Genomic DNA, 143,430 nt, shown 5'->3' with positions numbered 1-143,430 from the left:
GCAGGCAATTACTACTGAGGGATCTTGGCTCATGATCCTGTGGTTTAGAAATCTTATAAGAAAATCTGAAAACTCTTGGTACTCCAACAGGGCTGAATAGATGTGAAGAACCGGCACAGTCACAGCAGTGGAAACAAGCGAGGGAAAGTTCACTCATCCAAGAAATTTTATGATACTGATGTGGTCCATCACTGTTTAATAATAACAACTACATGCCAGACAGCAACAATCATCTCTAGTTTGCATGCAAGTGCAACATTTTCCCAGAAACATATTATGTATTATTACGTTTCCCATGTTTTACATTGAAAATGTTGCAGCAAAAAGAAAGATACTGGAAGCTTGAAAGAATTGTTCAGAAAAACATAACGGAAAGAAAATCCAACCTCCACAAAATCACAGCGGTTTAATGTAAATTATTCCAAATATAACATTAAAAATCACAACTAAGAGTTCTTATAAAGCAAACCTATTATTTATGAAGGTTTAAGTGTAGATTTAATCTGTATAAGTTTCATGCCAACCTTGAATGCCTGCATACACTGTAAAAACACAAACAAACAAAATATATGTCTGTAAAAGCTCTTAGCAAAGCTAAAATAGGACCGAGATGGCGATGAAGTGAATGAGCTTTATCAACTGTATTTGCAAGATATTTGCAAACCAGGATGGGGTAAAACAGCATCACCATAACCTAAATAAAGAGGCTGCTTGTTCACCCATGGAGCTTCACTTAGTAATGAAGGAGGCTGAAGGGATGGGAAGAGGGCTAAAGAAAAGTAAAAACCATAAAAGGGGAACATGGTAGCAACTAAAAGGAGTATGAAGTGAGATTTAAAAAAAAGAGAGAGAGATGGAAGTGAACAGCAGGGAGCAAGAAAAGCCAAGTGAAAGCTAAAGTACTTACAGGCTGAAGTTTATGCTTGAAGCTCATGATGACACACACCACAGCAAAAAATAGGAAAAATCTAAGAGTAAGAGAAAGAAAACCAGGGAGCAAACAATCTCTCCCCATCGATGTAACTCTTCCTCCCTTGTGTTCCCTTCTTCTTTCTGCCCATGGCCCTGCCCTCACCCTGGGATCTTCTCACAAACACATAAAAATGATCCACTGCCTTAATGAATGACTATATATTACTCCTCCACTGGGGTTTTACGACCAAAACCTGCACTTAAACTTAGAATAATTCCTTTTAACCTTTTAACATTGACTTTTCATACATGCAGCCAGTTTTTTGATCAGCTGGAGAAATAATTATGCAAAAATGTACGTGTGTCTTTACATGATTTGTGTTTGCATTATATCAACATGTTTAAAGAAGACATAAAAGAAGCAAATGGATGTTCAAACCTAAAAACTATGAGGAAAAACCCACTGACTCCTACACAGTTTGTCTTTACTAAACATAACAACTATAGGTAGCAGAATTAAACTGGAACAAAATAAATAAATGATCTTGTTCTATTTGGTGACTATAGACGTGTGTACGGACCATAGACTGTATATAAGGTACGGACACATTTATATATAAAACAATTTCAAAACCAAAACGCCGTTCAACTCAAATACAGATTTCTTTATTTATTTCTGCTGTAAGCTCATTCACAGCCAGGGGGCACCACATAAACACACTTTCAATTACCTCATTACTTGTTACAGTGAGCAGTGGTTTTTCTACTCTCTATCTTTGTCAAGCTACAGTTGAGTCAATCCCACTGTGTGCTTTACACAGGCTAATCAATATGAGCAAAGATCAATGACAACCTTCATTTCTCTCTTTTGTAAGGTGACCAATCGAAATCCAATTAAAAAGAAGAGATAAAGAAACTTTTTTTCAATACCAGAACAAAACTATCCAAATAAAGAAAACCAGGCTCATAAAATCTGATTAAAGTTAACAAGTTCATAACACTGATCTCTAGAAAACTCAGTTTTATTAACTGACCACAGTTATTTGTCACATGGCAGAAGCAATAATTCCTTCGACTTGAGCCTAACATGCAGAATTATCTGAGAAATGATATCTCTACAAGAAAATGAATCCATACGAACAAGAGAAAACTCAAACTGGCACCAAAATGAAGAAAGCTTTAGGGGGAGTGCAATGTGATTTAGTAGGACAGATGTAGACGCTGCCCTCCATTTCCATTAGCTGCAGAGGCCAAGGTCATTGGCAGAATCAAGCCAACGAAAGCCGCTCGATAGGCTCACAGCGGCTGTCCTTTTCCCTCGCTTTCATAACTACATCTCACCAGGACCCCTGTACACTCCCACAGACAGCTTCACATACAGCCTGTGATCCCCACATACATCCACACATTCGCCACATGCAGCCACACATTCTCAGCAGCAACCCATCCTCTCTGTACTGGCAGATAATATGCAGCAGACACAATGCCTTTTACGTGTTATTGGATAAGTATACAAATCTAATCAAAAATCCTTCTTTGGGGAGTTTATACCAAATAACTAAGGCAACTGGTATATTAGTAAACAGTAAATAAATGTTTCTAACCAATATTCTGGAAGTTGGAGAGAAAAAAAAGACCTATAAGCATTGTGACTGATTTATCATCACTGTTTGGGAACATTTTCACAAAATATACAATTTTTTATTGCATTTTCTCTTGGATGTTTGATTTTTGCCTTGAACTGCATTGTCAAAATTGATCCGCTCAACAGAGGATCTTTGCTGATGTTGTTCTTAGGATCTTTTGGAGTCGCTTTACCAGTTGTTACTATTTTTGTTATCAGCAGTGAGTTCAAAATCCTGCATTTCTGAGAGTATAGGGGAGCATGAGTGCCACAGAACTGGCAATTTGCACACCAGGAAAGGCTACGTCAATGCAGAAGGGCATTCACAGGTGTCAGAGCAAAATATGCTTTCATACAGACAATATCGCAAAAGATCTTGCATATTTCAGCAAGCTACTGCTAAATAGTGGACAGAATTATAAAATGAAAAATGCAGGCAAGATCGAGCTCTGTTAGACAGCTAGAACCATGCACTGTATCAGGCCAAAACGTACATACCATTGCTAAAAGAAGAGGAGATGCAACAGTCATCATATCATGTGAAAAAGAACAAATATTTTACTTATTATGGCATTGTTGAAAAAAATAGTCTCTATGAGGTCTTAGATTTCGATAAAGACCTGAATTCAACGCTTTGGGGAGACCCTAACTATCCATTACGTATGCCAACTAAACATTGGTATCATGAATAAGATGGTGTGTGGTCTGTCAACAAAAGGCTAGTTGCAGATAGCTATAAAGGCTGTGTTTTATCTTCCAATAGAAACATAAGAAGAAATAAATCAAATCTTACTGATAGTTACACAAACACTTGCTGTTATACAAAAACAAAGGAAGGTTCGCTTTGTATCCAGACGTGCTCATGACATCAGCAAAATTATGATAACAAGGTGACTGTTCTGCCAGGCCTTTAAGGAAGACTTCTGTTTGTACAGTCAGTTTTTCCAGTGCCATGTTGCCTCCACATTGTGCACTGAGTCACAGCCAGCTTTTAGTATCACAGTTGCTCCCAGTGTGAAGAAGTGAGATCTCACTACCATCACAGCATCAGCATTCAGTAAAAAATAAGAAGTCAATATAGTAAATGAAGGACAAAAACAGCATGGAAATTTGGGTTAATCTATGATAAGCAGATACACCGTGGGAGGCTGTGCAAGGAAATTGCAGATTTGAAACAGGAAAGCATTGAAAGTCATCACAAATGAGTGAAATGAAAGATAATCTGCTTTGGAAAGATGGATCCAGACCAGGAAGCAAACTTAACCGAGGTTAACACAGCTAATTAAGTAGTTTAATTTAGTAGTGTTTACATAGTGTGATTAGAGGTTTTCATGTCAGACAAGTCTCTCTCTCTCTCTCTCTCTCTCTCTCACACACACACACACACACACACACACACACACACACACACACACACACACACACACACACACACACACACACACACACACTGTCACTGTAAAACACAGATATTTTTTCAAGTTGAAGCTGATTTAACTAGATATGTGAATGAGTGAATGACTTCTTTAGATCTTAAACACAGAAATACAATGTTTTGGATATTTAAATGAATTGAATTAATATCTCCAAGATAATTAAAAGAAACAATTTTATGTAAAATGCAACCTTTAACACAATAGAGGTGACCTCATTGTGATGTTACAGTATCCACATCTCCAGCCAAAGCGATGAATGTGAAAAAGACTACATTTATATTAACATTAAATGACAAAACAGCTGGGTTGATATGACATACTCATGAACTCATAGTACTTAACCAATGGCAATTTATAAGACAAACCACTCTGTGCATGCTATTCTGGTCTCTGTGAGACATTTTAAAACCATCAAAGTTACAGCAAGTTTCAAAATCAATTAGCTATTTAGTTGCAAAATCTGATAGAATTTGTGTTTTATTATTCTAACAAAGATGCAAAATGACATATTTCAAACACAAATGCTGTGAAATTCCAGGAATATCATGAAAGCTTCAGCTGATCTGGAAGATATAAATCTGCCACAGTTGGACTGGACTTATCATGTTGAAATTCTAGTTTAAGACTTTTAATTTTCCTTTGTAGACCCTCCTCTGCTGTTGGATGGAGTGCTGAACTGTGCATGGAGACCCCATGAAGGGATGACAGGTGGCTGACAAGTTTGGTTCTGCTGCGGGTGCCACATAAGTCACACCTCAGGTGAGATTATTTTTTCACACTTTCACTCTGAAGCTGTGGGTGTCTTTAAGCATCTTCAATGAGCATGCCATTTATAGACACCTATGTCTAAACTCTCCGTGCAAAGACAATGAATGTTTGTGTAAAGAGCTCAAGCGCCATAATGCCTTATAATTTAAGCTTATCAAGCCACATGGAGCGAGGGAAGATATGAGCATCTGAAAAGCAGTTAGCAGTTCAGACAACAGTTCAAGGAGTGCTAACAATGCAGAGACTCTGTATAAAAACAGATTTAGGATATCAAGGATGGCCATATTTAGTGAAGTGCAAACACAGATTAATTTTATCAGCTCTCTTTAGGATAGTAAAAGATATCTTACCTGTGTGACATGAGTAACCTTCTCTGTGACGTTCTGGGTTCGGTCTTTAACCTTGCTGGGTGCGATGATTTCAATCTCTGTGGGTGAAGGAGGTCTCATCCGGTCAGAGCCAAATGTGAGGGTGACCTGAGGGATGCGGCCGATGGTTCTATGTCTCATAAGGTCTGAGTCAGAGGTGGAGTTCAGACCGCATGGCTTCAGATCTAGAATAAGAAGGGCAATGGTAGCAGTCACAGAAAAAAGTGTGAATTTAAACATAAATGAGATTAAAAACAACAAACTGATAAAAAAAAATTATCACATTTGATAATCGCATAAAGCTGTTCTTACTTTAAGATATTTTGATAAATATTTTTATAATACATATATGCACTGAGGATGAATATCAAATCAAATGAGGTCAGATCACTGTGTGTCTTGAAGGCAAATATGGGCATACAGACATGATGAAAGTAAAGAAAAACAAGTATTAGAGTCCAGACTGTGACTCAATCTTGAATCCTGTATAACAAAAACAGAGCATTCAAAATAATATTTCCCCTGAGAGAAGAGGGAGACAGATGTGCAGTGATGTGCAGTGTTAGTGCAAGTGCACCATAAACCCTTCACACATACACATACATGAACATATTTGGTTTATACGTCTCATTGGAGAATCTCCATTGACTGTGCAGTAACTATCCTCCAACCATAACATCTACTCATCCTAAACGAATGCATAACTCAAACCCTTAACCAAAACCTAACGATATACCTGATCCTAAAACAAAGTCTTCACCCTCAGAAATCACTTTGTATGAGTGGGATTAAAACAATGGAGCCGATGCTTACAGGAAGACCTCATAGGTTGATGTTCAGGCAGGTTTGGTCCTCAGTATTATTGTAAAAACAACTAGTACTCAAACACAAACTGTCAGAACAAGCATCAGACAGCAACATTTGGTCTGAGGGATGATCTTGATTTCAGATCTCCATCTGTCCATATGGCTTTTATGTTTATTTCCTTTGCCTAAAGTGTAATAACAAGATAATAATAATAATAATAATAATAATAATAATAAACTCCAAGGTCTCCCAATACAGAAAATGATGTAGATTTTATCTTTAAAATCTTTTTACTGGGTTGATCTTGCAGTGCCAGTAGTTTTTAAAGAACAAATAACCAGTTTGTTTGCATGAAACTCCCCACAGCTTGAAATGAAAATGTTGTTTTTGACATTAATTTGGCTTTTTAAGGAGGAAATGTGGCAACTATACAAAATATTATTTTTAGCAGTTTAATGTTTTAATCATAATTTAATTTTTCAGACACTCACTGCTGTTACTTCGGGGGTCTCCAGGTCGACTGTTCCATTCTGCCTTCATGCCATCAATGTCATCCAGTGATGAAGCACGTCTAAGGCTGCGGACACTGTCCCTGGAGCAGCTTCGAGGTAATGTCCCCCTGGTAAAGGCTATGCTGGGGTCAAGCCGATCTGTCAGTAGGGACCGTCGTTTAGCAGAGGACTGGGCTGCCGTCGGGGGAGGATCCATATCCTGCTCTATCAGAGCCTCTGTCTCAGATTGCATGCAACTCTCCTTCGAAGGGATTCGAAACTCTTTCAAAGGCACTTCCTCACTGTTTGGCTGTAACAGAGAATAATCATCATGTAGGAGGTCACGTGTCTGCAGTTATATGTTTCATACACTGAATACTGATCATTTGCACACAGGACACACACCATTAGTTGTTTTGTATTTTGCCTTGTAAATATTTTGTAAATGGATACTTCATGGAGATGAGGCTAAAACAGAGAGGAATGTCACAATCGTGCCAGCATGTAAATTTGTCTGAACCATAAAAGTTCTAGTGTCATGTATGGATACTGTCAGGAAGTTGCTTCACATAAGGTGTAATCCATCAGAGCAACAGAAATCTAAACAGAAATGAAGGGAGATTTAGAGAAAAGAAAGATATACATTGGTTTTTTTTTCCTTCTTTCTTTCAGGCAGTGCCTTCTGAATCACAGCTTTTTCAGGCAATACAGTCTTAATTGTTGTAATTATTTATAAATTAAAAAAAAGCAACAACAAAAGTTTTCAAATAAGGTGGATCCTAAATATTTTTGGTACTTTTCACTCATAATTTAACAGCAATAAAACAAGTATCAGGGTAAAGATGAGATTCATTTTACAGCAGCAGAAAGCAAGATTCAAGCATGAAAGTGAAGTGCGAATGATGATTTCCTGTGTGGCGCCATGTCACAACATCTCACCTGAAGGTAATCTACCACCACCCCCTCAAACTGATCTTTGGAGAGTGACGGCCGTCGCATGGAGCGCAGCACTGGCAGTCTCATCTTCAGCCTGCGATTCTGACCTAAAGCAAGGCAAGTTTTTTGTATAGTCAAATCTAAAATGATACATAAAACATTAAAACATTTCAGAGGGGTGCAGAGGAAACATTGAAAAAAACATTAAACACAAACAAAAAATTTAAAAAAAGAAATCAAATAAAGACAGTAAAAGCTAAAATATGATGAAATTCAAGAAACAGTTGTTTTAATGAAACAGAAAAGTTTTAACCCTGATTTAAAAGCAGCTGAGAGTTTCATTAGACCTGCAGTTTTCTGGGAGTTTATTCTGTACAAGAGAATCATAAAAACTGAAAATTGTCTCTCCAAGTTTAGTTCTGACTTTCTGAATAGAAAACTGAATTTGACCTGGATGACCTGAGGGATCTGGTTGGTTCATAATGAACCAGAAGCTAGCTTCACAACTGTCTCGATGTGATGCTGAACTCAGGTCCATGATTGTGCCCAGATTTCTGGTTTGGTTGCAACATCATCATGACATCAATCAAAGTATTGATTTTCAATATTTCTGCCATGACTAAGAACTGTTATTTCAGCTTATTTTCACCTGAAATAAGTTCTGGCACACCAAAAATGAAATTTAACTTGTGTCTGGAGTATAAACTCCTGGTGGTATGGTTACATATGTAAATTTGTATTTCACTGAAATCATTATTGAAACAAGTTAAGTGGTTTTTCATAGTTTGAGTAAATGGGAGCATGTATCGGTTAAACAGCAGTGGCCCCATGATAGAGCCTTGGAGAACTCCACAGGCTATGTTAGTTCATTCAACAGGAGACTTTGCATTCAGCTCAGTAGTTGTAAAACGTTAGAAACAGATCTACTTGAATTTAATTCAAAGATATCTGCTACTAAATATTCAACTGTTACCATTTTTTGGTTGGTAAGTAAGCTTCCTCTTATAAACATATATAAAATGTTTGCTGAATCAGTTTATCTTTATTTTTCTCTGTTCTGGTCATGATAACATACAATTGCATGCTCATGCTGTCTTCTTCTAATAATGTGTAGAATATGGTTTGAAGTCGAGGCAAGTTGTTGAGAAAACAGCAAAACACAATTCATACTGTTAAAAAAAAACAACAAAATACTGAGCTTGTATAAATATGGGAGTGTGAGGGAACTTTACAGTAAAGCCATCCTTGGGTGACTCTATGCCTGAGGCCTGACTTCTTCAGATTTGGATCAATGAGCTCTTGGAAGTCAAGGATGAACATGATGACAACTCCTTCTTCGTTTTTAACAGGCACAATATCCACACGGCATGGTCGGCAGGTCCCTGTGGACAGAAGAACAGTGACATAAAAACCAGGGGGTACCTGGATTTGAACCAGGGACCTCTTGATCTGCAGTCAAATGCTCTACCCCTGAGCTACACCCCCACTGCTGAATGTACATATTGATGATATAACAGGGTTGGGAACTGAGATGACAAAGAACTAAATAAATGTTTCTATCAGATCAAACTTCTTTTCAGTCAGCATTGTCTAAATATAGAAGTGGGAGAAAAGGTAGATGAATGCACACCGGACCATGCATGCACACACAGGTTGCCTGCATGAGGCCCTTTTCAACAGCTCAGACAGATTTAGTCTGGAGGTTAGACTTGTTCTGAAACGCATTGCTTTTGCTTATTCGCACATTTCTGTGCTTGTTCAGCCTGGAAGCACAGTTGGAAGCAGCGGACAAAACAAATAGATGCTTAGTGGATTTGATCTGGCGCTCTGATCGCATTTCCATGACAACACCACAGTAGACTGCACATGTCACGCCCAAATGCTTCAAGTGTGTGTATGTGAGTGAGTGACAATGCTGAATGCATATGAGTTTATATTCTGTGACATTTCTGAACATGACCTCTTTGTTTTGACTCCATCATGACTTTCAGGGCCGTTGTTCAGTGACAGATAAAAGCATCTCATTGTTCTACTTCACTGCTTGCGGGTGAAAAAGATCAGGTATTGTAAAACAGACCTCTGCTGAAATAATTAAACAATTCATAGCAAAGATTATGAGCTTCAAATAAACATTCATTAAATATAAAGCCTGAATTTTAATCATGCTGACTTGTTTGCTTTCATTTAGTTTCCTCAACTTAGATCATTTTTCTGAAACGATAAGACTGGTAAAATATTACAGATGTAATGAGAATCACGCTCGAATCTATGATGGGCAAAAAGATTAATATAATGTCAATATGGTTTAACAGAAGAGATGAAGGAAGTGTGCATCAGCAATAGCAGATTTTAAAAAGTGATGAAGAATATCATGTTGAGTCTTCCTCCCTCGTCTCAGGTTGGTGATTAAGAACCAAGAACATGCTACATTATTTCAAAGCCTGATTATAAAACCGGATATGGACACGGATTGATTTTCAGACTCATGGAGAGCCTTGACGTGATCTGAAAAACATGGTGGGAGTTTATGTGAACCAAGACTGAAATATTTGCCTCCATTTGAGTCTTTTTCAAGTTTACAAGTTTTGTTCCAAAGTAAGAAAATCATAATAATCTGGTAGATTCTAATTCTTTATACTATGGATAGTTTTTAACTAAATGGTTGCTATGCTTCCAGCAATTACTGTAAGTACAAAAAAGCTTTGAAGTGACAAAACCAAACAAAGAAATTTCAAAATGACTGACTGTTTAAAATCATTTCTTTGAATAAGATCCACACATAATAGAGGACCACATGGAGGAATGTGGTCACTGTTTCCATGACAAACTCTCCAGAAGGCCAGGTTTTTCAGTTTGCCAGAAGGCTTTTTCCCAGCCTCACTGACGCTTTGATTATTTCCTTCCCTCCCTCTTATGTTTCATTATCTTCCCCCTTTTCTTCCATAGAGCCTCACCTTCCTTAGAGTAGTAAAGGATCTCCACCTTGCGCTCCTCAGAGCCAAGCAGGGCTTGAGCCAGCTGGGCCAGTGCACTCTTCATGGTGCCGGGACCAACTAAGAACTGGCAGGTGCAGGGCTGTTGCATGATCTCTGCCCTGGTGAAACCAAACATCTGGCAAAAGCCTTCATTGCAGTAGATGATACCACAATTCTTCATCTGGGCATTGGCAATTATAAACTTCCGATCTGAAAGGTAGCAGAAGATAGTGTCAAGTGACATCTTAAATAGGGGACCAGTGCAGTGAGAAGGACCTGAAAGGAGGTAATGACAGAAACTATTAAGCCTAATAATGCATTAATAACCAACTATTTTTGTTTCAAGGTAAACATATAATAAGATTGAATTTCTAGTGTTTATAATGTAACAACAGTACCTATATACTGGTATATAGTGCTGTATTTGCCCTGTGTATATACTAAGCTTTAGTGCAAACAGTACTTTATCCAGTGAGAGCTCCCATTTTAATTATTCCTCCTCCTCATCACTTGACAGTAAGCTGAAGTGAAGCTAATGAAGACAATATTTCCATGGTGGTAATGTTATTAGCTGCACAGTTTATCCCAAAGAGATTGAGGAGCAGGTGGGCACTTCAATAAAAAAAAAAAAACCTCCACTGTGTCACACTCTCTCTCAGGTAACATGTCTGAACTTACAGCCTGTTGAAGTCAGCAAGCCTTAACCTGGTTGTATATTCACTTAACCACAAAATATTTGTCTGTTTGTTTATGTTTGTGTCAGTTTATCTGTATCAGTACAATCCCTTTTCTTTTTGTATCTTATCTATTTTTTATTTTATTTTTTTTTTTAGTTATGTCATATTCTTAACCGCTTCGTCCAATTAAGGGTTGCGGAAAAGCTGGAGCCTATTCCAGCCATCATTGGGCTAGAGGCAGTATACATCCTGGAAAGGTCGGCAGTCCATCACAGATGAAGACAAAGACATTGTGTTTAAATTAAGCAGTTAGTTAATTATCTGCAATCTTTATGTTGTTTATTGTAGTTCCTCGTTGTATATGACATGTCATATTTTGTTTCTATAAAATCTGTTTCACATGGATTTTAAAAAAATGCCCACATGAATTTGTAGGAAAACATATGTATTACATAAACTCATTATAAACTTTTAAAAAAATAATTTCACAAGTTAAATGGAAAATAAAAAGCTTTCTAATGTGAAAGCATGAGCACACCTAACTTTTTGATGAGCATAAAATTTTTTTTTTTTTGTTTTTTTTGTTTTTTGTGACATAAAGAAAATGTTTCTACAAGCTGGCTTCATTGTACAATGTTGTGTAAGGTAATATGACCATAAACAGACTTACATATCTTACATATGATGTTTCTGACATGAAGCACTTTTTAGGGAGTAATGATCATGGTAAAAAAAACAAAAAAAAAACAACTGTTATTGAAATTTATTTTGGTTTTACAGAGTTGATGAACTGAAACTATGTCAACTAAAAAATATATTTAAATGGTCATGCTTGGATGCAATATTGTATTCTTAGCAGCAAATGATACTTGTGGGGTCAAACATTACCATCAAGAATGTCAGAGATAGTCTGTTTGCACTAAAAAAACAAACAAAAAAAAAACACTGTTATTTCACTTTGACATGCTTCCTTTTTCTTATTATTGATGGTTGCAATGTACATGGTACCAGCATCAGCTGTGAGGCCAAAAATGCTTTACAAAAGTGAACTGGGGGAGTTTCATTGGAAGGCTGCTAATGGAGGAGCTCAGTGAGCAGAAAAGTACATATATACCCTCTGTATCGTCAAACTGTCCCTTTTATCATGCTATGGAGGAAGTGGGTTGCACAGCTGTTTGCTGAAAGCAGAGGGACTCTTGTCTTGGTCCTTGTCTTTAAAGTAAATGGTTGAGCTACTCTCGTGGAAAGCACATCCTGTCCCAAGTCATTATCAGGGGCTCAGAGCGAAAACACTGATCGTCACACTGTTGCTAAGCAGCCCCACTGTAGCACGTGCACTCACCTGTTCGTGCACGTGGCTGCGCATGCACATCATGCACACATGTAGGGACGCTGTAAAGGCATTATATAAGAGATCCTTACTCAAAAGGAGGGTCGAAGATTCAAACATTGTCATCAAACTCAGACCTGATCTGACAAATGCTGTCAGCTCTCCATGTTTTGACAGTATCTAATCAGGACAGCAGGGTTATTTTCAGTCTTACACATCCAGAAAGCAGTGTGAGTGACTGAGAACAAAAACTAAGTGGGAGAGAAGTTCTATATATCATTAAATATATGAGGAAATTGGTTTTTACAGTGTTTTAATTGCGAAATTTAACAGTAAAGACTCAAAAGATGTAAATTAGAACATATTATTTATAGGTTTTAGGTAAAGGATAGAAGAAGAAATCAAGGTCAGAAGTAACCATCATATGCAACCTCCTGTTTTATCAAAAGTCTGGTTGCAGGATAATAACATTTATGAATGTGTATGGTCTCCTTTTGCAGCCTGTGGATCATGTTAACTAATGGAACAAAGGCAAAAGGTGAGCACCCACAAACAAGCACACGCGGAGATGCAATAACCAGAAAGTATAACAGGAGCAAAAAGGAGTTTCAGCATCACGGGAACAGATATTTTCATGTATGACATACTAACAGCCTGGCTGCTTCCTGTCACATAACACATAAAAAAGATAACTACAATAAAAGAGGCATAATATCAAACTAACAAGGTTTTAACCACATTAACAGGCTTGTGTTGTTTGTTGTTGTGTTGTTGTTTTTTTACCCTTTTGTTTTTAGTCCTGCTGTTTATGTTTGCACTGATTGTTTCGTTTGTTTGTTTTAATAAAAGAGGGAAAACTAGTTCTTTCTCTGGAGATTTTTTTAATTACTAATAAAAGCATCTATATGATGGACCAACAGAAAAAAACATGTCTAAACAAGCATATTTGGGTTTCTGCACCTTGTTTAAAAGTATAAAAATATTAAATAAAATAAATCATTATTAAAGCTATATATAATATATGCTCTTTACAGGATTTAGTTAAATCTTTAAAACCATTCGGCCACACATTAAATACAAGCCGTGTGTTTAAAGTTAGTTCATTTCATTGGTACTTACTTTGCTCGTCGAATTTCCTGATGATTGTGTCCAAGTAGGTGTTCTGGAGCGCAACATGACCGCGTCTCACAGGCATTTTGGCGCTGAGAGACGATACTTCCCCGACACATGAACCTCACCGGTTTCAAGTAAACACTAAATTAGACAAAAACATACGATTTTGAAGTGTCACCAGACAGGAGAGTAACCTAAATGGACTTGGAAGACGACGGCAAGACAAAAACAAACAAACAAAAATAAAACCTTTTCGAGCTACGGCTGATGGTGAGGTGTAGGGATGAAGCCTGAAGAAGGATGGAGAGGAAAACTGGTTGCCGGGGTGATGGCAGATGCAGGATGTTGCACGGGGATAAGAAGGTGGAAAAAAAAGTATTCTAGGATAATTTAAAGAAATAATAATAATAATAATACGTCCCTTTCTCAATTGCGCAAATATCTGCGACCCTTCAGTTAGACAGCTGTTGTGCAGGAAAGTTGAGAGGAAAGGCTGTAACGCGCAGGATCTGCCAGTTTGTTTTATAATCGCAAAATTCTCCCTCAAGTTTGGACACGATTAGCGATAAGGACGGCAGAGAAGAAGCTCCTATTTGCCAGAATCCCAGCTCCCCTCCCCTTCCACCGCCTCCCGGATCAACAGGAGCCACTGCCAGCTGACCTCAGCAGGCTGAAGAGAGACAAGAACGGAAACATTGGTTTATCTTTCAAAATAAGCTATGTGGCCCTTTTGTATAGAAAGAAAAATACATTTAAAATAGTTTAATGACGTGTTTAATGTAATGTTTCCATTTGGGATTATTATTTTTCTTTATATACCCCACTAATCTGTTATATGAGATAATGCATTTTATATCTGAAAGTTTTCTCTCAGAAAGTTTTCTTCATTTTATTAAGAATGTCTATATTTGACTCATTGAATACATTAAGACCAATTCATTATTTATATGAAACACTTGCATCAAGAAAAGGCTGTTAAAAGAAGAAAAAACATGAAGTGGTACACATGCTATGTATATTTTCAGTCATATTTGTTCTATTTAGTAATTAATTTCTGAGTTTTGTTTCTCAACAAGGAAGCATTTTATTCTGATGTTTGTTATGATTAGTATATTGTAGAAAACTTGACATTGGTCTGACAGAGAGCAGAGCCTCTGTCGACTCTGCTTCACTTCTGTGCTAAAACAGCAGGATCCTTCTTGGGTGCAGTCACACTTCTGCACCGTTATACTGATGTAAGGTTAAAGTTTGAGACTGTGCATACGTGTCATACCCTCATCTTCATTCACTCTCAGACTTTTGAAAGTGTGAGCTTTTTCATGGATGATATGAATCTTGCAGATGCACTGTGGGACAGTACTCATCACAGCACAGTGATGAGCTGGAATAGTAAAATGAAGAAAACAGTCAGAAACAAAACAAACCAATCAGAAATGCAGAAACAGCATGTTAAGTCTTGTGAATAGGTAAATTCCTACAATGGTTTTACATGCGGCTTCAAACATTGTGGCTTAAAATTTCCCCTGGATGTTAATATTCCATAAATAGACATGCAAACAGCTGGAGACTACAGTCGCTTCATGTGACTTCAGTTACAAACGTAACTAATTCAGGCTTGACTGAATAAAAGAGTACAGAGATTCAGTGTGGACATCTAACATTTTTACCTGGACTCCAGTCGTATAAATAAAGACCCATATCCTCTGCCTTAACTCAAAGAGGAGACACTTACCTGGCAAGGCCAGTGTATTTAGATACAGAACAGACATTCAGGCGTACTTAAAGGTCACCTGGGGAAGTGGTTTCATGACACAAACACACTGCAGATTGCTAGGTTTGTTTGGGAAAAACTGCCACAGAGGAGTTTAATTGACCAACCAGACTGACTAACTTTTACAGCTGAGTGGCATTTTATAGGTTGTACTTCTTCACTTACTTTCACATCTTTGGAAACACTGAAGCAGAAATCATTTTAATGCTTTGAATCTGTAATCTTTCATTACAGTATGTCTGAGGTATGCTCGATCATTCTGAATCTAGGTGAGCAGAAACCATGACATCAAATAAAATTTTTAAATGTGACAAAAACACATAAATAAACCACTCTCAGGTTGATAATCTATACATCCAAGAAGCAATCTTTCCACTTTGTATGAAGAAAAATAGCTGTAATGGGCATGTGTTCAGCGATATGGAAGCTCAGACCCTTAGTGATGTTTGGAGATCAGAGGGAATGTGGCTTCACTGTCCCCTAGATGGACTGACGTAGATGGTCTGTGTTTTGTCTTGATGGTCTTGATGAAATGAGAGCTAAAATTAACCAAAGAACACACGTGCCTTTTCATGACCCTTTGGCGTGAGAGCCAAGTGAGACAAGAGTGTGAGGGCACAAAAAGACAAAGAGCAAGGCCTGTGATAATGCAAATGTTTATCATTTTCAGCATCACAATCACATCATATGATCTAAAAAATTAAACTTTTCATGAACATTTGTTATCTGTTTGATTATTTATCAGTTAACAGGTTATCTAAAAGAATTTGGTGAAGAAAAAGAGCTATTTGTGTTAATTTTTCATATTTCTGCTGGCAAACCCCATGTTCATCTGTAAAAGTGGCAAATAACATTGTTATAAGTTAGTTTGCAGGTTATGTTCATGATTTAATTATTCAGTTTAGCAAAAAAAAGAAAAAAATGGAAAACAACCAATTTTATCAGCCACAAGTGGTCTGAAAAAGATCTGAGAATTTAAAGAAAGCAGTCAGAGAACAGAAACAGAAAACAAAATTATGTAGTGTCATTGTTTCATATTATTTGCCTAATTCAATGTGTAAAATATAAATCAATAATGAAAACAAATTCTGATTGCTCTATGTCTGATAATATTACTTGTAGAACTGAAATTGCTTGGTGAAGGAAAATTAAACTTTAATCAGCATCACAGGAACGATCAGTCTTCTTAGTCATTGGCCAGTTCTGGTGGGTATTTATTTACATACTGTATACATAAATGACAGCTGTTGTCATTTCACACCCACTACAGAAAGATAACCAGCTAAAAACACGCATCATTTTAACCTTTTGACCCTTCCCGTTCCCGGGTGGAAAAGAACTGGTTGGGAAAAAGCCAGACGTCAACCGCCTGAGAGTTTTATCTGCCTGGAATTCCTTCAGCTCAGGGTCGCCTTCAGCGCAGACCTGAGACCCTCCATCCCTCTGATAAGGGCTGCTCAAAACAGATACATATTGTACTCTATACTCACTTTGTAACTGAGTCACGCTTCAATGCACACATCAGAAACGATCGAAATAGAAATGAGAATAAATTATATGTTAATGTCCTGTGGAATTACAAATGTCACAGGAAAGGAATTTGAATTTCTATGAAGTTCTCTTTAAAGGTCAGTAGAAAACAAAGGTTTTATGAATCTAAGAACAGATGTTTAGAAATATTAAGCAAATGTGACATGAGCTAATAACACTATATGTCCATAATGGGTCTTAAAAGTATTTATGCTTTACACATATGTTTAGTTTGGCTGGAAATAATCATGCATAGATGCATTTCATGAGCATCTTTGGACAATAAAGAGGAGATCTTAATGTCAAAATTCTCTAGTCCTCTGTCTGTCCTGCTGCAGATCAAAAACATGAAATATTAGACAGATAAAATGAATTTTTAAAAGAGAGAAAAGACGATGATGCCTTTGACATAACACACAACTTTGAGCTGTTAGAAGACCGCTGCTGTCTGTTTATTACTCTTCCTTTTTCTCTCTAGATAAAAACCTGAGACACACTTCACATTTTTCACACTGTCTGGTAGCACATAATGTTGTTTGACCTCGAACAGTCACTAACACGGTCCTTGAATACAGCTGGAAACACCTGCAAATGTTTTCACATACCCTAATCAGAAGCTCAATTGTTTGTTTCTATTGTAAAAAACAAGATAAACACTGAACCAGCTCTTATAATGATAATAAAATAACACATTCTTGTATGTCTGACAAAAATACTCATGTTCCCATGAAAAGTTAAAACATTTTTACTTGAAATCCTTGAATGCTAAGGCAATAATAACTTTTATGTAAGCTGTTAACAGCACATCTCATCCAGAGTTCACATTCTGTGCAATGCAATAAAGTTTATGCAAAATTGATATTAAGCTGAGTCATACAGAGTATTATAAAGGCTCTTAGTTAATCCAGTTTTCAGGTATGAAGTTCACTGGATAGGAATAATACGCTGAGCTGAAAAGAATGAACAGCAGTCAGACTGGATTCATTTGTACCTGTGACAAATGATCATACTGTGCTAGTATGATCAAAGGAAATACGTCATGCAAACAAATGAATAAATGAAAAATTTATGAAGCAGTTTCCTAGCCATACTCTACTGTTGCTTTTAACAATCAGATAAGCCAAACATATGTCTGAAGTATGATGATATGACAGATGTGGTGATGGTTGTCAATCAGGGAAATATTCATCTTCTTCTCAAGCTGCTAAATTTGGGCCACAAATCAAATCTCGAATGGACATACAGTAACAGATATAATGAATCATGACGTTACAAGACGTGAGCACATCTGCTCAGCACTGGAGTCTGCCTGATGGGCTGAAACAATCAGTTTTGAGTATTTGAGTCTTCTGCTGTCAACCCTCAAATGTCCTGAAGTCATCTGGAACTGTCCTCATATATAACCCTCATTTCACAGAAATTAGATCCCACATATTGCAAGAATGTGTCTGTTTTGAATCGCAGACAAGGAAATATAACTGTGAAATCATGACCTGTCATGACAAATAAACATTGAAGCCTGTAAGGAAGACTTTTCTTTGCAAAACACGAGCCAAGATTTCCAGCAAACATAATATTTTATTTATGTTAACATAACATTATAGCATGTTACAGTGTGCCGCACTGGTCAAAACTAATGTTATAGTCACATCTGACATTGAAAAAAAAAACAAAAGAAAGCAAATAAGAAAGTGAGGTTATAATGAGGAAGAGGAGATGGGGTTGAGACAGAGGGGTGGAAGCTGGCAGGGGTAGAAGGTGGAAGGCATGACTCATGAGGTGTCCTTGGCAATGAGCACAGACACTGCTAGCTTGTCACTCTCATTAGTGGCACTGCCTGTCAGCATGTTTCAGTCAGAACTTCTAACAAAAGTCAGAGACCGGGTGAGAATTTCCCTGTGAGACATTGCCAGCCTCCTTCCACTTTGTCCTCCTCTTGAATAAAAACAAAATAATAGAAGAGGAGGTCTGCATTGCTGCCCTCTGATTCAAGCCAACGCTACAGAAACTGGCTGACACTTCTGAAGCAGAGAGGTTGGTAGTGGCTGGAGGGCAAAGGTTGTGTCAGCTTCCACACCTTCAACCTGGCCCGTCTGTGCTTATCATCTCTGCAAGAGAAATGAGTCCATCCTGATACTCGGTGCTGCCAAAACGTTTGATGTCTTCATCAGGAAGAGTTCAAAACTTCTCTAGATGATTCAGAAAGAAACACCAAGGACTCCAAACCCTTGAAATGATTTCTAAAGCATTTTTGAATGATTACTTTGTGCATTTATACAGATCACACCCCTATATGTAAGTGTTGATGAGGCAGTTTGTGCTTTTTATTTGGATAATCCTCATGGAAATATGGCAGAGGCCACTATCGTCACTCCTCCAGAGCAGTAAGCAATCAGACATTAGTGTGAAAGCATGGAAATGAATCACAACTGTTAAATGTAAAGTTAACAATGCTGAATTGTTTATACATTAAAGTACTTTAGTGTCAAAACTATCTGTAAAGCTCTTTGCTTATGAGATGTTAAAACACATGTACATTCATGCAGGGCCTTAAATACAAGAGGCAGATGAAGTTTCTAGAAAAAAAAAATAGCACCAGACAAAGGGTAAAAACAAACCTGGCTGAGATTGACTTGCCTTTCTGCAAAAAGCTGCTATGACATACACGTACCTCTCATTTCTTTCCTAAATCCAGTTTCAACATCTGCAAACCCAAAGTCTCTCGTGTTCATCCTTTATCACGTTTCACATACACATATCCACACATCAACCTCCACAATCTACAGACTAGATGAACACGGTCGCTACATTTCAAGACCTCTTCTATGGCAGCTAATTGGAATCAAAACTAAAAATCTGGTCTTTCAGCTCAACTTAAAATAAAATATGTATAAGTAATTTCAGCCATTTCTTACTGAAATAGACTACAGTTCATTTTAGATCACTGAACAATGGTATTCAAGATGGATTTTTCATGATCTAAGGCTGTTAAATGGATTAGAAAGCTAATATTGAAACAGGGAGAGAAATTCTGATGATGAAATGCAGGATGAATAATGGCAGTCTTGGGTTTGGAATTTAAAATGGTAATGATATGGGTAATGCACATTGAAAATGACTAGATTAAAGACTAATCAGGAGAGCTGTTTTTTTAGTCTTCAAGGAAGGTCTTTGTGCTCGGTGGTTGATTCCTTAATGATCTGAAAAGAAATTGAAATAAGAATTAAGAACAGGGAAAACAGCAGCCTTCTGGTGGGGGGATATGCTGCACTGTGTAAATATGTGCAAACATATGCAAAGGGGTCCAACATTGCCATCCAGAGGGACTATATGTGAGGTGCAACACTGTTAAACATTTAGTCTTTGCTGTGTTTAAACAGCACATACCTCCCCATCCCTGGTCTCTACAGTTCGAACCAGGATGCTCCTTTTCACATGAGCCTCTGGGGTTTTAGTGTCCAAATTAGTGTCTATGCAATAGAAACAAGACATGAAATATTTTCAGTGCAGCCCCAAAATCATCCGATACATAATACTTAGTTTATTTTATGCACAATCCAAAGAGTGTGACTGGGCTTCTTATCTTGGCTCTTCAAGTTGTTGTTCCTTTCATCCAAGAGACGTCTTTACTGATAAATAGTTGTTAAGAGTTGTTTAAACTTGGCATTAAAGTTGTCTCTCATGATCTCTGGATTTTTATCTATCTATCTATCTATCTATCTATCTATCTATCTATCTATCTATCTATCTATCTATCTATCTATCTATCTATCTATCTATCTATCTATCTATCTATCTATCTATCTATCTATCTATCTATCTATCTATCTATCTAGTTTCATGTAATTTTTTTCTAACTGTAGAGTTGTTTCCTCTTGTATATTCTGTGTAAACTGCAACTCTGAATATGCTCCAGACTTTACTTTATGTGTTAGCTGTCACTTAGTAATTAAACTTTTATTCTACCTTCATTCATCTCTGTGAGTCCTACATTTGAGTTGTTCCACCTGATCTCCCGTGTCCGATCCATAACAGTGTCAATGACTCATCTGACCACAGTGTATTTATTGTCACCAGAGTTGTTTATCTCCCTGAACAAATATGTTTTCATCTCAAGATCCAATGTGTGAATTGTAGATGCTGGGTAGGTGACATCTGAAACTATCTCCTCTGTTCAGAGATGGTCAGAAGAAATCCAGCTGCCATTTTTTCAAGGTGGTAGATTAGCATGAGCTGGGTGACTTAAGGTTAGGGTTAGGGTCAGGTATGTATTTTCACTGATAATATACAGCAGATTTGATTATATTTTATTTTAACCAACCTTTTTAAAAATGAAGTGTATTTAAGATTGAATGTCAATATAGCCATAGTGCGCAGAATCCAAATATGATTGTAGTCTGCTGTTTCTGTGTTTGAGTGTTTCTCTCATGTGCCACAATCAGACATAAAGTTCCTCTTTTGTGCTGTAAAACTGTATAAAACTATCACCTTCAACATTTATGTAACCAAGAGCAAAACCTGACAAAGTAAAGGAAAATGGGACTGTATTTGATGCTGACCTCTAAACTGCAGATTGGCAAAGCTCTGAACTGGAATAGTGATCCTGAAAAGAGAAGAAAAGCAAGATAAATGCAGACACCAGAAATGTTGTTAATGTTAAATACAGTTTGCCGTCATCTCATCTGGCTCACCTGCTCTCCTCTCCTTCCAGTAATTTCCTATAAGTGGCTATCTCAATATCCAGAGCCAGTTTGACGTTAAGCAGATCCTGGTACTCTTGCAGATGCCTTGCCATCTCCTCTTTCAGTGCTTGGATATCCTCCTCCAGACGACTCACTGTATCCTGGTAATTGGCTGTTTCCATGGCACAGCGGTCCTCCATCTCTCGGAACTGGCGTTCCAGTGACTCGTTCTTAATAAGTAAAGACAAAACCACAAGGTTCATGTCAAGCAATTTGGAAAAAACAGATGTTTGTTGAGTGAACACTAAAAAAATGTTGGCTTTTTTCTAAGCTGGGGTAATTTGCCTTGTGATTACGCCTAAATATGCAGCTTAAAAATGAAAGGGAAACAACACGGACAAATCCTTGGTATTTAGTTAATATGCTGGCTCGTTTTCACACTTTTTGTCTGTGGTTTAGAAGACTTACAGTGCCTCTGAGAGCCTCCAGGTCACAGGTCAACACTTGGATCTGACGGCGATATTCATTGGCCTCCTGCTTGGCCTGGCGCAGAGCTTCAGCATTACGATTGGCTGCATCTGTCAGGTCTGCAAACTATACAAAGCAAACGGTGCACTAGTTTGCATGTTTAATAATTTTTTTAAAAATCTGTTTTTCGTCTGGAGGTTTTAAAATATATACACATTACAGTTAGAATAATAAAACAAAAAACTTTTATGGGATAGAACTGAAAAAAAGTTATAGATTATGATATTTAATGGTAAAACATGCTGTTACTGAACTCAGTAACTTTAGGAAAGTTTTATTTGAGTCCTCTTACCTTGGACCTGTACCATTCCTCTGTTTCCTGCATGTTGGAAGAAGCCATGTTTTCATACTGAACCCTGATATCTCTCAGAGCAGCAGTTAAGTCTGGTTTTGACATATCGAGATCAACATGGACCTGCTGGGCCATGATCTGCTCCTGTAGCTCACGGATCTCCTGAAACAAAAAAAGTTAGGCAAAAAAAATTTAGCCAAAGTCACATGAATGATTTTTACTTTTAGTTGTTGTTTTTTACTTTGCAGTTCTCAGTCTTACCTCCTCGTGAATTTTCTTTAGGAAGTTTATCTCATCCTGCAAGGCTTCAAGCTTCCTCTCCAGTTGGAGACGATTGAGAGATGCTTCATCCACATCCTGTCCAAAGCAAGAGACACCAAGGATGTTATTGGACAGCCAGAAATACTGAACAACTAAATGATTTAGTGCACGGTTCAAGGAAATAGATTACCTGTCTGAAGGAATTCAAGTTGTTCTCTGCTTCTTGCCGGAGACCAATTTCATCTTGCAATCTAAATGATATAACAGCAGAAAAAAGCAATAAAAAACTACATTAAATTCTGTAACTGAAAAGACGTATCAAACATTCTGTTTTTGTATAGTTTAAAACAAAATGTAAGGAAAAGTATATTCATGGCTGATAAAATTTTTAACTGAAAGTGGCACTTTTCCAGTTGAACGTTTGTGAGCGAGCTGAGCATTTCACGTCACAGCTCCTTCATAGTTTAGCATCAGCAGGAAACAAGCACAAAGTTTTACTACGGCAGATTTTTCTTTGTCAAAAGGAGTCAAACTCAAGACATATTTTCAACGTTTTGATGAGACTTTTTCTGAGTACTTCAGTGCTAATCCTCATGCTTCTGGGTTAGAGCGGGGCTCAGCTGAAAGGGCAGCTTATGCATCATTACACATTTACTCCCATCTAACAGCCAGAAGCCTTTCCCACGGGATAGACTACACTCACACATGCATATATACACCCCTGCACACACAGAAACCACCCCACAATCCATCTCCTACTCACACATATGACACCATAAACACTCAGACTTAGTATAATATCTGCAGAGTGTCACGCAGTGTGCTGAATAAAACATTGCACAGTGAGCAGCATTTACCACAAAAGTGACCTCTGACCTTTTGTGCCACAGCATCACAATTCAGTCTGCCATCTTTCAAAGGACCAACAGCTGCGAGGTAGAGAGGACTCTGAAGGAGACCTTTCCACCCTCAGCTTTACAATTGGCCTTTCTCAAGACAAAAGTGAATTGTAGATTCAAGCCACGTGTGCACTTTGGATAAAAAAGGGCCGGCTATGTGACATCAGTGAATTAATGTGTTAGAATAAAATGGAACAAGAGAACATCTGCCTGGCTGTCTGTTCCCCTTTTGTGGAGCGCCACCATTGTGTCGCTTCATTCCTCCACAGTCTCTCAATGGTGACTAGGGGTTCAGTCAGGATCAAGTTTGTAAAGAGGGATCCAGGGGTAAAGCTCAGGCAGACCACAGCGGCCTGCATTCCAACGAGGCACTAACGAAACCAAATCTCCATATAAATGCACTTGTAATTGAAAAAAAAAAAAAAAAAAGAAAATGGGGGGAAAAAACTCCAAACTTTATTTGTACTTCATCAACGCTTGGGTTTCTAGCCTTGGACTGAATAGAAAAGCTTTGAAATGATCAACTTTAAACCAAAGCCAAGTTGGAAAAACAAAGCTGTTGGCACACCTGTCAACAATCTTTGATCAAGCGGTTCATTTTACAGGCTGCATCCCAAGTGTTAATTGGCTTTACTCCAAAACAAAGATATAAAAGTGTAATATGGACAAAAGAATCAGAAAATTCTTGCTTACTGGTTGTGAAATAAAACTGAAATTTAGTGTATAATACAAACATAAACTAATGAGAGAAAATAGCACTGTAATTTCACTTTTATATGAAAAAAATGTTTCAATAAAAGGCAATGAGTTTTGTAATTGTTATAAGTAGATCAAACATAAATTTAAAATGTTGTTTATTTCTATAAAGACTAGATCTTAATCATCTCAGCTCATACAAATAACTTGTCATTATGTTAACAATGCTAACTTTTAATAAAGTAGTTATAAGTCATTTTCATTTTTATCATTATTATTGGGAATGTATGGAAAACCCATAAAAGGCTAAAAGCAGACAAAAGATACAAAGAGGAAACCCACCGAGTGAGCATTTACTGAACTAACAAGCCTCTACCCACAAGTCCCACCCTATGTCTTACCTCTGCTTCAGAGTGGCCAGATCTGCAGCCAGGTTGTCCCTCTCGATTTCCAGCCGAGCCTTGCCAGTAGTGAGACCATCCACCTGCCGCCGTAGGTCTCTGAGCTCCTCCTGGTAAATTTCTCCTAGGTGGCTGGGCTCCTTCCCCTTCAACTGGTTCAACTCTGCCACCAGCACCTTGTTCTGCTGCTCCAACAGGCGCACTTTTTCTATGTAACTGGCAAAGCGGTCATTCAGGCCCATCATCTCCATCTTCTCATTAGTGCGGGTTTCCTTGTATTGAGCCTTCATCAAGGAGTCTGCTGAGAAATCCAACCGGTCCCCAGGGCTCCCCAGCAGCAAGGCAGTGTTGGCAGAGCCCAGGGATATCCGAGATATTGGACTGGAATGGGTGATGGTTCGCGGGGTGCCATGCCAGGACAGGCGACTGGAGGACAGGCTACCAATTCTGCCTCCTGTGCTGCTTGAGCCCTGAGGCCCAAAGCGTCTCCTGTACGAGGACTGGACTCTCTGGCTCTCCATGGTGGGGAATAAACTCACTCTGGGCACAAACTGGGCTTTTATAGAGGCAGCAAACCCCCCAAGTCCAAAGCAGAGAGGCTACAGGGTGGGGCAGGGAGAAGGGAGGGTGGCAGGCAGTGAATGGGACAAAAAGGGAGAGTGAAGGGGTGGTTTACATGACACTCAAAAAGTTGTGTGCCAGGGATTGTCTGTGCTCGTCCACTCAACTACAAATGTCTCCTGGCCCTCTCCTCCTCTCCCCCGTTCCCCCCTCCTGCTCAGCCCCTGACTCACTCTCTGTTTCACTCTTACGTTCACCCCTTTTTGTCCTACTCTTTTTCTTTCTATTCCAGCTGAATGAAAAGGAATTTGTGTGACAGGGCCTGGCCACAAATTCAACCTGGCCACACATGAGTGTTCACAAAACCAGAAACAGAGTTTGATCAAACAATGCTATTTCTCTTATCACAAAAACACAACTATAGATCCAAGTATGAGGAAAATACATTAATCCAGAGTCACAGTGTCATGTTTAGTGAGCTGCAAAGTGGGGCACGCATCTGAGATGCCCACCAAGGGCTCCACAGCAGAAAAACAACATGCAGAACAGAATCTCCGGGTTGTTTTCTCTGCGCTTTGGCTCACAATTTAGTTATGTAATAGTGACAAAACTGCCAGCAATTTTTCACTTAGCACATTAAATAAATTTAAAAACTTTCTTTATCATAATCACAACATTTACTGTAATAAGAATGATTTGCCATTTTGGATAAAAAAAAAAGGGATTAAAAAAAAGAATGAAATGCATTTTCAAAAAAATCAGAATTTGAAACTTTTTAAAGTCACTTTTGGAGGAATTTTAGGTCTTTTATGTGGACATTAAAGATTATTAGCTTTGCACAGCACTGTTCACATTTTAAATTTGTATTTGCATGTTAATTGCGCAAATTTTTGTTAGCACACTTTGTCATAGTAGTGTCATAGTAATATTTTGCCTTCAAGTTCATGAATATCTGTTTTGTTATTTTTTATTATTAATATTTATCATATTAAAAGTGATAGCAAAAACTATTTTTTTATCTATATTTGACCTAATGGGAAAATGATTTTTAATCAACCATCATGCTGCAGGAGGCACCATTTCTTTAAATAGAGGGAAAAAGGTAACAAGAGCTCCCAGTAAAAACTGTAAAACTCTGTGTTCGGGTTATTTGACATCCTGCTGGTTCCGGGACTGATTAATGGTTGAGTTGAGGGGGAGTAGGGTGCTGGGAGGAGGAGGTCGAGGAGTGCAAACTTAATCTGAACTTCAAGATGACTAACGGAGGCTACATTACAAAACTCCTTTCATCCATTACCTTGACAACCACGTGGCTGGCTACATCAGAGCATTTAAACACATTTTTCCTTACTTGTTTTCCTAGCAGATGTCATCACAATGAGAATTAAACCAAATGTTCAATTCCTTTTTAGTTTTTTAAAAACTAAAAAGTTTTAACACAGTTTTTGACAACATGCAAAAATGTGATAAAAACTCAAGTACATAATTATGTTTTATCAGTAGTTAAATCTGAGTCAGAAGAAAGGCACCACTGTCACTTCTTTTTCTATAATTTTTTTCCCAAAGATAAAAAATATAAATTCATAATTTTATATTCAATTTTCTTATTTTAAACCAGCCTCTGTATAGTCAAGTTCAATATCCAATTTTGGAAAAAAAATCTTTATTTTATAAATTTTTAACATTAAGAAATATCTTTTGTATTTTATTGTGTAAAAATCACATTTAAAAGCACAGAAGCATGGTTAGCTGCTGTTTTGTTACAGACTACAACAACAGTGGAACATAAAGGATTTCTTTGGGTCATAAAGTCACAGAGAGTGGAAACCAGTGGCACTAGGAGACAGTGAATAAAGCCTTTAAAGTCTTTGCCTTTACTATCTGAGCTCTGAGTGTTGTTGCTGTACAAGAAGAAAAACATCAACACAGTGTCTTGAATCCCAATTGGTCTCTGTTAATAGAGGTTAAACGAGATGGCCCACTAAATCTGGCAGAGATTTGTTGATTTAAGCGGCTCCATCTCTAAGGATTAATAGCATGGTTGCATCATTATGGTGACACTAATTGTCTTACCCCTCTGGATTTTTTAGACAATCACTGCCGTTGCCTTAGATGTGGTCACTGAGGTAATACGTCCAGATGATTAAACATCCACACAGAGAGAGTGTGAAAATAGGGATGTAGCTCTCTGCCTCCCTCCCTGCTCAAGGAGTCACAGAGGGGCCAAGTCAAACAGCTGATAGATGTCTTTGACAGGAGGAGACTGTCTCATCTGCAGGACAGACAATAAAAAAAGATGTGGGACTGAATCTTAATGCAACTAATCTGATTTCAGGCCAAGGCAACGTGACTGCCAGATATGTTTGATGACCACATTTAATGTGACCCTCTCAAGTACCATACTTCAACTTCACAGATGTCTGGATGTAAATGACCACATACCAAACCAAGTCCTTACCAGTGAGCAGAAAACATGACTGTCTCAGCTCCACCTTCCTCAATACATCAAGGTGGTGTAAATTAAAGATGAGGAATGCCTTGAATGAGAATAGTAACCAGCTATAGATACAAATGCTTAAATTAAACTTTATAAATACCAATAATCAATGTTTTAATTCACATTAGACAACATACATTTTGGTCTAGAGCTGTGGAATGATAAGAAAATATCACAAAGAATTGCAAAAGTTCAACTGGTCAACCACATAAAAGCAGAAAAAGAAACTAAATAAAAAGAAATGACTCTTTCTGTTAGATGCGTGTAAGTTGATCTTTGACATAAAAAAACAAATTAACAAAAAAGAAAAAAAAACAAGCAAACAAACGGACAGAAAACAACTTTTTGTTACCTCACAACTCCCAGCATAGTTAGTCGCTACTAATCTTGAGCAGAAATTTAATCAACTAGAATTATATTTTGAACCATTCCTGTTTAACTTAAGTCTAAAACTTGACTCACTTTTATGGGGAAACAGATCCCGCTCTTTAGTATTTGATCTAATTAATTTTTTTATTTCTGGGCCTTATTCTGTTTAAACAAAATCTACTCTAACTAGAACACAGCATGTAATATGTAGTTCTTTTTATTGTATCCCTGGATAACTGGACTGAACAAAATTTGCTCAAATGATCAACTGCAGTTAACGTTCAGTTCAAATATATACATTAGATGAGACATAGACATTTATTAAACGTTGTATAAAGACTATGTGTGAGTTTCCAGCTGCTGATAAAACCGCTGCACCTTTAAGGAGGGATAATCATTTCGGTTTATGGAGCCAGCGATCTTATTTATTTACAATATAACCTTACTTAACTATAAACAGTACAGAGGGTTTGAAAACAAATGAAAAATGAGTCGGTGTTTGAAGCCTTGTAATAAACACAAGTAAGCAAAGGAATATCTCTTTCACCGCTGGTACTGCAAGTTTGGACCTCTCACACTTAAGAGATATTAAGCACAGCTGAATTCCTGAGTGCCAGTCAAACTGGAGGCCCGATTGGGGGGGGGCTTAGCTGGGACAGACTGGTCAGCTTTATGACTCAGCACCACTAGGTCCAAACAGTGCATAGCTACAAAGAGGTCTGAGCAGGTTCAGGCCTGAAGCTATAGTCTGCCAGTCAGCAGGAATGCTGGGGGCCCAGATATACTACACAGACAGATCTGAATGCCCAGCACTCAAAGCACATCACAAACACAGAAGCAGACCTAAACTGCAAGCTGTGTTTTGTTTTTTTATCTAATAGAATATAACCAAGTATTACTAAATGACCACTGCTCTATGAACTAAGTGCTAATATTAGCAAGTTAACATGTATCAAAATGATACTGAAAATGAACTGATGTACCCCAAGACTAGATTATCCTATGTTTCTTGCTAGCATTTGTTTATTAGCTGTAGGTGGGAAAGTCATATGGTATTAGAGGTATATTCACACATGCTGCTGCTTTTTTAGCTGGTGCATCTTTTCTTCTTTTCGTTTCTGCTCATTGTCTCTTCTAATTTGCTCATTATTAAAATAGTCTAAACTGAGGTATGAGTCTATAAAATCTCAGTGCAATCCTTTTATTCAGTGATAAAACACTTCACTGACAGTCCATTTCAATCATATGTCAAATCAATGTCAGTAGGATTAATCATCCGTCAACCTTGTATGTGCCGAATATGATCCTGTTGATGGTTATGTGCCTGTGTTGGTTCAGGACTGATAATGTGACTGACCACATGTTTAACATTTTAGACAAGGTAATCACAGTTTGAGGACCAAGGAAAAAAATAACTCTACTGTAACAGCGATCAACTCAATCTGTTGGTTTCCTTATATAGGCTATTATGAATTGGCTTTCATTATGTCTTTTTTTCTTGTCTGTAAAGCGTTGAGATGGCATTGCTGTGATGTGACGCTGTATAAATAAAGTTGAATTGAACTGAACTAAATTGATCATTTTTTGTCATCCTTGTGAGAAAAGGGGGATAAAATTAAAATGTAATGAAGACAAAGCATGGAAAGAATTTAGCATCACACCATTTAAAAAAAATAATAAAGGCTCTTTGTTTGATGGTCTGTTTCCCCCTCTCACAGGCAGACACAGCTGTAGGAATATATTCTTCCTGTGACTGTCTTCTTTTTCCTCATTTGAAGAGTGAAAGAATAAAAAAAAAAAGAGGACAAGATAAAATGAGGGAGTGAGAAAAAGGAGGACTGAGTCCATCAATCAAACGGTTTCTTACTGCCAACAGTGAGCTCAGTGTCCTGTTTCCCTTCATTTACAGGACTCACTGAGGCTGGACAAGAGACCGTTGTCTTCCCATGTTTCTGACAACAGTGAAAACACAATTTAAATTTCAAAACAATTTATTTGATCTGGAAAGAGGACATGAAATATAAACAAAAATATAACATAATATTCTTTTCTTACTGTAAAATAAATTTGATACGTTAGACTTTGCACTGCAAGTCTTGTCATGATAAGTATTATACATTTACATGTACAGATTTCTAACAACTAACGTTATCATTTGCTTATCCCAGGGTCTCTTCCTTTATAATAACTGCGTCAATTTCAACACTAAATACTGTCTGGCTACATTAGTATGTGGCAGCTCCATAGGAACATTTTTGTATTAGCTTTACGACAACAGCAAGCCTTTTGCCCAGAGAACCATTTAATACTGGATATGTTGTCTGAACCCTGGGATAAACAAAGTCGTTGTTTGGGTAGAAGAGCGAACTCTGACATACAACACTGGCTTGGATCCTGCTTGTCTTTGGCTCACAAACATCCCATAGTAATGTTTTTAATAACACTGAGATTAAACAAATGCAAAAATAATCCCCTGCGGTTTATTGGATTTGCTTTGCTAGTTTAGCTTTTCATTCACAAGTCTTCCTGGGAGATGGCAAAGCAGAAAAAAGTGACCATGCTAGGTTTTTATAACCTGTCAGACAACACTGCATAGATAAGGATGTATAGAAAATAAAAAAAAATCTGCACTGGAGAAAGAACCAGGCAGCCAGAGTTCGTTTTTCACCCATTTCTCATTTAAAAATCTTGTTTCAATTGTTTCTGCAAAACCAGCTGCTTTCATTTTCCTTTTAAAAACCCTATGTGCTCATAGTATCATTTGATTTGACACAGTCTAAATATAAAAAATATATTTATACATACACATCTCCTTATAATATCTACTTGTAATGGCATGGGGATATAAATAAAATTTTAAAAAAGAAATAAAATCATATAAAAAACTAATTTAAAGAAAACCCCATAACATTCATTTTTACATAAAAGTGCATCTGATTTAAGATGATCGTTACGGCGTGACCTTTTAGTCAGGGAAGTTCAGGTCAGACACACATGAACAGGTAAAGTCATCACGGCTTAGCTCAATTAAACACCGTGAGATTGTACAAACTATAACCACCAACATCATCTGCTTTACTTTCATATATCACTGAAAACAAGTCCATGGGATCATTTGTTATTTTTCCCTGTTTTGACAATTTCTTAGCTGATAACTTTTATAAAAACTGAGGAGAAATAAGAGGAAGAAGGCTGGTCTGAGCAGAGGTCACAGTGCAGCAAAAGACAAAACAAGGCAAAACGGCAAAAATATTGAAGGAAAAAAATTCAACAATTTTACCACTGATTCTTTCAAATAGCTTAAAAAAGGACTTGGAGGTTTGAAACCACTTTTTTTTGTTCATTAACAAAGCTTTATGTCTGCTGAAGCTTAAAATGGTGCACAGCTAAATGTTCAAATGTCCGACATTATAAAGATTGCAGGTATTTTGTGTGACTACACAAGGAGTGACTGAACACACAGGAGTGGTCACAACTGGTGCATAAACTATGGTTTGATACTGATGCTTCTGGAGTTGCTCTATATGTGAAGTATTTGAAGCTCATCAAATACTTAACATGAGTTTCCCCCTTGTGGACACTCTTATAAGAGCACACAATGTTGATGACTTTAATACAGAGGTGTCCAGCTCCGGTCCTCAAGGGCCACAAGCCTGCAGGTTTTTCATACATCATGACTCTAATCAATCAGTCGTTGTGCAGAACTTCATTGGCTGCTGGATCCATTCAATGTAAGTCAGGTGCGTTGAAACAGAGACACAGTGAAAACCTGCAGAACAGTGACTAACTTTGGACTCCCCTGCTTTAGAAGCAGTGAGCTGAAAGAGAGTCCATGATTTGGATTTATTTAGAAGAGATTAAACCCCTTTCATGGTGGAAGCTGGCATTTGAATCACTCTTGCATCTAATGTCTGTTGTGGAAGATGCTTGTGCAGGTTTTCTGCATGACACCATGGTTAAAGTTCAGAAACCAGGCAGGTCTCAGCACAGAATCTGGGAAAAGGGATGCCTGAGCAGCTCCTCAGCACTGGGCCTGTGCTTAGCCTCCACAAAGATGCACCGGATGAAGTCTCTTGCCTGGTCAGAGGTGTGCGAAGGAAGCAGTGGATTTGTCGGCTGGGTGGCTATCTTGAATATGGCTGCCATTGCCTCATATTCAGCCCATGGAGGTTTTTCTGTGAGCATCTCAACCACTGTACAACCCAGGCTCCTGCAAAACATGCACAACAGTTTTTACTTCAGTGTATCTTGCAGTGGTGTCACATAAGTTGAAACAAATACTACATATTTAGCCGAAATACCTAAACAACGATGCCACAGAGGAATGTTCTCAGTTTTAACTCTCTCATTACTGTCTGTGAAGGACTTCCTCCACCTGTATGGAAGGTACAAGCCCTCTTGGGAGCATAATTCGATGCAGCTTGGGCTGAGAATCCAAAGCATACCATATATGTAGAAACTTGTTTAACTGGCATGTAGCCAGTCATACCATTCATCTGATCATAAAGCATAAAGAGAGCTACTCTGTGAGGGGTAAAATAGTACTAACTGTGGACTCTTTGCTCCTTTTAAAAACAAAAACAACTTAATTTGAGAGTTCAGTGTATCAACCGCATTGGTATTTTTCCTGCTCTACAGTCGTGTCTCAACCTGCCAGCCACCAGTCTTAGAATTTTATGTTTTGCTGGCTGAATTTTGTTTTGCAATAAAGTCTCTGCATGTTCTAAAACTACATCCTCATTTCAAACTGAGCTGCTACTACTAAGAGACTTCCTGTCAATCAAACTGTCAAGTTATTTCCTCTACTTCTGATACAGAAAGCCATAATATCTCATGGCTTGAATGTGCTTGTTTGTCAGCAAGAGGCTACAAGCTTTAGCTTCATTCCAGCAATGAGCAACATTTCCTTTCTTCCTTGAACGATATTGTTGCTGTAGCAGCAGCAGCAGCAGCATGTATTTATATGTATATGGCATAAATAATTTTAAGGAAGAGTGTAGCTTTAACTTTAAAACTATAAAACAAAGACAGTATACACACAAAAATAATCACACAAACGATACTACAGAGACATTATCTATATAAGCACAAATAAAACAGAAAAAACAAATTATTTAGATAGAATTCACTTCACATGCATTCATTATTATAAATTAATCTGAAATTTACAAAAATCAAAGCTAATATTGTGTCATTTGTTAAAGATTTCTCCCCACTATTGCAATAAAAAACACAAAAGAATTTAAGTGTCCTCAATGAAAAGCTGGTGACACGTCTCTCACCTTTATGCTTAAGTATGTAGAAAATCTGCCTTATTTTCAGATAATTACTGATCAAGGCTTAATATTCAGTGTGTTCATTTTTTGTTTATTTTTTGTATTTAAATTTCAGGTTCAGTATATTAGGCTTTAGCACCACTTCATTTATTTCTAATATTAACTCACTGGCTGCCAAAGATGCCAAAATACATAAAAGAATGAAGGCTTTGGTGTTTTCACGGTTTCTGTTAATGAAAAGTGGTTTTGGCTGTCAAAACATCCCCAGCGTGCACCCAACGTGTTGTTAACATGCTTTGAGTGTGCACCCTAAAGACGCCTGACGCACGCACCAATCCAAATCGGTCCTCTTTATCTTTAGTATCAGAACTGATTCTGTGGGTCCTGAAAGATAAGCCAAAACGCCGCCAGTATGGAGCGCTCTGCTAAAGCAATGGCTGGCAGCCAATGAGTTAATAAGATTTTTAAGATAAAAAACATCTGAAATTTTCGTTGTTACTAGAGCACTTAAAGAAGAGTTTTAAAAAGTTAGCCTTGTTTTATGTAACAAAAACAGTATTTGCTTAAATATACATTTTTTAACAACTTAGAAATAATAAACCTAATTCATTTAGTGTAGAATAAAATCTTGTTGTGTACAATTGTGGATTGATGTGCAACAGCATTAAGCCCGTCCACCAGCTCCACAGCTTCTACTCTCACACTACCTGTGCAGCTATGTTTTATTACAATATGCAGTCAGTCTGCAACATCTGTTTAAGAAAGCAGGAAACAGATCTGCTCTCACCAGACATCAGCCTTCCTGCCATAGCCCTCTCCGCTGATAACCTCCGGACTCATCCAGTAGGGGGTGCCGGTCACAGAGCGGATGCCTGTGCCAGACATGCAGATGGTCTGAAGCCTCTTGCTGGCACCAAAATCTCCAAGCTTCACGTTTCCTGCTGAATCCCGCAGAATGTTTGCACCTGAGAGCCACGGTTAACACAGAAAATATGAAATCTCATTAACCATTTTTCATACGTGAGAAACCCAAACATCCCAGCTCCTAACTGACAACTAAACATTAATGCATGAAAAATGACAGCTCTCAGTCCTCTGCAGTTTAACAATGTTACCTTTGATGTCTCTGTGTACAATCATGTTGCTGTGCAGGTAGGACATGCCTTCCAATATCTGTCTTGTGTACTTTCGGGTCACATTTTCTGTCAGAGCCCCGTAGGCCTTCAGCTGGTCTTTCACTGAACCCTGACAGGAATAAAAAGGAACAAAATGAAGAATTCAAACCGACATCTTGATATCATTTATCATCATTCATATCTGATTCCATCTGTGTTTTTAGTTTTGAGCAGCTCTGTATGGGTCAAAGTGTAGCAACTTCATAAACTCCATATAAACAGTTAATCGTCAGTGAAATCTAAACCAACATGGGAAGAAAAACGTGCAGCTGTGCAACAGAAAAGTACAACAATAAGAAACGCTAGAAGAGCAGAAACAGCATCAATATTATGTTTTATGAATAGATTTATTTTTTTGAGAAAAGTAACTAACTGCTGTATTTAAGCAGCCACCAAGTGTTATTTCTGTTGCCTCCATTTTCATTTTTGTTGCTTTAAAAACATTATCCAGTGTCTATATTACACCACTTTTATGTGCCAAGAACAAAACAATGTCTTACCTGCAGTGGTGAAAAAAAGTCAAAGTATAAATAAACAGAGAAAAATGTATTTGAGCAAAAGTAAAAGTAAACTTTACCTTTTACTTTTGCTCAAAGCAAATTTACTGATCACATAAATCCCTAAAGGACTCATGTAATGACCACTGGACTATGCATTCTCCTACAAATAATACAGTTACATACTGAAACCATTGAAGAAGCTCATTCATTTATTATCCTAACCACTTATTCAGACTAAGGGTTGCGGAGAAGCTGGAGCCTATCCCAGCAGTCTTTGGGCGCAAGGCGGGGTACACCCTGGACAGCTCGCCAGTACACCGCTGCATAAAAGAAACTTCACATAATTGAATAATTTTTTTCATCCTGTCATGGCGTACGCTGAGAAAAAGTAGTCCTTCTAGCAAAGCGAACTTTAAAGGTGCAGGTGTTGCAGGCACTGCAGCATGTTAAATACAACGTGTCATGCATCATGTCGTGTTAAGATCAGTGAACTGACTACTTGAGGAAAGATATGAAGGGTGTGAATAGGACGCACAAAACTCCTTGCTCATAGAAGCTAAGAAACGGACCCTTTTTTTAAAAGGCATTTTCTGCAGCGTTCTGAGGAACCATAAAATAAGTTAAAACTCATAACACCTGCGGTGTGACTGCAACATGTATCGCAACACATTGTAGAAATGTAGTACCACAGAAAGTGGATATATCTGCTGTAAGATGAAAGTGAAAGTTCAAGTATCCACAACTAAATATGCTTATAAGTAAACAAAAAAGTACTTTTATCTTATTAAATTCCATGACAGATTTTCTGACTAGTTTCAGGAATAATAATCAAAATATTGACAAAATACAAAAAAAAGTGCATTAGGTGTGTTAGTTGAGTTGTCAGATTTTAATAAGTCTTTTTACAGTATCAACACAGACAATGTGACAACGCAGACAGACTCCAGTTAGATGGAAAAAAAAAAACTCTCAAAACCAGTGACTGCTCTGAACCCTGGGTGAACCTGCCACAGGAAAACTGCTGGTACTCACTCCCGGCATGTACTCCATGAAAATAGTGAGGGTCTTCTCGTTGTGGTCCCTCAAACACCCGTAGTACTGAACGATGCGCTCATGATGCAAATTCTTCAGCAGCTGGATTTCGCACTCCAAAGCACTGACTTCCTGCAGCAAAACATAAAGAAAAACATTACAAACACTGCAAGGAAATGAAAGCTTTAACCAGTGAATTATGAATCTTTCAGCCTTCATTCATTCATTCATTTTCATTTGCACACAAAGTGCATTTTTTGGCTTTGACTAATCCCCTCAGAATTTATCATATTACTTACGACTGATCACAAACACAAGAAACCCTAAACACAGGAAAGACAAACAGAAGTTTCTGACCTCATGTGGAGTCTGCCAAAAAGGCAAAAACTAAAGCAGAGGCTAAATGAAAGCCGATAGCACAGTTTCCCAAAACAAGTTCCTGTGTTTACCTCAGAGAATGAGGCCACAACAGAGACAGAGAGGAGATAGGGAAGTTAGAGAGACATAAAGTAATCCCAAAGTCCCAACACAGAGGCCCGTTCAGTGTAAAAACTGATTCACATCTGCTACAAGCTGGGAGTTGGAGTGGGGTGTGAAATGTCGATCGGAGGTCAAGGCAGGGTTGACCTGTCAACCTCCATCATCACAAAAATACTCAGCACCTCTTGGATACAGGAAGTGACGGTGCATGTTTTCCCTACAGCAAACAGGAAAAGATATAAAAATAGGGAAGAGGGTGGAAAGATAACCTCTACGATGTGTTCCACTTGTTTGGTTATTTCATTTTTTCCCGGCAGATTGACTTTTATTTTTGCGTCAAGGACTAAAATAAAGTTTGTTCCTTTCTGGATTATTAGTAAAGTTGTTTTAAAGATGGTTGACTCATTAATCCCATACTGGGCCGATCAAACAAACTATCTACATTCCAGGACGATGGCCCAGATAGATTAACGTATGAGCTCATTCTTGGCGCATTAACAGCTGGACATTAGAGTAGATTTGTTACTCATTGATGAACTTTATATTTAACAAGAATAAATAAATAACAGGAATGTTTACATTGATGATGTTTATAGTCAAAGCAACGGGATGTCATTTACAGACAGGAACAGTTACATTTTGTTATGTGTAACCAGGGGTAACATGAGTGTTGCATGCATATCTAATGACCTTTTATGTCTACTGCATCTGAAGTTGTAAAAATAAGTGGCATCAGGGAGAAGAAAAGGCAAATCCAGTGTGAAATGGTTGAAGGTCAGCTGTAACATCTCACCTTGCTGGTCTCAGGACTGTCGGGATCAAATTGGACTTGTTTGGCAGCCAGTTCTCTCCCAGTATCCACATCATAACACAGGTAAACCCGACCAAATGCACCCTGGCCAAGAAGCTTCCCTCGACGCCACGTCAGGGGAGCACTGGGAGCTGAGAAAAAAAAAAAGAAAAAAGACACACACTCAGCTGGTCATCTGTCTTTTACATGAAAATGCAATAAGTTTGAAGAAACATCTGATACAGACAGCTGTTCACACGTTTGCCCTTTAGGATACAAGTTTTGAACAACTTCTCCTTCCAGTTGTTATGTAAGCTAAACTGAACATGTACAAGTCTTGCGTGCTGCATGCAAGGTTAAAATTACATCTCTCCATTGAGATTGAACCACACTGTAACTTTTTTTTCTACATAATGTGAGGGTTTTTCTTAAAAAAAAAAAAAAAGATAAATGAAGAGTTTTTATTACCTCTGACTATAACTTTACAGCCTGGACCTTGTTTCTAAATCAGAGAGGCAACTTTGATCTTCAGGATGTCTTCAGTCAAAATACTTGTCTTAATTTCTGAAACCATATCCTGACAAGGAAATAATTGGCAATTATGCTGCATTAATGCTATAGTTTACCCTTTAAGGCCTGACCACAGTTGTGTTTTCAGTTTCATGACTGTCTTTCCGTTAGATCCAAACCAAAGCGACACAAATTCAAACTGCATCCTGGAAAGAAGTCCTACAGAATATATTCTCTACTTTAATCCATAGCTACTTTTTGGATGAACTAATCCTTTTATACTGTGACTGTATGTAGCTGCTATCAGTGGCAGTTTAAGTTATTTGATTATTTGAGTTGCAAATTACAATATACGTTTGTTAAGAAGAAATTTCTTTCATGTTATTTCAATTGTAATTGTATTGAGCCGCTTAAGAGCCATTTCATATTTAAGGGGGAACCAAAGTTTTAATGCTGTTGAAGTCCAAATATATTTTGGTGGTGCTCTTTGAGCAGCGACGAGAGGCTGCATGAGATCCTGTTAAAGAGAAGAAGAAATGTTTGAATAACGGCAATCATCGCTTGGGATTCATGCACTCGAAGATTTAGTTTAACCCCCCTTTCTGTTTACTGCGGCCAATAAGATGCGTCATCTTGTGTTGTTTTCATTTCTCTTAGCTGAATTCCTACCTGTTGCATTTATGAAACATAATTGCTATAAGTTTGTCTGTCATGTAATGTTTTTTGTGTCTTTGTACAGTTCTCACGGCATGGTTTACGGCACATCTGTACTAAATAAATGCCAGTAACTGAAGAACACCTTGTGTCTGTGTTTAATCCGAGGGGTGTTACACTAAACATGAGAAAACTGCAAGGCAGGTGTCATTTATTAGTGTTCATACTCAAATGCTGAAGATTGTTTGTGGGAGTTTAACAGTTCAACTGGACCAGTAGGCTACTCACATTTGTGGGCAACAGAACGATCCTGGGGACGCAGTCGGCCTTGTGCATCAACCAGCTGCCAGCTGCCCAGACTTTCTTCACTGCCGTTGAGAGACCGCCGTGAGGGCACCAGAGTGAACAGGTTTCCATGGGGACGACGAATGCGTGGAAATGTTCGACGACCTGAAGAAAAGAGCGGCTAAGATTTTTACAACAAATGGATGGGAGTAAGGGAGTAAATAAGGGGATATTGATAAATGCAACTTAAATATCATTAGTCTTACCTTCACTGTGATCCTTACAATGCAGGGAAACATGGTACCTGCGAGGATAGGTGCCTCCCTTTCCTGCTACCCTGTCATATACATGATTCTCCCTGTCTGAAAGCACACAAAGGTTCAAAGGTCAGTCGGTGTGGTCAATAATTTATAGTTTTGCTTGGCTTGCAGTTGACGAACACTAAATTTTACTGTAAGCCTATCAAACATAATTTACAGTAACATGATTAGTGCAAAAACAAACTTTTTTTTTCCTTAGTAATTATTTAAGATGAGCAATTAGGTCTCACCTGAGCATTCCTGGCGGTTATCTGGGTAACTCTTAGCTCTGTGCATACGAGACTTCCTCATTGAGGGGCTGAAAGACAGGAGAATATAAAAAGAGCAAAAGATGTTTCTCGTTGTAAAACTGTTCTCTTGCGTTTTATGTGGATACACATTCAAATTGAGCAAATTCTATGAATGGGAATGTAATGAAAGATAACAAAATTGACAAGCAGTAACAATTTCCTGGCAACAAAAAATCATTAATGTTATTTTCTTTACACTAGGGTTTATGTGTCACCTGTCAGAGCTGCTGTCCAGAGATTGGCAGCTTCCAGAAACTGAATTTTCTGCACTGCTTAAGGGATCCAGCACCTGTGGAGAGCAAAATAAAAAACATGATCAAAGTACATGCAAATGTGTTTCTTGTTCACATGTTCCATAGAAAAATAAAAACATTAAAAAAAAACAACTTTTGTTTGTTTTGTCTGGCAAATTTACACTAGAAGTGTTTGGATGACTGAATCCCTGTGTAGACTTATTTCCCTAAATGCATTCAGTTGCTTAATGTAACCTTAAATCGCTCTGTATCAGCCAAGATTCTAAAACACAACACAAAAAACTTCATTAAAGCAGAACTTGGTGACCTTGCAAACAAGGTGGGGTAAAAATTAAACAAATTAAACTTGCAGGTTCCCCCATCTTTAAAGTGGAACTATTATGTGCATTCCAGGCTAATTTATTTTTATTTCTGAGACCAGAAGGGCTGGGATTGATCGAGTTATTGTCACAAATCGCTTTATTTACTTCAGACCGACCCTCTCCGTAGGCTGTCAGATCAGCCTGTGGGCAAAACGAGTGGATTGAGACTCTTCCGCATTAAGCCCCGCCACCGTGCTACATCGGGAGCGCGCACCACAACTGCTTTCGCCGTCATTGTAACATCTCAAACAGAAGGATTAGGCTCATATGAACAATGTCAACACATAGCATACAGCCCTACATGTTGGAACCTGAATCAGACCCTGAAAACGAAGTGGAAAACAGCAACCCACAGCAAGGAATGCAGCAGGATGTCTCTCTTTGGTAAACTCACCAGCCATCGTTGGAAATAACTTTATCCAACGTTTTCCACCCGCCTGATGTATTTGTACATGCCCTTGTTAACCAGTAGAAGGTAACCAATCACCGAACCTTATCCCCCAGGACGTCACAAGGATTTCCAAGTAGAAAAAACTCTCTAAAACGAAGCGTTTTTCATCGCCATGGAAACCGAACGGAGCGCGTGCTGGAACTCAAACTCAAACATGCATTTAGGTGATAAAAAACAGTGTCGTTCACATGTCTGATGAGGATTCAACACTGTAACACTGTAGAAAGCTCAGAAAACTCGAAATACCATAATAGCACCCCTCTAAGCTGTGCTTAAGCCTGTCTTCTCCAGGCTTGTAACCATGTCAGAGATGAAAATGGATTAGTATTGAAGTAAGGACTCACGCATTGATCACTGGTCTCAGGAATGAACTCCCCCTCACTGTTTATGCTGGTGTATGAACCTTGGCGGGCAATCCTCTGCTGGCGCTCAGGCACATAACCAGGAGGCGGCGAACTTCTCCCAGTGTTCTGAGAACCTGGACACATAAGATAAAAATTAGGAAAAAGATATTTAGTCCTCTGGACTTGCATGTATTATTGGCGTATGAGAATGTATTTTAAATTCTTCAGTGAAATATATATGCAAAAAAAACAAAAACTAAATGACATACTTTAGATTTTTTCTAATCTGTTTCTTATGCTGACAAATTACCAAGTTTTCCAGAAGTATGGACAGTATAAAAGCACAACCAGCAAAACCCAAGAGCACACTCCTTGCAATCTGTGATGCAGTTGTGTCCCTTCTGAGCCACATTAAAAAATAATAGTAAAAAGAAAAAACACAAGTTAAAGTGTTGATTGCTGATATTCTGGTTTAAAAGACTGAAACAAGCTTTAAGCATCATGTCCTGCAACTGGTATAAACCGAAGCTCAAAGGCCCTCCTGTCTTTAAGGTAAAACAAACAAACAAACAAAAAAATCAAAACCAGCACACTAATAGCATGCCATAATCTGATTGGGTGCAGTCCAGCAAGCTTTGTCAAGTAATGATGAACAGGAAGAGGAAGAGGACTTGTTGCATAAAAAAGGGAAGCAAAACAGAGCAGCGGAAGGTGTACGCTATGGATAGGGAAATCAAAATAGTTCTGAAAATGAATACATAAATACATAGAAGCACTATAACAGCTTCTTAGGAATAAACTATGCCTCTGAGATATAAAACATGTCTAGATCTACTTTAATCAGTGTGAAAAATGTTGCACACAGTTAAATTTAAATTTTTAATGACAATTAAATGAAAGTACCAGTTGATAGGTGGCGCCCCCTTGGCTCGGAGGACTGGTACACTGTACTGACGTCTCCAGTGGACTGGGAGGACTTGATCCTCACCTGCTTACATGGTGCATGATGGGAAGGGGATGAAGCCTGTGGTTAGGGGTAAGAGAGGAACAGAGAAGGCGAGGTTTGAACAGGATTTCACTCATGACTAAACAATTGCTTCACAAAGGCAAACCCGTTAGCGTAACATGTGAATCAAGAGCTGGTATTTTCACAATGTGACTCCTCAGTGAGGAAATCGCAGTGGCGTAATGGGATGGTGCAAATGCACGCACAGTGTGCATCTGTGTGTGTCTCACATTGTTCTGCTCCTGAGTGAGAAGCAATATCCTGATGCTTTTCATGTTGGAGCTTCGGTCCAACAAGTCAATTGCCTTGTCCAGGTCATCCTGAGCCCGCAGAGGGATGGACATCTGCCGAGAGACAGAACAAACATGCACACACGCAAAATCAACAACAACCACCAACAAGTGCATGCCAAGATTAATAAGCTCACAAAGCAAAATGATCAATTTTAAATGCCTAAATATTTAATCAACTGGGGAAACACAGAAGAACATTTGTCAGCAGGAATGTGCAATGGTTATGGGAAATGTGTGGACACATATGCAGTGCAGACATGACGACACATGCTTATACAGCATGCAGTGGAACATATAGGATGTTTTCCGTCTGCAGGAACCTTTTCATAGCTCATATAACCACAGTTAGGTTGGGATTTCTATGTTTGGGTGGCAAAAGGGGGTTTCTCGGTTGTACTGGATGAATCGCTTGTGAGCACAGACAAAAAAAATATAACTGAAATAATTAGACAAACAGTAAATAAAACAAGGTATTCTTCTGATCTACATGTACACACACACACACACATGCATATACATATATATATATATATATATATATATATATATATATACACATATATATACATATATACACACATATATATACATATATACACACATATATATACATATATACACACATATACACACATATACATATATATACACACATATACATATATACATATACATATACATATATACATATATATATATATATATATATATATATATATATATATATATATGTGTGTGTGTGTTTAAGTGGCCATTTGCAAAGCTGTAGATAAATTTACTTAATTAATATTACAAAAGACACATAAGGTGAACACCTTTTAACATTATCACTTTCTATAGTGTTTCAGTCTTGCAAAATTTCATCACTTCCCTTTTAAGCTTGAAACCTTCTTGAAAAACAACATTTTACAGAAGAAACAAATGGCCATGGCACATGTCTGACATGTGATTTGAAGAAGCCTGTAATTTTCCTTCTCCTTGCTTCACTCATTTCTACATGTAGCACTGACCTTTAACACTTTTAAAGAAATATGCTCTATTTGATAGAGTTTATAAAGTATAAAAACATGTAATGAACAAATATCAAATAATGTGTTGTTATAATGAAGAGCAAAACATAAGAACACAAAGACTACAAGCTAATTCTTTATTAGTGAATTGAAGCTATGAAAAGCAAGAACTGCATCATGTCACCTTAGAAATGCTGTTTTTGTTGTTGTTGTTTTTTAATCATGGCATTTCAATCAACCCTTTTCAAATCTGCAAAAAAAACTGATCGGCAGCAAAGCACAAATAAAAAGCCCCACTTTACCTCATTGTTCATATAATGCAGGTCCAGTTGCTGGCCAAAGACACTCTTGACTTTCTGCTGAATTTCCTCGAACTGCACAGGCCTTCCAAACATCAAGATCCTGCACATAAAAAGTAAGAAATCCCACAGACAGACAGATTACAAGAGATTTGTACCACCTGGTACGGAAACTGTGTTGGAGTTTCATGCACATGTGCAAACAAAATACACGAGCTGCTGTTTTAGTGTGTGCAGATTCTTCTAAGTACACCTTAAATATTTGTGGTTTGTGCTGGCAGCCGCATGCTAACCACAGTCTTTTCCCTTTCCACTCTCCAGCTTACATACCAGTCACATTTAAGTGCTGGAGTGTGTGCTCTTTCTCATGAACTGGAACATGTGACAAACTCAGCATGCCTAAGTGAGCATGTTTATGTCTCCAGTATATGTTTCTGCCCTCTATCTCATCCGTACACAAATGTGTGCAAATGTATGTGTATGCACAATGTCTATACAATCTCACAGACATATCCACATGCACTCAACATAGATTTAGATAAAGGCCAACTACACTCACCTCCTTTCTCCTGAGAACTCAAACTTTATCCTGACATCGTCCTGAGAGAAACAGAGAAATGAGCTCAAAGAGTGCTTTAAAACTGACTTAGACATGTGAAGTTTTCCCCATTTGATCTCACACAAAGCTTGACAAGGCCTCTTTCACTACTTCATCCTTTATGAGAACCCATTGGGTTAGTTAAGGATAGTTGAGGCTATACTACGAGAGAGAGGATGATCTGCTTCAGGTGGAAAATCTGGAATACGTCTACTTTTCAAGAAATACACTTTTATTTGCCCTTTTGGAGTGTGTTACATGAGAACAGTGGCTCCTGACTAATAAGTAAACATCAAGCAAGAGCCAGTCCTGCTTGGCTTATCTCAGACTGGAAACTGGGATATCATCTAGCTTGGCCCGAGCCAAAGGTAGCAAACTATGTTTTTGAGCACCTCTCAAACTCACCTATTAAATTGTTTCCCACTTGTTAAATTTGCACAAAAACAGATGGGAAAAGTGCAAACTGGAAAAATCCCTGTGGCATTACATCCAGTTGGGAATATGATCAGTTTCAAATCAAGGAGAGGCAAAGCTGTCGGTGTCGACTGTGACTTGGCCATGTTAATCAACCAAGTAGGTCCCATCGGTCAGGAGAAATACTTTTTACAGTATTGCTGAACCCACATGACGGTTTATATGTTCCTCTAGAAAGTAGGATTGACAGAATCATTTTCTAGGCATTTACTCAGTCATTAAATAATTTTAATTTAGCATCTTGTTGTGGATAATTTAATTTAAATGGTGTTAATTTTCATCATATACTGTATCTGGAAATGCCTTCCTGACTTTATCCTCCCCTCTCCCTACATAGCTGCACCTGGTCAACCTCATGAACACACACCTGCCCACAATCACCACATATCCTTTAAAGCCAGTTCAGTCCTCCACAGCAGTCACCAGTCTGTCGTCAAACTCTGTTCCAGCTTTTTTTTATTTACACTTTGTTTGGCTGATAAAAAAAAAACAAAAACCTTGAGGATTATTCAAACCTTCTGCAGCGAGTCTTTCATCAAAAACATGACAAGAAAAGCCTTTTGGACAGAAGACTTTATCCTTAGTTTATTCGGGTTTGAATTAACCTGAATTATTTAGGACTAAAGGCAAAAGTACTGATGCTTTTTAACATTTTTGTTCAGTATCTTTGATACTCTGATGGGACACTATATGACAGGCAGATGTTCATGAAGTCATTATCAGGCTGACTTATTCTCTTTTCAGATCTACACTTATGATTCATGATACACTAAAATCAAGAATATAATTTAGCATTTATGTTACATTTTAATTACTTGTGTAATTACAGTCTGACGAAAATCTTCGAATGAAATTGTCATGCACTGAGACAGTACCTGTCTGTTTGCTGGTGCTGGTGCCTTTGGTTTGCCGTTATCAAAAGACAATAAAGGCTGGCGCCGCGTCATCTGGAGGGCAACTAAGTCCTTCATTATAGAGTGGAGAGCCTGCCTCTCATCTGGACACAATGGTGAGTTGATGAAATATATAAGATTAGATTGGATTAGTGTGTGTGGCACGGCACGGCACGGCACGGCACGGGACAGACAGACAGACAGACAGACAGACAGACAGACAGACAGACAGACAGACAGACAGACAGACAGACAGACAGACAGACAGACAGACAGACAGACAGACAGACAGACAGACAGACAGACAGATAGATAGATAGATAGATAGATAGATAGATAGATAGATAGATAGATAGATAGATAGATAGATAGATAGATAGATAGATAGATAGATAGATAGATAATTGACGAATTGCCTGTCATCTTTATCTGTACTTGTATTAAGACTATCCTGTGACAGGGTATGTTGGGCAGGAAAGAAGTGCAGTGTTTCTGATATGCCTGTTCCCAAGTTTGATGTCAGGGCAAGCTCTGCTTGGCTGTGCTAACTCACAGAGAGAAAACATTCCCCTTGTGTAGCTTGGACAGACATCATACAGCCCCAAGGCAGCTGAGGGAACCAGACCCCATCTCAAGAATGCCAAAAACCAATCCTTCACCTGACAAAGTCTGGAGCAGCAGATTGCACAGGCTTTGTCCTCAGGGATGCTTTCTGGTGTGTGCGTGTGTGTCAGTTTTAATCTTGTGTTCTGGCTAAACTATGCAGTAAATGTCTGTTTAACATCAGACTTACTCATTGTGGTGGTGTTTGCGTACAAGGTCCACAAACCAGTCGACAGAGTCTTGTTTCTGCTGAACCGAACCACCGACAGCCTGTGATGGTAAACGCAGAAAGTAATTAGCTTAATGTTTTTGGAGACAAGGCAGAAGGATGTGAATCATTGAGCAATACAGGATATGACAGTATGACAAAGGTTATCAGTCAGTCTTACAAAAGTTGTCAGTGTTCTACTACCTCAGCCCTGAAATCAGCACTTTATTGATCAAGATGACAGCTGAAAAAGCGATTGGTAAGAAAAAGGAATCATGATAACTGGAGGCTGGCGTAACAAAATAGCTGTGCTGCAGTCTTCATACATACATGTTCAATTTACATAATAGTATTTAATGTCAAGAGAGCCTCATTTCCATTTACAGCACAAACCCCTTCTCATGCTAGGGTTCTTGCTGGCATAAAACCTAAACTAGCAGAGTACAGACTGTTGGATTTTTTTCTTACTAAAACTCTGAGTGAATGAAAATGTGTGCCGTGCATGCAAAGTTGTGTGTTTGCCCATGAGAAAGAATGACAATTGGAAACGGCTGAAATTCAAGCTGCACTGGCAGCAATGGCTTTGGCTCTGTTAATATGGGAGGAATGTTCTTTATGAGTTTTCTGCCATTTTAAATATCTACTAAGTTTAAACAGCTCTGGTTGCAAAAGTTGAAAAATTCTATCTTAGGTGTGCCATAGGCAACATAACTAAGCCTAAAAATTAAGACTGAGGCATTTCCTTCAGTGGAAAGGGTTTCTGTAAAATTTGTAGCAAAAAAAACATGTAAAATAAGCTAATTCAAGAGGCAGAATAATAAAGAGATGCTGTATTCCAGCAACATTGAGGACCTGAAAACCTATGGGTTCCTGCAAATCGTCTAGCTAATAAGCAGCTGCTTCTTAAAGTAAGATAAAAACTAGAGTAGCTGCTTGTATATTGAGTGTAAAACATTTAAGATACATGTGAAATGTCTCAACTTGTGTTTTTGTTGATGATGAATTTGGTTCTTTTCACCACGCTCTTAACTTGGCTTCTAAACTTCAGCAACTTGAGACCACACACTGAGATATGATGCTTCACCCTGACATGCACTAGAATTTTCCTCCAAATATAATCTAAAAGAAAACATCGATATTAATTTTTATTGTAAAAAAATAAGTTGAATATTTTAACTTTAAATGTAACTGTGACCCAAAAAAAAAAAAAAAAGAAAAAAAAGAAAAACTGAAGGTCAAAGAAGGCCAAAAAACTAGAGCGTTCTCTGGCCTTCTTGTCTAAGAATGGAGGCTGCAAAAGAGGTTTTCTGTCTAACTTCGCAGTCAGAGTGCTGTCTCAGAGAAAAGTAAAGATGCAGCAAACTTCTGTAAACAAAGTATGCAGCATTGGCACCTGAGGCAGCTCATTGACTTTGTGGATTTCTGGGTAATAATCACCCACAGGAATGCTGGGCATGTCCGTCTGTGGTCGACAGAGCGTGGCTGCATTGCTGTAAAGCTTCAGCCTCTCTCATACTGCCCTGCTAACAGAGAAGGCACCAAAGCCTTTCAACTCCAGCAACTTAATTCTTCTGCTAATTTATTTCCAAGGAAATATCATGAGCCTCGTGGAGTTTTAAATTCACAGTTTCATCGCTATAGGGTCACTTGAGGCAGCATAGATCCACGATCTTCTGAATATGATGAACTATTCTCCAAACACATCAGTAAAGGTGCAACTTAGTGGGCAACTTGTCATCACCTGTAAACACTAACAACTACTGTTGCTATCCCCCTTCTTTCCCCATATATTAACTGGGGGTTGTTCAATCGAGAACAAGGCTGCTCTTAACCAATAAAGTCAGCTGTGCCTGCTTTATTTTCCTTGTATCACATTTCCAGGACTAGCAGGATTTACAAGGATTTTCCTCTACCCTCGCTACTCTGTCTGCTTTGAGAGCTGTTTAGTCTGAGGCTGTTTTTCCCAGCCACACTCCTCTCTGTCCCAGGCCTGGGATGCATCTGGACTTGGGGCTTCATAGCAAAATCCCCCAGCCTGATGTCTCTCTTGTTTCAGGTGCACATGTGCTTCTGGTTTAGAGAAAACCACCACATTTGAATATTGCTATCTCAACAAAGAACCAGTGCTTGTTTTGGCAACACTAAGGTTCAAAAAGCCTTCTGTAGTGTTTTCACAACTGAAGATACGCTGAAATGTATGCATTCACAATACAAACGAGTCAAAATGCGCCTCTGACTTTTGAAACTCCTGCTCAATCAAACTGTTCACATACTAAAAACAGTGTGTAGAAATATAAAGAAAGGCTGACATTTTCAGGAGAGAAGTCTGACTCACTAAGCTCCGTGGCTGTGTCAAAAAATGCAAAAGTTTTGAGCTCTAAAAGACAACCTTGTTTAAGGTTGCATTGAGTATATCCTGTCAAAATATAACTCATTCTACCCAGTCTGAGTTTCCCATTGAAGGGAAGGCACCTCCACACGATGAATCAGTGGCTTGGGCTTAGAATTATTAGGAGTCTATTTGAGTGGAGTCAGGAAGACTCTAGGAGGAGTTGAGGGTATCAATCTGATTGGCCGCATCACCTGTGACATTTTCACATACCTAATTTGTCTCACCTCAATACCTTATCTAAATATAGCAAAAAAAAAATCACAAATAGTCTGACAATACACTCTAATAACATGAATGATAATTAATAGGAGGTAATAAGATCAATTATGTCCAGATACTAACTCTGTTGTTCTGTTTCCAAGTACTGATGTTTCAAATCAGTCAAATATCTCATTCATAAATTCATCCATTCATTATCCTAACACTTAGTCCAATGAAGGGTCGTGGGGAAGCTGGAGCCTATCCCAGCTGGCTTTGGGCGAAAGGCAGGGTACACCCTGGACAACTTGCCAGTCCATTGTAGGGCCACTCAGAGACAAACAGCCCCTCATGCTCACATAGGCAATTTAGATTAACCAATTAACCTAACATGCATGTCTTTGGACGGTGGGAGGAGAACATGCCAAGGATTGACCTTCATGCTATGAGGCCTAACCACCTAAACATTATTCAATAAAAAAAGTTTTCAGTACATGTGAATTTAGTTTACAGCAATAATGCAAATAAACTCAAGACAATATTTTATTTAAACTTTACTCAAATAAACTATTTGAATATGCCAATTAAAACAGTTACTTAATTCATCAAAGAATATAATTATTATGGTATTATTAAGGTTTTTGTGATGTTAATTGTACCTGTATTTGACTACCTATTTTGAAATGTAGTTTCCTGAGAATGAATATGAACTTGCAAGCTCCAAATGTCAGGAACCTCATATTAATCATCCTTCAAATAAAAGTATTTTGTTTATTATTCTACACTGTTTATAAGTTATTTGAAGTGTAAATCAAGTGGTATTGCTGTAAAAAGGTAGGCATGCAGACTTGTTTGAAAGTCTAACTGGGTTGTATTTTATATTGTTTTCCAAATGGAAAGTTATGACATTTTCAAGGTAGAGCTGATCAGTGACTGATGAAACTTGGTTGTTCTTGTGTATTATTAGATATAACTCTTAATATATTTTAAACTTAATGTCCCATTTCTTTTCTTTTACTTGATTTTACAATATTACATGAACTTAACACAACTTGCACCTTTCAATACTGCACGTGCACTGCTCAAACACCTCACCTGTCCTCTCAGGTGCGCACAAGGCCGAACGTCCTCACGCAGCCTGGTCACCGGCGATCCGCTGCTGTAATGACGCAATATGTCCAGCTGTTGCTCGCGTCCATTGGTTGTCCTGATTTAGACCGACACACCTGAGCAAAGGTACGAGCAACAGGGCGCCATGGCGGGGCTGACCCCCCCCCACACACACCCTCCTGGGGTTTGTCTTCTTTGACGGGAAAGTTAAAAGCGTGAACACAATAACAGCTTTTCCAGGTGAGAGCCACGCAGAAAATGTTCCAGTGGAAAGGCTACATCTAACTGGTCCAGCTGGGGCCCAGAGTCAAACTTCTACGCCACTGCAGTCTCTGGTCGTTGGAAAACACACATTTCCAAAACATGTTGAGAAGTCTCGCTGGAAGTGTGTGTTTTCAGACAGAGAGGCGAGGTGAATAGGAGCAGACACTACCCGACCAGGTGCAGCAGAAGTCGAGTGGCCTGTATGAAATCCATTAGTGCGCACGGTTCGCCAACGGGAAAAGACCGTCCGATTTCCGTGATTTTAAGGCTTCTCTTCCTGCTAACTTTGCAGATTTCTCTAGTCTGTGTTGCCAGGTATGGATCCAAATACGCTTGGGTGGAGATTTGTCTTCTGTTATGACTGCACTTCTTATAAATGCATCTTTCAGCAACACTAATAAGGATATAAACGTGATCATGTAAAGAGAGTCTTTAGGCCTGGCCCAAAGCAAATGCACAGATGGATTTTATTCACAAAGCAACGTTGTAGACGATTTGGGCTGAAACAAAACACAATGAGAACAGTGGCAGAGAAAACTGTACCGGTATACATTAATATATGTGAACTCTATCTGCTATTTGGCCAGTGTTTACGTCACCCGAGCTGAATAAAGTCCGTCGATGTTTAGATTTCGCAGAAACAGTAAACTACAAAGTTGCGTATCCTGGAGCATTCATGTGAAAGCCAAACTAAAGTTGAAAATCAGAGTAAAAAACAGTCTTTAGTCGGTGATACAGCTCCTGGAAGCAACACCAGTCAACAACTTTTCACAACCAAAACAAAGCAAGAAATAATCTTCAGCGGAATGCGTCAAACTTCCTGACAGAACAAATATCGTCACCGGAATCCGCTTCTTACGCTCCCAACAAGTCATGAAAACCCTTCTCCAAGGTGGAAGCCATTGTTTTCCAAATGCCTGGCTTTCCGTCGTCCAGACGTACTCTGTAACTGGGACTTCTCCCCGGGGGGATTTCTGATTGCTAACTATCTAAATTAACGCCGTGCAGCCGCGGGGACGCGCTGTTACTCGGTGGAGGTCTTTCTACCGGAGCGCGCATCATGCTGTTAGAGGGGCGGTCCGGTTGTGACGTCACTGGTGTAAACTATTGGAGTAGCTTTTGGATTGGCGGGAAAAAAAACTGGCTAAATTCCTTTCAATTTGGTATTTCTAGTAAAATAAGAGAAGTACTTTTCGAAATTCTACACAATATAAATCAATCTCATGCAAACATCTCCGAAATAATGAATACTAACCCTCTCTGTTCATTTTGCAGTACTGAGCCAGAAACTGTTTTCCCCTGAATCTGTCTACACCTGTTTTGGTGTTGCCCTCACCCTAACTTTTATTTTGGAAAGATGTCAAAAAAAGTTATCCTGAATAAAAGTGGTGACTCTGCATTAATCACCCCCAAAAACATGATCTGCAGACATAATAGCAATGATAAACTCTTAAACCACATCGTTAACATATTAATTTTGATGGGCAAATTTCACATACATAAGTCCAAATACAGGAAATCCCTTCCAAACATCCATATCGTCCTCGTTGAACTAAATGTTTATTTATGCACCTTAAGTTCTTTCACAAACAGGAAAAGCATTTGTACACTTTCAGCTTTTAATGACAAGCTATCTTTAAACATTGTGTAACTAAATCCAATTTCATTTCATTTTATTTTCTCTTTACCTGATAATGAAGCTGAACTGCCAGTTGATATTTATATATAGTTTCGTCTCTTGCTCATACCTTTATTTTTTTTTATTCTCATATGTCTATAAACACTGTTCATTGTCCTGACTCGCTGTCATCACTGTTTGTATGTTTGTCAAATCTGTTATTTGCAATTTAAAAAAAAAAACTATTGGAGGATTTAAATTTGAACCCAAATACTAAATGAAAACAAATAATGTGTAAATTTCTGGATTATTCTTAAACAGTTTTTGTACTTTTAATTGATTTTTTTATGATATTTTATAGACATATCCATATATGTTGTTGTTCATGAGGGTGATGCTGCTAACAGCCATGACCTCCGGTACCTTTCTGTCTGATAAGATGCCTGAAAAAGCCTCTTAGTATAAACACTGAACTTCCCTCATCTCGTTGTAGAGCATGTGAATATTGTACATTATGTTTACCAGCTTGTACAATATAATTTTCTGGACAGTCTGCTCCAGAGTTCTCCCCAGTACAGAACCAAACTTCTTGATCAGGTTGTTCCTGGTTCTGCTGATCTAACCCTAGAAGATTGCACGACAGGCTGATGATGAGCAATATGAGCAATTATGACATTCACAATTGCTCATTATGAGTAATATGAGCACTATTTTGGCACATCTTATAAAGCCTTGGTATTCCAGTCTCGTATATTGTCTAGTTAAACTTAAAGATGTTTAATTTTTGGTATAATGATTACAGTGGGGTTCTTTTAACTTCATCCACTTTTAAACTGTTAGGCTGGCTTATCAGGCCAATAACTTCTCCTTAGGAAGGGTTAAAAAGTTTCTGCTGTGTGGTTTGCTTCGTAGTGGAGAAATGAGCAGTGTTATGATTGGATGCCAATGATTGGAAGTGTTTTTTTGTTTTTTTTAGCAGTTTCTACGCATCACTTTAGTATGTTACATGTAAGGCTAACTGTTTCCTAGCATGTGCGAAGATATTCTGGACAGGATGCATCTAATGGCTCATCTAAATGAAATGAATGAAGCTCAGCTTCTTAGTAAGATGATCATAATTAATATATGGCAAAATTTTCTATCTCTTTCATTTAGTTCAACCATGTTCAGGTGCTTAACAGCTACAAAGAAATAAAGGATTAAATCAACGTTGACATTAATCACACAGTAAAATCAATTTATGAAATCAACACCAGCATTTTATTGGGGTTTTTTTTTCAAAAAGCACGTAAAAAACAAAGATAAAAACAAGACTATGCACAAAATGATTGTGTATATCGGTGTAGAAAGGGGGCGCTTACATTTTAAAATGTCCCATAGCACAACTAACCAACAGACAGAAGGGAGAATACAGGTGAAAGACTGCAAACACAGTCCAAGCATCCTTTTGCTGTAAGGCCACCTCAATCCACATCAAGTCTGTATTACAGAACACACTTTTAAAGTTGTATACATTTATAATGTCTCGGTGACAACAGCAATGAAAAGTAAGTTCATATAATGTTCAGCACAGGAATGACTCATAAATTTAACAATAAAACATAACATTGCAATCATTCACCTGAGCCTGTTGGCACCAGTGTAAAGTGTACCTTGTATGCTCTATTACACTTGGAAAATGCAATTCACAGATTTTGCTGTTGTACCTTGGCGAACTGCTTAAGGAGAATGACAAAGACAGCATTTTCAGATACAATTCTTTGATTTTAAAGCATTCTCCAGGATCCAGAGGACCATTTTAAAATTACAGAAGAAAAAAGGCTGCATAACAAAGAATTAGAATGACTTTGCATGTGGATAAAATGTTTACTCAGGGAAAAACAAACCAGCTGCTGGTTGGGTGAATTAATCCTGTCCAAAGACTGGGGCTGTAGAGTGAGGGAGTCTGTTCTTGAAAAGGCATAAACAGAAGACGTTTTAATAGAAATTCGTTCACTCATGTTTAAAACACAATAAAATCAGCTATTTCTTTTTATAAGGCTTCTCTTTTTAAAAAAAAAAAAAAAAGTATCTGCTGAATTTTAGCTTTCTTTTCTGCACAGCATGCTCAAATTCACAGTAAACCTTCCATCACAAGAAATTTACTCTGTCATTCAAGTGTCAACGGTAACACGCACTTTCCAAAGTAAGCTAGATGGCTTTAGACTGTTTCGAATGGAATATAAACACGGAAACCTTGTTTAACTGAATTTTCAAAGGTGTTACAATTAAAAGAGTTGAAAGGCAGCTGGTGTGCAGCAGCTGCACTCCAGACTGAGGCAACAAAAATGCAGAATAAAGGCTGAGTGCATGGACAAATTTTCTTCCCTCTCGCAGTAGACGCTACTGACCTACTTTCCCCAGCAGGGGGTGCTCTTTCCTGGGTTTTGCATGCAGCATGCAGGCACACATCTCAGAACCCATACAGTGACAAACTCTCCATCCACTTATTGTAAAATTAATATTACGAAGAATAGGTCCAGTCGGTAAGTTGCACATATCTAATAAGACAAGAGATATGATAAGGAAGGCATTAATTCAAAGGGGAAACCTGGAAAAGGGAACAACTGGACAGAGTGACTGGACAGATACGTTCATGTTCCCATAGACTACATAGTTATATGAACACACTGCTTTGGAAAAATCATCACAAGACATCGACTGACATGCGTTAAACGACAAAGGAGCAAAACTCTGGGACTTCCTATTGAGCTCGTTCACCAACGTTATTATTTATGACATATTTGTATTAATAATCAAACATTCATAGTAACTCTTCACGTTTGATGGAACAGATTGAGGGACTGAATTTTCTTGTGATTTTCGATTATTTTGTCTGGTGATCATGTGCAAGAGTACATTAAGGTGGGAAATGTTCACAAATCACAAACTACAGATCTATGTACAAATAGTGTACAAAAAAAAAAAAAAAAACAATCTGACAAATCCATTTAAAATTCCACTGATAAAAGCAAAGAGGATATCACTTCCCTTGGAAAAATCATTTGCTACATATCAATGCCTCAAAAACCATTCAGAACCAAAAGTTTAACAGTCATAAGGCTGTTAAGACCCAGTCATACCAAAACGCAACGAAAGAATAAAGTGATAATTAAAATGAGAAAGATGGGATGAAGTGATCAAACTAGGCATGATGGCAATAATAAAGGAAACCAGTGAAATCAAAGCATGAGGTGAGCGGTTGCTGATGTGCATGGTTATTTTACAGTACTGTGTACCCTGTTTGTTCCTTGAACAGATGAACCAAGACAAACTAGTCTGACGGTATTGTCATACCATTGAGGATGATCATTTTTTGTCTCGTTACAATGAGTGAAACTATGAAATCTAAAGATTTTTTTAGTCCTTGGGATAAAACTGACCTGAGCATGTGCTCTACTGCAAAACATTGATGCTTTTTATACTCCGCTGAAATGTTTGCCTGAGTATACAGTAAAGATATTCCAAATGAAAAAGGGCGAAAAAGTTAGTGTATTTTGTTTCACTCCTCATGCCAGAGAAGGCTTTTGGTCACACTCAACTATCAATTCCAAAACGGAAATTGGAAAACAATATCAAAGAAGTAAAGATTCTCAATTGACTTTATCTATAAAATAGTTAGTGGTATTGATTATAACTGGCCAGACATTTCCAAGCTTTTTGTTTCTGTTCTGTCGGCATTTTTAAAAGCATGAGACAGCGTGAGGGATTTAACATTGCCCCCAGCATATGAGGCATCATAATAAACTGGAGGTGTTAGGACAAGGAAAAAGAAGAGGCAGATCTAGGCCAGGACAGGCAGATATGACTATGGGGTCTTTGTTATAGTATCCGTCTCCTTGGAAGCCCAGAGCTCTTTGTGCTGCTTGCGTCCAAAGCCCTCGTCGTAGTTGCCTTTGCTTTTGAAAAGCTGCTGGAAGTGAGGTTTGCAGTAAAACTCCCCTTGAAGAGCTGCAAAGGTGCCAAGGCTGCGAGACGGGAAAGAATCATACAGTTAGGTGACGCTAAAGGATGAAAATAAGTCAAATAATCCCAAAATAAGAGCCAAGTATTCACAGTTACCTGAGTTTGGCGTTGCAGTGCTTGCAACAGAAACATGTTGAATGGAAGACCAGGTTGTTGGCCACCAATCTCTCCATTGGGTAGACTGTCTTCTCACATGATGCACACACTTCCTTTTGTGTCTTAAAGCTAAAAGACTGACCATAAAAAACATCCAGTTTACTATCAGACACATAAACTGGCAGCTAGAATCAAGCAAGATGAAAGATAATTCTGAGAAGAGAAACAGAAAGCAGTAAAGGCCTGTTTTGCTTCTTGTGAGATTAAAGGCTGATGTGAAGTGGTGCATGACTAACACATGGATGAACAGACACCTTCATGGTGGGACGATACAAAAAAAGACTCCATGTCCCGTATATTTACCTTAGATCGCTGCACAGGTTTTTCTTCGGTGGCGTTTCTAGTGTCCTGGGAGGAAAACAAGAAAAAAACAATTCAACATTTTAAAAAGGAAGAAATGTATGTGATCTGTAGTAAATCAGTTCCATAGGTTAATTAAGCTTTCCTCAAGATTACAGGCAACAAAACAACCTCACAATGGATATCTTTTTACCTTTACCCGTGTGTTTTTATTGTCAATCTGATATCTTTCTCTCTCCCCATTTCAATTTGCTCCATCTGTCTCTTTGCACCCCAGGGAGAGGATCAGGTGCCTTCTGTCTGGTCATGTGAGCCGAGCCATGGGCTGCTCTGCAAAGAGCTGCCGCCAGCATAGCACAACTCAGAAGCAGCTCTCAAGTTAAAGCATTTGTCTTTTCACACCTCTTACAAATGGTAGATTTAATTTTAAAGTGAAGTAATAAACAACAGTGATACAAATCTTAATTCTCAAGCTCTTCGATTTTGCACGTTTGTCAGTTTCTTCTTTGGCTGGCATTTACCACAGAGGTCTGCAGTAAATCTTGCACACAGTAAGTGTTCGTACCGCCAACATGTCATTGTAGTTTGACAGGAGCAGCTGAAAGACTGCCAAGGCAGCGAGAAGGCTAAGAGAAGAAGTAAAACTTTGCTGGAGGGGAGAAACAAAGTAGTCCTGACTGTTTCTGCCTTGTGGAGTACGGTGGCATCAAGACTCAGGCTAAACCAAACACGGTTGCATCTTTATGGAGGACTAACTGGTTATTCAAGTGGTTAATAAACACAGAAACATTCAGACACATGCAGAGTAGCTGCCACAGAAAACCCTCAGTGCAGAGAAGAAGGGAAGCCTCTGTTGAAGAGGCAGAGTAAAGTCCACTGCAGACTTTGCTAAATGCTTCTTATGTAAGGCTGGAGCTGGAAAACAAGGTGAAACTGGATGGGTAGGAGTGGGATTTGGGCCTACGAGTGGAGTTGCAAACAAAAAGGAAGATCTTCAGTATGAAAAGACAACTTCTGATCCAACTTTGGGCATTACTTTCAGACTCTAAGGTCAAATACGTAAAGCAAAACAAAATTAAGTTGATGGAAATTCTTTAGGAGATGTCAGTACACATGATGGCCAAAAGTTTTCATCCATGTTACGTCTGATATAACGAATGCTCATTGTTATGTGACACAACACAAAGCCCAAGAAGCCAAAGTTATCAGCCAAGGTGCCAACAGGTATGACAGTAGCATTTTTCAGCTGACAGGTCTGTATTACTTCTTTTAAACATGCTATTATATCACCCTTCCTGATCTGTGTGTCTCTCCTGGGTTTCCTCTTGGTTCTCACAACTCTTCCATTAATAATATAAACAGCATGACTACAGCCTCTAATTTGCAACCTATTTTAGACATGCTTTCATTAATGTGGCACTTTACACCCGACCAGGGGGAATAGCATAGGCGTTGTCTGCACTTATGCCGACCCGGATGCTAATGATTAGTTCATTAGCAGTGAGGCCATGCAGCTTCCTGTAGATGCAATCGCATCCCAACAGTTGGCCGTCTCCTCATCCTCAATTGCTCTTGATAAGAGTTGATATGTAGCTGCTAACTGCAACACAGCTCATATTTTCTTGTCTTAAAGCACGTTGTTTCCTGTTACTGTGGGTAGCTGCTCAAGCAGGACGACTTTGATCTTCCTCCTCAAATGTTTTTACACTACTGAAACTGAAGTTTGAATTTGTGAAGTTCTGCATTTACAGAATATGTACTTCGATAAAAGGCTGCAAGAAAATGGAAATTTTGTCAGCCAGGGCTTCAGTTGTCATAAAACCAAGATGAGTTTGAAGGGATGGCAAATGTTTTTTGGCTCAACAGAGCAGAAAGATTATTTTGAGAAGACAGATGTTCCACTTACACATGCATCCTGCAAGACTTCAGATAAAGTTGTGCCATGTTGTTTCTTTTTGCCTTATATGTACACAAACCTAAGCTGCTACCAAGCAGCTTGAGTGTGGCAGGAAGCTGTTATGACACATCTGGTTTCCTCTGTCTTACACTGCCCTAACAGTGACAGTATTAACTCAAGCATTGGCCTATTTTCTTTCCAGTAATTTGCTGTTAACGAGCAGCAATCAACATTTTGCGGCAAAAAAGATCAAAGTTCACAAAATAATGATCTGTTTATGGCAGAATAAAAAAAATCAATGAGTGCTTCAGACCAATAAATAGAACAACACATGAATGACAGAAATGAAAAGTCAATATGAGCAAACGTCAAGTTTCTTTGGTCAGCTTTGCTTTGCCTAACACTGTTTTTAATGTGGAGCAATCGGACATACCAGTGAGGAGCTCCAGCCAGCTGGAGTGTAGTTATCTTAACAAACAAAGGGCACTTTTACTGAAGTGTTTAAATGGTCTTGCAACAGAGCTCCTACTGGAAACTTAACTCACAACATCAATTCCTTCCACTGAGCCCTCACACCACTCTTAATCTTCCTCGCACATGTCAGCGAGTGTGTTTATATTCACGTTGCAAACACTCAAGTATTTGTGGGCTGATTGCAACCGGTTTCTCTGTTCGCTTTGAAAATATTCAGAGACAGTTTGTCAACGCACTTATTACATCCGCTGTCTTTCTGAGAGTCTTTCAAAATACCTCATGTTGGCTCACAGCCACGATGGCAATTCCCAGTTTAAGTTTTTTATGCAGAGTATCTTCAATCAATACAACAAACAGGCCATGATTTAATTCCAGGGCTTGAGGATGGACCAGTTATGCACTATTTTGGATCTAAAACCAGCACCATAACTACCACGCAGACCTCTTGTCTGAAGCTTAATGTTTACAAGAGCTTTCTTCTGATATAAATAAAAACCATTTAACCAAATCCTAGAACTCTTGCAAGTTTTTACTTGGATTAAAGTTAAATGGGCTCTTTAAGTTTAAATGGGCAGATCTATCTGTACATTTCTTCTCTTGCAGTGCTAATAAGTCAAACCTTACAGCTTCACATGTGATTATCACACTGTTGAAAGATTCTCGACTACATGCCCTTTCAAGGGAATGCTGACCCTATGTTCACAAATTCTGTCAGTTCTCCAAAATAAGGCCTCCCCTTTATTTCAATGCTTATTTTTAGAAACATGACCATTTTTAATCATCTGGAACAGCAGGAGACAAAAAAAAAAAAAAAAATACAACATCTTATCATTCAAAATCAAACTGTTAATAATATTATCAGCTGTAAAGATCTTTGATTTTAAACAAGCCACAATGCGTAAAAAATCCAGTCCAGTACTCCTAACATTTAGCAGATTATATCTTAGTATATATCTCTTTTTGGTCTTGCATGCCATGACAAGGATCCAACTCTGAAAGCAGCTGCTGCAGGGAAGATAAACTTTTTGTTTGCAGTAATCTTTGTTCAGTTAGTAACTCTAAGTAAACAGAGACTAAATAACTTATGTAGACAAACAGGCAAGAGGAAAACTCTCAAAATTAGTTTGAAGCTTTTAATAAACTTCTCTAAAGGTTGAACATGGAGTTTAGACACTTGACAGGCTGTAAAGGTACTGAAAGTTGGATGAAATGGGGTCATTTGTGGAAGCATAGGCAAATATTCACCCCACCAGTCTGCAGAGTAATCACATCCAGTAGTCTGCTAAGTGTCTGGTCAACCACTACTTCTCTTCCGTTTCTGAACTTCCTGTACATAAGAAAAATGTGACAGAGCATTTTTCTGTGTTTGGAGGCAAAGGACATCCATTGCATGTCTCTACAGCCTGTCCTTTGTATGCTGACAAACAATTGTTTTTTCACTTCCTGTTAAGCATTCAGACTTTGTGAAACCTTGTCAGTTGTGGTGAAACAAGTCTGGAAAACAATGTAAAACTAAAAATCAGGCAATTTATTAGCTTGATTTTTCATTTATTCTTAACTGTCAGAAAATAATGATCATTGCAGAGTACACTCAGTCTGATCAAAAGTTGAAAATCCAGTTTAACTTTGACAGCTGTCAAAAGAACAGCCTGTTCTGACAGATTAATTTCTGCTGACTTTTTCAGTTCTTTGTTTTTCCATTTATTTGCAGTTCTGTTCAACTGAAGCAGTTTCTAACAAAACCAAGTAAATTTTTGGTCATTTGCATGCATCTCTTCTGAGAAGGAGGGTGCATTCACATCGTCAAAGTGCTGCAGACTTTTCATGTGAAATTGGTAGACAGAAACTTCTGCTTACTGAGCTTTAATGTTGCACTGCTTCTGCGTTTCATCTGTAAGTTTAGTTCCGTTTTATGTCAAGCTGCTTGAAATCCCAGTTAAACCATTAAGATCTGATCATTGTAGCAGGCATAAAAACCAAGTTTCAATCTATTTGAACCTGTCCTGAAAGAAAAATAGATTACATTCCTTTCTTTTTGGCTACAGACCGACAGCAGCTGCTCTCGATTTGTTTTCTTCTTAAAATTTAAAATATAAAAACCAGTGAGGGCCTGTGTAAGAATGTTCTGGAAATATGTAGCTTGTGTAGACTTGACACGAGGGGGAATGCTGGCCGATGCAACTTCATTGAAGATGCTGAGGAAAGAACAGCAAGCGTTACACCTGATCAGATGTTATCGCTGTACTGGAGAAGAGTGAACATTTCACAATCAAATTCTCCCTCCCAAACTGGAATTCAGGAAAACAAGCTCTGTCTAATCTTAAGTGGAAAAAAAAGACTTAACATGCAAATGTCTGCTGTGCAATAACAACAGAATTTCCATGACAAAATTTGCTTCTGTCAGGGACAGAGACAACCAGGACCAAGTAACGAGGAAATTTAACACGCTTTCACTCAATAAGGCTCATTTAGCTATTTGTTTTTATCTTTAAATAAGATCATTTAAGTTGAATTTGAGCAGCCGGCATATTATAGACAGCACTCTCGGGATGTGTAAATCTGATTTTAGACATTTGCTGGCTGCTGATGGCACTGTGGAAAACTGGAGTATTTTTATAGCTGTTTTATTTGTGGTCTTTGTAGGTCAGTACTCACAGCCACAGGAACAACAACATTAGAGTGATATGGGTGACTGATCAAATTTAAATCTGTTTAGATTAAATAATAAAAAAAATAATAATACTAAAAAACGCAATAATTGTGAGTCACACAGAGTTCAAATGGCATCTTGACTGCAAAGGCTGAGATACTGGGCTCTATCAAAGCAAACAAAGAAGCTTTAAAACATAATATTTAAGCATTTTATATCTTCTGCAGCAGAAAACAGAATTATATTTTTTTCCTCTCACTGACATATCTTTGTTGTTGTATTAGTTAAGCAGTAAAGTCTTGATTTACTCTGTTGGATTTGTGTTATGAGGGGACCTTGTCAGAAAAAGGAAATGTGTAAGAGTGTCTAAGTCATAACACAGTTTTATAAGTTTTTAGTCTAAAGTGATATTTTTATTCTGTGGAGAAAAAAAAGAAAAAAAAATCCCCTTTTAAACTGAGTTGCATGCATGTCTAATTTCAGCAGTTTTGTGATTGTTGGAAAATGATGACCTCTTCTTGACACATCTAACTTTACTTGTACAAAATAAATCACTTAATCACAAATCTTTAAAGCACTAATTCTCAATATTTAACGAGAGCTATACTCTTTCAAAAAAAAAAAAAAAAAAAAAAAAAAAGACTTTTATATTAAGACTATCTTCCTAACCAGACAGACGAATGCTCAGTGCAACACTTGGGACTCATTAAATAATGTCTAACACTTCTGACATAGAGTAAACACCCCCTCCTTTAAACATATGGAGCTTCTAACACGCACAGCAAATCAGGTTTTTGAGCCATTAATAGTAATTGCCTGACAAAATAACATATGGTCTAATAAAATTACCACAGCGTCACACAATTTGTGTTTAAAGCCTCTTCCCCTACTATTTCTGGGGCAAACACATGGTACTAAAACTAAAACCAACCCCCTAAATTCACCCGAAATACTGACATATTTATCAGCCAGTAGAGAAGGGTGTCAATCAGTCCTATCAGTTCTTACAGTAAGACCGTCAGTCAGACAATAAGGCAGTCTACTGACAGGAAATGAAAACAACCGTGCACTTAGTTAAGCCTTGTAGCCATATGTTGAGACAATAATTACAAGCTGCTGAGGCTGTGGTGCCTTGAATGGATACAAAGTGGTTTTACTAGACCACATAGCTGTAGAAAACTATGTGACAACACAAACATAGGAAATAAATCTGTTTTTCTCCCTCAAGTACTGAAACTCTAGTAGCTCATTCAACTATTTGGTAGATGAGATTTTACGCTTCAGTGGACACGTTAAGGACCATTAGTTTCAGATTCCAATAAACATGGTTGCATCTCTGACCTTTGGTCAGGTTTATATAAGATTATATGCTTTACCACGTCTTCTCTTGGAATTAAAACTGGTTAATCACTTTTTAAGAAATAAGAAAAAACATTGAGTGGCATGGAAACCTCCTATCCAGATTTTTGATCCTGTACTGGTATTAAAATGAGTAGTTGAATGCTGTTAATGAAAAACCCTGATGCTGTTAAGGCCATGTATGCAGGGAAAATGAACAATAATTTCTTTTTTAAATACTGAATGATCACGAAAAACCTAAGATGAACTAAGATAACAAGAAAGATGCCATGCATGCTCACTCAATTCAATGTGTACAATTGTTTCTGTTTCAATGTGCCAGATTTGCCCCTGTGTCTCCAAGTTAACAAGCCAGTTATTACACCTTGTCTCCAAAAATGTTAGTTAAATCATCTGCTAGGTACTGGTAATATGGCTTAAACAAAACAAAAACACTGATGCATGCCACATCATGTCCAAGAACAAATCCATTTTCAAATCGATCAACAAAAAGGAGGAAATTAAACGAAACTAAACTATTGTTCATAAAGGAATGGGTTTCTTAATGTGGGATGCAGTGTAGTAATGAATTCATATGAAATAAAATTGATATAAATTAGCTATCAGGCTAGCTAACCAACATACATCACAAGAATCGGCGTACTGTTCGCATTTTTGCAGAACAAGGCGGCAGGCATTTAAATCCTCACAATTCAGAGCATATTATTAGCTTATGTAGAAAAAATAACCAGGAGCATACATAACAAACCACGCTCGTAGGGAGCTATATTTTCCCGAGTGGACGAACATCATCACCCCAGCTCATCTCACAAAAAAGAGACAGAAGCAGAGGGAGAGCGGCGGAGGGAGGAGAGGCTGCAGACACACGGACGAGAAAAAGCACTCACCATCTGCGCTTCTCGTCTGCGGCACACTGGCTGAAAACTAAAGAGTCTGTTCAGTCAGAGACTGAGGGCAGATTATTTGCTCTTGCTCTCTTGTCTGTGAGGCTTTGTTGCGGAAGCTGTACCGGTTGCCGGTGAGTTTCTCAGCAGCGTTTCGCTCCTCGTCTCGCTTTTCAGCAGAACAGTTTCTTCTTCAGCAGGATGTCGCACGCTATTGGTTCCCATCTGCTCCTGGCGCATTCAGGACGTATCGGACATATGAAAGCTCATCGGTTAAAAATGAGATCTGCACAAGATTCACAACAATTTAGATACATTTAAAAGTGGTATTTATTATAAATGTGCACTTTCTGGTTTAAGTGTTGTGACACTGTTTTTAATTCTTAGGTTTAAGTCATTGCATATTAGTTATAAGTAAAGACATCTCAATTCACGCTGTTGTTCCTTAATACGTCATGGATGTTTATAGTGTCGCCCTCTGTGCTATTGTCTCATCACAGCTATATCAATTTAATTATGTTAACATAAATAATGATACAAGAAAGCTCTCAGAAAGAATGTATATGAACCATTTCTCCCATTTGACTCCCATATTTGCGTATGCACAATTTATGCATAGGTGCTGACTTAGTGACTTGTCAAGATGATATTTTTGAAAAAAAGATTATATATTTTAGTGAAAAATCTTCCATATTAAGAGGAAAGAGATTAAATGCGTGATTAAGAATGAAACTATGTTGTAATAACTGCAAAGTTGGTATAACATTGAAATATACTTTGTGATTCTTAAATAAAGTTGTGCTTCTCTCTCACATTAGGACTAAACTAAACCTCATGAAATATGTTCTTGTGTCATGGGATACATTAACAATAGTGATAGCTTTGAGGGTTGAATATACATAGATATACAGGCTGGGTGGTTGCATGCTGAGAATTTTAATGTTGCGCAAATCTAGCAAAAATTAAGTTTACTGTTGGGACAGTTCATGTCTGCATTGTAGGTACACACACACACACACACACACACACACACACACACACACACATATATATATATCTATATATATATATATACCTATATATATACCTACAACCTGTTACTGTAGTGTTCCCTTTATTTCATTATTTTATTTATCTGAATGAATGAAATATTCTTATTAAATACTTTGTTCTTTCCATAGTTGAATGTGCTGACAACAAAGTAACACAAAAATGATGAAAATCAAATATATCAACCCATGGAGGTCTAGATTTGGAGTTATACTCAAAATTAAAGTGGTAAAACACACTACAGGCTGATCCAACTTTTATGTAATGCTTTTGTAAACAAGTCAAAATGAGGCTCAGTAGTGTGTGTGGCCTCTGCGTGTCTGTGTGACCTCCCTACAACACCTGGACATGCTCCTGATGAGGCGGCAGATTTTCTCCTGAGGGATCTCCTCCCAGACCTGGATTAAAGCATCCACCACCAAACGTCGGGCCCTCATGCCACCCTTATGGAGTCTGTTTCTGACTGTTTGAGCAGACGCATGCACATTTGTGACCTGCTGGAGCTCATTTTGCAGAGGTCTGGCAGTGCTCCTCCTGTTCCTCCTTGTACAAAGGAGGAGGTAGCGGTCCTGCTGCTGGGTTGTTGCCCTCCCACTGCCTCCTCCATGTCTCCTAAAGTACTGGCCTGTTTCCTAGTGTCTCCATGGTCTGGACACTACGCTGACAGAAACAGCAAACCTTACCGCAGCTGGCATTGATGTTCCATCCTGGATGAGCTGCACTACCTAAGCCACTTGTGTGGGTCTCATGCTACCACTAGAGTAGCATGCTACCACTAGAGTGAAAGCACCGCCAGCATTCAGAAGTGACCAAAACATCAGCCAGAAAGCATCGGAACTGAGAAGTGGTCTGTGGTCACCACTGCTTTATTGTGTGTCTTGCCAATTGCCTATAATTTCCACCTGTTGTCTATTTCATTTGCACAACAGCATGTGAAATTGATTGTCAATCAGTGTTGCTTCCAAAGAGGACAGTTTGATTTCACAGAAGTGTGGTTGACTTGGAGTTACATTGTGTTGTTTTGGTGTTCCTTTTATTTTTTTGAGCAGTGTATATATGTAAATACATATTTTATATTTAAGTGAAAATACTATTTTATTACTTTTTAGAGAATTAAAAGAAACCCTTTAAATTAAAAAGTAAAAATGTACTTACAAAAACAGCTGTCTAATATAAAAACTTCCAATATTCACCATTCCCGTCTGAAAGTAATGATGAAATTAAATCATTTGACTAAGTCAAACTACTGCAAACATAGAGATATATGATCCTGATTAAAAAATATTTATCATTTCTAAACTATAATTTTTTTGGTCAAACTTGAACTTAAGCTTCCTGTAGTTTATGATGTATTAAAGGTACCCATGGACTCAAGTAGATACTGTAAATATTGTTGCTCTTAACCTCTCTTTCCATTGTCATTTCCCCAGTAACCATTCTCAAAAGGAATATTTGAATGGAGTTTATGTGTTTAGTCGATAGTAACACCCTTCTCCACTTTTTCATGACGATTCCCTGCAGTGAATCATTTCCCACTCAACACACTGTAAGCGCTGTGTAATGAATTAGTGAGAATTTAAATAAATCTTGTCATCAACTTATTTTCCAAAAAAGTACAGAAAATATACAAGTGAAGATATTAAATTACTTTTTTAATCAAAACCTTGTTTCCATGTGCTAAGGAACACCAGAAAACTTAAACAAAAATGTCTTGAAAAACACTTCAGCGCGAAGAGGGACTACATGCCATGAAAAGGCACTTAACTAAAACTCCAATACAAGACACAAGAGAGCTACACATAAGTGGCTTTACACGTATGTAGAACTGAATCATGACGGACTGCCCTTCAAAAAGTATTATAGCTGTAGATCTACAAAATGCAAACATACAAACACACTTGGCAACATCCACAGGGGAGAAAATAAAGCATTAGCTTTGCAAGGAAAGGGGCATGTTAGGAGCTCAAAGACAAAAACACCACCACAGCTTAGACGTTTTCTTCTGCTGCTTCTTTTTTTTTTTTTTTTTACTCACAGAAGGGTTTATTACAGCGCTATTGCTTGAATGAACCTACAATAACATCGGTCTTTATGGTATATGTACAGTGGCTGTCTTTGAGCTGTCTGTGCTGAACAAACTTAGTAAAATTCTGACAACATCATGAGATCCCGACTGACTTGAGGATCGTCAATACAATCCATGTCCATTCAAAATAAAGAAAATCCCCCCAGTAGGTCTGTGCTTGTGTCAGCCTCTGATATGCACTGCTATCTGCCTGTAGAGACGAGCTTGTTATGGAACGGTAAGTGGGATGCATGTATTACTGTACAGGATGTTACTACTTTTTGTTTAGTTGTTCCATCTGCTCTTTCTGCGTTTTGGTGGGTTGGGGACAGCAAAGTTATCATCTCCTCTGTCCCTCCCATCTCCACTCCCCCTGTCTTCCCCATCCCGATCACTCCTCCTGTCTTCTCTGTCCCTCCCATCTCCACTCCCCCTGTCTCCCCCATCCCTATTACTCCTCCTGTCTTCTCTGTCCCTCCCATCTCCACTCCCCCTGTCACCCCCATCCCTATCACTCCTCCTGTCTTCTCTGTCCCTCCTGCTTCCATCACCGTTACGACTGTCACTGCTACGGCTACTATGGCGATCCCGGTCCCCGTGGCGGTCACGATCCCTGTCTCCGTGGCGATCTCGGTCTCCATAGCGGTCCTCACCACTGTGCCGGTCACTCCTATCACTGTGACGATGGTGATTGTCTTCATGGCGTCCCCTGTCCTCCCCGTGTCTGTCCCGTGAGCTCTCTCGCTGTGAAGGAGGAGCAGGTGGGGGGGTGCTGTGCTGTGAACTGCTCTGACTGGCTGGCACCGAGCTTAGGGAGCCCGCACTGGTGAAACCGGGCATTGAAAAGCTTGCCATGTGAGACCGTTCTGAGCCATTGGCAGCCTCTGTTGGAACAGAGTTCAGGCTGCCAGCACTAGTCCAGCCAGATGAACTGCTAGACTTGGTGCTGAGCTTTGGAGGGCCACTGGTAGCAGCCACAAAGTGGCTTTTATACTGAGCCTAGAAGAAAAACAGAAGCAGTCATACTATTAATTAGCTGCTTGAAAATATTTTTTAAAAAAAAAAAAGGCAAAAAAATGCTGAAAAATAAGGATTTTTGTAACTTTAAAGCTGGGGTAGGTAATCTTGCTCAGGGACATTTTTTGTTTCTATTTACTAATTTAAAAGTGTGAGAGAAGTAATAATAATAATAATAATAATAATAATAATAATAATAATAATAATAATATCTGCAGGCTGTTAATGAATAATTTTCTCAAAATTCATTTAGGATACATTATGAATTGCTTACTCCATAAGTACATAACTTTATGCAAATACAGAAAGTTGAGGGTCATAAACCAAAACAAAAGCTGACATAATTTCTTCCCTAAAATGCAATACTAACAAATACAGACAGCAAAGGTGGGCTCAAAGTAAACACAATAGTGGAGCCTAAACAACAATTTCAGGATAAATTGAAAAGACAGTTTACCTGGAAGGCTTGTTTCAGTGCAGACATGCGATCCCCCATCGCCCCAGTCGCTGGCTTTGTATAGCCTTCATAGCTACTAGAGGAGGACAACAAGCTGCTGCTGATGCTACGTTCCTGCAAAGACAATGACGAGATCTCCATGAGGCAGAATTTCTACCCAGCAAATTACAGAGGTGTAGTCTGAATATTTTCTTTTAAATATGAGCATTTTCTCTAATATATTACAGTACATAATTATCAAAGCTGTGAAAAGCATGTTTATCTGGAACTCACTGAGCTTTCAGCTCCCAGGCCGGGCCTTTCTTTGTATCCGAGACCACCTCCACCAATGTTCAGCTTTTTCCCTTTACCACCTTTGAATCTTGATTTCCTAAACCAGGGATTCTTGGGAAGGACAACAACAACAAAAAAAAAATCACATGCACTTAAAAAAAAGACAGAAAAATAATATCGAGTTTGGATTATTTAATTAATCTAGCTCACCTGCATGGCTAAATCCATAAGTTCTTTGGAAACAGCTTGATTAGCTCCCTCCAAATTTCGCACCAGGTCTCCAGCAAATGTGGTGTCTTTGTTGGTGAGAAGAGTGAAGGCTAAACCTTTCTCTCCAGCACGACCAGTTCGACCAATCCTGTGAGTGTGCGTGTCGATGTCCCGAGCCACATCGTAGTTTACTACTGTACGGATAGATGGGATGTCGAGACCGCGGGCTGGGGAGGACAGAAGCGGTTACACATTTGTGTTGCTTCACTTTAAACATACATTAAAGTAAATTATTCAGACATGACTTCACATTCATTTGAACACTCAACAAAAAGCTAGAAGCAGTGAAAGAAAGAAAGGTTCAAATGCCCCCCCTCTCCAACACCACCTCCTCTTGTACCCACCAGCTACATCAGTGGCCACGAGAACTGGCAAGTTCTTCTTTTTGAAGTCACTGATGACTTTGTTCCTCTCACTCTGGTCCATGTCTCCATGCAGGAGGCCCAGGCTGTAGCCCTCTTGCATCAAATTATTTGCCAGCTCTTCACAGTTAGCCTTCTTGGTGACAAAAATGAGGACTGAACCGGTGGAGGTGAACTCAACCAGCCGCCGGGTCAGCCAGCCCCATTTATCTGTCCCACTGGGTAGAAGCTCCACGATCTGAGTCACGTCTTCATTGGCCTTTTTTAGAGGAGAAGGAAATTTATTCACTGCATTTTAGTAGTGTTAAAGACATGCAGTTTAAACGTTTCTTTTTTTAAAATAGCAGATTTTTGTTTCTCCTCTTTAAAAATCTCTTCACTTTTCAATCAGACGTTCAAGTACGTAGAAAATACTTGAAAAATGCATTTGTAAAAGAATACTGCAAGGGGAATTTAAACATTTTAAAAGCATATTGCATATTCAAGCTAAACACATGTATGAAGTTCTATATTACCTCTCCAATGTCTCCCTGAACCACACGAATAGGATCAACCAGAATGTCTCTTGCCAACCTCTCAATCTTCTTTCGGAAAGTGGCGCTGAACAAAAGAGCTATAAAAGAATAATTATAAGTTACAAAAAACATGTTCAGATGCCTTAATAATCATATATATAAAAAAAAAAGAAATAATATTCTGAAGAAAATGACTCACTCTGCCTGTCAGGGCGAACGTGACTTGCAATTGATCTGACCTGATATTCTAAAAAAGAGAGAAAAGTAATTTGAGCATTATGTAAACTACAACTTACAAGTCATTGCTGCAGCATTGACAATGGTAACCCACCAAATCCCATGTCAAACATGCGATCGGCCTCATCAAACACAAGGTATGTCACTCTCTGCAGCGATGTGGCCTTCTTTTTCACATGGTCAATGAGACGACCCTGCAGAAACAGACGACAGACATAAATCTCTCTTTTTTGCAATTATTGCATTTTTTAAAATAAAATAAAATCTATTGAATTTTTGCAAAAGACATTAAGTTTCTTACTGGAGTGCACACCACAATCTCCGCTCCCTCTTGCAGAGCTTTGGCCTGCTCCCACATGCTACCTCCTCCATAAACAGCCACAGAACGCAGTGAGTAGGCTTTACCAAAACGCTTACATTCTGCATGGATCTAGAAAATATTTTTAATCATATGCGTTAGCAAATCTTTTTTCACTGTGACAGATAATTCAACACATCTGGTCGAATCAGTCATAAACTGTCTTTTATGCCTCACCTGCTGACAAAGCTCTCTGGTGGGACACACAATAACTGCAATGGGTCCTTCCCCAGCTTCCAGTTCCTTTTGATCCATGATATGAACCAGCATTGGCCAAATAAAAGCTGCAGTTTTGCCACTGCCAGTTTTTGCAATGCCAATCATGTCACGTCCAGACAAAGCAATCGGTACACCCTAAATTTAAAATCAGAACCAGAATTCCTTTTGTTATAATTCACACTTGTCAACTCTCTAGCAATCTGCATGTTAGCTTGCAATATACCTGGCACTGAATTGGTGTGGGCTGAGTATACTCAGACTTTCGAATTTGATGCATCAGCTGCTCATCAAAACCAAAGTGTGCAAAACTGGTACAAGGTTTTGGAGGGGCAGCACCAGACACCTAAGAAAGGGGAAACACAATGTAAAAGATTAAGAAAATTATGTTAATGACCACATATACTTAATTAAAGTTCAATGCTTCAAAGATATTTTTTTTAAAGCAATGTGGCTGAAAATAAAGGCAATCAAGGTAAAACAAAATAATTATCACTGTGGTAACATAATTTATAAATGTGCATGACATTAAAAACAGACTTACTCGTAAATTCAGTTTCTGCCTCAGCTCCAGCACTTGAGTTCCAGTGAGGCTGCTAAGCTCCTCATGCTCATTGTAAAAGTTTTTCTCAAAGGGCGAGTAATCAATCTGTGAGGCAAATAACAATAAAGACTTTAAATGGTAAGAAAAATGCTTACATAACACAATAAACATTAAATATTATTACCTATTAAAATGATCTGGTATTCAGTTATATTGACTGTACCTCTGAATGGTCAATAGGAGGAAGCGGCATGATGATTTTCTTGGTGGCAGACGGAATAGGGTTGCCATCACTGTCATAGTCAATGTTCTCCTCCTCTTCCTCTTGGGTTAGTCCGGCTGTAGGGTTTTCGGCCATGTAGCGGAAATAGGCTTCCTGCAGAGGACATCATTTCATGTGAAAAACAGAGTCAATCTGCTGTGTTCTAAAGTCTCAGATGCCCTACAGCAAAAAAAACAAAACAATAATGAATGCTCAAATTAGGCATTCTGTTTAAAGTCTGAAAAACAAAACAAATTTACATCCTGCTAACACACTTCCCCTGCAAAAAATATACAAAATGACAATGCTAAATGCAGCCTGCATAGTCAGTTAAAGGGGAAAACAGGAAACCTTAGGAGACTAGAGAGGGTAAAGAGAAGTCCTCTCTGATCGTCAGGGTGGTTAAGAACTTTGGAGGGCTTACTCACTTGTTCATCCTCCTCTTCAATGTCATCACGAATACCCCTGAAAAGACAAGCGGAGAAAAAAAAAACTTCCCTGCGACTTGTTCACACACAAAGACAGCCCACATCCCACAAAGACTAAAGGTCTGTCTCCTTACCTGACAATAATCACACACTCAGCAAAGTCAACGTTGCATGCATAACTTTACTTTAGTCGATCAAAATTAAAAGACAGAGTGCAAATTTAAATGCCAATGACCACAATGTCAATGGCCGTACAGAATTCTCAGCAAATATTAATTCAGTTGTGGGCAATTTTCTTTTTTTGTGGTTCAGCAACACTTACACATTACACATTTACAGCAAGTAAATGTTGAGACTTACTTGGCTGATTTTTTCTCTTTTTCCTTCTCTTCTAGTTTCTTCATGTCTTTAGCTGCTTGATTCTAAGGAAAAACAAAAAATATTAATTTATATCAAGCACTTATTTAGTTTGTATCACAGGTAACCTGTAGCTATGGTGTAGACTGCATCAACCTTACATTGACCATGAATTGCTTTTAACGGCTATTCTTCTCTCACCTCAACTTCTGCCATGAAAGCATCCAGTGGGTCATCTTCACTATCTGAGCCACCACCCGACTGCATCTGCTGCCGTGTGGGGGAGTTCTCCGCTGGAATGTATGGAAGATCATTGTTGCTGCCAGACTCCTCTTCATCATCCTCAAAATACCTGATGACAAACAACACTTCACATTAATTCCAGTACATGAAACAGTTAATTTTATCTGCATTAAAAATATGTTAAACTGTTTGTATGGGATCATTTTATTACTCACGCATTTTCTTCATCAAAATTGGCTCTTTTTGTCCCTATTTTATAGAATGATGGCAGCTGTTGGCCCTTTCCATATCCGCTACTTGAACCTGGAGCTCCAAATGATGTGTGAGATTTCTGAGGAGGATGAGGCTCCTCTTTCTTCCCTGCTAGGGAAAAACCTCCAAAACCAAAGCCTCGCTTCACACCAGGACCACCTTTGTTCCAGTTCATGACTGTGCTGTGAAAACTTAAGAAAAAAAAAGGGAAGCATTATGTCTCATAATTCTCCTGCTAGAAAAGCATTTGACTCTGCTTGTTTTAGTCATGAAGATATGTCACTTATATCAACAAGAATAATCAACAACAGTTTTGGATACATACGCTATTTAAAAAAAAAAAAAAAAAAAAAAAAAAAAAAAAAAGTTGATTGCTAATACAGATTAATAAACTAAATACTATTTTTGATTTTTAGTTTTTAAATGATCAACTTTCACACCTTTTCTTTTGGAGAACCACACATTTTAGCTTTACTTTCACATTATATAAAGAAATTTGAGATCAGTATTGCAAAAAATACCTATAAATAATTTGCAACTAAGAAAAAAATAATATTAACATTACAAACTTCCAAGGAGGGAAATAAAGGCAAACTGCAATAAACACCCTTTGTCGACATTATTTAACCAAGGATCCGTCGACACTGAGCTACTTAGTCGTTAGCTAAATACGACCTTATAGACCAATTCGCCTGTGATTTCCTTGCCAATTTAAAATTTACTGCTTTAAATCCTCGTAATTTGTGCAAAACAAAACCCAGGATCTGATATATCTGCAAAATATTAGCATTAGCTTTAGGCCCGATAGAGGCCGACATGAAAGTGTTCAAGGGGCGGGCCGATACTTTGCCATGATTGTTGTAGACTAGAAACAATTAAATTATCGAAGATAATATAAGGTAAAAACTTTTAGAGGACAACATATATCGATTATCTTTCGGCACACATCCCAGCATGTATTTATTTACCTTTTCTGACGACTGTAAAACGCTTCTGCGTTTCTCTGAGACCCAGTCGTGTTTGCGTCATTAGTGTGCGCAATTCCCATCGGCGTGTCGTTGATTGTGCGCGACACGGGAAACATCAAGGCGGACAGGATGCTCCATAAAAATGTTGCTTGAAATATAATATTTCTACATTCAGTAATTTCTGTTGATTTCGTGTGCAATCGGTAAGTCATTGAAATATTGAAATAACGCTGTATTTTACTGGTGAACTAAGTCAACATAGCCGCTGTAGCTAGCGGTAGTTTAATGTTGCTAGCTTTCGCACTTCATCACAGCGACACAGATCAGTTTTTAGGTCTTTTTTTTCCACTTTTAACAAATCTGTTATCTATTTATAACAAATCCATTTTCTACTTTTAACAAATCCTTTATGTACTTTTAACAAATCGACACATTTTCCTCCCGCTTCGTCTGATTGGGTTGCGAGGTTTGCTAAAGTAATCAGAATCTGTTTCCAAACTAATAAACATTATCTGCCAATTCGTCCATCCTTAAAATTAATGAACCAGAACTAATAAGTCATAATTAACGCAATAAACTAACTGGAAACGTAGAAATGGTATCATCACGACCAGATGGCGATACATTGCATTTGCTGAAGACAAAAAATGTAAAAAAAAAAAAAAAAAAAAAAACCCCTAACCACTTGCAGCATGATGCGGTGAAGCCTGGCAAAGCATTACAAAGGAGGAAACTCTTTATCTGGGAATTTACTGACAACAGGCATGAATACTCATCACAGCGTTGAAATGAGCGTTTTCTTTAGTATTTACTTTATTTGTCTAGTTATATTTTATGACCTGGAGAGAGGTGTTTGTCGATGTTTACTAATCGCAACTTTTTTTAATTTTTTTTTATTTTTATTTTTTTAAAGTGACTTAAATAAAGAAAATATGGGTTGTTTTCTTACATACTTACATTTGTGTGTAAGCTGTCATTGGTCTGCATATGTGATATAGAGCAGTTTAGTTAAAATAAGTAAATGAAAAACACTTGTGAGTGGTTTTGTTTAACCAAATACAACATATTTTAAATAATTTTTTATTTTTTCTTTCAGCAATTTTATTTATTTACTTATTCATTCATTCCAGATAATTACCCTGCATTTGTTTTTGGCATCATTTATGACAAACTCAAGAGGACCCATGTCTTTTCTTGTAAGTGTTGGCCACATATTAATTTTACATATATTACATTGTTAGCAAATATTTTAAAGGTACTGTTCCTTTTATTAAGAATAAATAAAGTTATCTATCTTGTTTTTAATATCCTACACCTAAAATTTGTCTGATTGTGTTTTTTGTATTTATTTTGACTTGCTTTTTTAATTGTTTACACCAAATTTAATTGGGCTACTCAAAGAAGAAAAAGTGTTTTAGATAAGGCTACTTGGGATTTTCCCCCTTTTCATCACAAATTATTAGAGAATTTTTTAACTGCAAATGAGGTTGTCATCATTGATCACTTTAGACAGCAGCAATTATAACTGTGTATGTTCTTTTGTAATCTTTTCATATTCTTGCTTGCATTTCTCTTTTTTCCATGCCTTTTATTAACCCTCTTTGTCTGTCAGCGTTGGGTATCTGAGAAATTAAGTGTGGAGAGCCTGCGGGATTTGGAGTTATTTGGAGGTGAGGCTCAAGTAAAACAAAATGTACAATAAAAGAGCTTAGCATTTCCATGCCACTGGCTACACATTCTGTTGTTCATAAGCACAACGAGGAACCAACATGCAGTTCTCGTGTAAGCTTCTCAGTGGTCATCATCAGTCCTGTCTAACCTGTTTGAGACTTATTGCTTCATTACGTCTGCTTGTGTCAATGTTTTATTAGAGGACAGCACAAACAAAATTACTTAATTACTTTCTAATAATTTCTCACATGTGCTTGAGGCTACACATTAATTTATGGGGAAAATCTCCTTCAAATTGACTTTGCCACAAATTTAAGTTTTGGGTAATTTATTGATGTTTGATAGTTTGTTTTGCTGCATGTTTAGCTTTATAATTCTTTGCTACTGACATTATCAGTGTCATATTCTGAAAAGTTGATTTAGCTTGTTTTATCTATCGAACGATCGATATAGTAAAGCAACTGTAGTGAGATCTTTGAAGGACTTGCTAAACGTTTTCCCTATTTTTTCTTTTTTAGAGAAGTTATTATTTAGTTTCCTGAATTATCCCTTAATAGTGATAGTCTGGTTCCTCATTGACATTTACTAACTCTCCTTCATCTCTTATGCTCTGTCTGTTGGACTGTAGGGTTGCCTGAGTTTCATGATATAATTTGCATTAGGGGGGGAAGAGAAGCATCAAGAAATTATCTTTATTTTCAGTACAAGTCACTTTTGTAATGAAACAGTTTAAGTGAAATTGTTGAACTTGTATGGTTGTTGGTAGAAAAAGGGGTTATGACTAGCATCAGTTGACAGCTGGCAGAAAACACCAAGAGTTGGAGGTTTGTATTGTAGACCCGAACCATGAAGATGTCAGGATGATTTATCAGTCATCATTTTACTTACTTTACTGTAGCTTTAACATACCATGAAAAATTTCTGGAGCAAATTTATGTGTTTTTATTTGTAAGCGCTCTCATTTCCACTAAGTTGCGTGCAGATCATTGCTCAGCACTGCATGTTTGTACAAGCATTTCATTTCTGTTTTGGTTTCTTTCCCATTGCCTTATTTAATTTATGTCAGGAACCTGCAGGGTAACTATTCATTTTTCATTTTCTTGTGAAAGAAAATGTTGAAGCAGGTCTATTAAACGGCTGATTGTCCTTATTGGTAATATTGTCACTTTATAGTGGCTCATCACTTGAAGGACAAAGCTGCTGAGCTTGATAAATTTGGGGAAACCTGTAATATTTAAAATCGCTGCACCACGCAGTAAGACCTCCCATCCAGAAGCAGTGCTTTCCTGTTGAAAAGCTTCTCTAAACACAGATCCTTCTCTTGTTTTCTTTGTGTACATGTTTTTATGTCATTGACATGGTTTTCTACCCCAGAGCAAGCTCAGGGATTCTCACACAGGAAAGTAAGTGTGGTACTCCTGCCATTGCATCATCACTCTTCATGTGCCTTTGTTCATGTGCGTGCATGCAGTATTTGTATGTGCGCACACTGATTTTTATTTAGTGGAATCTACAATACCTCAAGGCTTTGCACATTTATATATGCATGAGTGTCCAGTTCATGACATATGCTGCATATGCTTGTAGCTTAGTCGACCTTTTCACCTCACTTAGAAGAAATTATATTTTGTTTCTTTGCCCCCTCCCATTCCCCTCTTACACACACACACACACACACACACAAACATAGTACATAATAATACTATCCTCTTGCAGCTTATTTGAACAATTCTGCGTGATTAGTGTGTTATTACAATGCCGTGCTCCAGGCAGTTCTTCTGTTTTAGATTTGGATGTCTCTGTAGTCCCACTAACTGTCCTAACACATTGTTTAAATACATTTGTGTTGTGACACTTTCTGTGTGTGCTGGTGGTCGGCTATTGAGTTGATGATGAACTAGAGTGGTGTCACTACATTGTGTAAATTGATCGAGCTTCATGCTTTAAGCTTTTGCAGCTCATGGCAACCCAATCTAAGTCTGATTAAAGTGGCAGTTTCAACCATATCAACTATAATCCATGTGATTAGACATCATGTTCCTTTAAGGCTCCTTGTAAACTGGGCCAACAATTCACTTTCAGGAATATCAGAAGCATCAGTGAGTGCCTGTCTGTCTTGTGTTCCTGATGTGTCGTGCATGTCAAAAAGACACCAATCTCTGCCAGTGACATAAATTACACTGTTTGGCTGTATAAAGTTGTGGATGAACTTAATGTGACATTATGGGATTTTTCAATGAATGAAACTTGTATGCTTAATGAAAGCATAAATGTGCAAAACTATCCATGTAATTTTTCAGTTTAAGTGAAACACTAGTTTGTTTTTAAGTGTAGTTTAAGTTCATAAAAACACTAAACTAAACAAGAACTATGTTGGATATCAAAACTGAACTAATGACTTTTTTTAGGTAATATAAAACTAAACTATATCTATATGATTATTATGTTAAAAACAAGGGGGGAAAGATGCTCTGATGATATATATATATATATATATATATATATATATATATATATATATATATATATATATATGTATATATATAATTACACTCTCACACGCACACAATATATTATCAGACAAGGTCAGTGGTCCTTTCTGAAGTACAGTCATGTCATGTTCAGACTTAGACTGTGCGCTCTGGTTGGCAGGTTGATGTCATTTTTGCAGCTATTCATTTTATTGTAGTTGCTTGAGTAGCTAACTATCGAGCTAGCGACGAGCTCTTTGTTACACAGATTCTTTACATTTTGTTTGGTTTATAAGAGCCCTACGCTGTGGCTGCCAAAGCATGTTCTACCTCGCACTCTTAATATGTTCTGAAAATACAAAGGGCTAAATATTTAGATCTACATGCTTTTGAGTTGCTCACTCACAGAACAATGTTTGGTTTTGCCTATGAGGATAGTTTCAGTGTTCTTAGCTTCTGTCCTAGAAGTTATCTTGAAGGTTAAATTCAAAGATGTACAAGTATTTTTACATTAAATGTATGTCTTCATCTTTAGCACCATGGAAACAGTTCAAACAGCGATACATCTTACCTGACATGCCTCCACAGCTTGCTACTGCAGTCTGTTCACCTCCATCATTTCAACAGCAACAAGCTGAATGAACTCAGGATTCGGCAGTTTCCAGAACATGAACTTTAAATGCATTTCTGATGTAAACGTCTAAACTTTGAACCGAGCCAAGGAAAGCAGACTCTACATTAACCATGAGATAACCAGTATTAGATTTTCTATTGGTTTATCAGAACATAATCTACAAAAAAAAAACAATGTGTAAACCATGTTAGTGTTTCACAGTGATTGTTACTGCATAGTAACTGTTTGTAGCCACTGAGCAACATATTGTTTCTCTTAAGTGAAACTGGAAGTTATGGGTTGCCATTATGTGAAAATTACTTGTGTTTTCTAATTTCAGTATTTTTAAATATGCCAATACTTGGATTTTTGCGTATTTGATGATGTTTGTTCATAAGTCACAAGTTCATTATTACAATCCATTCAGTCTGTTTTCCTCCCCCAACTCTAGGCCCATGAAGACAGTCAGGAGAGCCTGACGTCACTCCCCCGTCGAGACACCATGGGCAGCTTCCTGCCTGATAGCTGCTCGTATGAGCTACTGACTGTAATTGGTATGTTGGAGCAACACTATACTGACTTGCCTGTTTGCTTTGTAGTTTTACAAATTTGCTTTTAAATGGTTTTAAATGACATTTGAAGCTTTATCAGCTGAAGTGAAATTTGTTGTGGCATCCCTTTAAAACCTCTGCAAGTAATATCTGATGTACATCTTGGATTGTTTATTATATTAAAAACCAACAACTTTTTTTAAATTTACTATTTGTATTTTTATTGTAGATTTGCTGCATTTGTTTGGTATAAAGAGACGCAGTATAGTTTAAAATGAACTCCATTTTTTCCTTCTAGGGAAGGGCTTAGACGACTTGATGACAGTGAACTTGGCTCAATACAGACCCACTGGGGAGCATGTAGCCATTCGACGGATTGATTTGGAGTCATGCACTAATGATATGGTGACCTACCTGCAGGTTTGTATCGTATTTCCCATCAGTGTTTTTGACACAGCTCTTCTGTTCCCTTCACTTTATATTACCTCAGTGCTTTATTGAGAACTCCTGAGCAACCTTTGTATCTGTGTTCTGTTCTTTCTTCTTTAGTGCTCAGCTTTTTATGCCTAATTATATTTAGTATAATTTGCAGTCTTGACATAAAATGTTCTGATTTCCTTTCCTGTTCCTATAACTAGGGTGAACTACATGTGTCAAAGTTGTTTCATCACCCCAGTATCCTACCATACAAGACTGTCTTCATTGCTGAAAATGAGCTTTGGGTCATTACACCATTCATGGCGTATGGTATGAAATCATTTCAACTGACACTGTACCCTCTATGTTACAAAAAGATTTTAACAGTTTAAAGCAGGCTTTGTTAACACATGATTGTTTTTTCTCAATAGTATGTGTGTTTGATCTTGCAGGATCAGCTAGAGATCTCATCTGCACACATTTTGCAGATGGTATGAATGAGCTGACCATTGCATACATTTTGCTGGGCATGCTTAAAGCTCTTGAATACATCCACCACATGGGATATGTGCACCGGTAAGACAATCTGCTCTCAAGTCCAAAATGATATATATGTGTGTGTGTGTGTGTGTGTGTGTGTTTTTTTTGTTTTTTTTATTGGAAATATGCACACTCTTTAAATTTACTTTGCAGTTTTCATTGCAAACAACAAACAGCCCAAATGATTGATTTTTGCCATTCTGTTTTACATAAGATAACTCTTCAATTCAATCAAAACATGATATGATATTTAATATTACATACAAAAAAGATGGAGCATTGATAAATAGCCACTTGGAATAAAAAAAAAAAAGAAAGCTGTATCATATACGTTATCATGATCATGTGTATTATATTAATTGTTCCATTTATATATTTGTTATGTTAATAGTGGTCAAAATTGTGTGTACTTTAAGGTGAGGATAATATTTATTCATGCAACCACACAGTAAGACCTACCTTATTATTACTTGATAACATATTCGCTGTCTTTACTGTTTTGATCATGTAGGAGTGTGAAAGCCAGCCATGTCTTGATATCTGCAGACGGACAGGTCTGCATGTCGGGTCTACGAAGTATCTTCAGTCTTATCCGTCATGGTCAGAGGGCGAAAGTGGTCCATGACTTCCCCCAGTACAGCATAAAGGTGCTGCCTTGGCTTAGCCCTGAAGTACTGCAGCAGGTACTTCCTTCTCACTGTGCATGACACAGTGCTGTTTGCTCTCTGTCCACTTTGGGCAAATTTTAGAGTGTTGTAAAAAAAAAAAAAAAAAAATGAGCATGAAATTATTGGGGAATTATAATGAGAGCAATGATAGAATAGTTGACTAATATGATTTTTCACTCAGAATTTGCAGGGTTACGACTCTCGATCAGACATCTACAGTCTTGGCATCACAGCCTGTGAATTGGCTAACGGACACGTACCTTTTAAAGATATGCCAGCTACACAGGTCAGCAGAGACCCACCCTTATGCCAGCTGTTTTGCTATGTCATATTTTGCACTGATTAAAATGCAGAGATTAAGTAAATGGTGTAAAAAATAAAAAAATAAAAGATGGTGGGATAAAACCACACTAGCAAGTGATGTTTTAACTGTGACTTTTGAAGAGATCATTTCAACAAAATTCATTTTCAAACTGAACGTTAAGCGGTCCAACTCACAAACTTGATGGCATCTTATCTAAAATCATAAGATTTGTACTTATGATTCACTTTTCCAGATGCTGCTTGAGAAGCTAAATGGTACAGTGCCATGTCTACTGGATACCACCACGATTCCCCCTGAAGAGCTGTCCCTAAAGCCATCCCGCTCTGGTGCTGACTCCGGGATCTGCGAGGGTCCAGGACCAGCAGTGATCCGACACTCTAACGGGGAGCCTTCCTCGTCGTCTGGAGGACACCCATATAATCGGACCTTCTCCCCACAATTCCATAACTTTGTTGAGCTTTGTCTACAGCGAGACCCCGAGAATAGGTTGGCCAAATACACCATCATGTTTGAATATTATGCTGAAAATGCTTTTTGAAATTATTTAGTAAACACTAAATATTTTTCCATTTTGTTTTTTGTTTTTCAGACCGTCTGCCTCCACTCTCATTGGCCATCCCTTCATCAAACAGGTGTGTTAAGATATCCGGATTATTCAAAAATATTCTTTCATAAATCCTTTTTTTTTCTGTCAATTTGCAAACAGCAACATTATGCACCCAATTGACAACGCTAAGTAAAACTAGTTCAGTGACTGAGCTAATATTTGTAATGAGATAGATCAATGCTTTGCTGTCAACATTTGGTATGTTTGGTTTAGAAGATTTGAAAGCTATTTTTGACTAGAAAGCAATGTTGCAAAAATTCCAGCTGCTGATATTTCTGATCATGAAAACGCTCTAATCCACCACATTTCTCTTCAAATATAGAAATTAGTATAAAGATTTTTTCTGTTTATTAACTGGATGGAAAAATAATTCTCCATTATCCAGAAAAAGTTATGTTTGAATGTCTCTTATTGTTTTTGCTTTCTCAGATCAAACGGCGACCATCAGAGGTGCTGCCTGAGCTGTTGCGGCCTGTGTCACCCATCACTTGCTTTGAGGGCTCCCAGCCTCCAGACTCTCCAGCCGGACTGGCAAGTCTGGAGTCTGGTCTCAGTCACCTGGATGTGGATGACTGGGACTTCTGACAGTGGAGGACTTAGTGTGAGAGACGACATAGGATTGTACTGAAAAACTGAGCAGACATGATGGCTTTTGTTGTTGTTGTGATGCTCTGGGGAGAAAGGAGGAAAAAAAACAACAAAAAACGGCAGGTTTTTGATAAAAAGCCAGCATCCATCTGTCCTCTTCTGGATGTCTCACTCATGCTTTTGTTCTTTACACATGAACAAAGTTTTGCACTGCACTGATGGCCTCACTTTCTCAGACACATTTACTCAGACCATGCCTGTTTACTGATTGTATGCTACGAGCTGACTGAAGCAACAACACAACAGGACTTCCAGGAGTCTGTGGATGTAGCTGTAGCCTCAGCCTAAAGAGTAATGAAAATGAGAAGCTGCTACTAAATATTGAGAGGGAACACTACCTCTTGTGTGAACATGGACATGTGACATGGCCCTTCTCCTCAGAGACCGCCATGATGGTGCACGGCAGTCCTGAGAGCGGATTATGTTAGGCCTCACACCCAATGGAAGGTTTGTTTGTTTTAAAGGTCAACTCATTGAACAACTTATTAACTCTTTGCCTGTATTACAGTAAAAATGACATCAAATACTTCAGGCGTCTCCTTTGTTGCACAGAGGTTAAAACTGTTAAACCTTAAATTTAGAAATTGGCATTTTCTTGAATTTACTCTGGGTGTTAAAAGTGAATGTTTGTTTTACTGGTGCTTGTTTTGTCTGCATGTTTATTTCTGAGGGCAAAATATTGCAAATATAAAATTTGACTTTATGATAAACTTGCCTGAGCTTTGTTGTTTTAGGTTGATGACACCAAATGACTGTAAATCTTCTGGAAAACTTTATTAAAAATCTACATAGACAAACACAAAAGGGAAGGGTTGAAAAGGTTTGGGCTCTAATTATCTTCATCTGATGGTGGTTCGTCTGCTTCAGCATTGCGTTTCTCGATCTTGGCCATCAACTCTGGAATAAATGGACAAAAAGCAAACAAAACAAGTGTATTATTCACATCAGAATATCATCCACCCTTTTATTTAAAAAAAAAAAACAAACAAAAAAAAACAAAAACACGTTTACCTTTAGCAGGGTTGAAAACACCATTGGTTTGAGTGTTGCACACATAGCAGCGCTTAGATTTGCGATAATGCTGAAGGGCACAGGCCTCACAAAAATAGTGCTTGCACCTGGAAGATGTGACTGTTCAATACATTGTAACTGGTTAAAAGACAATGAAGAGCAAAAGCTTGAACTTACTTTGTGACAATGGGATTCTTATAAGAATCTCTGCAGATGAAACACTTGAAAGGGAAATCTTCCTCGTCACTGCTCACTTCATAGTTCTCCTCATCTGGGGAAAATTGCCACATATTTCAAAAATACCCATTCAAGCAACAACAACAAAAAAAATATGATTTTGAAACTCATTAACTCACCATTTGCTCCATATCTGCCTTCCTCTAGTTCCCTTTCAATCTGCCAGCCATGTTTGTAGTCGGATCTATCGTGAAGAAACTTGCAGCTGTCTAATAGCAGGAGAGAAGAACATGGGTTAATGATAAAAATATTTAAAAGGAAATCAATTTTGTTTAGGTAATCCATAAATTATGCATACTATAATTATCCAAACTGCACATTTACCTCCAAAACCACAAAAACCAGTCTCTTTGTAGTCTTTGCAGATATCTGGCTGGTAATCCCACCTGACTGTGGCTCTCAGGTGTTCAGGGGCTCTGATTGGTCCTTTTCTGTTTTAAATAAATAAAAAGAATGAACCAAAATATTATTTTGGCATCCATAACTGATGTCTTCTTACAATATAAACTTAAAATATGCCTCAACTCACCTGACCATGCCAGAGGAAGCATTCCCCATGGTGGTGTCCTTAGGCTTGATGAATTTTTGATAATTGTTGATGCCACGGTAGATTTTATCATCCTCTTTACCTGTTAGCTCCTATTAAAAGACATTCAAAATAAATAAAAGTAAACATGCCTGATTAATATGAGATTTAGGGTTATTTCTTCTTTTTTTTTTTTTTTTTTAAATACAAGTAAAGCTCAAGTTTTCATTCAAGCAGAAAATGTATTAAGTTTCCACATGAAGTGCTAAATACGACGTTCATCAGTGTATGAATAAAAACATTCTTCCCAAATATATTAGTTCTGAAACACTAAAAAATAGATTGTTTATTTCTGACCTCCTGAATTTTCTGACTCCTCTCAAATATGGCCTGTGCATCCTTGTCTCTTTCCGTGTCCAGCTGATATGTTGCAGTTGCACCCATGTCTTCGGGTCCCTCTGGTTTCTTTTTATGACAAAAACAGATTAAAGGCAGAAAGTGAGAAAGAGTTTCAACAGGTTTTTATATGCAAGTAAAATGCCTTGAGTCATGCAACATGTGTCAAATAATAATCAGAGCAAAAACAAACAAAAATAATAATACAAACCAAAATAAGCAGTTTGAGCCCTCTGGCCCGCTTTAGACAGGATGTTTGGGTGCCTTTCCTATAAGCACCCTAATAACATCTTTTAACAAAAGAAATATGCTTTTTATTTGTATAGTCTATAGCCTTATCGTAATAAATAAAAAAAAAAACAAAAAAGGTGTGAAAGAGCAAGCCTCAACTTACCGCTGACCGTGTAGACTTATAAGCCACTGTAACCTTGTCTTCTTTGTCATCCTCACTCTCACTGGAGGATACGGCGTCTCGTTCCACTTTTTTAGACTGAAACAAAGAGAAATCAGGTTTAGATTAGTCTTTCTCTCATTATACAAGAAAAATTGCGTTATTCCTGCTGTTGCTGTCTTACCCTCTGAATCATGGGGTTGACTCGACCATCTTTCTTTCCTCTTCTGATCACAGCGCTTTGGTCCTCCTCGGTGTTGTCGTCTTGAAAAAACATTAGTGCAACGTGTTAAATGACCAGCCTCTTGAATTTAATTCAAACAGAACATTTTCTTTGCCATTTTAAAAAAAATCTAATTAACCGGATATATTTGGAGGATAGAAAATACAACTGTCGAAGCATAAAAAGCAACTATGACATCCGTAAAACCTTCAAAGAAGCACAAATCTGCACTATAACATTAAATTAAAATTTTCTTGAGTAACTAAACGTTTCATTGACAAAGAGTAGACAGTTTGGTTAATACTAATGATGAAATAGTGCCACTGTTTAAAAGATCATTACTGAAACAGAAATTTCTTGTCAGTGTTTCAAATTCCAACAATCGCCAAGGACCGACATTATATGCGCTAAAATAACAAAAACGTTAATGTCACTGACAATATATCACCTTTATCGCTGTCACTTGCTTTCCTTTTTCGTCCGGAGAATTTTTTGGTGGATTTTTTAAAGAGAAAAGTGCAGGTCGATGGTTTTGTCGCGTCTGGTTCCGCCATCTTGCTAACAGTCTGTAATATGTGCGGTCATCACAGCGCCCCCTGCTGCCCCGGAGTCAAACCACGCTGAATGGCTCTACCATAGGCTCTACTGGCCATTTGGAAAATTACAGTAGTCCGCTGATCGATTAATCATATTTATAAACCACGCTGAATGGGTCTGCTGGCCATTTGGAAAATTACAGTTGTCAACTAATCGATCAATCGGTCAGTCAGTCATTTTTTTACTAACTGCTTAATCCTATTCAGGGTTGCAGGGGAAGCTCGCCAGTCCATCGCTGGGCTAATCGATTAATCAAACTCATCAACAAAAAAAAAAAACACAGCATCCAGACCATCATTCTACTTGCTTAATTGCTGGACATGACACGATTTAAAAAAAAAAAAAAACAACAACAACAGACAAACAACAACAACAACAACAAAAAACTTATCAACAACAACAACAAAAAAAAAAAAAAAAAAAAAAAAAAAAAAAAAATCAGGAGAACAGATGGTGTCGATTAAAGAACGCCAGAAGATATAGGAGCCTTGGTATATACAAAGGAATACTTATGACGGACAAATATCGGTCTTGAAAGTTTTTACAAACTTTTAAATATCCTAAAAGCTTATAGAGAAATTAGACTGATAACTTCTGGGGTTTAGACTACAAAAAAGACATATTAAACACGAAAACTAGAGTAGTAATGAGTTTTATTTATCTATTTATTAATTCATTATTGTGTATCATCCAAAGAAACACATGGAGAATTTGTGAATATTTATTTTTCTTATTTTCATTCACTGATTTTAAAATGACAATATCAAATTTATATATACCTTTATATAAAGATAAATCTAACAACGTCAAATTAACAGTAAGAATATAAAACTTGTAGGGCTTGCAATAAAGTTGGACCAGTAAAAAGATAAAGTTGGACCTATTTTAATTAAAAAAAAAAAAAAAAAAAAAAAAAGAATCATATAATTGTATGTCCTGTTATTTTATACAATATCTCACAAATGATTTGAAAAGATGTTTCTAGTCTTTTTTGTTTAGTTCTCTTTAAAAGCTACTGAGTATGAGAATGCAGACATCATTGTCGCTTATTTTAAAGAGTCCTTATTCGATTAAAAACCGGAAATGTTGAACTACTCGTAAAAGTATCACCAGCACACAAAAGCTCAAATAAATCATAACAGTTTAATTTTGAAAGTCAAAACAGGAAATTATCTATGTAGTCGTATCTAACTTTACACAGGTCGCTTCTCCCCTGTCCTCTAGCAGCCGCTGCGGCGTCCGTCGGTTCAGCAGAGGACAGCGGGTGTTGGTAGGTCTCAGGGCCCGCGGAGGGGAGGTCCTGGCCTGGGCACGGTTCCAGAAGAGGCCCCGGGGCCGCCGCTGGATGGAGTCGGGCTGCATTCAGACAGCAATGGCTATGGGTCTGACATCGAAGAAGGCGTCTGTGCGGAGCGTCGCGGTGGAGCGAAAAAACCTCATCACGGTTTGCAGGTACAGCTTCATCACGAACCCCATCGACGTCCTGTTTATTTATCTGCACCTGCCCCTACATGCTGCCCAGTTTATATGATAAATCAGACCAAGACGGAGGGATTTCTACTCCATATAACATGCCCATCCCAGAAATGAGTCTTGTGATGAAACAGTAGATGGATGAAAAAATATACTGAATGATCGACACATTTCTGGAAATACAAGAGATGGAGAAGAGGCAGGTGCGTTTTCACCTTCACATACCCCTGCTATCACACCCTCTTTTGGTAAATAGAAATGAGCATAGAGACCTTTATTCTCTGGCAGCAGCTTGCTGAAACATTGCTTTAAAGAGTTTGTCTTTGATATGATGTTTGGTTCTAGTCTGTCCTAGCAAGGTTTTTATTTTTTAAAATGTCCAATCTAACGTGTTTTATTGCAAATGTAGCTTTAAATGATATCATCACCTCAGTGTCAACAAAATGCAGAGTAGATATAAACTAAGCCAACAGCAGGTTTTCTCCCCCATCACTGAGAGCTGGAGTGGCTGAATGGGACAAGGACATTGGAAACTGTACAAGGACTCCTCCCCGCATCACTGGTCCTCTGTCTTCCTTCATCCAGCCTGTAGAGCGCAGACATGGACTGTCCTGTACATTTTCACATGGCTGTGATAAAACACTGTCCTCAACAGTTTTCACTGTATTTTTCCTTCATAATAACTTTCCTGAAATTTAAATTATTATTTCAAATGTATCTGATATAGACAGATATCTAAGCTTCATTATGCATTATAGCATTACATCTTCTGTGCTATCACAAGTGACTTGTTGCAAAATTTCTGTTTTACACTAAATGTGTTCACAAAATTAACATGAATGCTCATAATTAGTCTGTTTATTTCTTAGATTTTCTGACATCTATATGTATAGCTTTGCGGTGAGTAGAATGTAGTTAAAACCAAGGGGAAAAAAGCCCAAACTCTCTGGTATACACACAGTTAACCATTTTTATTCCAGTTCCTTTCTGTCCAAGGTCCTGTCTGACTTGTACAGAAAGGCAAAACACATAACATGAAGCAGAGCATTCCTGAAAAGAAATAAAAGTTCTCACAGTGGACACAGAGAAAGATTAGCAAGGACACAAAAACACAGTTGTTTGCACTTTTTTCCTGACCATGCAATTGCACATGTAATAATTTAAGCATTTTCACGACAAACAAACCAGACAAGACAGAAATAAATCTCAAACAGCTTTTCATCAGTAACGCTAACTACACGGCTTCTTTCCTTCACTTATGACGTTGATTAGCTTCACTTTAAGGGGAGTTTCTTCCAGGCGTGTCTGTGTCACTGCCTGATCTCCTTATTCATCACTTTGGACTCTTTATGTTGATCTTCCAGACGCCAGTCTGATCAGAGTTGATTCAAGTAGACATAGGTTGTTGTGTGATCCTTCAGATTCAGTGGGGAGCGATCCTGAATCAACAGCAGCCTTCTGGCTTGGCAGTAAAGCTGGCTGGGCCTTGTGTTGTTGCAGAGTCCAGGATCCAAGTTCGTGACTTTAGACACAGATATTTCCACAGCTGAGTTTCTGCCTGGCTGTGGTAGCTAAGTGATATTAGTGCTTAATTAGTACACCAGGCCAAGCTGTTATTTACGCTAACATGTATGCGTATATGTATAAAGTTTGACGTCTTTTCCCTCGTTGTAAAAACATACTTGTTTAACATACAGTCAGCACACACAGAGATTAACATTTTCAATTCTTAACAATATATTTTTTTATTGAGAAAATGGACTGTTTCTGTTCTTTTTGGGGTCAAAAAGTCCATGTTTTTATTTATGGTTTCTTGGTTCTGTGATCAACCTGGCATCACAGTCCTCTTTAAAAGTTCTACACTTAATATATCGTGATGCGGGTCACTAGAACCAGGCACAATAACTTGGCTAATCTCTGCAGTGTTTCAGTGCCATGTTTACAGTGGTGCACAGAACAGAACCCATTACAGATACATGTACAGCAAAGGTACTTGTGTATTACGAAGGGAAATCTGATGAAACATGCATCATCTCAGGGAAAAGTTTCTGCACAAAGCTTGCACCAGGGTCTGAAAGGCATTACAATATTGACACTAAAGTCAGGTGATAACCTTTAAACCATAAAACGAATTAATCCAAATGGGGTTTTTGACCTGAAACTGAGTGTAAGATCACAGGCTGAAAGTAAAACTGTGATTACATATGTTTATATTTTCTTTAATTAAATGCAATCTCAAAGTCTGAACATTTTCATTGTATGAAGAGACTTTGTGATGTTTCATATTTCCACAGTGACAGCAGTGTCATCATGATCTTCTGTATCTGTTCACTGTTGCCACTAGCAACAGGCTCTTCTAACATGTTTCAGATGAGCCTTTCTGCAGTAAGTGGTCATTTTCATGCAACTCCTGCTTTAACTGAAATTCAAATTGACCAAATTTTCAGTGTTGATGAGTTAGAAAATTGCTTTGTGCATCTTTACAGGACTCATTTTGTATTGCTGTGTGTAAAATAGATCATGTTTTTGTGGATTTACTCTGGCTAAGAGGTCTCATGCTGTTGTCCATGACTGCAGAAGACTGTTGCTGTGGACACGGTGAACCTGAGAAAGAATAAATAAGATAAGTGAGACAGGTCTAATTTAAAGTGTTATCTATTCAGCTACTTCCTGTAAACAAAAATGGAACAGGGAGGGAAAGACTGGAGGGAGATGTGCTATATCTTGGCTGAGGTCTGAGCTTTTCCAGGGCGTGGCTCAGGAGGAGAGTACTGTTCCTGTACTGTTGTAAACACAAATGCAGATTCACAGTTCTTGGACATGCTTTTGCAAGTTGATGGCTCTCATGTTTTTATTATTATTATTATTATCATCATTCTGAGAGCTAGAGACTTGTGAAAGTTGCATAATTTTGTGCATCTTTTTACCTTTTTTCATTCCATTTAAAAGAAATAACAAGAAAATGTGCTATCAACTTCTTTTAAAATATGCATGTGTAGATATTTTTCTGCTTTAATGGAGTCTTATTTTGCATTTAAAAAAAATGATTTTGCACCTAAATGGTATCTTACTGTTGCCACCAAATATCTGAAAATACAGCAGAGGTTTCCATAAGTTTGTCTGAACAACTTGGACACCAGTCATAAGCTGAAGAGCTTTCTCTCTCACCTTTAAAATCAGTGTGACACCCAGTTAATAATTCAACCCTGCTGTCATATACCCAAAGATCTGATTTACACTCTCAGCGCTTCGCAGCCAAACACCCTTACTGTCCAACTGATGCCCTGATCCCGCTACACCTCCACCGACCATGAAACACATTGCTTCAACACTTGTTTACAGAGGGAATTGGTGAGAGAGAGAGAGAGAGAGAGAGAGAAGAAGAAACCCTGCTATTATTATTACAACTTTTGAATTTGGGCCAAACTATGATCCATATCTTGGTATTTAATGGAGTTTTCTTTTATTTGTCTCATGACTTTTTTTTTCCAGTCCAGTGCAGGACAGGACGTCCCCCCCGACAGTTCAGTACTGGCTGGTGTTGCACAATGCTGCCGCCAGTGAGGAGTTCACCCGTGTCATCTGATCCTGCCAAGACTGAAGAGACAGACAGAGATAAGAGGGGAGAGAAATAAAAAAGGAGTCAGGGAGACTTTTATGAGCGCAAAGAGGGGAAAACAAAGCTGAGAGTAGGTACTTGGGCTCGTGGATTTGGGTTAGGTGTCGCTGGTGATGGGTTATCCTGTGTGGTGCAGCTTTAGCACAATTGTGTAAGTACAGTAGAGTGGTGAGAAAGGAGAACAAGAGGGCATTTAAAGAGAGCTGAGTGGGCTTGGCAGAGATCCATGCTGAATGAGAGGGGGCACAAAAGAAGCTTGTCAGAAGGCTTTGCAGTTGTTTTTCAGTGTCAAATCGTACCAAGAGCATGTTGCTTTTCCACTCCATCCATTTGCATTTGAGGCATACCAGCAATTCCTCTTTGGATCAAAGAACTTCAGTAAAATTACAAACATCAGCTGCAATCTTTCTTTGATGATAACTTTGCCAATGCATTATCGGGTCATGCTGACCTGATAATGCAATGGCATATCACAGTTTCCTCTGTTATGATTTAAAAGGAGATCACATCAGCAGAGAGGGCAGCTCAGGCATTAATCAGCTGCTCCCGTGTGGTTTTCCAGGAGCTCAGCACTGTGCATAATGAGGAGTTTCCTGATTTCAGGCATTTTTTTCTGTCAGGGAATATAAAAATGGTCTTAATGCAAGATTTTGTGGCCTATCTCCAAGGCTGATTTTATATCTCAGTCAGAAAAGGATCTTCTTTCCTCCTTATGCTTCATTTCAGATGGGATTCTTTCTGTTATGTCAAACAAGCATCTGCAGCCTCTGGTAGATTTGTTTTTTAGGCGAGAGGGAGCTGAAACATAACAGTAATAAACGCCTGCTGTAACATGCAATATTTCTTCTTACTGGCATCACCTCCAAGTCCAATCCTTGGGTCATTGTGAGGTACAGGCCATTTTTACAGATATCATATCAGCATCTCCAGATGTCTACAGCACATGAGAAGACTGCCTTACCAGTTTTTCTTTGCAGAAAATGTTCAGACAGAATTGAGATGCCACTAACCTGTTTCCTCGATAAATCCGCCGCGAACAAACAAAGTTAAAGTTCCAAAAGTAAATTTAATCCAGTTTTTGCCCTCAGTTGGAAATGACCCTGTGCAGATGCTGTAGCGATGTCCGTATATTCTCTGCGATTATGCTGTTTTCTCGTGACATTTTGCGCCAGTCCCCCCACCCCATAAAGCGGTCCCCTTTCATCTAGAGCGTCTTGCGTTTGGGGAAGAAGGCTTTCCGAACAGAGGTGGTAGTGGTGCCTCTGCTGAAGGAGGCGCCACCTAAGGAGATCTTGGTCTTCCCACTGGTGATGGTGGAGGACCCCAGAGATGTTGTGCTCCTGCCCCTGGTGATGGAGGAGTTCCCCATGGCAAGCTTGGTCTTCCCCCTCTTTATGGTGGTATTGCCCAGAGTTAAGGCTGTCTTCCCCTCGGTGAAACTGGTGTTGCCCATTGAGGAGAAGCTCGTCTTCCTGACCCAGATTCAGCAGCGGGGTTCGGGACTCACTCGACGCAAAGCATCGCACACTCATGCAGCACACCCTGCTCTGCAAGCCTTCGGGGTTAATAGTAACATCAGCTGGGATCCAGAGCAGACCAGAATGCTAAGCATGGATAGTGCGACCCCCGTGTCACATAATGCCTTCGTTGAGCTGGTCTACGTGGGCTTTGGAAGGCCACATACCACCCATGTGTCCTGTGAATGGACAGAGGCAGCCGTAGGTGGCCACAGCCTATCTGGGTGGACTTGGACAGTGGAGTGATTGTCCCATCTCCACGACGACACCGAACGATTGAAGGACACATTGTTGCAAAGAGGACAGTCTGCGGTGACATCACTTTCTTCTGAGCCATTGTTCCCTATAGCCTCTGATTGCAAGACATCCCCTCTGCATACAACTGTATGCACCATATGTAAAAGCAGTTGTACGCTTTCACTTTCTACAGACCGAAGACTAGATGAGTTCCCATTCTTAACATGAATTGGAGGCTTTGATTGTGCCTCTCCTGTGCCTATCGCTTCTTTTCCATATGAGGTATGGGTGTGGTTCCTTTACTTGCTTCTTGCCAACTCCTCAAACATCCACCATTTAGTTTCTTTCATTTCATGAAATCTCATAATATCTCATAAAAAATATCAATATCTGCATACAAAACAAGCAAAGCAGTGTTTAGACACGTTACCTTTATAAGCAGTTACATCAATTAACTTTTACAGTCTTGTCGTAAACAGGGTTTGCCATTGGATACACACCGGCATAGTTATGGAAATGCAGGAGGACTTAACGGCATGCACAAAACTCCTACATTTATACCAGCGACGTGGATGTGTTGACGGCTGTGCAGTACAACAGAGTAGTGTTGAAAGCCACACATGCTCTCGTGTCTCTACATATATGTCACACTTCTGGTCACACTTCCCCTCCCTGGCAAGTCAACAACACACCATAAAGCCTCATCTCATCACTGTCACATTTGCATAACATGCTGAGCAGGACTCATGTCTGCTTGCAAACCCATTAGATCTGCAAGCCATTTAGCACCTTCTTCTTTTTACAGGATCCAACTCTTTTATTTTGCACAAGCAGATTTCAGATGATTAAATACTATCTTTAAATATCTTATAAACATTGATCACAGACACAGCAGCTCATTTTTACTGACTACTAATACTACTGACCTTCTAAAACTGACCACATGGACATATCCATGGTTTTTTAAGTGTGTGCAGGAATCAAGTGTGAAAATTCCAGTAGATGTTGCTATGCGTTTCTGTGCCCCTGACGAGGGTGGTTTTAACCACAGACACAGACTTGGTCCCATGGCTGAAGGTCAGAGTGATGAGAGAGCTAGTGGTCTCCCCTCGTGTCACGGAGGTTTTGCCCACAGCTACGCTGGTGTTGCCCAAAGTTACGGTGGTTCTTCGCCAGGAGATCGAGTATTTACCCCAGGAGATAATGTACTTAGTCCTCAGGATTGAAAACCTGCCTTTGGTGAAGGAGGTCTTGCTTGACGAGAATGTAGTTTTCCATTCATTGTTAGAGTCATTTTTGGACTGCTTGGTTGCTTTGGGAGTCTTAGCCCTGCCTTCCGGGATTTTTTCCATCTAGGTGTTCCTGCGCTTGGACGTCAAGGCTTTGCGGAAGGATGTGGTAGTGGTTCCCCGGCTGAAACTGGCCCGTCCGAGAGCCACAGTCGTCTTTTGCCTTTGGATGGTAGAGTCTCCCATGGAGGTGGTGGTCACTCCCCTGAAGATGGAGGAGTTGCCTAAGGAGACGGTAGTCTTTCCCCTGGCTATGGAGGTGTTTCCCACCGCCAGGGCTGTCTTGCCCTCTGTGATGCTAGTGTTGCCCATCGAAGCGGAGGCAGTCAGCCCGAGCCTGTGCCTGGGTGCCAGCTCTCAGCGTATGCGCTGCATAGCAGTCCTTCTGTGGTGCAGAAGGGAGAGCCTGTGAGGTCAAAAGCCACACTAAAGCTGCAGCAGCTTCCCTAAATAGATCAGACCACAATGTATAGATAAGGGGGAGGGAATTATTTGATCATTCTTTGATGCTGGTCGGTCCCTCAGAGACAAGACCCAAAAGGACCTGGAAGCACAGCATGCACAAAGACTGAAAAGACAGGGGGTTAATTGTGTTGTTTTCATGATAACACTGCCAATGCACTGAAGGGGAGCTTTGTGTAGTATACAAGACAATTGGGGTGACCTCAGTATGATAAGATGGCATGGTTTCCAAAAAAAGGAAAAAAAAAAGCTCTCCCTGCCGTTGTTTAAATACAGTAGTACATTTGTCTGCTGCGGTACAGTACAGTACACAGCTGCATGGGATGTGCTGCACAACAGCAACTGAAAGTCTTTAACACGTGAAGGTACATGTCTTTTCTTTATGTTGGGTTGGGATGTTACTCATTCTGCTTGGTTTGTGTGCTTTGGTTTCAGGTTCTCTGTGAAGACTCTCCTCGAAAAGTACACAGCAGAGCCCATCGATGACTCATCCGAAGAGTTCATTAACTTTGCTGCTATTTTAGAGCACATCCTCAGCCACCGCTTCAAAGGTAACACCGCAGGTAACATAAAACAGCAAACAAGGGACAAATCAGTTCATCTGACTGTTTATGTTAAAAAGTGAAAACATATGAAGGATCAAACTTGAACAGAAAGCTGTACATTGGTCAAAATGTTAACATTTAACATTAAATAGACTGATATGACTGTTTAATCTCCGTAGCAACCAAAGTGTAGTATTTTGGGTCTTTTAGGATTTAATAAAACCTACAAGCTCAAATCTTGACAAAATTGCAATAATCTGAACAAAACTGCAACAACTGAAAAAAATCTTGTGTTTTTCTTGCATTGATGCATTATTGGCTGCATTTTTCCATTTCCACAGGATGTATTTAATGCTAAGCTAATGACCAACCAATAGAATGATAATATATTACATATATTAACAAATAACATATATTAAGTTCATATTACATATTATGAACTTCCAACAAAAGAACATCTTTAGAATGATTTTTTTAATTTAATATTTATTATTAGTTTACTTTGCATTAATCAAAAACAACAGAAAGCAATCCTAAACTTATATGAACCAAAACACAATAACAATAACAAACAATTTGATTTCAGTAAATAATAACTGCCAATGAAAGTAATTAAAAGTAGTCAAAAAAATCATAGTACTCATAAAAACAGAATGTGATGCCACCTGAGATTGTTTACCAAACATTTAATTTAATTTAATTTAATTTAATTTAATTTAATTTAAGAGCCGACAAAGAAAATAATAAAAAATGGCAGCAACAAAAATTCTGACATTTATTCAATTCAATTCAATTCAATTCAATTCAATTCAATTCAATTCAATTCAATTCAATTCAATTCAATTTTAATTCAATTATACTTCATTCATCCCCAAGGGGAAATTCAAAGTTCAAGTTATTCAAAGTTATTGGCAAGTTATTATGTTATTGGCGGTTATTGCATTATTGGTTGCCACGGTCACTATAAAATTGGTCTGATTATACAGTCAGTTGGATTGTGTCTGGGGTTGTGTAGCACAGTTTGGAGTTTGGCATTATTCACAGCTGTATTCTACTGTTGAATCAGGCTCAGGAAGCTGGTTCAGCTCAGATGGTCAGCGCAGTTTCTGGGAATACATTCGGCTGGCGTGCAGCAAGGTGCAGAACAACTGCATCGCTAGCATTGAAAACATAGAGAACATCAGCACGTCACGAGCCAAGGCAAGGATCATTTGTATGCACAACTGTGTGTGTGGGCGAGTGTGAGAGAGGCCCTTCTGTTCACGCTTCTGCTATCGGCCTACAGGGTCGGGCGTGGATTCGAGTGGCGCTGATGGAGAAACGCTTGTCTGAATATGTGTCCACTGCTCTGAGAGACACCAGAATAACCAGGTCAGATGTTGTGAAACATTTTTGATTTTGAGCAGCCCAGTTGCAGCTTGTCTCTACTACACCTGCTTGTTATCTGTTCATCCAAACAAAAAGAGATTGAAAAGTAATCACTTCTCACCTCCACCTGACAGGAGGTTCTACGATGAGGGAGCCATAATGCTGAGAGAAGAAGCCACAGTTCTGACAGGCATGCTGATTGGACTCAGCGCCATTGACTTCAGGTGAACTTTTGACAGAAAAAACAGAGCCAGGACTGTTATTAGAAAACACACACACACATTAATGTTGAATGAAGCTATGGTTGTCTAACTTTCTCAGACCTGTTATTTAGTTTGAAGTGTAATCTGAATCAGAATATATGTACACTACTCACAACAATGATGGACATTTGGTGTTTTGTATGATGTCAGAATGTACTTAAAATGCACATTAACCTTTACAGGGGATCTTAATTCGACTTTATCTAAACTTCTCAATCCACATGTACAACTTCTCAATGTTTAAATTATTTATTGCACAACAGGATGTTTTTTTAAACAAGGCAATTAACAACAAAAACCCCTAAACTATAAAAGGACTCGGAGAGCCAAGACCTTTAAAAAGTTCCTGGATCCAAACGGTGGTCCGGATCACCACCAAAATTAAATAAGTTCTTCCTTTTCACATTTCCAACAACTCCTGAAAATTTCATGAAATTCCGTCCATGACTTTTTGAGTTATCTTGAACAAAAACAAACAAACAGACAAACAGATAAAACGCCGGGTAAAACATAACCTCCTTGGCGGAGGTAATAAGTGTCTCAACATTAACCAATAAATGTTCTGCTTTCAAGACATGATCAGTGTAACATCAGCCTTTTCAATTTTCTTGGCTTGTTCGTGAGTTGTGTTTCATGTACATACCAAATGAGTTAATGACATAAAAACTCTCATATAGAAACATCTGTGCAGTTTTTGTTTGAAGGGTGAGACCCTGGATGGGAAATCTCCGGCCGTGATTGACTACACGCCCTACCTGAAGTTCACTCAGAGGTGAGACCTTTCCACCTGATGTAATTCATGCTATGCTGAGCGCTTCATGCATGTATGTGCAGGATGTTTGGTGAAACAACACTCCTGCCTCTGCTGTGTAGCTACGACTACCTTAGTGATGAGGAGGACCGCCGCAGTGTTGACAGCAGCAACAGTGAGGAGAGTGTCCCCGAGCATCCCTACATTCCTCTGGTGACGGACGAGGAGAGCTGGAGCAACAAATGTCGCAAGATGGAGCAAAGGTTTAAGATTGTTTATGCCCAGAAGGTGAGTCCCGGCAACTTGTAATTACTGCTTTTCTCCATTCATTTCTTAGCAAATTTCCTCATGTAATAACGTGTGTGCTGCCCAGGGTTATTTGGAGGAGCTGGTGCGCTTACGGGAGTCGCAGCTGAAGAATGTGGAGACGGAGAACAAGCGTCTGAGAGCAAAGGTGGAGGAGCTGACCGTGCAGAGCCAGCAGGAGAAGAAAGAGCTTGAGGCCATCATCCTGGAGCTGCAGGCACAACTGTGAGGAAGCACAAACTGTGGATATGCTTCCTTTTTTTACTTTTCTTTAACAAACGCACAATAACATCAGAGTGTGTAAATCTTTGCATACACAGAAAATCAGATCTTTTGATGATACATTGCTCATGAGGAGATTTTAAATAGATCACTTTCACTTTGTTTACTCACCAGTTCTACCCTCATGCCTTGCGATTCCTCCCATCTGGCGAAAGATCTTTCCATCCCACTAGTCAACCAGTGGTCCACCATCGCAAACAATCAAGCCGATGTCAAGCTGTTCCGCAGGTAAACACACCGGACTGCATTTAGTCCGTTGCTTTTCCTCTATGTCATCAAATACTGAAGATCTCACTTACATAGACGTGTTTATAATGGACTCAAGTGAATAAACTAGGAATTAAACTGTCCCATTCATAGATGCTTTTGCTTTAATAAGTATTACGGTGATGTTTATGTTGGACAGGAGAAGCTTCCACAGTCTGGAGCAGCTTTCTGCTGACGTCAGTCTGAACTCTGACTCCCAGAAGACTGATGGGAGGCAGAACGGAGATGCCGCCTGGACTTCAGCAGGTAAAACTGCTCAGATAATGCATCACAAAATATTTTATAATAATGATAATAATAATGATAACAATGATAATACTAATAATAATCTGCAATGAATTGGTGACCTGTCTGGGTGTAGCCTGCCTCTCGCTCATTGATTGTGGGAATAGGCTCCAGCTTCCCCACAACCCTTATTGGACTAAGTGGTTGAGAAAATGGATAGATGGATGTAATAATAATAGTTTTTGCTTCAAGTAGAAGTAAATCAGTGTTGCAGATGTCTGGAGGAAGTGAATTCTGTAAATTGGAAGAAGAGCAGCTGAATGCCCTGCCCCCCACAGTAATGTGGTGAGCAGAAGAGATGGATAGAAGAAGAGTCTAAAGGTGCAAGCAGGTATGGAATATGGATGAGGTCCGATAGTTAAGGTGGGCGAGGTTGTAAATAGAAGTAATATTTTGAATTGAGTGGACTATGTGATGGCAAGCCAGTGGAGCTGCAGCAGGACAGCTGTGATGTAATGGGTCAGTGGGGTCCTGGTGGGGAGGCCCGCTGATGAATTTTGCACCCAGGATGACAGTGGTGTGAGGTTTAGGGAGGGACACAAACTGTTAATGTTGAAGATAAAAGTGACCTAGTAATCTTGGTTATATGGTGAAACTGCATTTCAGTTCTATGCAGCTAAAGTCTGGAAGAGTCTGATGATGTGAGACTAATGTCTAGTGTGATGAAGTTTAGGACCAGGTTAAAGACATTTTGTTTGGTCCTGCTTGTGGCAGCTGAACTTTATTTTATTTCTGTACCATATGTTATCAACTTTTTGAAATGCTTATTTATTTCTGTTGTTTTAATCTTTTATTGTTTTATGTTGTCCTATCTGCGCTTGCTGTAACACACATTTAGTTGTTGTTTTGTAGGAAATGTGCCCTATAGATAAAATTGCCTTGTCTATATGAGATGTGAAGGGGAGTGTGCTTTTAAGTATGACACCCAGACTCTTGACCTGTTATATATGTTATATAACATTTCTCCTTGAACCACTCTTGCTTTCTTTTGCCATTTATAACAACGACTCGTTATTTTTAGGTGGTGCCGGAATGTTATTGTATTTCTCCACCACTATATAAAAGTCTTTCAGTACAGCCACCCATACACATGTATACACACACATTCCAGTGAAGGCTTGTGTGTTGTGCTTCATGTAGGCAGCTTAAACTATGCATAATCGTGAGCTGAATTTTGTTGTGTTTTCTGTGTTTTGCTGCCACAGGGAAAGACAACACTCCCTCCATGCTGGGTTTGTGCGGCTCTCTGGCCTCTTTGCCGAGCTCCAAGTCCCTGGCAAGCCTCAAGTCCAGCGAGTGTTTGGTCAACATAAGCACTGAACCCAGTCCTGCGCTCTCTCCCAGCTAGGAGCTTCAGACCAACAACAGCCAAGATTTAACCCCCAGCCTGTCTGCCTGGCGATGCTGCGTTGATCACGTCCAAGCGCCCGACCAAAACCCTGCTCCCACCCTACTTCCATCTCCATGAGATTTCAACAGGAAAGTCATGACAGAACATGTGGATTTTTTTCCACAAAAACAGGAAGTCATCATGAAGTTGAAAGGATCCGTCTCTTTTAATTCTTTTTTTTTTTCTATCCTTATCCATTAGATTCTTTGCTTCTACTCTGCAACCACCACTTTGAACTCTCCATGAATCCTTTCATCCAGAATCGTGTAATGCATCCAGTCACACCTGCAAGACCTTTTCTGAAGCATCCATCTACCTTCTAAATGTCTCCATCTACTTTTTATTTATATGTCAGTATTCTTCCTGTGACCTTCCTGTTTTCCTCAGTTTTCGTGTCATAGTGTAACCAAAACAGCACCTACCAGCTGTTTTGATGCAACCTTTCAGACAGAAGTAACAGATTTTATGATGATTTAAAGAGGTACAGATACAAGATGAGTAAGTTTTACAGACCTCTTTTTACAGCGTCAAAGCAAAGACAAGTCTGTTTTTAAGAGTTTACATGTATGGTATTTGGGTCCATCACCCCTGAGAGTGTGTCATTCTGGCCTAATCTATCACCACAAACTGTTAGAGTAAGTTTAATTCTGAGCAGCAATTTATTGGTTTTTATCAAATCTTAAGATGCCACATACAGTATGATCACATGTTTGGTTTTACCTAGTACAGCAGAACGGCATGTTCCTACATGCATACAGTTTTTTTTTTGTTTGTTTTGTGTTGCAATAAACTGCCTTTTCCATTATCCCTGCTGTCTGTGCAGATTATATCATTGTTTGGCTTTTCACTGACAAGAACAAATAGTACCAAGAGATTGCAAATGGGCCTAAAGAGGGGACTAATTAGGACATTGAGCAGATAATTTCTTTACTCTGCCTCCATCTAGTGGTGCAATGTAACACACTGGGCAAGATGAAAAATGCAATCTGAGCTTTTCAGCACATCCTTCAGGTCATATTGTGGGAGGGCAGATAGCAGCCATAAACCTTACTGTTAACATGTCAAACAGCAACGACCTTCTTGCTATTGACAGAAATGTGAAACACGTGTTTCCTGATTACTGTTGTGTTGTTTATGTGTAAAGCAATTTGAACTTTAGCAAAAAAGCTTTTGTGCCCTTCTCTGTTGTTGCTGCACAGAAAGCAAGCTCTTCTTGTTGCAGAGGAAATACCTTTAGTACATAATAGACCAGACTTGTGTGAACCATAGATGTGATAGAACATCTACACTCTTGTTTTCTATGATGCTTAAACCTGGTCAACATAGTGCATCCATCCAAACAAGATATGCAAACATCAAAAGTAAACACAGTAACATTAAGCCTCCCAGTAAGCTTCCTTAGGTTATGACTTACTTTCATATATATTGCTGTGAATATTTGTTCAAACATGCTTATGCCAATAAATGATCTGAATCAGCATTTTGTTAATTACGCCAGTCTAGATCTAATGGCACGTGTTAAACTATAAAGTTTTATGAGGGAAAATCATTTGGTCATGATGTTGAAAGTTTTTCATTCATTCATTCATTTTCCAAACTGCTTATTCCAATTCAGGTTGCAGGGAAGCTGGAGTCTATCCCAGCTGGCTTTGGGCAACAGGCAGGGTACACCCTGGACAGCTTGCCAGTCCATTGCAGGGCCACACAGAGAGACAAACAACCACACTCACACTCACTCCTAGGGGCAATTTAGAGTGACCAATTAACCTATCATGCATGTCTTTGGATGGTGGGAGGAAGCCAGAGTACCCGGAGAGAACCCACGCATACACGGGGAGAACATGCAAACTCCACACAGAAAGGCCACTGACCAAACCAGCCAAGGATCGAACCAGCAACCTTCTTGCTGTGAGGCCACAGTGCTAACCACTGTGCCACCGTGCAGCCGTTGAAAGTTTTTGCAAAGCATAATTTGCAGCCAAACATATTCACAGAGTGATAAATGATTTGTGACATCCACCTTTAAAAGTGCATGGCCTGGGCTTGTTTTAAGGGTTCAAATTGGTCTAGAAAATCCCATTCCCAGTATAAAATGAGTATAACTCTGCAACCACACGGTCTGTTTGCATACTTTTAAAGTCCGATGTGTAATTATCAGTTTATGTGTTACTGGTGAAAAATAAATGAAGACACAATAGAAATGCGGAAAAAAAATCATACTGACTTTTAAAATATGATGCCTTGAAGCTGTAGACTTCTATTAAATTCTGTTTTTTTTCTATTTCTATTGGACTTCTGTTACAATATCTCTGAACAATATGAACATTATCTGTTCAAAAGTCAAATTTATAACTTCATAACTTTAAGCAGAACAAAAAAGGTTTTAGCACAGACTATTCAGATGGCGTTTTCATAATGCGACATTTAACACAGCTTGGCCATCTTTTCTCAACACCTCCAACATCTCTGAAAGGTTCATTATGGACTTGGCCCACCCTTTTCTGCTATAGCAGCTTAAACTCTTCTTGAATGGCTTTCTATGAGGTTTAGGAGTTACTAGTGTTTGACCAGAAGGCCTGGCTAACAGGCTCCAGTTTAATTCTTCCCAAAGGCTTTCTATTGGCTTGTAGTCAGAACTCTGAGCAGGTTAGTCAAGTTTTCTCCACAACACACACTCTCACTCATGTCTTTATGAACCTTGCTAGACACACGAATTCAATGACTTTTAGACATATATTCTACATGTATATAGTGAAGAGTATTATGAAGTACATGTCTGAGTCTTGTCAAATCACACTGAGTTTGTGATTTACTCTAAAACAAAGTGCACTCATCTAAATGAGTGTAGTTCCATATTGATAAGTAAAAGAAAAAGACTACCTAAGATAGAAAACAAGCAAAAGAAGTTAAAATAAACAAGCAAAAGAAATAAAAAGTTCTTTCAGCAAGTGTGTGATAAGCACAAACATGTTGACAAACCGTCGTGATCACGAGACGCTATAAAACATGTATAAAATGGCCCAAACCGTCTATTTGTTTATTCTGTTAAATGGAAGGTCTTTGGAGCAGTTTTTCGAGAGACCACAAGCCATTTATAAACATAATAATGGCGAAAATTGTCAAGGACCTCCTCCTGAGCCTCTGCAGTGAACTTTAGTGGTCTGCACCGCATTTTCAGAGACCACACACGCACGCACTCAGCCACACATAAACCCTGTGAATGGATCCAAGGTTTGGACATGGGTTTGGAAGGGAGGGGGTGATAGATGTCTTTCACCCTGCAAAAAATCTGAAGCAAGTGGGTGGGAATTTTAAGATTTTTTTTCTTAAAGGGAGGGCTTCCCTTTCAGCAGACAGATGGATGTGATAACCAATAAGCGTTCAGTAATATTCTGCAACAACCAACCAGATTAGCCTCGCTTGGAAATACTCACTGAACGGGATAGTTGTACAGGTTGAGCTGTTGTGTTGTCACTTTACAGAGAAGAGAAACGAGCAGCAATATGTGAAAGAAGCGCATCGTGTCTGTGATGGTGCTTTTCTGCAGGATGAAGGATAACACGCGGTTCATGGTGATGCGTTAAGGCGCAAAAGCGCACTGAACTTGTCTCTCCTCGCTTTTTCACGCGAAAACTTTTGACTGCGAGGCACGAAAAATGATGCTGATCATCACAAAAGAAAAGTCTAGCAGTTAAACAGGCCTGCTCACAGTTTTGGATCATCGCTTTGGATGAATTGAATGTGTTCAGGAGGGAAAGCTGTGTCAAGCAGAGCTGCGGGGAACGACGGGAAGCAGAGCAAAGCTGTGTGTTTTCATAAGCGCAGCTCGGCTGTGGGAGCGGAGTGGGGGATGTCGGGCAGGAGTGGAGGAGCGCCCCGGGGGTGCAGCAACCCCAGTCTGCAGCCCCTCAGAGCCACGGTCCCATACCAGCTCCAGAGAGGCTCAGCTCTCCTCTGCAGGGAGGTCAAGACGGGTAAATACACAGACAGGAGGGGGGGGCTGAAATCTGCATTTGCTTCCATGTGGTCCAAAACGGAAAAGTTTGTGTTGTGTCACTCTTTCATCATTGTTTGCCTTGGAAAATACTGATAACTGGTTTCTATTTAGATGATTATGCTGATGGGTTCATTTAACAAAGCAGATTTGACTTTCATTAATATAAACAGAACCAAATTATAATCATAATAGAAAGTTTATTGATGATATATATATATATATATATATATATATATATATATATATATATATATATATATATATATATATATATATATATATATATATATATATAGCTCAGTTGGTTAGACATAGACAAACATAGGCTTCCTTCCCCTTGATTTCAACATAATAATCATTTTTGAGATATTGATACTTAGCTGTTGGAACAACCATGTAATTAAAATAGCACTGTAAAGAAATTATCATCCCACTTCTCTTCACAGCTTCAGTTTGATCAGCTATCTAGTGTCCTTTTCCTGTGGTTTGTGGTCTAAAAAATACAATTCCTGCACACTATGAGAAAGCTAAGTCAACAATGAAGGCTGCGAACCCTGAAACATAACACTCTTCTCATAATGTTATTTGGACACTCAGCTGCCCCTTTGCACTCTGACCTGCAGGATTTCTGCTGCATGCTTGATGCTAACACAGCAGCAGCTTTAAAGGCCTCTTTGTTTCTCTTGGAAAGCTTGTTCTTTTAACTGTATCATGAAACTCACATCTGCATGTTATTTATATGCCCTGTCTGCCCTGCAACGCTGGCTGATGACAACATACTGTGGGTGTGCTTTTGGGTTGATGGTAAATAAACTGGTAGCCTGTGGTGAGTGTTCCTAGTGTTATGTAGCTAGATGGATTTTCTCCTGGTCAAAGGCATGATCTACACCTGCCAGAGGCACAAAAAAAGCTGCCAACATGCACACACATACACTCACTTACACATTTACACTGCAGTGTACGCTTCTGGAAGGGAGGAAACCTTGGAACAATGTTGTTAACAATTACCACGGGTGTTAAAATACTGTTGAGTCTCTTCGAGGGAGTTATTTACACATAAGTGTCACATGCTGTGTTACTACAGAGAGAACGTGATTACACAGGCAGGAGGTCATCATTTGTGCAAGATAGGGATGGCTTTGTCTTACATTGAGCAAAAGCTTACATACACTTAAAATGCTCATGAATTTAACGTGTTTTATTTCTGTTTCCAAATGCAGACAGGACCACGGCTCGTCCACCAAAACCCACTATCCGCCGGACTCTCTCTTTGGACACGATCGTGGGGCCCTATCTGCAGGGACAGTGGCCCAAGGAGGCAGATGGCACTGTGGTTACCTGTGCCAATGACAAAGCCACACAGGTAAATATTAATATATAGTGAAACTTGCCAACTTTTGATGGTACGTAAGTATTACATCAGTTCATGATTAATAAAACTACTGGTGCAAGAACTTATTTCCCATAAAACCTGTTGCTTCATGTTGCAAGGAAGAAAAATCAGGCAGGCCTGACTGAAATGTTTCTCAGTTCTGTCTCTTGTGTATCATAAGTATTTCAATAGACGACAAGATATCTGATGTTGGCTCTGCAGGTGTCTGGTGGTTCCAGTTCGACGCGGCGGGTGGAAAGCAGCCAACTGGAAATAGTCGTTTTTGTTCTTCTTTAAACTCTGCTGTTCTGCCTTCGCTCCCCCCTCGACTGTATCTGCCCCAAACTAGTGCACAAAGCCTGGAGTAACATCACCAAGCTCCAAAGCTTCGTCTTTGCTCCTGACACAGTTTAAACCCCCTTTGCCTCCATTGTGAGGAACAGACCCCTCCTGACCTCATTATACAGACACCCCATCCCCCAGCACTCTCCTCAAGCACACTCACACATGCACACCACCAACCCACCTCCTTCTGCCAAAGTTCCTCTGCATTATGTCAGATATAACTGCTTTTTTTGTTGCTATTTCATTAATTATGAGGCATACTGCCACACCGTTTCTCTTCTGACACAAAAATCTTACTAAGGCAAGTTGATATTTCTGCTCAAATTTGAATTAAATTTCCTTTAAAAGTTAGTTGATAAGTTATTTAATGGATCAATAAAAATGAGCGACTGGAAAAGGCAGTTATAAAGTTATTCACAACCCTTTGTGGCTCTTTATTTCCGTACATCATCATGGTAAATACTAATGGTAGCTTGCTGACATGATGACATTTATAATCAGTTTAGCAGATTGCAAAGTAGCATTAAACACATGGCACAGCCGTGGCTGAGGAGATTCCCTCTGCAGAAAATTGTTTAAGTGAAAAAGTGAAAACTTTCTGTTGGTACTAAATATAACTTCACCCAAGTGACTGAAATTCACGCTGAACATGATCGTCTGGAGCAGTTTTGGTTATAAATGGCCAATTTTCTGAACTCATATGTCACCTTGTAACCTTAGCTTGGTTCTACAAAAGACATGTGTTTCCCATTCACCCATTCGAACACACACACACACACACACACACACACACACACACACACACACACACACACACACATACTAGTGGCAGTATAACTGCCATGCAAAAGCTCCACTGCTGTAGGAAGTAAGTTGGGGTTCGGTGTCTTGAGGACATTTCCACATGTGAAAGGGCAGTCGATACTCTTTTACATGGACCACAATAAATAAGTGAATAAATAAATAGTGAAAAAACTGCTTTTCCGTTCATAATTCGACAGTTTTACTTCATATGTTTTTTCCAGTGTTGATTTTTGCATTACTGGAGTCTGCAGTATTGACCAGAATGATTCCAAGAGCCTTGAGTTGTCAAAACATTTGTTTCCTTTCTACATTTTCCCAGTCCCATGCGCTCCGCCGTCATGTTGCTGGGGGACCAACCCCCCAATCCGAGAACCAGACGAAGCTGGATGTGGACCAGCTGACTAACAATACTGTCTGCTATCATATCATATGTTTTGACAAAACATAGAGATAAAGTAATCCGTTAATTACAGTTTTAAGTATTGTAATAGTAAATTATCGTATAACTTTGAGCTGCAGCAGAAATTAAAGACACAGCGATAAGTTGTCAGAGCAAGAAATGTAAGCCATGCAATCCAAATGTTCTTCTGCCTTGAAGTCTTTTTATAGGTCTGCGTCCCATGATCCCCCTGCTCATGTATTGGGCAGGGTGGGGTTGTTGGTTTTGGATGATGAAGGGGGTGATTTGGTGGCTGTAACTCTATACCAGTGTCACTGTATGACTGACACACTGCAGTCTGACTTATTTAGCCAGGCACTGGACATTTGAGTCAGGCGAACAGAAGATAGTGTCTGCTTTTTCCCGAAGGCAGTTATGGAAGCAGTAGAGCGGCGAAGCTGATAGCTTGAAAGCAGGCTGTATTTCGTGGGAGAGAAAGCAGCAACGCAGAATGAGGGCTGTACGATTGTATGTATTGTTGGCTGAGGCCGACTTATGAATGGAATGGACTCTGCCGAGTGGATCAAGTTGTGTGGGAAGCAATTGTCTGATGGTGGAGGTAGCAGTTTCTTGAGTATCTGATCCTGCTGGTTTATTCCAACTGGAATTTACCTGTCGATAATGAACGACCAGTTGTCTGCTCACAGTCAGCAGTCAGTGGTGCTCAACCAGGCTTCTGCTGGTAGAAGATCAAGAGTCAACGTGAAGAAATCGGTATGGAAATGGGAGCGAACTGGTGGTGTTTTAGTGACTGTTTACTTGTGGTTTGCTGGATTGTTTTCCCTCTACAGCACCTGACCTTGTGAATAACACAGTTAACATTTGTTTTTAACTGTTCATTTTTTTTATTTATAGGCTACAATTATGTGGTTTGGATGTCTTCTTGAATGTGTGTGTGGAAGTGGGCTGTTTTGCAGTTCGGTGTGTTTTCTTGTTGCCTTCCTCTGTACAGCTGTTGTGGGGCAGGTGTGGAAAACAGCTGTGGGGCTCGGCTTCTGTGCCATTTTAACAAGTGCTTCTTCTGACAAGGTTTTGCTGGCTCAGCAGAAAATGTAAAGATTGTCTAAATGGTCAACCCTGTGGTCAGTTAAAGCTATTGCTAAATATCCTACTGTTGCCACCCCCCCCCCCCACCCCCCCCCCACCCCCAATAGCTTCACAGGCAAAACACTACACTCCCTGTTCACCAAACTGTGATTTATGTTTTTCAAAGACACCAACTTCCTGGGCAGAGGAGACTCGAGGAAGGAGAAGTGTTGGTGGACACAAACGCTCAGCATCTTGGGGCAGTGCGGAACACCTGAGGGAGGTAAGTACAGCAATATTTAAATATTACAAGTTAAATCATAATCTCCCTCGCTCTTCCACATACTCACTCACACATGGTCTCATAAAATGACACATTAACAGGGCAAAGTTAGTGACCCAAAATATATTTTTAAATCTCCAATTTGCCCTCAGGTGGCCAAGCTGAGGCACCAGTTGCAAAAGCGCTCCCGGCATGCGCCTCCTTCAACGGGAGATGAGCTTTCCCATCAACCCCTTCCAGCAGGTCATGCAGCAGGCATCACACAGGTAGCTAACTGATCCTTTTTACAGAAAGATTTGCACATTACAGACACATCTCACAAAGTTTTCACAGTTCCTGTCACTGCCAACCTGCCTTCTACAAGCAGACTAGGATGAATGTAGTAACAGGGATATAAAAAAACACTGGTTCTTTTCTTAGGACTTGCTGTCATCGGGGCTTCAGTGTTGCTGCTGTGCTGTCTCAAAAAGACCATTTGAAACCAACATGTCATACTGTTCACTTCAAACACACCACTGACAAAAACCTGCATATTTGCAGATGTGAAAACAGTCATAACTAGATTCAGACACACCTGCTTGTATTTTGTGCGTCCTTCCACAGACAGTGCCCCTGATGCCACTGAACAGACTGGCCCCTCGGCTACGAAGGAGCGTTGAAGGCCTCAGTTTAGAGCTGGAGGAAGTGTTTGTGTCTGAGAAACCAGATGATCAGCATGAGGTTAGATCACTGCAAACTCAGACTGCAAGTGATAAATGATAAACAGCTACTATTGTGGATTATTCCAAATCAGCATCTAAATAGCCTGTTTTTCTTCATATTTTTATTGATATGTCATGTGAATTTTTGTTTGAATGCAAAGATACCTGCTGAACTCCCAGAGATTAAATAATTGCACAATATCTTCCTAAATAATCCAGATTTTGGACATCCCAGATGGCCACAGGGCTCCTGTTCCTGTCCAGAGATGCAGCAGTGGCTCTCAGAGTGAGCCCTCACCAGGACCTCTGGATCCTTCCCTCCTTTCTCCCTCTCAGTCCCCTTGTCCTCTTGATCCCACAATCCTGTCGCTTCAAGGTTCCCCCTGTCCACTGAATCCATCACTTTTGTCTCCCTCTCAATCGCCATGTCCCATGATAGAGCCAGGTAGGATGGCTTTCTTTTTTTTTCTTTTTTCTTTTTATAAAGTTCTGTCTTACTGTCCTGAGGCATAAACTAAAATATCTTTGTGTAGTTAGTGATGTGTTGAAGTTCTGCTTTTATGATCAAAAGTGATGGATCTGTTTCTCTATGCAGAATCTGTGGAGTGCGAAGCTTCATGTCCTTCCCCATCAACATTACTTCCTTCATTTGCACTGGATCCTCCTCTGTTGCAGCCCTCTTCTTCTTCCCCTCGTCCGAACAAGAGCTACGCCTTTCAGCGTGAGCCGCCAGAAGGGTGTGAGCGAGTTCGAGTATGTGAGGAAGCCATGTAAGTAGCAAGTTTTAAACCAATTATCCAGAGATCATATCATGCAAGCATTTCCTATTTTCTACAGCCTGGATAATGCGGGGTGTGGAGCTTTAAGATTGAATGATGAAGTTCAATTAATCTGCAGAAGTTTTGATCTTATAAAGCCAACTATCTGTTTAGGATTTAGAGGTATATATCCATTGTTCTGTTGGTAAAAATGCTGTTCTGCAGGAGCTTGTTCCTTGTTAGCATGATGCTGTTTAAAGGTTTTACCTTTGACTGTTATTGTACATGAGATACATGAGATAGTCAAGATTTTAAAAAAGTCATAGCCTGGACATAACCAAGGAAATGAACCTGGTTATATCCAGTTCATTTCAGTAATGTACACCAGAAATTAAGGTTTTATTCATTTAAGTCTGCTAGAGCAGACCGTGCAGCGCATAAAGTCTCTCAACATCAATATAATATCTTGGCAAAAGGTAATAAAAGTTTGGATGGAAATAAAAGTTGTGAGAATGCTTCAGTTATTGATAATTATTTTGTTAAATTTATTTGAAAGCTTATTTTCTTTAAATTCACTAAATAGTGTATTATCAGAGGAACAAAGAAGTTTTAAAGTGGTCCAAACCGCTTTCGTAATTGTTTTGGTTTGCCTTTCAATATGCGCTTTCATGCATACTTTGTACCTCCAGGTCTGCTTGTCAAGATGAGCATCTCCTCCAGCCATCGTGCCCTGACCCCAATAAAGTCAACTTTACCCCCCATGGAGGCTCTGCTTTCTGCCCTGTCAGTCTTCTAAAACCCTTGCTGCCCTCCATGGACCTCCTTTTCCGTGGCCTATCAGTGTCTCCCGTGACTGGCTGCTCAGGTCAGGCCTCTCCTACTCGGCACCTGGGTATGCAGTAGGTGGATATCTGAGCAGAGTTTCTCAGGACTGAACTACATTGAACTGCCAGGACCTGGAGAACTTGGATGTATTTTATATGCAGCTTGACAATGGATACTGTCTCATCACTGCATGCCATGATCACAGTGATCATAACATACAATGCAACTGTAAGCATTTGTTGTTGTTTTTGTACTATAGAATAACAGTGACCTAGAATGTGGGTAGGTGACTGATAATTTCTACCTAGGATGGTTTGATTTAGCTGATTTATGTTTTTGACCTCATCAGCACTTACTTAGTCCTGGTGTTCCCTAAATGAGACATAGATTACACTGCAGGATTTCATTTTCAGAAATTATAGGGAATGCTTGAAGAACTGAACACTTATCTAAGTATTTAGATTGTTCATTTTGATGAAACAGATTATCATTTTAGTTTCTATCAGCTATTCAGACAAAGACAGCAGTCTGGGAAGCGATCAAGTCAAAGTAAGTGAGTTTACTGTCAGAAAGCGAGCACTTAGTGTACTCACTGAAACAAGTATTACTTTCTGACTGTCCCAGAACATCTTTTTCTTTATTTTTTATTTAGATAACACAGCTTAATTTTAGAAGCATAACAGATGAAAGTCAAGGTACAATCTTTGATTATTGAGTCTGTAGTTTTAAAAATGAAATATTTTTGGCATCATATTAGATTATGATACCCTACTTTTCTACAGATGTTTCTCAGAAGACATATATTTTTGTATTTTTGAAAGGAGTTATTTAGTGTTAATTTTAAACATTGATCAAAGAAATGTACTGGTCTTTGTCTTTAAACTGTTGTACTTGAGTTGAATGCAAGCTGGAATGGACATTTTACTAGCTTTACTTGCTTACAGTAATTTTAACAACCAAACTACTTTGTAAACCTTTTGTTGTTTGTCACTCCAGTTGAGATTTGCTCATTATGAGCATTTTTAGATTCAGTGGTTTTGATCACAAAGTCTTGATTGAGAGCTGTTTTGAGTTCATATTAAAATGCATTACAAACCAGGTTTGTTGGTATGTTTAAGTGAATCACTGGTTAGAAACATGGTTAATATGAATAACAATGAGCCATGTTCATACTTAATACTTTTCCTTTTTGTGTGTGAATTTTATATTTGTTTTATTAGTTTCTTTGTTTGTTTTATTTAAATTCCTCTTAATTAATTATTATTGTCCTTGTCAAGGCCAGATTATCCAATGGGCATTATGGGCACAGGCCCAGGGGCCCACGCCCACTAGGGGCCCACGTAGGGCAAACACCTGTGAATCAAAATGTACATAAAGCCAGATAGTTACACCACAGTGTCTTGTGTATTACTACTGGTACCGTTGGCTGAGAGATGTTAGAAATGCCGTTTCATAGTGTTCCTTCATAATTTTCACAATGTTGTGGTGGTACACTCTGGGCCCGGGGGCCTCTGCACTTTTAATCCGGCCCTGGTCCTTGTCTTCGACACGTGGATTTGTGGTTTCCAAATGTAGAACCACCCTTTTTCCCAATATCTTCTTTGTGGTTGGTTGTTTGTGCCTCTCTATTGCCTGACATGAACCAATGAGTTTAATCCACATCCTTCTACGACAAAAAGGCACGCGACATTTTCAACGATGGACCTCATAATTGGTAGTAGCTGTCTTAAATGCTGCCCAAAAAACTCTGTCGTTGATAAAAATGTAGATAGCAAATAACAATTGCATATCGCTAAGTTTGGAAACAGAATAGTCTATGTTACATAAAACACGACACCACCTGTTTAAAATAAATTATTTATGTTAGAAAACTAAATGTAAACGATTGGGCTTAGAAGATAACACCTTAGTGGTCCTTGTGCAAATCCTTTTTTTTTTTTCTTACAGACCCTTTATTTACTCTCTCCGCCAACTATAAGGTTTAATTACTTGGGTAAACACGAACGGTATCTGGTTGATAAAACTTTTTTTTGCATAAGTGAGACCAAAATTTTACTTTTACTGCTGACTTTGCGATCAGTCAGATGATAAATCTGCAGCAATGTCGTGATTATTTACTTTCTCTGCCCGTCCTGACAATCTAAGAATTCTTTGTTGAGCTTTGGTAAATAACAGGCACTGTGCACCAAGAGGGTTTGTCTATATTATATTTATTTATATCTGTAAGAAGGAAAAACCCTCCTCTTGAAAACGCGAGCGCCATTTCCGGGCTCGTGACATCGGCTATAGTGGAGCGGGACGTCGGCGCGAGAGGCGCTGGGAGCGGAGCGGTGTCGGTCAACATACCCGGGCTGGTGAACGACAGTATGGCAGCAGGAAAGGCAGCTGGGAAGCCCTCCTTTTGGGACAATATGCGGATACGGTTCATCGTTTGCTTCCTTGGAGTTTTTGTGTGTTATTTTTATTACGGAATACTACAAGAGACAATGTAAGTGGTCAAGGATTAACCATCTGCGTGTAAAATCCCATTATATACACGGCAATAACCTCATTTGCACATTAGATAACGATGTCCTATTGCTGGGGGTCATTGCCAAACAGTATTTTAAAGATAATTTCCTACATGAAGCTTAAAAAAAAACAAAAACAACACATAAACTAGTAGTTATAAAGAAAAAAAACAAACAAACCGCGTTTAGTATTAATGGTTCCACCTGTTTTGCTTGTCTCTCTCCCTGAGGCTGCACACAGATGGTATGTTACCCAGCTCATAAGGGAACACGGATCATATCTGGTTTCAAATGATAAATAGGCTAACCCCTCAATACATGCTTGATATTTCATAGTATTATACTTCAAAAGCAGATTTACTTCCATACACTTTTCTTCATGACATCCTTTCTTGACATCAGCTGCTGTGAAAAATATGGTCATTACTTCAGCTACCTTCATTCTTCCTTGTTTCTCTGACTTTTGCAGCACTCGGGGTGATTACGGCCAGGAGAAGTTCATTTTTGCCCGGACATTGGTCTTCATCCAGTGCATCATCAATGCTTTGTTTGCTAGAATATGTGAGTATATGGTGTCCAGGTTATACACTGAAACTATAGTTATTATGTGAATGTGCTTGACAGTATTATGGAGCAGACATGATTGAGTTGAGCATTTTAAGTTTATGAGCTGATTAATAACTGTTGTTTATTAAAAATATGAATGATAACAATACTTATTCCCCTCCTTTATAATCTTTTTTTTTTAAAATTATTATTATTATCAGTGATCCAGTTTTTTGAAGGCTCAAAACCAGATCACACCACAAACTGGCTCTATTGCCTGTGTTCCCTTTCTTATCTGGGAGCAATGGTCTCCAGTAACTCTGCCCTTCAGTATGTCAACTACCCCACACAGGTGAGTCTGCCCCTTTTTTAAATATACAATCGCTGAATCAAGGTGATTCCCTTGAAATGGGTTTGTGTATTGTGTGTGCTTTGCACAAACTTATCCTAAAGCAGTGTTTTTGTTGTGGTAGGTGTTGGGGAAATCTTGCAAGCCAATACCAGGTAAGATAATAATAACACTTTTTATTCATGTTTTAATATCTGTTTCTATGTTATGTTCAGACATATGACATAGTTACACTTTAACCTAAACTCTGATGGAGATTAGTAGGTGACATGTGATGGTAGTTTATTTTTACATGCAGTATTGTACGACTGATTACTTGTGGTTTATACACTGCATGCTACACTATCTAAAATGGCATTTAGATTGCAAAATCCTTGAGCAATAATCGGATGCATTCTTGTATATCTGCTCATTGCTAAGAGTAACTGTGCACAGCAGATTAGATGCTTAAAGATGATGACGTTGTTACTGCTTACTTTTATGTCAGTAGACTGCACACCTTTCAGGGTTCTCAGCTGTGACATATTTAATGATCTTTTTTTTAAAATTTAGTTTTATAAGTTGATCATCAAAGAACCAGTCAAAAATGTGTTTTTTTTTTTTTCTTTTTTTACATTTTTCTGAAGTTAATTAAGTAAGCAGATTTTTATTCCTTTTTTTCTCTAAGAAGTATGGGGTTGTTTCAGCTCCCACTATGTCCTGAAGGCTGTCTCTCCCTTCAAAGCTTCATGTCTTGCTGCAGATTCACACACTATTCTATATGTTTCACTGTCAGGGTTGAAGGACACAGTGTATTAAGAGTGATATGTATAATTAAATTCATACATCATATTGTTGTTCTTGTGTTGTTGCAGTGATGATCCTTGGTGTGACGATACTTAGAAAGAAGTACCCGCTGGCGAAGTACCTGTGTGTGTTGCTGATTGTGATTGGGGTTGCTTTGTTCCTCTACAAACCCAATAAGAGTTCATCTGTTGCTGATGACCATATTTTTGGTTTTGGAGAGCTTCTGTTGGTGAGTTAATATTATTTAATTTCACTGATGGTCCTGATCACTTTTCATCACTTTGGCTCTTCCATACGTTGTTCAAGAAGGTAACCCCCCAACATTCAGGGTACACACCGCAGTTTATGTAAAGTTGTGATGACACATAGACACAGATCTATTATATTACGTTGATTTAACATGTTTTTATTAGAAGTGATTTAGAAGGGAGGAGAGTTGGATGGTTTTTAGACTGCATGAGTTTGAAGCAGACTTTTTATGAAAAGATTTATATATTTGAGAAATGATACTAAAAACTGAGTTAAACTGGTCTGAGGAGAAGATCTGTGAATCAGTAGTAATCAGATTTATCTTGTAAATTGGATGCCAGAATTCCAGGTGAATGCAGAGAACAGGGAAGTGTATTGTGTGCTGTTACAGATGAATTGTCTAAGCTAGGTTGCAATCTCTGCTGTGGTCGTACTAAACAAGGCATTGTACTGGAAAACCAAGCCATATCATGTTAAGAAAAAAAAAAAAAAAAAAAAACTCAAGGAGAGTCCTTGAAATTTGTTTAATATTTTGCTGTGTTTGTTTTGCTGGATCGTAGTTGGTGTCTCTGACACTGGACGGCTTGACTGGTGTGGCCCAGGACCACATGAGGGCTCGCTTCCAGACAGGCGCCAACCACATGATGCTGAATATCAACATGTGGTCCACTCTGGTGCTGGGACTCGGTGAGTCAGCTGTACTTTTTGCTAAACTCTCATCAAATAGAAAATGTGCCACTGAGCGCCAGAAGCATGGAGGGTTTGATTTCAACCAACACGACATCTGGCTATTTCACAGTCTTTTTTTTTTTTCTTTTTTTTTTTGTTTTCCTAATTGCTGCCAGAGATGAGACACTAATGAGCAAAATCATTGTGGTGTGTTTCAGTTCTGCCAAATTACTGCAGAACAAAACAAACATTGGTTCACTTAATGAGTGTTTCTCAATGGGAAAAGTTTCAGAAAGTATCAGACACTTAATTAGGCTTTTTCTCTGCCTATTTCTTAATATTTTTTTTTTTTCAAAGGGTCCAAATCAAGTAAGCCTTTCTTAGACATTTTTCACTGTTAAAATCCTGTTTTTTTACTTAAAATTTTAGTATTGTTTGCTGAATTGTAGCATCACTGTTGGTGGAGTGTGTTGAGCCCCCACAAGGCTGTTTGTCATGAGTTGTACAGATTAACACAGTAAATGCTTTCATGAGCCCTGTGGGTATCTGCTTTGAAGCTGTAGCTAATGGCAGTTTATACAAGTAACGGCAGCATTCTGGTTAGAAAACATGAGGACCGGTTCCTCAGGAGCTCAAACTGGTTTATTCAGTCGAGGTAAAAGTGTTGAACATCCTCTTTGTAGATAAGAAAATCCTGCACATCAAAGCTCACATTTCTGAGAGGAGATTACTCTAAAATGTTGAAGAGCAAGGCAGATAAAACAAGCACAATGTAATGATGGGCTTCTAAACTTGGGAAATAACATGATTTGAGATAAGAATCAAAAGGTCAGAACCAGTATTTAAGAGTTGTGAGGCTGTGTCTCTTCAAACAAACATGGGACGTGTGATTTCTGTAAGTACAATCCCTCCTGACAATCTTCTTCCCTTTTAAGTACATTTGGAGAGCAGTTGAATGGTCAATTTTTGTTCAGGAGGATGCTTAAGTGAGAGAAATTGTCCACAAGTGGCAGCCATGCGAAGAGCTTGTTGAATTGTGTAACTGCACAGGAAAGGTAATGAAGTGCTTCGCTTATCTCTCTTCAGCATGACAGACTGGACCATCTTTTATCAAAAAAAAAAAGGAGATAACGCTGTGCCACAATTCCTCTGGTCTTTTTTATTTTGTCCCTGTAAGATTTACTTTTTTTTTTTTTAAATACATTTTTTGGCCTTCCCTCTGCCAAGGCAGACGTCATGTGTTCAGCGATGTTGGTTTGTTAGACTGTTAGCAACATAACTCAAAAACTAGTGGACATATTTTGATCAATGCTCTGTCTGAGTGCTTCTAGTTTTACAAAGTTTACGTGTCTGTTCAGAAAAAAATGGTAAAAAGAAATCCCCTAAAGCTTTTTATCAATATTATCAATACAAAGAATCCAAACCCTGAGTGAGTTATTAAGTCTTAAGCACTCATCTCCTGTTTCTTTTTTTCTTTACTGATTTTTCCTTTTTCTATTTATCTGCTATGTTATTGTGCAGCTGTTCAGAATACTTCACGTGCCTCAATTTAATCTATTTGTTCATCTTTGCAATCCAAAGGTTAAATTATGGCTTGTTGTGTTGAAAATCCCCAACAAAAAGAAAAAACTGCTGTATGCAGCAGATTCCTGGAGGTACATATGAGAACAAAGGGGTGAACATTTTTAAAATGACATATTTGAATTGTTATCCCATTTTGAATCTTCAGCAGCATTAATGAAATATTTGCAACAGATTTGCCAGGACTTTTCTAGATGGCATTAATAAATGCATTTAATTATGCATTTTGCTTGTTGCGGTTTCCCTGCTCAAAGTCAAAGCCCAGTGAAAGGCAGGTGGATTCTGGGTCTATTGGTTGTATTGTTATGAAGTCTCTTCCAACCCTGTCCTCATGACGTTTTCCAAGAACATCAAGAAAATGTGTGGTTTTTTTTTTTTTTTAAGATTTATATTGACTGCACCCTTAGCTTGTGTCAAAATCCTTAAAAAGCTTTTAATCTTTGGTTCTTGTACAGATGTATTCCAGATGACTTTCTCTCTTTTTCTAACTGTTGTTGTTCCTTTAAACCACTTGGTGGCGCCACACACCTGCTTTATCAGTCTTGCTTTTTGTCTGCACTTTAAATGACAGTTTCACATTATGATCAGTGACGATTGTGGAGTTTTTTTCTTTCTTTAACTGACCGTGTGATGTTGCTCTCCTCCCTCAGCTGTCTTGTGGACAGGAGAAGTGTGGGACTTCCTTAGTTTCACTGAGCGCCACCCTAAGATCCTCTACAATATTCTTCTTTTTGGATTAACAAGTGCTTTAGGCCAGGTGGGTAAATGAGTGGAAAGATCAAATTTGGTCATTTTAACCTGGTTGTCTTGAACGAGTGTAAAATATGTATTTAGTTAGAAATGTACTTAAGTAACTGTTTAAATTGTAATGTCACTTTTCCTCTTTTGCCAGACCTTCATCTTTATGACGGTTGTGTACTTCGGGCCTCTGACCTGCTCCATCGTCACCACTACGAGGAAGTTCTTCACCATCCTCGGTTCTGTTATTTTATTCGGCAACGTCATGAGTATGATGCAGTGGGTCGGCACCATCATGGTGTTCCTTGGTGAGAGTCACTTTTAGTTTAGCACTTTGCTGCCCTCTGTGGATTTCTTGTCAGTGTCTGTTAGCTTCTTTTTTCCTTCTACCTGCCTGTACAAAACCCCACACGTTCCTCAGTGAATCACAGTAGATTCCAACGCCAACAGGTGCTTGCAAAGACATGATTACTGTTTGTTAAACAACAGTCAGATCCAGCAAGGGAATAACTCCAACAAGCAGTGAGAACATAGCTGAACACAATGAGTAAAACTACAAATAGTAGGATAAGTACTGTATGAAATGTTTTTATTGCATTATAATGTAGCCAGGATAGATCTGCAGAATATAAATGTCTCTTTAGATGCAGTTTGCTGATTATTCATTTTGTTTTTTTTCCACTTTAGGTCTTGGACTGGATGCTAAATTTGGCAAGAACCCCAAGAAAACGACGCACTAAAAGACCCAGAGTACAGGAGAACAGAAACACTCTGCAGCCAGTATCTTATTTTCAGATGACATCCTGTACAGATAAACTGTATGTGCCTATGGTTAGTCTGCTTATTGACAGATATTTAACTGTATTTAAAAGAGCTGTCTTGGAGCTTGTCATGTACTGTTGACATACTGAAGAGATATTCTACCTGGGATCAAGGCTAGAATAGTTTACGAGGAGTCATTAACAAATGACCACACACTACCATGCTTTTGTGAACTGGATGAAGTAAATAGGGAGAAAAATGTATATCTGTATTTAGAAAAAAAACCCTTAATGAAACCAGCTACCTTGACTTTTGGTGGATGTTGAACCAAACAAGGCCTAAAGACATTTCCAGTAAAGATTTCTTAATTTATCGCCAGATGTTTTACAAATTAATGCTTGAATATATGTAACTGTCAAATGTAGTTTATTTCTTGGAAACAGTTTCTCATGTATCATGTCATTTAAAGAAAATAGAGGAAACGGTTCTATGTAACTTGTTACATCTAGTCTTACTATTGAAGTATTTTTATTTTCTACCATTTGAAAGTAACTTGCCATAAAAGGGAAATTGTTATAAATTGTGATTTTCTTAATCTTATTTTCTTTTTCTTTGCACGTCTTGCTTGGTTGCTTTGCATCATTTGTAGTTTTCAACGAATCCAATCAAATTTTATGTACAAAGCGCCTCATGCAAAAAGCAGCTCAAAGTTCTTTACACAACAATTTATGCATATTAAAATGTAAAAAAGGAGTCACCCATCAAATTTTATTACAGCAATTTAACAACACACACCTCATTAGTGTCTTTCATACACGCACGTGCACAGGGGAGCCAGTCCCCTTGAACTGCAGAACGCCACCACCTGGATCAGAACAGGCCAGGATCCACACCACAACCACCCAGAGGTGGTCAATCACCATGGCAACAGCCCTGCAGAGCTACAGCTGTAAAGGATTCCCATGAGGAAAACACTGAAATTTAAGTTAAAGGTAAAAACAAGATCAAATAAACTTAAAAGATAAGTGCAAAATAAAATAAACTTTTTTTTAAACATTTTTTTTTTCAAAGTGCAACAAAGAAAAGGTCACTTCAACTAATCTGTTTCATTTGTATATTTGTTTGAAATCTTGCCCCTTAAAAGGTAAGAATCCCTGCAAATCAACAAAAGATCTTCCGTTTCTTTACTGGGATGAAAAAGCATCCACTGGCCATTAGTGGTCAACAAATTTGTTTGGAGCATAAAAACTATGTCCGTCATATCCAGAGGTGGAAATTCCTGGTCCAGAAAGTAAAAAGTCCTGCCATGTTTTTGGATCTACCTGTACATTTAGAACAGGTGTTTTCACGAACAGGCTTGTTTACCTGGCAAATAAACTCTGCTCATTAAATTCAGCTTGTTTGGTGACTGGTCGGAACAGCAGCCAGGCAGGACTTTTACTTTCTGGACCAGGAATTGCCACCTCTGGTCATATCCTTCTGCCTCTCGATCTTCTACACCATCAGTTCAGGGTGGTCTAAATCTTTAAGAAACTACAGATCTATCTACTGATCATCTCAAGAGTTTACACAGAATGATCCCAAAAAGGGGAAAATATTCAGTGAGTGGTTGTCTGGAGGAAAAAAATGTTGTCAAGGTCAGAGGAAAAAAGGGTGCAGAATACCATCTGAACCAGATGGGCTACGGCAGCAGAAGCCCGTGACAAGGTGCATCACACAGACTCGCCAAAGATGGACAGTAGAAGATGGAAGAATGTCTAAACTGACAAGTCTCCTCTTTAGCTGCAACATTTAGATGGCAGGGTCAGAATTTGGCATAAATGACCACAGTGTACCCATCTTGTGATGGCTACTTCCAGCGGGATAATGCACTTTGTCAGAGATTATCTCATCACAGTCACCAGATCTCAATCCAACAGAGCACTTTTGAGATGTTGTGGAGCAGGAGATTCTCATCATGGATCTGCAGCCAAAAGTTAGCAGAAACTCTCCGATGTTATTGTGTCTACATGGACACAAATTTCCAAGGAATGTTTCTGACACCTTGTTGAATATATGCCATGAAAAATTAAGACAGTTTTGAAGACAAACGGGGATCCAACCTGGTATTATCAAAGTGTACCTTGCTTAAGTATGTGTACTTATGTATATAGGCACATTTTACCTTGAATATGTCCCTAATCTCTTATTGGATCTTACATTTATCATTTTAATTTCTGTGATCATGAATAATAATATGTAAGCTTGAAAACCATTTGTTTTTTGGCTGCTTAAAATAATAGTTTAAATTGCAATAAACACATTTAGGCTTTGTTGGTGGAAATGCAGCTGTAAAAAATAGATTTATAGTGAAAAGAAACTCGTTTATCTCATAAGATATAATCTGGGTTACAGCAAATGAGACATTCACTTAAACTTGAATATACGAAATGGCTCGCATTTTCTTGTAAAGCACATCTTTCTTTGCGAATGAAACCAACAGTGACCCCCACTGTCATGTTTGTAGATAGCAAGTTGATCTTGTCATAAACCATGTAAATACCATGCACATATCAGACAAAATAACATAAATACCATGCACATATTAAACAATAACATAAATACCATGCAAATATTAGACAATAACATAAAAACGATGCACACATCAAACAATAACATCAATACCATGCACATATCAAACAAAAACATAAAAACCATGCACATATCAAACAATAACATAAATACCATGCAAATATCAAACAATAACATAAATACCATGCAAATATCGGACTATATAACATCAATACCATGCATATATCAAACTAACATAAATACCATGCACATATCAAACAATAACATAAATACCATGCACATATTAAACAATAACATAAATACCATGCAAATATTAGACAATAACATAAAAACGATGCACACATCAAACAATAACATCAATACCATGCACATATCAAACAAAAACATAAAAACCATGCACATATCAAACAATAACATAAATACCATGCAAATATCAAACAATAACATAAATACCATGCAAATATCGGACTATATAACATCAATACCATGCATATATCAAACTAACATAAATACCATGCACATATCAAACAATAACATAAATACCATGCACATATCAAACAATAACATAAATACCATGCAAATATCGGACTATATAACATCAATACCATGCACATATCAAACTAACATTAATATCATGCAGATATCAAACAAAAACATTAATACCATGCACATATCAAACAATAACATAAATACCATGCAAATATCGGACTATATAACATCAATACCATGCACATATCAAACTAACATTAATACCATGCAGATATCAAACAAAAACATTAATACCATGCATATATCAAACAATAACAAAAATACCATGCACATATCAAACAATAACAAAAATACCATGCATATATCAAACAATAACATAAATACCATACAAACATCAGACTATATAACATTAATACCATGCACATATAAAAAAATAACATAAATACCATGCATATATCAAACAATAACATAAATACCATGCAAATATGGGACTATATAACATAAATACTATGCGTATATGAAACTAACATAAATACCATGCACATACCAAACAAAAACATTAATACTATGCATATATCAAACAATAACATAAATACCATGCAAATATCGGACTATATAACATCAATACCATGCACATATCAAACTAACATAAATACCATGCACATATCAAACAAAAACATTAATACCATGCCTATATCAAACAATAACATAAATACCATGCTCATATCAAACAATAACATAAATACCATGCACTTATCAAACAATAACATTAATACCATGCACATATCAAACAATAACATAAATACCATGCATATATCAAACAATAACATAAATACCATACAAACATCAGACTATACAACATTAATACCATGCACATACAAAAAAAAACACAGATACCATGCATATATCAAACAATAACATAAATAACATGCAAATATCAGACAATAACATAAAAACTATGCACATATCAAACAATAATATAAATACCATGCATATATCAAACAATAACATAAATACCATGCAAATATCAAACTATAACATAAATACCATGCAAATATCAGACAATACCATAAATACCATGCAGGCATTAAACAATAACATTAATACCATGCACATATCAAACTATAACATAAATACCATGTAAATATCAGACAATACCATAAATACCATGCACGCATCAAACAATAACATCAATACCATGCACATATCAAACAATAACATAAATACCATGCACATATCAAACAATAACATAAATACCATGCAAATATCGGACTAACAAAAATACCATGCATATATCAAACAATAACATAAATACCATACAAACATCAGACTATATAACATTAATACCATGCACATATCAAACTAACATAAATACCATGCACATATCAAACAAAAACATTAATACCATGCCTATATCAAACAATAACATAAATACCATGCTCATATCAAACAATAACATAAATACCATGCACATATCAAACAATAACATTAATACCATGCATATATCAAACAATAACATAAATACCATGCACATATCAAACAATAACATAAATACCATGCATATATCAAACAATAACATAAATACCATACAAACATCAGACTATACAACATTAATACCATGCACATACAAAAAAAAAACCACAGATACCATGCATATATCAAACAATAACATAAATAACATGCAAATATCAGACAATAACATAAAAACTATGCACATATCAAACAATAATATAAATACCATGCATATATCAAACAATAACATAAATACCATGCAAATATCAAACTATAACATAAATACCATGCAAATATCTGACAATACCATAAATACCATGCACGCATCAAACAATAACATTAATACCATGCACATATCAAACTATAACATAAATACCATGTAAATATCAGACAAGACCATAAATACCATGCACGCATCAAACAATAACATCAATACCATGCACATATCAAACAATAACATAAATACCATGCACATATCAAACTAACATAAATACCATGCACATATCAAACAAAAACATTAATACCATGCATATATCAAACAATAATGTAAATAACATGCACATATCAAACAGTAACATTAATACCATGCATATATCAAACAATAACATAAATACCATGCACATATCAAACAATAACATAAATACCATGCATATATCAAACAATAACATAAATACCATACAAACATCAGACTACATAACATTAATACCATGCACATATAAAAAAAACCAATAAATACCATGCATATATCAAACTATAGCAGAAATACCATGCACATATCAAACAATAACATAAATACCATGCAAATATCAGGCTATATAACATAAATACCATGCACATTTCAAACAATAACATAAATACCATGCATATATAAAAAAAATAAGATAAATATCATGCACATATCAAACTAACATAAATACCATGCTCATATCAAACAAAACATTAATACCACGCACATATCAGACACAATAATATAAATACCATGCACATATCAGACACAATAACATCAATACCATGCACATATCAAACAATAACATAAATGCCATACAAATATCAAACAATAACATAAATATCATGCACATATCAGACACAATGACATCAATTCTATGTACATATCAAACACAACAACATAAATACCATGCACATATCAAACACAATAACATAAATACCATGCACATATCAGACACAATAACATAAATACCATGCACATATCAAACAATAACATAAATACCATGCAAATATCAGACAATAAATTTTGGCACGTTTTTCAAAAGATATTATTTAGTTGTTTATTTATTTTTATTTTGGTGCAGAGTTTTATTATGGCTAAATAAAATTGTTGTGTCGCATGGTATAACTACCATGCACATATCAAACAATAAAATAAATACCATTCACATTTCAAACACAATAACATAAATACCATGTACATATCAAACACAATAACATAGATACCATTCATATATCAGACACTGGCAGTTTACCTTTATCTCCATCATATAAAAAATTATTTAACTTGAAAAAGTTCAGTAAAAATAATTCAATTGCTGGTCAGGTTCTGCTGGGCTATGACACTTTCAGCTACACTAAGCGTAGAAAAACGCATCACTGATTACAAACCTCAGAATAAACCCGAATCAATGGAAAATCCATGGAGTCTGGTCGAGTTTGGTATTCAGATTAAATAAACACGACACAACAATTTTATTTAGCCATAATAAAATTCTGCACCAAAATAAAAATATATAAACAACTAAATAATATCTTTTGAAAAACGTGCCAAAATTTATTACTTACTAACGAAATTAATCATGTTGCCAATAAGCTAAAAATATAAAGGCGTATTTGGATGAAAATCCTGTCAGGCGTTCGCAGCGACCACCCCACGTTGCTTCGGCCTTCTTCCGCCCAATCTCGCAGATTATTGCTCACGGTTTTGTGGCATCCACTACTACTCCGTTTATTGCTGTACAAAACCGACGTAAATCGGTGACAGAACACATCAAAATGCTCGCCGTGATTCGCAAACAGCTTAGGACCCACCCAGCTGTAAGTACAGGTTTAGTTATATCCAGTGAATACTGTTCTTTTGTGATTTGTGCTGGAATTTATCGTCTGATGTTTTGTGGCTAACTTAGCTTAGCTAACCTGATTAGTAGTTTTAGCTGCCGGTTTGACTTTGAGATGCTTGGAAATAGGATTTAATTAAATATTTTAAAACACGCGCCAGGACTCACCTGTTGATGTTTTGAAGTCATAAAAAGCCACGGCGTCATATTTATGACAGTAGTTAATTATTAGCTCCGACGGCTTCTCTATAAATAGCTGCTACTAGTTAGTTAACTAGTGTGATCGTAGTTAGTGTCAGAAAGCTGCCTTATTTGACTTCAGTTGTCAATTTAATTCCTTTTAAGTAACATAATTTTTTTTAGACCATAGCATCTTTGAAAAAGTTGATGTAATAAAGAAAGAGTTTGTTGATGGTAAAACAGACAAGGTGGTTGGTTAAAACAGGCCTGTAGACGAGACAGGAAGTGTTTTCAAGGGCAGATCCTTTCTGGATCTTACATAAAAACTGTCTATTGATACAATGTCGTAAGTGTCACTGTGATTAGATGTTTACCTTTTTGTTTGTTTACCACAGTTTACCTTTTTGAATGATTATAGCCAACATCTCTTTGTCATTTACAGCTGATCCCCCTTTTCATCTTCATCGGTGGAGGAGCAGCCATGTCCATGATGTACCTGGCTCGTCTGGGCTTGAGAAACCCAGACGTCTGGTAAGACTTGAGCCACAAACATAGTTCCTGTTGAGCTGAATGGCTTTTAGGAAAAGATGCTAAATGAAAATGAAAATTTCTTTGTTATTATGATCCATTGAGGGCATTGATTGCCTTCCAAACCATATGACATTAAGTCTATAACACAAACAACACATGCAAACTTGCTGGGCAATAACATTCAGATTCTGTTATGTTGCAAAAAATACCCTTTTTAATGTTTATACCTAAATCATCATGAATGAAGCCATGTACACAGTTTTAATTAGTTAGTTGCAAAAGGAATGCTTGAATATACCTAAAATCTGCCAACACTAATCCCTATAAGTGCCTTACTTTAAACATGTTTTATTTTCTTTGGAATAAACCCATTTGTTTCTCCTTGCAGCTGGGATCGCAAGAACAACCCTGAGCCCTGGAACAAACTTGGCCCAACTGATCAGTACAAGGTGAGTTGAAGCCACATCTGACAGTTGTTGTGTTCATTGTGCTGTTTTGCGCTCTAAAAGCAGCAACAGTCTGCAGCTGACTGAGCGTAGGTGGTTAGTCGTAGTCGTAGTGGTTTTACTCAGCGCACATTGTATGGAACTTTGCCAGAGGTGCTGTAGATCTGTGGATAAGTCTTTCAGCTGGATTAATCAAAGTGCATAATCGAGTTAATGCTGACTTTACTTAACAAATCTAATGAAGTTATTAACGCTGTAAGCTTCATCCAAAATGTTTTGTTTTTTTATTTTAAAGAGTGAAAAAAGATTAAATTTAAAAGCTGTTTAGAAACATAATTTACATATTTGCTTGATTTTTTTTATTATTATTTTTTTTAAATTAATTAATTTTTTTATGAAATGGCTCGCCAGTTGGCATTATGCTGCACCACTGTTTTCTAAAAGAAATGATAAATATTTTTGTTGTGTGTCTGAAATGAAATGAAATGAAAAATACTTTATTAACCCCCAAAGGGAAATTCAATTACAAAAAAAGAATAAATAAAAAAATACAAAAATAAATAAAATTTAATAAAAAAATAAAATATATAATAAAAAAGTTAAATAAAAAGTCTGTATATGAAAGTCTGTATAATTTTTTTTTTTTTAAATCAATAAATCAATGCTTTGTATTCTCAGTTCTACACGGTGAACATGGATTACAGCAAGCTGAAGAAGGACCGTCCTGATTTCTAAAGAAATCATCAGCTGGACCAAAGCACAACAATCAGTTGATCTGCACAAAGCAGCCACATGGGAGACTTAACTTGATTCCAGGAAGATGGGAGATGCAGAGGCTAAATCCGCACAGTTATTCATATTTAAGTTTCCTCATCGCATCATATTGGCTTTTTTTTTTGAAAGCAACTGATTTCTCATTTTCATTGCTTGTCAATTAAATAAAGGAGTATTTTCTCCTCTATACAGAGAAAATAATATCTTTGTTTTGGTTTTTTTTATTTAACATCTAATTTGCCTGTCATGTTTTTCATTGGTTGCATCTTTCATTTGCACATTACACATAACTATTACATCACTTTTCAGACCATTCTTGGCGCTGTGTCATGCTGTGCTGCTACTATTTCTGCTTGCTTTCACCACATTTCACCTTTGTCCTGCCTTAATCCAGCTATTGCTATCTGTGCCACACTATTTTTAGGGTCAAATTTTCAGCCTGGCCCTGTCTGAGGCGTGGGCTCCCTCTGGTGGCAGCTGTGGCTGTCTGAAGATGTGATAAACACGACATATCAGTTACAGTTTAATAGACCTGTAAGCTGGCCAGAGCTGCTTCTGAACATGGCTAAACCATCCAAGATGCTGAAGTCCTGCTCTTTAAAGCAACGGCTGGAACAGCTTCTTTTTTTTTTTTTTTCTTTTGCGAAACAGCATGTTGGTAAGATACACGCCAAGCAGACGGTAGAGGATATTGTGGTGAAGCATTTGGAGGTGTTCCCCCTTATAGAATGCCATCGCTCTCAGCCAGATGAGTTTGTAAATGTCATCGGGCTGCGCTGTTTCTATCTGCAGCCTGGAGAGAAGCGACAAGGATGAGCAGCCAACGCAATGCAGAAAATGTCAAGGAGACCTTCATATTTGAATAGAAGCTCACAAATGACCCACCCACCCTCTCCATGGTTTGAGTGTTCCACACTCTCGCATTTCTTGATTTGTTTTATTTTCTCACCTTGGGAAATTAGCTTCAGGAACAGCATGTAAGACTTTTCATTGTGAATCATTTGAATTCCTGAAATGCACACACACTAACCAGAACCATGTACTCACCAGTAACCATCAGCTCAGATAAGTTTATTGGAAATGGAAATTTAACAAAAATGCCTGAAATATACTTGCATGACTTTTTTTTCTTTCTAGTTAATGGATACAAAATGAAGTCAGACAGCCCTTAGCCAACGGGAGAGAACTCACACCAGCATATCACTTTTGTACTTAAACCTATCACAGAGAATAATTTGAAGTTATTTTTCTTAATTTACTGTCAAACTCTAAACAATAATGTTTACATTTTATGTAACAGATTTTTATTTTTAATTTTGCTACTAACTGGAAATAAATGTATTAAACAAGTGTTTTTTGCGGTGCTTGTCATGCTTTTATTACGCTGCCCTGCAAAAATATGTCACAAATGTTCACTTTACTATGTTATCTCTGCACATTGGCACAAATGACTGCTTAAGTAGATCAGATCATTTGAAGAAAAACTATGCATTACACAATTGATCATATGCTGGGAGACTAGATATGATTGTAACCCATACCTGTAACTTCCTGAACTGTATAGCTACAGTTCTCAAACTTTTATATATATATAAAAAAAACAACAAATCTGTTGACATTAAGTTCAAAATCCTGCAAGTATATCACCGATTTCAAGTGGTAATGTCAAATACATGGTAGTTCTCTGTTACAACCTATTCAGCCACCTCTACTGGGGCAGACTGGGGAGAGCCTAACAGTGTAATGTGTTGTAATAAAAAACAAAAAACAAAAACAGAACAATGGAGAACATTTTTCCTTTTGATTTGAATTGCAAAATTACTTCATACAGAACAGAGAACAGCATATCTATACGCTTGGTCGAAACATCAATATCTGCCAGTCAAAATATCGGATTCATTTCTTTTTTTGAAAACCAAGATAACAATCTGCTGATACAAAATAAGACATTTGTTTTCAAGAGCGTTTTAAGCATAAAATTACAAGTATATCCCAGTCACACTGTATTCCTTCTATGTCACATGATCACGGTAGCCTGTCAGATGTCATGATGTTTTAGATGAGTTTTTGTTTCGATATTTTACTGGCTTATCTCAAGTAAGATGTTTTATTAAATTTATCATATCTTACCTGTTTTTTTTTTTTTATTTTATTTAATAAATGTGAATAATTTCATGATAAGCCAAAGTGTAAGCCTTTAATCATGTTTAAAAGAATAACTTGATCTTATTTTTGTTTAATTTACTCATCAGTATAATTTATTTTTGTTTTTAAAGCACTTCTTTCGAGTATTAAATCACTCAAGTGTGTTTTTAAAAAAAAATTAAATAAAAAATATTAATGCAAACTGTACATGCGAAATTTTTCCTGCTCACAGGCGAATAAACAGTCTTTACTGATGGTTTTTATTTGTTCCGCCGTTAAAACCATCATAAACCAATGTAGGGGCTAAACGACACAAGCACAAACAAAACAAACGTTACATTTCTGACATACATGAACATGAACATATAGCATCATACTTTAGTTACATATACATGTCCGCTTTCTAATATGACAGAAGATAGTTTCTTAATGTATCTTGTTACTACATTTGACTGGTGATACTGGCACTGTGCCGTTTATTATACATTAAACAATTTTTTTTCCCGTGTCTTGAACTAAACCGTTTCACCGTTTCTTTCGTTGCAGTCAGTTACCGTTAGTTACCGTTATGGACATCCGTGAAAGCCCTTTCAAAATAAAACAGTTCTACATTTACAGAACGTTTCAAAACAAAGGTATGAATAATGCATTCACATTTAAAGTTGAAACTAAAAAATATATAAACTCCTGTCAACAATCTTTACAATTTTCCTTAAAGGGGAAAGAAGTATAAATATTAGTGTCAATATGGTATCAATAATTCCTTATGAAGACTACCTAAATGTTTTTGTCATCCGAGTTCTCAGTATTTTCAGCAGCTTTAAGCATTTCTATGATTACCAGCAGACACCTCTTTCTGTCTTTGCCCCCATTGCCTAGGCATGCTTTGAAATGAATAAAATTAACAAGTTATCGTCTGTTTAAAATGAGGGGAATTGTTATGGCACTTTTAAAATGTCACAACTCACCCCAGTCCTGTCAGACATTGTTAAGCTATCTGTATTATAGTGGTTGAAATTTGAAATTAGAAATAGAAAGATGCATCACGTTTAGTGAAAGTAAAAGACTGTTTAGTAAAAGACTGTTTAGTGTTGGTCAAGAATGACGTTAGTCACTCAAAATCATTTTTCCAATCAAACTTGCACTTTTCTGTTGCCAGCCCTTAAAACAACCGTGAGTTTGAGAAGGACGTGGGTAAACACGGAATTCATACGGACATCATAATCTCCCCCTCATGTTACAACCATACCCAGTTTCCTCTATTTACAGTTAATGTGCTGTGTAAAAAGCTTTACATAAAGCTTTATGTACACATTCATATCTGGTTCACAGTTCTATACAAAGCTAAACAGGATCAAACATTTTCCAGGCCCTGCATCCAGTTGATGAGTTCCAGCAGATAGTTTAAGTCAGCTCACATTGTAATATTCCTTTGTTTGAAGATTGGACTAATAAAGAGATATACGTTTTTCTCCCAGTCTGGTCCACTGTTATCTGCTGAGAACCTTTCTTCATCATCAAAACTGAATCGACACCAAGGGTTAGTGTTTGATAGACACCTGAAAGGTTAAGGCTCAAATGACTTCATTGCAGTGAAATCTCTAAGGAATCTGGCTGAACACAACTGTGGAGCCAAGCTGACCTGTGTCTTTAACCCCCTTCTCCTGACCTCTGACCCCTTTGTTCTATTTGGCCCTTTTTGCCATTCTGCAAAAGTAACAGTAAAAAAAAAAATAATGGAGGAAAATAATGGGAAGTGTGGCATAGGGCAATTGCTGCTGCTGCAATAAGTCTGCAAAAGGTCATACTGTAGGTCAGTCCAGAAATATGGGTGACTGCAGAGAATCTAGCACCACTTGTACAAGGAGAGTGCAAACTAAAGCATGTTGTTGGAGTGTTCACACAGAGAGATGATTAATAGAGTAACCCGATTCTCTGTTAACATGATGTGTGCATCAATATGTAGCACAGACAAAGAATACAGCACTCTGTCAGAAATAGAAAGATACTTGAAGTAATTTTCAAAGTAAAATGTTTTTTGTTCCCACTTGAAGGCTATTTTAGTTTTATATCTGTAATCAGACAAGTTCAGCCACAAGGATTATGGAGATGGAGATGACATTTAACACATCTAATTACTACTTTATATAATTTGTGAAGATTTTACTGCCAGGAAAATCACTTGCAACCTTCTTTCTTTTTCTTTCGTTTATTTTTTTATCTAGATTACACACACAAAATTTTTCATTTTTAAAATTTTGTTTATCTATTTGAAAGTCTTTTTTAAAACTCATATTCAACTTGCTCTTTAAGCAAACACAAAAGCTCACGATTGACTATGATAGCTTTAAGGGTGTTAATATTGTTTTTTTCATTTAATTTAATCCCCAATTTAATATGAAATGTTTTGGGGGAACTGACCTACCTACCATAAACGACCATAAACGTGCTGTTTACAGGTGTTGATCTACAACCCTATTTCCAGATGTATTGGGATCCTGTGTGAAATGTTCATAACAATATAATGCAATGATTTTCAAATCCCATACATCAAAAGTCCACTCATACAGACCCTTAAATACAGCTCAAATATTCAAGTTTTACTACTTACAAAAAAAAAAAAAAATCTATTAGCTTGTCTCAAACTTGATGGCAAACAACACAAGCGTGGAAAAGTATGTGGTGATACAAAAGAAAAAACAGCAGCAGGAGGAACATGTTGCAATGAATTTAATCTGACAGCAGGCCAGGAACAAATTGTGAGACAATTTCAGAATGATATTCCTTTCCATAAAGCTATATACTAAGAGCAGGCTTACTTTTACCGAAAGTGGAGTTAGGGATGTCTCGGCAAATACACTATATGTACTGCTTGGGTCTGAACCCAGGATATTTTGCTTTCAAGACAAATGTTTTCATCAAGCCACAGCACTACAGTAACACTATGGAGCACCCGAGGGTCGCCACATTTTACAGATTGATGAAAAAAACAAAGACCTAAAATGTAACTATCCAGTACCCTTCCGTGGCTACTTAAAGTACTTGTTAAAGGGGTGCTATTATGGTATTTCAAGTTTTCTGAGCTTTCTACAGTGTTACATGTTGAATCCTCATCAGACATGTGAACGGCACCGTTTTTTATCACCTAAACGCATGTTTGAGTTTGAGTTTGAGTTCCAGCACGCTCTCCGTTCGGTTTCCATGGCGACAAAAAACGCGTCGTTTTAGAGAGTTTTTTCTACTTGGAAATCCTTGTGACGTCCTGGGGGATAAGGTTCTGTGATTGGTTACCTTCTACTGGTTAACAAGGGCATGTACAAATACATCAGGCGGGTGGAAAACGTTGGATAAAGTTATTTCCAATGATGGCTGGTGAGTTTACCAAAGACAGACATCCTGCTGCATTCGTTGCTGTGGGTTGCTGTTTTCCACTTCGTTTTCAGAGTCTGATTCAGGTTCCAACATGTAGGGCTGTATGCTATGTGTTGACATTGTATTTGTATTTTGTTTTTTTATTGAGTTCATATTAGCCTAATCCTTCTGTTTATGAGATGTTACAATGACGGCGAAAGCAGGTGCAGTGCGCGCTCCCGATTTAGTGCAGTGGTGGGGGGCGGGGCTTAATGCGGAAGAGTCTCAATCCACTCGTTTTGCCCGCAGGGTGATCTGACAGCCTACGGAGAGGGTCGGTCTGAAGTAAATAAAGCGATTTGGGGCAATAACTCGATCAATCCCAGCCCTTCTGGTCTCAGAAATAAAAATAAATTAGCCTGAAATGCACATAATAGTTCCACTTTAAAAGTTTTGAAAGATTTTTTAATGGTAATATATGGCAAAATAAAAGTTTCAATCCACTTAACCACAAATATCACCCTGTAAGCCAGTCAGTTTTTTTTTTAACATAAAGGGAAGTATAAATTCAAAGTGGCAAACATATTCAGTTTTGAACATCGATTTCCAAATGAATACTGATAATGCCAAAATTTTTACACCTGCAACAAAAACCCCAGAAAGCTGCCAATATTCTCACAGCAGCAGTCTCTGAAATTAACAACTAGTTTAGTAAATCTGGCAATTTATAACCATATATGTAGCTGTGTGCTGTATATATCTGCCTTGCTTTTGTATTTAAGTGTTTATTCCTGTTTAGGAAGTATATGTAAATACACATTTTAATCATTGACTTTGTTACTTGGCCGGGTCCTTATACCTACCGTGCCCTCTAGTTTTGTTTTGTATTCTTGTATAATGACTATGAAATATTCTATCCTATGTTTTTCAGGACATGTTTACATGTATACATGTACCACACTGCTTTTTTTATACTTATGCTGTGCAAGTGAATAGTAAATGACTGTGTTTCAAGTAAGTGAGTGTGCCACAACTTAACGTGTTTAAAATATGCACTGAAATTGTGCACTTCATTCATATTTACTTAAACTGGTTTGTCTTTATTTTTAATCTGTCTGCACCTTTTTTTGTATAGGCATTGTTGGGGTTTGTGATATGCTGGGGTAAGATAGAAATGAGCAGTTTTGCCAACTTCTTACCTTTGTTATTTTTTAAAGTGCAACCCCCCACTTTAAAATCAATACATACATTCAAATTCAAAATTCAAGCAGGATGCTTCCCATCCAGAAACATCCCCTGATCTGATCAATTTAAGCCTGTTCTGGTAACTGAACGGCTAGTGGTGTCAAGTGAGAATAGAACTATTAATTTAACTTTCAGTAAAGAGGTGAAGGACTATTTAGGCTGGCGATTGACTCGGATTAGATCTTCCTCCGCTGCCCTTTAGAAAAGAGCTGATGTTGTTAGCATTGGTGATGCTAATGCAAGATTAGCTTCCATTGGCTAGTAACCATAGACTGTGACTTGTTGGATTTGACACAGCCACAGCTGTCTATAAATTTGAATTACCTGAGCATTCACAATAATTGGATGGCAACCATTTTATTGAAACTGACAGTCGTCTACATCATTTTCTGTTGTCTCTGTCATTTGCAGGCTAACTGAATTAGCTACTGCGCTAGCCCATTTTCTATGTGTGCCCTAAGCTGCTGCTGCCACAAGATTTTGTTACTCCACTCTAAAGCTCCCATAATTAACTTCACAGGGACTTTATGCTAAAAAAAAAATAGAAAAAAAATCAATAAGAATTAATTCTTTCTTTGGGGATTTCTTGTTTATTGCAAAAACCCAAAGTTCAAAAAGCCAGCCCACTGAGGAGTAATTTTTTCCTCAGTTTCTAAATTTTATATGCAATTCCGCAACTCAATCAGGACATCAACAAAGAGTATATACTGGATAATAGAACACATTTATTTGCTATTGTGTTTAAGCCTGAAATTACATTAGTAAATAGCCTACATCCTGAGAAATGACTTCTCTGATATTTAAACTCCACAGATTGGCAGATAATTTTGTAATACCTATAAAATTGCCATGACCATGCTGTTTATCAAGGTTAAACATCTGAAATGTTCACAAATAAAACCATCGACAACTAGGTTATATATTTGTTCACACAGATATTTTATGCAGAAATATGAGCAGAGAAAGAAAAAGCAAGTCAAACCCAAGAGAATAAATTACAGCAATAGATTTTATCCACTTTTCTCAGTCAACATAGCATTTGTGATCATAATAATCTCAATTCCCTCTCTTTTTATTTGCTTGCACACAAACATACGCTGTTACAGAAGCAATAAACTGCTTTACTTTCCCTGTTGTGAGTTGTTGGTGAGACTTTCTAGCTTTATTCTTGCAGAGAGAGTGCTTCTCATTTTTATGTCATTTGTTGTTCAGCTTAGTCATTCTAGCTGTCACCCCTGCTTTTTCCTTGGTTTCCCCTTCCCTTTTCCTCCCTTCTCCTCCCTTGGGAGTTTTTATTTTGATGTCCATGAAGCCAATACAGAGACACAGACGCAGACATGCACTGCCAGCAGACAGGGAGTTTGTTGTTGGGAGTTTTATTCCTACAAAATCATATTGATCCTTGAATCTGCTCTTGGAGGATGACAAAGCACATTTGCAACAGATGCACAAAAAGGTCAGGGTTGTCGATGTATCTTTGCATGAAGGATTGAGTATGGATGTTGCAATTTAAGAGCCATTTCAAGAGGAATACCACAAGAATTAATCATCTCCGATATCTCAGGGACAGCGACACAGTGCGAACATGCTTTATGTGCTGTTCAGAGCGTGCATCACTCTCTTTGGAGCCAATTCAGTGCTGGAATGGCTGGATGGTTAGAGACTGTCTCATAAATACAAGGTCTCCGGTTTGATCTCTGGAACAGCCAATGAGTCTTGCCCTTGAATAAAACAGTGAACCCTCAGGATAGACTGTCAGCTATTGCAGTAGTAATGAAAGATGTGAAAGTTAAAGTGTGATTAATGTGATTGTTCTATCAGGGCTTTACTATGATCGAGAGATACAAAGAACAGCAACAAAAACTAGCAGACACGCCAGATCCAACTTCTTATTATCCTTGGCATCTGTATTTAGACAAAATCTGCTTTTTTGTGCCTCCATGGTAGGAAAACAGGTCAAAATTTAAATAGCTGAAAATAGAACATCTGGCAGGGCCTTGTCAGTCAGCAGTGCGTAATGAAATATGGAAATTGGGGCGCTCTTCAAAGAGATACGGGCCTCTCAGTTCCATCCTGGGTCTCCAACAGGCCCCTCAACAGCCCCATTGGAGCCCCGCCCCACTGAAACGTGTGCTACATTTCCAGGTGCTGCCGCTGTGGCCTGGTCTGCCGCTAGTGCCAGCTCATTAGCGCTCACAGCCTGGTTGAGCTGGCAGCTGGCATCATTAAACTTCAAACCGGCTTTCGACCCAGGGTGCCGCCGCAGGGAGAGACCGACGGCTCATCTGCCTGCCAACAGCTGATTAGAGCCACGCTGACACCAGCAACCAGACACCATTTGCACGCTATGCTAACAGCATTTAAAAACACCATCAGAAAATCTATCCGAACTAGGAGCTTATCCACACACCATCAGCAACACCACAAACTGTCCAAGCAACAACCAGACATCGAAAAAAACCCAGAGGACAAACAATGAAATACATTCAAACTCAAATCTGCGTGAATCATATGTACAAACATATTTGGTGACTTGGCAGGAAAGATGAGCGGGAACAAATCATCCCACAACAGTCTAGCTTTTATATTCATGCTGAGTGACTGTAGAGGCAACAGCTGGAAACAAATGCAGCTTTTAATAGAATATTTTATGTTATAAGGCACATTAAGCCTGCCTTCAGGCTATCTACCTCACATATGCACATTCAATAATCAATAATCCTAATTTGTTTTACTTCAGGACCTAAAATGTCTGTCAACTAAGCTAAAAACAATCAATGCTGGAGGAAGTTCTTGTATCCATATTCAAGCTGAAAGTTACACAAGACCATCACAATCATAAAAAAGACTGAATAGAAATCCAGAAACTCATATCAATCAAAATTCAAACTTGTATTTGTGCAGCCACAAACCATCAGAGATGCAGACCTAAAGCTGTCTACTTCTCACAAACTGGATGGTCCCTCTCCTCTTATTCTGCAGGACATGACGTCCATGGTTTCCAAAGACAATTTCAAATTGTGAGTCATCAAAGCTTTCCAATTTGCCCGAGACCATTTTAAACGAGATTTTTGTCCAGAGAATAAGCAGCACTTCTGGATAATTTCACTAATGTCTTTTTTCATAGCGTGGTAGAGCTGCAACCTGCATTTGTGGATGTGATGGTCACAAGCATCTGGTTTTGACTTACAGGCTTTGCATATGCACAATAATGCCTCCTGATTCTCTGAATCTTTTAATAATATTATACACTGTAGATGGTGGGAGCTTCAAAGATGACAAATTCCGAAATTCTTTCAGAGGTTTTTACTTGTAGTTAATTGAACAGTGAACATCTGCTCATTTTTACATCTGAGCAGTGATGAGCTTGTAACTTTTAAAAAGTATTTAATTATAGTCTTGTTTCCTTCAAAAAGTAACAGCATTATTAACAGAGTTATGGATAATACAAAGAGTTCCTCTGGAAATAAATGATTCTGTTACTTTTTGAAAAATGTTCAAACATGCTCCCTTTAACAAAACTTCAAATTAAACTGAATGTTAATTTATTTATAATAAAACTGAATATTAGGCTGCACAGGCTGCTTGGAGGTTGTGGCTCCATCTACTTCTCAGAGAGGTGCCTCACATGATTAAAACTGCCTCTGCCAATATGAAGAAACACCTTGTTATTGGTCATAATAAACATTTCACATAAAATTAATGTTTTTTTTCCTCTGTGTTGGAAAAGTGATGTCTATTATTCTAGGTAAAAAAAAAACCTCTTCCTTTGGTTTCTCTGGACATACTGTTGCTGCGTGCATCTTTTGGTCATTTGTGTGTGAAAGGCTGGGTGTGTGTGATTTTGGCTGTACTCACTTAAACATGCTATACAAATAAATTTAATTTGTATTGATTAGATTTTAATAAAGTGATGCATTGCATTTTACTGTAGTAATGATAAGAGCCTTGTGACAATGGAAAGAGTAATTAGATTACCATTCTGGTAAAAAGTTACTTTTAGCACAGTTATTCCCACCACTGCATCTGAAGGTCCATTTATGAATCCATACATACGTAAATGAGATTGTATGTTTCACATGTTGTCATACGTCACTGCCCTCATACTTTCTGGTGACTTTTATGTTGCCATGGTTGTTGTCCACATTTATATAGACTTTATTACTTACATATCTATGGTTAAGTCAATTCATCCATTCGCAGGCAGTGCTGACTTCAAAATTCCCTTCTGCATTTTGCCAATGCTTGGTAGTGGTAATACACTGCTATAACATTTACAACAACCATCCAAAAACACCAGATGAAGTATAAGAATAAAAACCACAAAGTTTCTTGCTGTTTTCCTCAAGTTGTTCAGCAGGTACTTTTTATTTGGTAACTTTTGCTTTCTATTTCTCTTCTTCTCTGGTTTGTTCTTGGTTATGTGTCAGCGATGCAACTCTTCTCTGCCCTTGTTATTTTAATTGATATTGTTCTGTTTTTTGCGTCAAGTGAGGGATAGCTGGGCACAGTAAAAATAAACCAAATTATGCTTACAACTGATGCAGGAGACAGACTGTCCATCTTTGTATATGTCTTCTGCACGGACCTTGAGAATCTCTGCCTCTTTGAAATTCTCCTTTTAAACCCAGCCATGAGTCAATTTTCCTCGCCCTTTAAATCCCAACCTAAGAAAATTCCATTTTTTAAATCTGAAGTCTTTTTTGGCCCTTTACCAAAATTTGAAAAAAACCCCCAAACCGTTTAATGTTTTAAAAAAAAAAAACAAACTATTTATCATTATTATTATTATTATTATTATTATTATTATTATTATTATTATTATTATTATTATTAATAATAATAATAATAATAATAATAATAATAATAATAATAATAATAACAAGGTGTAGTCTTCAGCTTTCTGGTATCCATTAGGGCACAGCAGACAAGTATCAGATTGTTTACAACAGGTTTTTGAACAAAGTTTCTACCATAAAGTGATGCAAAGGTTCTCAACAACCGTATAAAGTATGATACGTGTGGCTTTATCTGGCTAGTCAGCTGTCCAATGCTTCTTCATTTGTTCTTTAAACTTGTGCCAAATACTTTTCCAGCCTTCTGTTGTCTCCTCCAACTTCTCTGTGATGTGTTACTACCACTACTACAGTTTTAAATGAGCTTGTATTTTCCATGACATTCTTACATGTCTTTTCTTCTATTGTAAATAAAATGTAGTTCATGTAATGTGTGTATTAATGTATTATGTTTTCATTTACATTTTACCCAGTGTCATTTTACACGGGATATCATACAGCCAGAATGTTATATTAGTCCCCATTAACCCAATAAAACAATATCATTCAGATTTTTAGTGATAGGACTTTGTTGACAATTAATGTCACCCATCCTCTCCAACAACATCCAGGGTTTTTTTTTTCTCCATTTTTTGTCACTGTTCCAGAAAAGCTACTTTTATCCATTTCTGGCTTGATAAAACTTATGGATTCTGGCTGAAACCTTATATGTGAAAACAGATAGTGAGCAGTATATGTTCTCCTAACTTATGACAAGAAAGTAAAGAACATTGTTTTGATGGTCGATATTTTGGAAAACATTCATTTTCCCCCTGAAAACTGCCTGATAAGAGTCGTCGTGAAAGGAGTGCTGGACCATCAGTTATCAACACTTTCTTTAGTCTGAAAAAGAGTTTTTTAGGTCAGTACATAGACGGCTGCCAACATTTCTAAATCTGTCTTATCTGTGAAAACAACAATACATGGGCAAGATGTTTCTGTTCTGCCACTGTGACAAAAAACACAACATAATTCATCACATGCACGCTGCTCAGATAGAACATGATCCACATTTCCTAGAATTGTGATATGAGTTTTTTTTATTCTAAAAACATTATTGGCAAATATCAGTTCCTGCGCTTCCTTCTATGATGAAAAGAGACTGAGTTTGCACCCAATCAGACTCAGGTATGTGGCAGAGAGCCCATATCTCTGCAGGCACCAGTGAGTCAGTGCAGCAGTGGTCCCACTGGAGACACTAACTGGTTTGAGCTCCATTATCATCCTTTTGTTTCCCTGCATGTGTGTCCTTTTTTCCTTTTTTCTCTGCTGCTGGGCACAAGCAGAGACTTCGTAATTTCCACTGTGATTGGCTCATGAATGATAATGGCTTGATTATTTGGCAAAAATGGGTCTCTTTAGATTCATTCCATGTTCTATAATAATTGAGAAGCTTTATCGCTCTAGATAATACCGAACCGTTTATCTGGCAGCTTTTACACATCTCTCAGTCTTCGTATTTTCACTTTTCGCCTTTGGAAAACTCATTTCATTGTTCAGATTATTTCCATTAAATCAATGTATTACCATACTACATGGCTTCACAGAAACATAAAAGTCTGTGCAAGAAAGCTCTCAGTTTATGGTCTCCTGTGAGCTGGGCTCAACCTCCATGATACTCCTCTGTGCATCAGAGTTGTTGAAGAACTTTGCCTCTCCCTTTGCGTCTATGTCATATTTTAACACACTGTCTCCTTTAAGAGCTCGCATAAAAAAAAGAAGCAGATATTAATCTGTCACTCAAAACCTATGCATCCGAAGGGTCTGCATGTAAACATGAAGAGCTTATTTCAGTACAAAAGGTAAAGTCGCTGCAACTTTAGCTTCTGCATGTACTCTTTATGCTCTAAAGGTACAATTGAGATGAAGATAAACAGCTCAGGCTGGAAACAGCCCAGAAGCAAGGACTGTAGTCGTAATCAGCTGTGTTGTTAATGAACCCCGGAAAATATCAAAGCTTATTCTTGTTAGAACCCCCAAATAAGGGAGAATTTATTAATCTGAAGGTCCAGAGGAGCTAAGAAAAGGGCAACTATTTGAATTTTCTCCTCTCTCTTCATTTTGGATGTTTTCCTTTATAGGGCTGCGTGTGTGTGTGTGTGTACGTGTGTTTGTGTGTCCCACAAACAAATGAGCATGAGGTTAATGAGAAGCCCAGTGAAACAACTGGTAAGGGTGGCTTGCTCCTTAAAGAATCCCTAATGAGCTCTCTGTGCTTCCTTTGGAACCTCATGCACTGATTTATCACCAAACCAGTGACATAAAGGTCACCGGTCCAGCATGTGATGGAGTTCAGCACTTTCTGGTTTAGACACGACCTTTTGACCCCCACCTTGCATCACAAGTCTCTGGCGATCCCGCTGTCACACATGCATCAGCCAAAGCACTCCTTGGAGAAAATGCAGTTTCGCATCAGTGTGTACAACATTTATTTGGCAGCTCTCTCTCGCCCTCCCCACTCCGCCTCTCTGTGAAAAATGAGCTGCTTACGTGTAGCCTGCAGTCTTGATCATTTTAAAGCTGGCTTCGCCAAGAGACCTTGAGAGGCGTTTGTCTGAGGACAGAAATGCTTCAGCACAAAGACAGGACTTCAAAAGCGAGCATGCAGTTGCTGATAACGTCCACAGAGAGTCAGCAGAGTGTTTGTGGGAGTGTGAGGTGGTGGGGCGACCCCTCTCTGTAAGCAGTTGACCCTCGTAGTGATGTAAGGCATGGGCCAGGTATGGTGTCCGTGTTCCCCTGGCATGGTGCCTTAAAACTAGAGGAAAGTGGGGGGACGACTAGAATGCCTGAAGAAGAGGTGGTGGGAGGAGAGCGGAGCCTTTGGACTCCATCTGTCGCTTTCTCCACAGCAGAGAGGTGGGAGACAGGAAGAGCCAAAGACAGGTGGGTCCACCTCCCACCAGCTGGTACGGCAACCAGCATCTGGCCACAGCCAAGACAACTTTCTTGTCTCCTCGTCATCACCGTGTAAAACTCAAAGCTTCTTACTTTTCTGTTCGGTATTGGTCCCATCAGCTGTTTCTCCACCTTCCAGACTTTTTTTTATTTTTTTTATTAGATGTAATAGTTTGACCCAAGCAAATGAAGAGTGCTTAAATTTATCTGCGCTTTATCTGAAATTTTACACAGCTGGACCTGTTATGTTACTGCTTTTGTCTTCACTATATAGTTCTGCCGTTCAATACCAGATCAATAACAGCAAAAACAAAGCATGGGAAGTCAACAGAGGGATGTAAACAAACGACAAATTAGGAAAGACCTTTATGCTATGAGACAACTCAGATGTGAGTTGAGGGAAAATGGCCTTCAGTATATTGCATGTGTTGTGCTTTCAAGGTAATTTCAAACATCATAAAAAATATGCTGTTTTTAATATGTTTAAATTTGATCAGTGCAGAAAAAAAGAGGTTTCTACTATTGTGTCTCACTTTAAACCACAACTCTGAAGTTAGCCAGTATGATGGGCAATGATATAAGAAACGCTAAAGATGCAGAGCCTTAGTAAACATGGTCCTCAAAGGATACACACTCACATCACGTTGTTTTGACTTGTCTCTGGTTTAGATGAGATGCAGTCTGAATTGTGCAATGATGAAGCATAGAGCTGAAATATCAGCCCCTCCTGCCTAATTCTGCTACATTTCTGGTGGACCAGGCAATTTAGCTGAAAATTGATACAAGAATGGGGATAAAATGTTGAACAAGACCATCCAACAAGTCTGATTAGAGAGTGTGTAGCCAATTAGGCCCACTGGCTCCCATCTGAAGTCTGGTGAGCGGCAGCAGCAACCACATTATCCCAATGAAGAGCTTTTTGTCTGTCCCCATAACATAATTAAACCCACGCTGTTTCGTTTAATCAGATTTGTGGAAGATTTAACATTTCTTTAAGACAAACAATCGGCTGCGTTTATATCTAAGATTTTTACCACCACAGTGGGATATTTGGCAGGTCTGGTTTTATATCTAACTTTACAGATAGGGATACAACTTAGGTGTAATGTTTGCATCACATGTAGATAAACTGACCAACAATTACCTACATAATGTTTAAAGGTCTAAAGTCAAACAGATTTTTCCTGGTTATAAAACTCAAACAGGAAATCTATAGTATATATCAGTTTATTAGGGATGCTACTCATTGCTGAACTGATGCTTTGGTCACGTGAATACCATCCTTTGAGTTTTATTCCTTTAAAAGGATGACATTGACAAGTTAAAAGGATGCTCCACATCTTCTAATCTTGGAATAAAGTTTAAATTGTATAATATCTGAAGTCTGTTTAGGCAAAATATGCAAATGTGAGCCTATATTTTTACACAAAATCCTGTGAAATGTGTGTGTGTGTGTGTGTGTGTGTGAGACAGAACAGTGTATTGACAACACTGTCTGAGTGTTTAAAAAGCATGTCCCAAGAAATGTGAATTTCTCATCTGAAGCTGACATTAGTCATGCAAAGAGAATTCTGTACAATTCTAATATCTCCTCTTTATTTGTTTTTTGTCAGCATATGAAGTCCATTGCCTGAACTGTTTGTGTCATCTTCAAGCTTGGTTTAGTCTCAGTTTTACGTGGATCCTGACATCCATACACTCATGATGATTGCTTTCATAGATGAGCAGTTGGGTTTTGTTTAATGGCGTCACTTTTTTTGTCAGCTGAACCATGTGAGATCTTCTTTTATGAAATGCATTAATGGTTTCCTTCCCAGATAACCTAAAGCCCACCCACAAAGACTAAAAGGTGGGCATTAACATGGAGTTCTCGTTGGAAGGATCTACATTTGTTTCTCCTTTATTGCTGCAACGCTTGTCATTGCAGGTTACAGTGTTATCTACAGATTTACAGCTTTAAGATGGGAATTAATTTGTGGGACAGACAAGAATGAAAAGAAAAATGTGCAGCACTGTGTGTGAAAAGTAATACAATGCACTAAATAACATCCACTGAAATGAAAAATAATGGCTCCAAAATGTCTGGCTTCTGGTTTTAAATATTCTCTGATAATGTTCTCTGGAGCAACAAATGATATGTGACCGGCTCCCAAAAACCGTGGAAGTTAAATGAGGTGGAAATATGTATTTCAAGGTGTGATAACACACCTCCGTGAGCACATGGTACTATTATTATAGATGCTCTGGAGCATCTGATTTCTCCTGCAGGTATCAGCATGTACAGAGAGAACAAATTACACGAGGTGAAAATAGGCTGAATATTTGAGAAGAAAGTTTCCAGACCCAAGAGCATTACAGAAATGACTGACACGTACAACACATTATATTTCACTTTCTTTTAGAAAGTATGCCCATGTTTTGGATTTTCCCAAATCTATAAATCTTTGAGTTTTATGATGATATCAGTTTCTGATTAATTAAATTCTTAC

General features: G+C 38.1%; 11 protein-coding genes and 1 long non-coding RNA gene across 14 annotated transcripts in view; 5 read left to right on the top strand and 7 right to left on the bottom strand.

Moving 5' to 3' along the window:
• Window positions 1–13,519, bottom strand: part of kcnh6a (potassium voltage-gated channel, subfamily H (eag-related), member 6a) — a gene marked incomplete at its 5' end in the record, with an annotated part of 21,845 nt that extends 8,326 nt beyond the window's left edge. The window contains 6 exons of the mRNA XM_079252408.1: window positions 5,091–5,293; window positions 6,407–6,716; window positions 7,346–7,449; window positions 8,575–8,724; window positions 10,297–10,527; window positions 13,444–13,519. Of these exons, the coding sequence (XP_079108534.1) occupies window positions 5,091–5,293; window positions 6,407–6,716; window positions 7,346–7,449; window positions 8,575–8,724; window positions 10,297–10,527; window positions 13,444–13,519 (1,074 nt within the window). The remainder of the gene's footprint in view (window positions 1–5,090; window positions 5,294–6,406; window positions 6,717–7,345; window positions 7,450–8,574; window positions 8,725–10,296; window positions 10,528–13,443) is intronic.
• Window positions 13,520–19,896: 6,377 nt separating this feature from the next.
• Window positions 19,897–25,018, bottom strand: gfap (glial fibrillary acidic protein; the record flags this gene model as incomplete). The annotated part of the gene is made up of 9 exons (XM_079252230.1): window positions 19,897–19,938; window positions 20,126–20,208; window positions 21,298–21,341; window positions 21,430–21,650; window positions 21,889–22,014; window positions 22,241–22,402; window positions 22,502–22,597; window positions 22,692–22,752; window positions 24,498–25,018. The coding sequence occupies 9 exons, from the start codon at window positions 25,016–25,018 to the stop codon at window positions 19,897–19,899; spliced, it is 1,356 nt and encodes a 451-aa protein (XP_079108356.1).
• Window positions 25,019–29,997: 4,979 nt separating this feature from the next.
• On the bottom strand, window positions 29,998–50,908 carry map3k3 (mitogen-activated protein kinase kinase kinase 3). Its single transcript, XM_079252857.1, has 17 exons — window positions 49,717–50,908; window positions 46,014–46,093; window positions 45,203–45,324; window positions 43,815–43,855; window positions 43,259–43,358; window positions 41,884–41,997; window positions 41,551–41,671; window positions 40,648–40,781; window positions 39,452–39,525; window positions 39,177–39,244; window positions 38,893–38,988; window positions 38,630–38,791; window positions 37,181–37,329; window positions 35,908–36,039; window positions 34,316–34,445; window positions 33,988–34,165; window positions 29,998–32,134 (listed from the first exon to the last, which is right to left on the bottom strand). The coding sequence occupies exons 2-17, from the start codon at window positions 46,015–46,017 to the stop codon at window positions 31,906–31,908; spliced, it is 1,854 nt and encodes a 617-aa protein (XP_079108983.1). The 5' UTR covers window positions 46,018–46,093; window positions 49,717–50,908; the 3' UTR covers window positions 29,998–31,905.
• Window positions 50,909–55,460: 4,552 nt separating this feature from the next.
• Window positions 55,461–63,427, bottom strand: limd2 (LIM domain containing 2; the record flags this gene model as incomplete). The annotated part of the gene is made up of 4 exons (XM_079252914.1): window positions 63,342–63,427; window positions 56,078–56,122; window positions 55,715–55,851; window positions 55,461–55,620 (listed from the first exon to the last, which is right to left on the bottom strand). The coding sequence occupies exons 1-4, from the start codon at window positions 63,342–63,344 to the stop codon at window positions 55,461–55,463; spliced, it is 345 nt and encodes a 114-aa protein (XP_079109040.1). The 5' UTR covers window positions 63,345–63,427.
• A 2,603-nt stretch (window positions 63,428–66,030) lies between these two features.
• ddx42 (DEAD (Asp-Glu-Ala-Asp) box helicase 42) lies at window positions 66,031–73,280 on the bottom strand. Its single transcript, XM_079252874.1, has 18 exons — window positions 73,213–73,280; window positions 72,208–72,435; window positions 71,951–72,101; window positions 71,753–71,814; window positions 71,393–71,429; window positions 70,926–71,078; window positions 70,703–70,807; window positions 70,385–70,504; window positions 70,120–70,296; window positions 69,886–70,014; window positions 69,679–69,778; window positions 69,547–69,594; window positions 69,348–69,445; window positions 68,815–69,091; window positions 68,411–68,637; window positions 68,201–68,311; window positions 67,928–68,041; window positions 66,031–67,452 (listed from the first exon to the last, which is right to left on the bottom strand). Exons 2-18 carry the CDS (start codon window positions 72,417–72,419, stop codon window positions 66,739–66,741), a joined length of 2,835 nt encoding a protein of 944 aa, XP_079109000.1. The 5' UTR covers window positions 72,420–72,435; window positions 73,213–73,280; the 3' UTR covers window positions 66,031–66,738.
• A 33-nt stretch (window positions 73,281–73,313) lies between these two features.
• Window positions 73,314–82,453, top strand: strada (STE20 related adaptor alpha). Of its 3 annotated transcripts, none has more exons than XM_079253202.1 (13): window positions 73,314–73,415; window positions 74,343–74,408; window positions 74,825–74,882; window positions 76,258–76,286; window positions 78,419–78,521; window positions 78,817–78,938; window positions 79,157–79,265; window positions 79,388–79,511; window positions 79,987–80,158; window positions 80,325–80,429; window positions 80,701–80,954; window positions 81,058–81,100; window positions 81,505–82,453. In XM_079253202.1, exons 2-13 carry the CDS (start codon window positions 74,376–74,378, stop codon window positions 81,658–81,660), a joined length of 1,308 nt encoding a protein of 435 aa, XP_079109328.1. In that variant the 5' UTR covers window positions 73,314–73,415; window positions 74,343–74,375; the 3' UTR covers window positions 81,661–82,453. The 3 variants fall into 3 exon arrangements, with proteins under 3 accessions (XP_079109328.1, XP_079109329.1, XP_079109327.1); XM_079253203.1 differs by having other exon boundaries at window positions 73,322–73,415; window positions 74,309–74,408; XM_079253201.1 differs by lacking the exons at window positions 73,314–73,415; window positions 74,343–74,408 and having other exon boundaries at window positions 74,721–74,882; window positions 81,505–82,452.
• A 36-nt stretch (window positions 82,454–82,489) lies between these two features.
• Window positions 82,490–85,073, bottom strand: rnf113a (ring finger protein 113A). Its single transcript, XM_079253204.1, has 10 exons — window positions 84,956–85,073; window positions 84,469–84,548; window positions 84,288–84,383; window positions 83,855–83,962; window positions 83,501–83,610; window positions 83,296–83,402; window positions 83,091–83,180; window positions 82,912–83,005; window positions 82,735–82,841; window positions 82,490–82,620 (listed from the first exon to the last, which is right to left on the bottom strand). The coding sequence occupies exons 1-10, from the start codon at window positions 85,059–85,061 to the stop codon at window positions 82,553–82,555; spliced, it is 966 nt and encodes a 321-aa protein (XP_079109330.1). The 5' UTR covers window positions 85,062–85,073; the 3' UTR covers window positions 82,490–82,552.
• Window positions 85,074–86,428: 1,355 nt separating this feature from the next.
• On the top strand, window positions 86,429–99,890 carry rundc3aa (RUN domain containing 3Aa). Its single transcript, XM_079252771.1, has 11 exons — window positions 86,429–86,556; window positions 94,137–94,264; window positions 95,313–95,446; window positions 95,532–95,617; window positions 95,749–95,838; window positions 96,569–96,649; window positions 96,751–96,916; window positions 97,002–97,159; window positions 97,331–97,444; window positions 97,623–97,729; window positions 98,974–99,890. The coding sequence occupies exons 1-11, from the start codon at window positions 86,450–86,452 to the stop codon at window positions 99,114–99,116; spliced, it is 1,314 nt and encodes a 437-aa protein (XP_079108897.1). The 5' UTR covers window positions 86,429–86,449; the 3' UTR covers window positions 99,117–99,890.
• Window positions 87,523–91,403, bottom strand: LOC306765351. The gene is made up of 2 exons (XR_013771561.1): window positions 91,207–91,403; window positions 87,523–90,174 (listed from the first exon to the last, which is right to left on the bottom strand). It is a non-coding gene; the product is annotated as an uncharacterized lncRNA (long non-coding RNA).
• Window positions 99,891–102,648: 2,758 nt separating the features above from the next.
• Window positions 102,649–111,098, top strand: fam117aa (family with sequence similarity 117 member Aa). Its single transcript, XM_079252770.1, has 8 exons — window positions 102,649–103,132; window positions 104,376–104,518; window positions 107,329–107,424; window positions 107,577–107,690; window positions 108,028–108,144; window positions 108,345–108,570; window positions 108,721–108,895; window positions 109,573–111,098. The coding sequence occupies exons 1-8, from the start codon at window positions 102,898–102,900 to the stop codon at window positions 109,784–109,786; spliced, it is 1,320 nt and encodes a 439-aa protein (XP_079108896.1). The 5' UTR covers window positions 102,649–102,897; the 3' UTR covers window positions 109,787–111,098.
• A 594-nt stretch (window positions 111,099–111,692) lies between these two features.
• Window positions 111,693–118,596, top strand: slc35b1 (solute carrier family 35 member B1). Its single transcript, XM_079252724.1, has 9 exons — window positions 111,693–112,196; window positions 112,688–112,779; window positions 112,986–113,116; window positions 113,238–113,268; window positions 113,968–114,128; window positions 114,709–114,835; window positions 117,049–117,155; window positions 117,291–117,444; window positions 117,824–118,596. The coding sequence occupies exons 1-9, from the start codon at window positions 112,075–112,077 to the stop codon at window positions 117,874–117,876; spliced, it is 978 nt and encodes a 325-aa protein (XP_079108850.1). The 5' UTR covers window positions 111,693–112,074; the 3' UTR covers window positions 117,877–118,596.
• A 5,762-nt stretch (window positions 118,597–124,358) lies between these two features.
• ndufa4a (NDUFA4 mitochondrial complex associated a) lies at window positions 124,359–126,686 on the top strand. The gene is made up of 4 exons (XM_079252521.1): window positions 124,359–124,516; window positions 125,159–125,247; window positions 125,636–125,696; window positions 126,372–126,686. Exons 1-4 carry the CDS (start codon window positions 124,475–124,477, stop codon window positions 126,426–126,428), a joined length of 249 nt encoding a protein of 82 aa, XP_079108647.1. The 5' UTR covers window positions 124,359–124,474; the 3' UTR covers window positions 126,429–126,686.
• The last annotated feature ends 16,744 nt before the right edge of the window (window positions 126,687–143,430 follow it).

Source organism: Telmatherina bonti (genome assembly GCF_933228915.1).
Source record: "Telmatherina bonti genome assembly, chromosome: 14".
Taxonomy (NCBI): Eukaryota; Metazoa; Chordata; class Actinopteri; order Atheriniformes; family Telmatherinidae; genus Telmatherina; species Telmatherina bonti.
This window is presented reverse-complemented; position numbering and strand designations above follow the sequence as displayed.

Excerpts from the sequence above, each read along its gene's own strand:
- ndufa4a (XM_079252521.1), top strand. The coding sequence starts at position 124,475 with ATGCTCGCCGTGATTCGCAAACAGCTTAGGACCCACCCAGCT. Across the intron at positions 125,248-125,635 it reads TTGAGAAACCCAGACGTCTG|CTGGGATCGCAAGAACAACC; the intron begins GTAAGACTTGAG and ends TTCTCCTTGCAG. Across the intron at positions 125,697-126,371 it reads GCCCAACTGATCAGTACAAG|TTCTACACGGTGAACATGGA; the intron begins GTGAGTTGAAGC and ends TTGTATTCTCAG.
- ddx42 (XM_079252874.1), bottom strand. The coding sequence starts at position 72,419 with ATGAACTGGAACAAAGGTGGTCCTGGTGTGAAGCGAGGCTTTGGTTTT. Across the intron at positions 70,505-70,702 it reads GGCAGAAACTGAATTTACGA|GTGTCTGGTGCTGCCCCTCC; the intron begins GTAAGTCTGTTT and ends CCCCTTTCTTAG. Across the intron at positions 68,312-68,410 it reads TTATGGATTTAGCCATGCAG|AATCCCTGGTTTAGGAAATC; the intron begins GTGAGCTAGATT and ends GTCCTTCCCAAG.
- strada (XM_079253201.1), top strand. The coding sequence starts at position 74,744 with ATGTTCTTTTGTAATCTTTTCATATTCTTGCTTGCATTTCTCTTTTTT. Across the intron at positions 74,883-76,257 it reads GGATTTGGAGTTATTTGGAG|AGCAAGCTCAGGGATTCTCA; the intron begins GTGAGGCTCAAG and ends TTTCTACCCCAG. Across the intron at positions 78,522-78,816 it reads TGAGCTACTGACTGTAATTG|GGAAGGGCTTAGACGACTTG; the intron begins GTATGTTGGAGC and ends TTTTCCTTCTAG.
- fam117aa (XM_079252770.1), top strand. The coding sequence starts at position 102,898 with ATGTGTTCAGGAGGGAAAGCTGTGTCAAGCAGAGCTGCGGGGAACGAC. Across the intron at positions 108,145-108,344 it reads AACCAGATGATCAGCATGAG|ATTTTGGACATCCCAGATGG; the intron begins GTTAGATCACTG and ends TAAATAATCCAG. Across the intron at positions 108,896-109,572 it reads CGAGTATGTGAGGAAGCCAT|GTCTGCTTGTCAAGATGAGC; the intron begins GTAAGTAGCAAG and ends TTGTACCTCCAG.
- rnf113a (XM_079253204.1), bottom strand. The coding sequence starts at position 85,061 with ATGGCGGAACCAGACGCGACAAAACCATCGACCTGCACTTTTCTCTTT. Across the intron at positions 84,384-84,468 it reads TCAACCCCATGATTCAGAGG|TCTAAAAAAGTGGAACGAGA; the intron begins GTAAGACAGCAA and ends TCTTTGTTTCAG. Across the intron at positions 82,842-82,911 it reads AAGAATCCCATTGTCACAAA|GTGCAAGCACTATTTTTGTG; the intron begins GTAAGTTCAAGC and ends CACATCTTCCAG.
- map3k3 (XM_079252857.1), bottom strand. Across the intron at positions 41,672-41,883 it reads TCACTCAGGAGCAGAACAAT|GCTTCATCCCCTTCCCATCA; the intron begins GTGAGACACACA and ends CCCTAACCACAG. Across the intron at positions 39,245-39,451 it reads CTGGACAGCAGCTCTGACAG|CCCCTCAATGAGGAAGTCTC; the intron begins GTGACACATAAA and ends CCTGTCTTTCAG.
- rundc3aa (XM_079252771.1), top strand. The coding sequence starts at position 86,450 with ATGGAGTCGGGCTGCATTCAGACAGCAATGGCTATGGGTCTGACATCG. Across the intron at positions 94,265-95,312 it reads CTTCAAAGGTAACACCGCAG|GCTCAGGAAGCTGGTTCAGC; the intron begins GTAACATAAAAC and ends CTGTTGAATCAG. Across the intron at positions 97,160-97,330 it reads CTGGAGCTGCAGGCACAACT|TTCTACCCTCATGCCTTGCG; the intron begins GTGAGGAAGCAC and ends TTTACTCACCAG.
- slc35b1 (XM_079252724.1), top strand. The coding sequence starts at position 112,075 with ATGGCAGCAGGAAAGGCAGCTGGGAAGCCCTCCTTTTGGGACAATATG. Across the intron at positions 113,117-113,237 it reads ATGTCAACTACCCCACACAG|GTGTTGGGGAAATCTTGCAA; the intron begins GTGAGTCTGCCC and ends TTGTTGTGGTAG. Across the intron at positions 117,156-117,290 it reads TAACAAGTGCTTTAGGCCAG|ACCTTCATCTTTATGACGGT; the intron begins GTGGGTAAATGA and ends CTCTTTTGCCAG.